The sequence below is a fragment of the Ochotona princeps genome, chromosome 19 (genome assembly GCF_030435755.1).
Source record: "Ochotona princeps isolate mOchPri1 chromosome 19, mOchPri1.hap1, whole genome shotgun sequence".
In the NCBI taxonomy this organism is placed as follows: domain Eukaryota; kingdom Metazoa; phylum Chordata; class Mammalia; order Lagomorpha; family Ochotonidae; genus Ochotona; species Ochotona princeps.
Genome location: NC_080850.1, coordinates 149666 through 293844, shown reverse-complemented (window position 1 = coordinate 293844; position 144179 = coordinate 149666).

The window sequence follows — 144179 nt, the reverse complement described above, 5'->3', positions numbered from 1 at the left end:
TCATTTTTATTTGAAAGCAGATACAGAGAGAGGAGAGACAGATAGAAAGATATTCCATCTGCTGTTTAATCCCCAAGTGGTTGCAATGGCTAGAGCTTAGCCAATCTGAAGCAAGGAGCCAAGAGTCTCCTCTGGGTCTCCCATGAGGGTCCAGGGTCCCAAGGCTTTGGGTCATCCTCAACTGCTTTCCCAGACCACAAACAGGGAGCTAGAAGGGAAGTGGAGCAGCCAAGATACATACTAGTGCTCACATGGGATCCCGACACTTGCAAGGCAAGGACCTGAGGCACTAGGCCTCCGCGCAGAGGCCCAACCTAGTTGACTTTAAGACTGTGTTCAACCCTGGCCTGTGTCCTATCCAACTGCTCCTCTCTTACTGGTTCTGTCTAGGACTAGTGGTGTGAGCCTCTAGCATCCCACATGGCTGCTGGTTGCTCCACTTCAGACTCAGGCACCTGCTAATTAACCATGCTATTGGAAACTGGCAGAAAGTGGCCCAAGACTTTAGACCCTGTACTTCCTGAAAGGAGAGCCAGGCTCCTGGATTGGCCTGGCCACTAAGGCCACAGAGATGTGAATCAATGGATGAAAGATCTCTCTCTCTCTGTTCTTTGGAATTTCATATACATTTTTAAAAATCTTTAAGAAACAAGAAATATGTGTCTAAGTTTTTAATTCATTCATATAAAATGCTTATTGACCCTCTACTATATGATAATACTATGTTGGACACTAACATCAAAGAAGATAAACATATTTGTGCACTCCTGAGTTTCATAGTCTAACATGAGATAATAGACATACGTATAAAAATAACACAAATGTCAGGTACAGAAATATTCTTTCATTTTGAGAATAATCAGATATGAATCAAGGAGATAAGATGATTTTTCTGATGAAGAAATACTAAAACTGCAAACTGACAAATGAAAAAACATCAAAAAAAGTTTTAGACTTTGTATGTGAAGTGAACAAAGTGCAGGTATAATTCATGTTACAGATGTAGGAGCAGAGCGATTCTCCCCAGCTTCCTTCTAAGGTTCAGATTTTTATAGGAGTGCACCAGGCAGGAGAAACCCATGCCCAAAGTATATGCACAAAAAATTGACATAAAGTGTTTTGTGAACAAAACAGTGTTATATTTAGAATATAATGAGGTAAAGAATACAAAAAATATAAAATCATGCCTTTGAAGAGGAGTCCACACTTGATGTTATGGGATGATTAAATTGTGTGATTTGGTGTCCACAGAAATATATTTTGCAAGTTATTGACATTCTTCAAGAAAAGAAAAGAAATAACATTTAGATTTAAAGGGATCAAATGATTTTTCCTGTAATGGATATGAGTGGATGCTTTACTAGAATGAGATTCAATGTGGAAATGACATTTAAAATAGAATTAGAGTTGAGAAGTGTACAAATAACTAGAATGTTCAGTTGCTAATGATGATAAAATGAAATAATTTTTAAAAGATTTTGTGTTGCAAAGTCAGATATAAAGGAGTAGAAACAGAGAGGAAGATTTCTGTCTGATAATTCACTCCCCAAGTGGCCACAAAGACCAGAGCTGCACCTATCAGAAGCCAGGATCCCAGAACCTTCTCCAGGTTTCCTATGCTGTGCAGGGTACCAAAGCTTTGGGCCATCTGCAATTGCTTTCCCAGGCCACAGGCATGGAGCTGGATGGGAAGCATGGGTGCTGGAATTAGAACCAGTGCCCATATGGGATCCTGGCACATGCAAGGCGAGAACTTTAGGAACCATGCTACTGCACCAAGCCTAATGTATTTGTATCATTTTATATGAACAAATCCAGGATCCAATGTTCAAAATCAAAGAGCACTAGACAATGATTTTTGGGTTTTTGTCAAGTAAAATATGTGTCACTCTAGAACTATGCCAGCTCCTATTGCAATCTAACCACTTAGAACAAATGAAGAAAGACAATGAGGTATTAGTGCCATGAGCCTCAGCATCATTTGGGCATGCATGCCAGGGAACAGGGAATATCCACTCCATGTCTCTCACCACCAACAATGATACTCCAGTCATGAAACGTCCCTAACATGATTGCAACCCACCTCTCTGAGAACTGAAGAAACACCTTTTTCAACACACAACCATTTCAAAGTCATCAAATGACCTTGAACCCCCAAGGAGCAGCTGAAAACTAGACAACTGTGGCACCTGCTGACATCACTGACATTGATCAAAACTCGAGAAATCACTCAGAGATTTCACTTTGGGTTCACTAGAACCAAAGTCAAGACTGACAACTCAGTTTATCTTTCAAAAATCGTTAATAAAACCTACCAGTAAAGAAGGAACTGTTAGATATCCATGTAGGGCCCAAGGAAACACAAAGAACCAAAGAAGCACCTCCAGAGTACAAGTTCACCACAAAGATGTGCTTCTCTGAAGGAAATTAGGAAAATGCTTGAAAGTTCAAAAGCAACGGAAGTAATCCTAGCAAAATTCAGTGAGATTCAATAAGTTAGAGAGACTCAAGGAGGAAAATGAAAGTGATATGAGAAATTCAAAAGAAAAATTTTCCATAGAACCCAACAAAACATTTGAAGCTTAGAGAATAAATCTTTGAAAAAAAAATATGTAAAGTAAAAAAAAAGATGTAAAGTAAGTAAAGATGGCTCTCACGGTACTGGTATCCCTGATGGTCACTGGCTTCATCCCAGCTGCTTCTCTCTCTCTCTCTCTCTCTCTCTCTCTCTCTTTATTTTTAGATTATATTTGTTGGAAAGTCAGATCTACAGAGAGGAGAAGAGAAAGAGATCTCCCATCCACTGATTCACTCCCCAAGTGGCCACAGGGAACTGTGATGATTCCAAGCCAGGAGCCAGGAACTGCTTTCAGGTCTCTCATGTGGGGGCAGAGTCCTAACTCTTTGGGCCATCCTTGATTGCTTTCCCAGGTCACAAGCAGGGAGCTGGAAGGGAATAGCCTCAAGCTCCATTCGGCCTTAGACATTTAGGCAGGTCGAGGTGGGGTGGGCGGTGTAGGATTGCTAGATTTACGGGTGGACGCAGGGTGAGCATCAGTTAGAAGAGCCACTTTTTGGGGTCCCAGAGTGGCTAGGCGAGCACGCCTGGCCATGGGGCAGCCAGTAGGACTGCAGGGTGGCAGGGCAGCTGCCTGCACACGCAGAAGGCAGGGAAGGGGGTTGGGGTTTGACGCCAGGCTTGCCACCCTGGCCATAGAACATACTGGGTGCTGGGGGACGTGTAGCTGGCTGAGTATGCCTGGCCCTGGAGTGGCTGGCAGGGCGGGCTTGGCTAGGAGTTGCAATCCAGAAACAATCAGACCAGCGGGGCAGTTGTGTTGGGTGTGCAGGAGTACTGGAAGAGCTGGCATGGCCCTGGCATGTGGCAGATAGTGGGCAGGACTGGGCATGGGGGAGCTGACCTGGCCCTGGAGCAGCTTAGTAGGGGGCAAGCTAGAGGCGGGAGTGGGGAGGGAGTGGAGCTGGCAGGAGTGCTAGAGGCAGGGTGGGCTCAGGGCCGGCGCTGGGCAAGCAGATCTGACCTGTTCCTGAAGCAGTGGTCATGGTGGCTGGACCTGCAGTCCAGAGGCCCTGGGGGATGCCTGCTTCGATTGACTGAGTGAGCAGGATGGTGACCAAGCGCTCTTGGTCCTGGAGCTGTTGTTGATGGGGTGGGTGTGATGGACTTGCGTGGGGTTAGCAGGATGACTGCCAAGCCATTTGAAGTATGGAGGGACTGGTAGTGGGGCTGGCAACACTGCAGGCCCCGTTTGAGCTCATCTGACCTGGAGCGCCAAGGCTGGTCTGCGGGGTGGGTGTGTTGTGGAGACTCTAGCCAAGCTGACCAAGACTTAAGGTAGCCTGAGGTGTGGAATGTGGGCTAGAAAGGCAGGTTTTACTGGCCCTGAAGTGGTAATCCAGACAGCCCAGCCCTGGGGGAGGGGGCAGGGCATGGTGGGCCATCCGTGGGGTGTTGTCCAAGTGTGCCATGCCCTGAAGCAGTGGACTCCACGGGAAGTCTGGAGACACATGGGATGTATTCTGAGCAGGCACAGACCCAGACCCAGAGTGGCCATGTTGGGGTGCAATATAGGTGCGGGGATGGGGTGGAGTCAGCTGAACTTGCTTAACCCTGGAGCAGCATGGAGTTTGCGGGGCCTGGGTGGAAGGGGTGTAGGGTGCACTGGCCTAGGTGACTTGGACTGCTTGACCCTGGAGCAGATGGCTTGCTTGCTCCAGGCTGGTGGAGTACCTGGGCCTAGAGCAATGGGAAAGGGCAGCAGCGCTGGAGGGATAGAGGTGTGTGGAGCATCAGCTGAGCCCACCTGGCCCTGGAGACGTTTGCAGGCAGGCCGGGAATGGATGTGTGTGTGTGTGTGTGTGTGTGTGTGTGTGTGTGTGTGTGTGTTTGTGCGTTATGGCGGTGTTGGAGAGCCACCCTCATCCTGAAGTACACGGTGGTTGGGCTAGGGGTAAGGGGGTGCCAGCTGAAAAGGCCCATCCTTGCAGCATCAGGCATGCCTAGCTTGCTAATGATTGGCAAGCACAGGGGAAACCACCTGATTTGGAGCGACACATGGGCTAGCAGCCTGTTGCAAGTGCCAGGTGGCTGACTGAACCCAGCAGGATGGATGTGCTTGGTGTGTCAGGGTGCCTGGCCCTGGAGCAGGGGGCATAGCAAAAGGGATAGAGGTGCAGGGTCATCGGCCTATCTGTTGTGGCTCTAGAACTAGTGCCAAGTGGGCTAAGGGTGCATGGGGTGCCATTGAAGTTGGCCTGGCCCTGCAGGGGCCAATGGGAAAGGATGCTACCGGTACAGGATGGGTGGAGAGTGCTGGCTGATTCTGCCGGGCCTCGAACCACCTGTTGGGCAGTGGGACAGGCAGGCTAGTCAGGGCTCACAGGCTAAGCAGGTCTGTCCCTGCAGCAGCTGACATGGCAGGAGTGCTAGAGGCACTGTAGGCACTGGGTAAACAGGTCTGGCCCTGAAGTACAGGCAGAGTGAGGGCTGGAGCACAAGTACACTGGCCTAGCCCGTGTGGCCTGACTCTGGAGCAGCAGGCATATTGGAGGGGCAGCAGGCCAGAGGCCCTGAAAGGCACCAGCTGAACCTGCCCAGCCAAGGAGGTGGGTGAGTGGCTGTCTGGTGAGCTGGTTGGTGGCCCAGAACGCTTGGCCCTAGAGCTGTGAACAGGGTGGGCATGCTAAAGGCATAATGCAGGGGGTGAGGGGTGAAGGTGGTGAGGGATGCAGCCAAGCTGGCCTGGCCCTGGAGAGCCTGGCAGATTAACAGGGTGTATCTGCTGTGGGAAGGGTTGCTCTGGTCCTGTCAATCTGGCCCTGAATCAGTTTGCTAGAAGGCAGGGTGGGCCAAGAAGTAGTGCAGGGATCCCAAGCCAAGTCAGTGTGGCCCTGGAGTGACAGTCAATGGCTGTGGGGGCGCGGAGCGCAGGGGGTACTACTAACGCACACCTGGCCCTAGTGCAGTGAGCTTGGGAGAGGGGGCATGCTAGAGGCTCATGCTGTGTCAGCACCAGCTGGCCTTTAAACAGCTGGCAGGCAGATTGGGATATGGGGGACATTTGCACAATCCCTGACTCAAGAGTGGCACACAGGTTGACTGTCCTGTGGGAATGGCACCTCTGTCAGGGTGCCTGGCACTGGAACAATGGGCGGGCCAGAGGTGCAGGGCTTGCAGCTGAGTGGGCCTGGACATGGAGTGATTGACATGGCCACCAGTAGGTAGGGATCGCTCTAGACATCTATGATAAGACAGCTGTGGCATCAGTGGCACTGGCAGAGGCAGCCATGGGCCAGAAAGAGGCAGAGGCTGCGGGGAAGAAATCATTCATTTAACTGCTGTTTACAATCACATTTACAAAATAACTGATTATAAGACTCCTAATAAACAGTGAGGTTTTTGTCTGTGATATGTTCTCTTCAAATGAATCTTGCTTATATTGTAGGATTGATTCTAAGCGAAGTAGTGTCCCTTTGTAGAATCACAGTGTGTTCTCTCAGGGGTCCTATTTGGTAGCAACAGAAACCTTTTCAACAATGATCCCTGTGCTCACTTTGTATCATTTCTCATGGAGTCCACATCCGGAACAGGATGTCTGAGCTTCTAATTCCATCAGTGTCAGGGATCTCCTGGATTCCCCTCCTCCCACCCCTGGCCTTTCACTTGACTGGCCATCATTGGGCCACTGCCTTGCTTGTTCAGCATCAATGGTAAGATGTGGGCAGGGCAGTGTCTGGTCTGGAGACCCAGCTGGGTGCTGACTGATTCCACAGCAGTGCTGTGAGCTAATACTGGTTCTGTCAGAGCCACAGGCATACTTCTCAGTTGGAGTTGAGAATTAGCCCAGCCATTCAGTCAGCACTGAGAACAACACAATTGTGTTTCTGGTTGGTTTATTGGATTTTATATAGAGACTCATCATACTTGACTAAAAGTGTACTTGTCAACATTTTAAAATTCACATTGTGTATTTACATTATACATTGTGCATTTGTAAATTCACATTTTATGTTTATATAATAAATATGAGGCAGGAAGATGTAGTGCTGCTGAATAGAGACTTGGTATATTATTTCAGCTGTCTATAGTTATTTAAATATATATTTTACGCATGAATGCATTTTTGTTTCACATGCTTCCAACCTCACAGAGATTTGTAAATACTTCAAAGTCCTTCTAAGGTGCATCAGGAAAAGATTCTTATAAAACCTATTTAGGCAGCAGATCCCCTAAGAGAAGTGAAATATCACCATTATTTTTGAGTGATGACTCCCTGCCAAAACACCAGTTCCAACCGGGGCCACCAGAAACATGAGAACAGGTGACCATGTAGGGCCTAAGCTATGTGTTGTGGGACAGCCTCCTGGAGCTCAGCCAGCTGAAAGAACAGAGTGCTCCCATGTGACATGCTGTGGAAGTGTCACACTTACAGCCTGAACATCCCAGGGACTGCATGAGGAAATTGTTGACTGTTACAACTTCACGTCCCCTTGTCCTGAAGATGCAACCAAGAGAAAGGAGATGGTGTAACTGTTGGGAAATATCTCTGATTGGAAGCTGATGTTCAGATATTTGGCAACATTAGTATAGGTCTTTATCTTCCAACCAGCGACACAGATCTGGTTGTGTTTGGAAAGTGAGTGTATCTTCATTGCAGTTTTTGGAGCAGTCTTTGTGGAAGCACAACATAGTTCAGATATGTGCCATTATTGCAGAGTGTGAGAGAGATCATGCCAGACCCAAGTGTAGGATGTTAGAAGGAGTCTTTATTGCCCAAGCTTTGCAGCAGCAGCTCCTGCTACAATCCAGGAACCACTGCACTGCGTGGAGAAGTCAGGGGTTTTTAAGCTCTCACCCTCCAATCAGTTTGAAAGGTGCACAGTACACTGTCTTATACAATACTTCTGCTTAACTTCAATAACTGGAGGCAGGAAGGGAGGCATGGAAGACACTGAGGGCTTCTCCCTAAGGATGAAATTAACATTCCATTGCAGTTAGGCCCCATCATGAGGAACTCTTTTGAGAGTACATAATTGGAAATATAAAGAACATTAACATCTTCACTGACTCACCCAAATTGTGAACAGAAGGTGGGAGACACAGCCACATTCCATTGGTTGACTGTGTTAAGGGGTGTTGGCTATCACTGGTTGCACCCCATAATACAACCAAGGTCCTTCACAAAATTATAATAGTGGTCATGACATTCACATGACATGGGGCTGAAGTTTCAGTGGATAGCAGCTTTGACGTGGAGACTGCTGTCTGGGCAACAGAGGTCATTAAGAACTGCATGAGGGAGTACTAATTGCTGCATTACTTGGTTTTAGTATTGAACAACTCCCTGTTCACAGGGACCTCAATGTGCTTTGGCAGGTAGAACCAGCTGGTATAGCCTCATTCTGACAGCTGTTAGCTTTCTCCAGCTGCATCCATGAGTTAATTTCCAGACAGCCTATGAAAACCCGGGAATACTTCCTGTTGAGTGTTTTTGAATTCTAGGGAAGAAGTTGTAGTTACTTCAGAACTGGTATTAGGGTTAAAGGAGATGCTTATATCACCAAAGAAGAGATCGTGAAAGCCATGACAAACGGGTGCAGACAGCATACTGTGCTAGTGTTAGAGGCAACCAAAATGTTAAAACGATTACATATTAGAAGTAGTTTGAATAAGTCAGAAGCAGCTTAATGTAAAAAGGAAAAGTTTCTACAAATAGCTTAGGCCACACTCCCAGGCTTAGACTGTAAGGTCAGTGGGCCTTTTGCAGACACTGATAAGAGTAAGCAATAGCCCATTGTCCACCGCACCCAGGCTCAGGATGTAAGTAAGGGTCAGTGGCCCTGAAAAGGGTAAAAATAAAATAGCCCCATGGTCTGTATTTCACAGATATGTTACCTATTGCTTTGCATCTGTAACCCGTTAGCTTAGCATAGTTTTGTCTTGTCATGATGAATAGGGACTTGAGGCGTTTTGTGGGACTTTAGTCTTGCCTGTATTTGATCGGAGTGTTTCGTTTGCTTTAAAATGATTGGAGTGTTTTTCGCAGGTGCGTGCTTTGCTATACCAGCCAAACTAGCCTATAAGAATCTGGCTTGCTCCTGGCTCAGGGTCTTGCTTCATCCGCTGGTCCTGTGTGTCCATTTGAGGAGCTTGACCCTGGCTAGCCAGCTCAATAAACTCTGCTTGCTGATTGCATCCATGTCTGGCTCTTTGCTATCCAAAGGAGGGGTGATTTCAGACCCTAACTCTAGACCACCTACTGCTGGAATCAATGTTGTGGGTGCCTGGGGAGGGGCGTGACCTAAGGAGCAGCACAGTGCTCTTATGAGCAGCTGGCAAAAGTTTATTTCCAGGGTTTCAGTTTTTAAACATTCGGCAGAGCAACAATGTAACTTAGTTCAAACAGGTTAAACTTCTGTGAAACATTAGATTTAATTACAGATTTAATTACATTAGCTTAAACTGAAGCTACATCGCTCAGATTAATTGAAAGAGTTCAAACTCAGGATATTGTCACAAGACTTAATTGCTTAGTGAATTAAATATATTATTCATATGGCTAGGGAGTTCCAGGAAAGGGGATTCTTCTGAGCACCAAAGTTTAAAGAAAAAGTGCCAGATTTCCTTTTTCTACAGCCTGGCATGCTTGGGAAATAAAGAATGGAGAGAATTAGCAATAAACCAGCTTGAATTTATTAACCTTTCCTAGCCTGGGAACTTCTTTCTGCCCCCCTGCACTGCAGGTTTCTCTGCCCCTCAACTATAGGAATATGTAATTCTATGCTTTTTTCTCAGGATGTATCTCACTGTTATAAATGACGGATTCATTTGTGGAATCAAGGTTTTTCCATGCTATTGTAACTGATTTCAGTAATGTGATTTCATGTATCTTGCAAGGCTTTCTGCACTTTTTCTTGTTTGGTTTTGGAAATTATTTATCCATCAGTTTCTAATGTTATCCTAACTCTGATCGGAACTGGCCTATAGTGTCTGTGAACATGCTCAATCAAGTGTATATTATTTTGATCAATTTCTGTGGACCTCTGAATTCTTCAAATTTCTGAACCAAGTATCATTTTTTTTGAGATTTATTTATTTTTATTGCAAAGTCAGATATACAGAGAGGAGGAGAGACAGAGAGGAAGATCTTCTGTCTGATGATTCAGTCCTCAAATGACTGCAATGGTTGGTGCTTAGCCAATCAGGAGCCAGGAGCAAGGAGCTCTTTCAGGTCTCCCACACAGGTGCAGGGCCCCAGAGCTTTGGGCCATCCTCCACAGCCTTCCCAGGCCACAAGCAGGGAGCTGGATGGAAAGCAGGGCTGCCGGTATTAGAACCGACACCCATATGGGACCCTAGCACTTTCAAGGCAAGGACTTTAGCCAGTAGGCCATTGTGCCAGGCCCTGAACCAAGCATCCTGACTTTGGGACTTCTGACAGGATCTCTAGAACTCTCCAAGAATGAGACTCAACTTGGATGATATGATTGTCATTTGGAATAATTTAGATCATGTGAAGTACATTGTGAGGTTATAAAATTATGCAAAATTTGTTGCCCTAATGTCACTGTGTATACCTAAAGCTGTGCTACAAAGAGGAGCAAATTCTGCATGTGAGTTTGTGTGTTCTGTTAAAGTGAATGAATATTTGCATGGTACAAAGGTCTTTGTTTCAAAAAGTTTCAAAATGGCTAATGTACATTGGTGCCTATGTTTATTGGTCAAGATATCTTCTAATTGTAATGTTATTTCAAGTTGTGAGATTACTTGTATTCTTCTTGTGTAGTGAATTATTCATGTTCCTATTTGCAAAAAGCATTATTTGTAAAATATTTTGTCCCTAAGGAAAACAACACATTTTATTTTTTTTGTTTGAAAAAAATTCTAAAAATTTTTGTTTATTTTTATTGCAAAGTCAGATATATATAGACAAGGAAAGACAGAGAGGAAGATCTTCTGTCCATTGATTTACTCCCCAAGTGGCCACAATGGCTGGATCTGAGTCAGTCTGAAGTCAGGAGCTCAGAACCTCTTCCTGATCTCCCACGAGGGTGCAGGGTCCCAAGGCTTTGAGCCATCTTCAACTGATTTCTCAGACCAGAAGCAGGGAGCTGGATGGAAAGTGAGGCTGCCAGGATTAGAACCAGCACACATGTGGGATCCCAGCAGGTATGAGGCAAGGACTTTAAACACTAGCCTACCATGCCAGGCCTAGGAAATAGCAAATTCTTAAAGGATATGTGGTATAATTGATCATATTGCATAAAGCATTTTCTAAATATTTGTCTTTGGTACATGGAATTAGAAACCAATCCTTTGTCAAAGCCAAGTTTTTAGACATTTCCTTTTAAGTGATTTTCTTTGTATTGGTGACTAAAATGCTCTAGCTAGCTAGCTCCAGTAAACTTCATTTCTGACTCAAGTTGCTTCAAGGTACGGAATGAAACAATGTGATAGCTCTCTTCCAAGTGTTTTTGGTTTTTTTTTGGCTTGGTGACAAGCCACATGTATAGTTTTTGTTCTATTAAGGTAATCTTTGTTTCCCAGTCTTCCATTGGGTTGGGATTATTTGAGCAATCACTGTGTCAATAATCAATTCATCAATATTGTGCCTATTCCAACCAGAAATGTTAAGCCTTTTTGGCATCCATGAAAGTCATTTAAAAGCTCAGAAGTTTCAAATTTGTATACTTTGGTATTCCCAAGGAGGCCTGCTGGAAATGTCAAAGGATTTATCCCTAATGTTGTGGGGATGACCATTGATGAGGCTATTTGGATCATATTAAAAGATACTGTCAAGATGTTAAGTGGTACAACCTTAGGATATAATAATGAAAGGTTAATGTGGGGCCGGCACCATGGCCAAGCGGCTAAAGTCCTCACCATGAAAGCGCCGGGATCCTATATGGGCACCGGTTCTAATCCCAAGAGCCCCAAATCCCCGCCAGCTCCCTGCTTGTGGCCTGGGAAAGCAGTTGGGAATGCCCAAGCCTTGGGACCCTGCACCAGTGTGGGAGACCCAGAAAAGTTCCTGGCTCCTGGCTTCGGATTGGCACATCACCGGCCGTTGCACTCACATGGGGAATGAATCATTGGAGGGAAGATCTTCCTCTTTGTCTCTCCTCCTCTCTGTATATCTGACTTTGTAATGAAAATAAAGTAAATAAAGTAAATCGTAAAAAAAAAAAAAAAAGAAATGATAATATATCAAGCTGCTATTAGAAGCTGCTACTAGTACAAATGTCCAAACATGACACAGGTCTAATGATCTTATTGCATTATTTGTCACAATTGTTATCTTAGTGAGAATGGCCTAGAGGCCTAAGAGTACAAGTGTGTGGGCCCGGCAGCGAGGCCTAGCAGCTAAGGTCCTCAACTTGTGGCCTGGGAAACCAGTCGAGGATGGCCCAATGCTTTGGAACCCTGCACCTGTGTGGGAGACCCAGAAGGAAGTTCCTGGTTCCTGGCTTCGGACTGGATCAGCACCGGCCATTGTGCTCTCTTGGGGAGTGAATCATCAGATGGAAGATCTTCCTCTCTATCTCTCATCCTCTCTGTATATCTGACTTTGTAATAAAAATAAATAAAACTTAAAAAAAAAGTACAAGTGTGTGTAAAGTTCTATCATCAGTTTCACAGTGCTGTGTGAAATGTAGATGTCTGTTTTATACAGTTCTAATCATGAGTGCTTCATTTTCTAGGTTCCAACAGACCTATTGCATTCATTGGTGATAAAGTTGAAAGTTAAACAGTAAGCTACAGATTCTAATGGAAAGTATCGTTAACTCAGGTTACTAAGAGCAAGGTGTAATTGTAAATAACTGGCAAGTTTAAAACACTTAACAGATTTTTTGAAAGCTGTTACAAATACTGTATTGTTTTGTAATGTGTGTTACCTGGTATGCATATATATGTCTGTGTGGCAAGCTATTTGATCTCCTTAATTGACTAGTAGGTAAAAATGTTAGCTATGCGGCCTGTTTTAACTGACTTATAGATAAAAATGCTAAAAATTAAGATTACTAAGTTAAATGTTTCATTTTGGTTTGAATAAATCCCTGATCCATTGGGGGCATAAAAAAATCCCCACCTTACTAAAATGTTTGAGGAAGACTTTAAGTATATTCCATTAGATCCTAACTGTGTAGAGAAGAACAGGTGATGTAGAGATGACAGATTCTTTGTAATGGGACCTGAGAGCACACTGGGCAGCCTCTGATAGGTGGCCATCATGTTTTTGTTTTGTTGTTTGTTTGTTTGCTTTTTATCACAGAGATCAGGAGAGGACCCTGTGGCAGAGCAGGAGGATAAGCGAGGTATATACTCCTGGTCCCAGTGAGACCTCTGGAAGCCTCCCAAGTTCTTCCCACTGCAGAAACAGTGGACACTTTGCCAAGGATTGTCAGAAAGTATTCCCAGCACCATGTGCCACTTGCTAAGGAGGTCCTTGGAGATTTGACCGTCCTCAAAGGTCAAGAACTTCGGGGTTAGCCATTTCCTGTTGGATCTCCCACATGGACAGATGCAACTCAGGAACCTCTGCAGGTTCAAGGCCCTCCACAGGCTTTGGTGAGCCCTCAGATCAGCACCAAGCCTCGGGTGGTTCTCATAGTGGAAGGGTAGAGTAAGTTTCCCTATGGGTAAAGGAAAGCAGATTTCTCTGTACTGAGCTCTAGTTTTGGATCCCTTCCCTCTCGTACAGTCATCATAAGGGCCTCTCAGGAATTCCAGATTAGCTCAGGTGACAGAAAAAGGCACATCCAGAAGCTTTGTACATGTAGGTAAAAGTTAGTTAGCCTGTCCCGGCTCAGCCTGTACCACTGACCAGGCTCTCAACAGGGCATGTTTTCCCTCTATCTCTTCAGTTTTTGCGAGGCCTCATTGCTCTGAGGCAGTGTTCATGTCCTCCTCATTTACTAAATCATTAGGGATTTCTCTTCTCATTTATTTAAGTTTCTTCCGTACACAAATTGTCGATACATGGCTTGTCAGAACTATACAACAAGTTAATCACGTGCCTCTGTCCTAAGGTGCAAAGTTCTGTAAAGTCTTACTAGAATACCACAAACTGCTGGATTATTATAACTAACAACTAGTTTGAATCTTTTGCAATCTATGCAATGATGAAGATAAGTCTTGCAATGAAATGTTTTTCATGCTGTGCTTTATGTTCCAGGCTGAATGTCTTTCATAGTCTCTTAAGGTTTGCAATGATTGGGGAAAGTATAATTTTTTTTAAAAAATCTAACACTTGTATGCAAAACTACTGTAGCATTTTCAGAAGTAAAATGAGTTTAGATAATGATGTACAATTCTGAAAGTTTCTCAAAATACTTTTTTTTCATAAATTACAATTGTAATGCTAGACAAAAGAAACTCCATGGACAATTTTTATATTTACTTATTTTTATTGTGAAGTCAGATATACAGAAAGGAGGAGAGACAGAGAGGAAGATCTTCCATGGGATGATTCACTCCCCAAGTGGTTGCAATGACTGGTGCTAAGCCAGTCCAAAGTCAGGAGCCAGGAACTTCCTCCAGGTCTCCCACATGGGTACAGGATCCCAAGGCTTTGGGCCATCCTCGACTGCTTTCCCAGGCCACAGGCAGGGAGCTGGATGTGAATTGGGGCTGCTGGGGTTGGAACCGGTGCCCATATGGGATCCTGATACATTCAAGTTGAGGACTTCAGCCACTAGGCCTTCACACCAGGCCCTCCAGGGATACTTTAAAGTTGACATACATATACATTTATATTCTAATGCCACATGCTAATCCCTTCACTGTTTCTTTGCATGTCTTCTAATTGGCGGATTGCAATTTTATGCAGCTGCAATACAATTTCACGTGTTCCACTGTGTTGAGTTCAATTATTTCAAAATTTGTGACTTCTACATGTCAACTGAAACTAAAGTGCCCAGGCCAAATGTTTACTAGAACAAAGGTTGAAACCTGACAATTTTTTTCACTAGTAAGTTCTAAACCTCAAGTATTCAAATTGGGATTTCCAACTGAAAACTCATTACATACTAGCTTGGGAGAGATTATAATTGTCTAATATTTTGTAATATAGGCTTAATTTGCATCCACTTTCCTCTAGCCCTGGCACATTTTTCAAAGATTACATTAAAAGTTATATCTAGGGCCCAGTGCAGTTGCCTAGGGGCTAAAGTCCTTGACTTGCTCATGCTGGGATCCCATATGGGCACCTGTCCTAATCCTGGCAGCCCTGCTTTCCATCCAGCTCACTGCTTGTGGCCTGGAAATCAGTTGTAAATGGCCCAAAGCCTTGGGACCCTGCACCCATGTGGGAGATTCAGAAGAGGCTCCAGACTCTTGGCTTCAGATGGGCACAGTTCTGGCCATTGTGGCCCCTTGGAGAGTGAGTCAATGGACAGAAGAGCTTCCTCTCTCTCTCTTCTCCTCTCTTTAAATCTGACTTTGCAATAAATATAAAATAAATATTTTTTAAAAAGATAAATTTAATCATACACAAACGTTGTTCATGGGGTACAAGAGGCTAGCTTTTACGTTTGTTGTGGGATTTGAGCGAGATCACTCTGGACACGTCTAGGGTTTATTTAGCAGTCTTCATTAACTGAGCTTGGTGATAACAGGGCCTACTAGAAAGAACAAATCACAAATCCATACAGCAATCCAGTCAATCAAAACCCCAAGAGGAACAAATGGTCATTACTCTGAAGTCCATCCATTAAACTGAAGATCTACGTCCCAGCTTCCCCAGCAACATAAGTTATCCTAAGAGACATGCAACAAGTAATCTGGGCACACTTACAAAGCTGCAGACATTCACTTTCCCTGGCTCCTCTGCCCACACTCCATCACCACTAGGTCTTACCTCTCCTGGAACTCTTGATACTACACAATTAGAAATGCAAAGCATCTTAGAATTAACATCTTTATTGTCCCACCCAAGCACTGAACAGAGGGTAAGGAATACAGACATATATATTTGAACTCCACAGTCAGACCATAGAACCTCTAATTCTCTCTGTGATTGGAGTTCTGAATCCATTCATTGAGTTGTCGAGGGGAGAGGATCCACAAAGAAACCTCATTTGGGGTAATCCCAGACCTGTTCCGGTGTGTGCTTGCTCATACAGGTCTGGCAGAATCTGTCATCCAAATCCACAAGTGTACACACTGGTGGTTGCAATTGCTGGGTCAGTTCTGTCTCCAGCCCTGGTTTCTATTGAAATTATGGGTGTTGCAGCACAGCCCTGTCCTGCCCTGCACACACTCAGCCTTCATGTAAACCAACAGCAACTGTAGCCTAGTCAGAGAGACTCACAATAACTTCCACCAGGCCTGCCCCCTGCCCTGGTTCCCATGCTTGCTGGTATGTACAGCAGACTGATTCAGTCTGTCCCCCATGCCATTCAGCTCTTGTATATGTCAATGGGCACCTAAGGCTAGTTTATTCCAAAAAGCCCCACTATCCACTTCAGTGCCACTATCCAGTAACCACTATCCAGTGCTTACAGGTGCCACTCTGTGTAGCCATGCCTGCCCCAGTCCTGGTTCTCATGCTCCCCACTGGGAGTGGCAACCCAAGAAGGAAGTGCCCACTATTTCCCTACTGGAACTTCTCCCACTTTCAGGTCTTGTACTCTGCAGGTGTTTCTGCAGTTAAACTTGACAGAATTTGCCAGTTGGTGAAGGGTTAAGCCCAGCCAACCCACACCCACTCTGGCTTATGCATTTACCACTATGTACAGTCAGCCCAGCCTGGCTTTCCACTGATCCAGCTCACATGAGGCAAACAAGTGTTGTAGCCCTGCCAGGTCTGATCTGCCACCATCCCAGCTCTTAGGCTCACCAGTGGGAGGAGTGGTCCAGCATGGGAGCCCCTCTCAGTCCTCTTACAGGGCTCACCCCTCTCCTCACCCCCAGGGGCTCACATGTGCTGGTTGAGCACTGTGGCCCAGACTGGCATGGCCCACCTCACCTTGGCATTAGTCAGTGGATGTTTTAGCCTGACCAGGCCTGACTCATCCCCAGTTCCAGCTCATGCCGCGGGGGACTACAGACTAGGCCAGCCCAACCAGTTCCCTACTACCAGCCCTAATGTGAACTAGCTGATATTGCAGCCCTAACCAGCATGTCCCACACACGACTCTGGTTCTCAGATCTGACAGCCTGGCTCAACCCCTGACTTAAGCCAAATGCATTCCAGTGGTTATCCTAACCTGGCCTGGTCTGGGTTGCTTCCTGTCTTAGTTCTTGTGCTTACCTGTAGGGACTGTGTTCCTATAGAGGCGTTCCCCAAGCTCCTGCATCAGAACCCTTCCCTGGCAGATCTCACGCACACCAGTGGGTCCAGGCCCAGGCCTACTTAGTCTACCTCCTGTCCTAGCAGGAACAGTGGCCTTTCCTGACCAGCCCTCACTCATTCTCCTTCTTATTGTTGGGTGCTACAGAAAAATAAATGAATCTTATAAAAAATCAGTACAAGTCATTAAAAAGGAAACACCATATAAATAATCAATTTCAGGAATATGAACAACATCATCCTTCATAAAACATGTAACCTTTCATTAGATTAGAACAGAATTTTCTGAAATATTTACGAGTAAGATATTTTAAAGCAGAAACCAAAAGCCACAAATTGTGGAAACCAAGTCACTGAAATACATGTATTTCATAAACAGGAAACACAAACACAATGTTTACCACATATAACACTTGAAAGTCTTTCTTTGGATAAAATTTTGACAAGCTTTCTCACTTGGTCTCTTAAGTATTGTTGTGAATATATAATCACAATTTCCTATCTGTGAATTTAAACACAGATAGGAAATGGTAGCATAGTGGCAGGATTATCAAAATATATTACTACAATAATTTATTGATTAATATATTGTAACATAGTGGCAGAATTATCAATATATACTAATGGGCCTTTTATGCAAACCAAACATAAACTGATGAGACAATCAAGCAAGATTTCCAGGAACGAGATCAAGACATACAATCAAGTTACTATGTACTAGTAAGAAACAATGTGGAGCAATATGAAAATTTAAAAATATATGGAAAAGGAAATGATCGTCAGAGAAGTGAGATTAAAAGGTTAATTTATACTGAATTTTCAGTTCTGTATATTAAAGGTGGTATTACCTAACATCAGAAAGCCACTACAAAGACGTTCCGGAATCTATTGAATACTCAGTGATTTGTAATTTGAGACTATTGTCACACATTTTTGGGATTCTAGACTTGAACAGGATCCTGAAGCAGAGAGGGAAGGAGAGGCCAGGAGGTGGACTGATGTGAGAGGCGACAGTGGCCCCTGAGGTTGGAAGGCTCAAGCTGCAAGAGAGGAGGCCCCTTCCAGCCTGAGGTGAAGCCCCGCCCCTATTCCCCCTCCCTACAGAATCCTACCTCACTGCCCCTTTACTCCTTGTGCTTCTGATTGGCTGCGCATTTTCTGGCGTGCTCATGGTCTGTGGGGAAGGTCCAATCACACACGCCCGGGAAGCCCTGTGGCAGCAGGAGGGAGGTTGTTGGGGGCCGCCATAGCCGCGTTGCTGGTTGTGCTGGTGGAGAGGCGCAGGTGGCTGAGCCAGTGCTGCCCTGTGAGCTCCCTCCCCGCAGGAGCCTCTGCAGGACCCCCGACTCGTGAGAAGCTGGGAAGGGTGAGTGTGTGAGAGCATCTCCTGAGGCCCCGGGGTGGGTGGGCGGGGGCCAGGAGGGGGCCCTTGGGGTCCTCACTCTGCAGCACTGACCTTGAACACTAGGACTCCCAGTTGAACCCATTGTGCAGTGAGGAGGTGGGAGTGCCCGGGGACCTTCATGTTGGGCATGCTTTCCTTTTTATTGTTTAAAGGTCTTGAGTTGAACAACAGCGTCTCCAGCCCCCAGCTCAGTCCTCAGTGAAGCTCCTCCTAAGGGTCTGGGGCAGTTTTCTTGTTGCTGACACCAGAGCAGCACAGACTCCAGCAGTTAGAATGAACAGCCTTGTTTCCCTCCGAGTTTTGCCGCATGGTTGAGGGGCAGCATGTGGTGCTGGCGTTGTGCTTGGCAGAGGCCTGGGGTGGCACAGAGACCTTGCAGACAAGCCAAGGGAGTGCACGGGGACTCACGCAAAGGGACTTCTCTAGAAGAACCGGATGAAGGAGCTGTGAAGGCAGCACTACTGATTTGTCCTGATGGTTTCTGGTATGTTGTCACACATTCCCTTAAGTTCTCACAATTGGGATTAAATGTCCCCATGAGTTGTAGAGGGAATAAGTCAGGTTCAGCAGAGAGCATTAAGGCAGGGAATAAATCTGTGAATGTCCAGAACTCTTGTCTCAATGCCAAGTGCTGCTCTGTGTCCTGAAAAATCACAACACTATGCAGTATTTGCTGCAAGATACAATTCAGTAAGTTGTCTTTTATTTTTTTTTTCTGTCTCATGAAATAATCATTAGCTTTTTAGAAGCACTGTTTGCTGTGAACAGTAGCCATGGGAGAAAAGCAGTGAATGGCCACCTGACACAGCACAGGAACGCATCCGTGCCCTGTGTGGGTGTGTGTGACAATGCTTAAGATGACATTGGGACTCCTGTGTCTCCATCAGAATGCCTGGGTTTCAGTTCTGTGCCAATGCAGTGTGCAGCTACTGCCCAGGCTGGGAGGCAGCAGACAGTGGCTTGGGGACCAGTGTGCAAAACCTGGCATATTTATCTTCAACTTGTGATCCTCTATTGAAACTTTTACATGGTCCTCACTGTACTCTTTTTGTTTTTCTGAGTTTCAAAATACTCTGTAACAAAAAACATGACTAACTTATCCTCTGGTTCACTCATTCCCCCTGAAAGAGAGCAGTACATTCGGAGTTTCCATTCGGAGTCGCAGCTGATGTCCTTAAACTTGAGGGCATCTGTTGTGTTCCATTTCTATTTAATATAGCTAAGCCCCTCAGAGCTTTGCTAATTCAGAGTTCCATTCCTTGGTGACATATTAATGTCATCTAGAGAAATGATTGATGCACTCTGGGTTCTCTGAGGCTTGGCTACCTAGGGAGTAAAACCTTGACAAAGGACCAGGTAAATCCTAGGGTTGTGAGCTTGGGATACACAGCAATTTCATTTTGCATCTACAATTTGGTTTAGTCAGAGGATAATTTGTACCAGCAAAGAATCTTTGTGAAGGTGAAGTGTTGGTGGCTTACAAAACTTAACAGTTGGTGAGTGTATTTTTGACTGGTTTCCTAATTTATTTCAGTGAATATTTGCAGTGGTCCTATTCTGGTGGCAGAAAGGGTAAAAAAATGTGAGTATATTTGACTTGTTTAACAAAAAGTTAGTATTATTTGTGTTCAATATCTGGGACAAGGGTCTTTTTTTTTAATTTATTTTTATTTTTACTGGAAAGCAGATATACAGAGAGGAGGAGAGGCAGAGAGGAAGACCTTCTGTTCACTGATTCAGTCCCCAAGAGACTGCAAAGGCCTGAGCTGCGCTGATCCAAGCCAAGAACCCAGAATCTGGTTCTTAGTCTCCCATGTGGGTGCAGGGTCCCAGCACTTTGGGCTGTTGTGAGCTGATTTCTCAGGCCACAGGCAGGGAGCTGAATGGGAAGCCAGGTCACCAGTAGTAGTACTGGCATCTACATGAGGACCTGGTCCCTGCAAGGAGTGGATTTTAGCTGCTAGGATACTGCTCTGGGCCCTCTACATAACTTCTTAAAGGGGACAAAAGACCAGAAAGAGCTGACACCTGCTAACCACTAACATTAACCTGCACCTGTATAAAGAGATTGAGCCTTGACCCTGAGGCTTCTGCTAACTGCAGATAATGAAATAATTGAATTGTGTGTGATTAGTTCTTGGAGGAAAATTTGTATTAAGCAAAAATATCACATCTGATGTTATAAAACCAGTCTCAGTGAACACAACCTTAGTTGTAGTTAAATGTGTGGTTGCATCAGAGAGCTAAGATGATAGAGGAGACACCGGAGGCTGTGAGGAGTTGCCAGGACCACACTGTCACATTTCTGGCTCCTTAGGATTCCCTCCATCAGTGCAGTGAGCTCCCCTGGGCACTGTGTCCTCAGTGAGAGTGATCCCCAAGGCCTGGGAACGTGGGGAAGCTACTGAGTGTGGGTCTCCCTGTGAAGTGTAAGCAGGCTGCTTCCCAGAGCTGATTCTCGGTCATGTCCTGGTGCTTGGATTCACAGTTTGCTCACTTAGACAGGAATGCTGTGCCGTGATTTGGATGTTGGATCTTTACTCTCTTGCATGGAATTTATGCAATTGTCTCAGGGAAAGAAAATTAAATTCTTGACAACTTTTTCTGCAATTTTTCAGTGAGACTGTAAACAATATTAGCTGCGTACCTATTGAGAAAATGCCTTTGTCAATTCATGTCTCGGTCTCTCTGATCTTCCATCCCCGGAGGTGACTCAATGCTAGTACTGTTCGACAATTGATGCTTGTGATTTCTTTTTTTTTTAATGATTTTTTAATTTTTATTACAAAGTCAGATATACAGAGAGGAGGAAAGACAGAGAGGAAGATCTTCCGTCCGATGATTCACTCCCCAAGTGAGCACAACAGCCGTTGCTGTGCCAATCTGAAGCCAGGAACTAGGAACCTCCTCCAGGTTTCCCATGCAGGTGCAGGGTCCCAAAGCATTGGGCCGTCCTCCACTGCTTTCCCAGGCCACAAGCAGGGAGTTGGATGAGAAGTGGAGCTGCTGGGATTAGAACCGGCACCCATATGGGATCCTGGCGCGTTCAAGGTGAGGACTTTAGCTGCTAGGCCATGTGGGAGACTTGGAAAAGTTTCCAGGTTCCCAGCTTCGGATCTGTGCAGCACCGGCCCATTGCGGCTCACTTGGGGAGTGAATCATCGGACGGAAGATCTTCCTCTCTCTCTCTCCTCCTCTCTGTGTATCTGACTTTGTAATAAAAATAAATCTTTTAAAAAAACATAGAAAAAAATTTTAAATGTTTTATTTGTTTATGTTCAAATGAGAGTTCACGTAAAAGACAGGGTCCATTACGGTGGCCTAGCAGCTGAAGTCCTTGCATAGAGTGCTTTGGGATCCCATATTTGTGGGGATTCTAATTCCTGTGGCCCTGCTTCCCATCCAGCTCCCTGCATGAGGCCTGGTAAAACAGTCAAGGATGGACCAAAGCCTTGGGATCCTGCATCCCTGTGGGAGACCCGGAAGAGCTCCTGGCTTCAGTTTGGCACAGCTGAACAGTGTTTGCATATCCGTTGTGGTCACTTGTGGAGTAAATCAGCAGACAGACTATATGTCTGTCTTTTCTCTTCTCTCTCTCTCTCTCTCTCTCTATATATATATATATATATGTATATGACTGTGATAATAATTAATAAATCTTTAAAAAAATAAGAGACCGCAGTCTTCTATCCAATGGCTCACTTCGCAGGTGGCAAAAATAACCGATGCTGCACCAAGCTGGGTCCTGGAGCCTGCAGCTTCTTCCAGGTCTTGCCTGTGGATGATCAGGGCCCAGGCACTTGGATGATCTTCCACTGCTTTTCCCAGGAGATGAACAGAGAGCTGGGCTGGAAGTGGAACAGCTGATTCCATATGGGATGCTGGTGTTGCAGTTGGAAGCTTTACATATTATACCACAATGCTGGTCTTTGCTTTTATTTTTGGTATGATGACAGTAGTTTCCTTGCTTTTTATTTCTCATATGCTAATTCATTTTAAGTGTCTTGCATATGGCACAATATTATGTTACAGACTGTGAATAAATTCTGATGGTGTATGAAGTATTTGCAGAGTAGAAGGATTACAGTCTAGCATTTCCTCCATATACACTTATTTTGTGTTTCTCCAGGATTTGGATTGACTTTATTGTCTTCATGTAGTGTTAACTGAGATCTCTGATCACATTGCTAAATAGCAGTTCCCACTGGCTGGGCACTGATACTGAAGCATTAGCTTGTCCTGATTACTGCCAGTCAGTGTGTACCTTCCCTTGCTGTTCTATGAGAATTTCCTTTAAAGAATGTGCTGCTCTATTTAGAATCACTGGGAAGAAGCATGTGATCCTGAAAACTGTGTGAAACACTGCACCAAACATCCATGCCAATTCTTGTTTTTAAATTATTTCTTTTTGTCTTATCATTTTTAAGAATCTTGTCAGTATATTTCATTTATAAAAGTCGTGGAGAGAGAGTGATCTACCATCTGCTGGTTACTCCTTAAATTCCTACAACATTGTGACAAAGTCAAGCCAAAAACAGGAGCCAGGAACTAAGTCTGTGTCCATTTTAGCAGGTGCAAAGACTCACATACTGGAGAAATTTCTTGCTTGCATCCTGTGAGTGTGTTAGCAGCAAGGTGGAATTTGTTGTGGAATGATAAACACAGGAAGTCCAGTGTAGGGTGAGCCTCTCCTAAGCAGTTTCTCATCTGCTCTACTAGATACCCACACATCCTCGTTTAAACTGAGTACGTTAGATGGGTGTATATTCTGTCCTCTATGAAGATATCAAGGATGTATCTCCTGAATTTTTTAGTGTTTCCATCGAGTCTGTAAAGTATATTGGTAAATAAACTAAACCCAGTTGTAAATAGCCCTGCCTGATTTCTTTAGAAATTCAGGTATACTCCCAATTTCTTGAGAAGTTCAGGTATAATCTCAACTGTTTTCTCCTATGCTGTGTGTAAAATTTTCATTCTTGGGCCCGGCAGCATGGCCTAGCAGCTAAAGTCCTTGGCTTGAACACCCCAGGATCCAATATGGGCGCCGGTTCTAATCCTGGCAGCTCCACTTCCCATCCCGCTCCCTGCTTGTGGCCTGGGAAAGCAGTGGAGGACGGCCCAAAGCTTTGGGACCCTGCACCCACATGGGAGACCCGGAAGAGGTTCCTGGTTCCTGGCTTCAGATTGGCGCGGCACCGGTCATTGCGGCTCACTTTGGGAGTGAATCACTGGACCCAAGATCTTTCTGTCTCTCCTCCTCTCTGTATATCTGACTTTGTAATAAAAATAAATAAATCATTAAATTTTTTTTTCATTCTTTTTATTTAGTATCAAGAGCAACAATTTTGTTCATTTTTGGTAGCATCCTTTTGAGAAAAAGATTTATATGTTAAAAGGTATCAGAATGGAGAAAGTGAATGTTTGCACCGTCATTTGGTGCCAAACATTTTTAATGACCCAACATCCAAAAATCACATTGTACTTTTTGATTGATTTCTCCATGATTCACTTAAAAGCATGTGAGAGACATCAATTGTAATGTGATGTTCACTTTCTGATGTAGTTCCCTGCTAATGTGCTTGGAAAATAGCAGAAAATGTTCCAGTTCCTTGGACACCTGCACCCCTGTGGAGGATCAGAATAGAGTTCAGGCTCCTGGTTTTTGGCCTGGACCTTGCTGCCTCTTGTGGCCACATGGGGAGTAAACCAGTGGAGGGAAGATCTCAGTCTGTCTTTGACTCTTGCTGTGTAATTTTCAAATTTAAGCAAAAAAAAAGAATTGTTTATAAGTAATTAAAAAAGAGAGGGTAAGGAAATCCCGGGGCCTATGGATATTTATCATAAATGATAATAAAATGTAAAAAAGTACAATTAGGATTATATTTTTCTGGAAAAAAAAAAAGTTAGCATGATAGCCTAGTTGCTACACTCCTAATCTTGCATGTGTCAGGATCCCATAAGGGCACAAGTTCTTGTCCCGGCTGCTCCTACTACTATCCATCTCTCTGTTTGTGACCTGGGAAAAAGTAGAGGACAGCCCAAAGTCTTGAGACACTGCATGTGCATGAGAGACCCGGAAGAAGATCTTGGCTCCTGGCTTCAGATCAGCTCAACTCTGGCTGTCGTGGCTACGTAGGCAGTGAACCAGTGGATGGGAGATGTTTCTCTCTGGTCTCCTCTCTGTAAATCTGAATTTCCAGTGAAAATGAATAAATACTTTACAAAACAAACAAACAAAGAAAAAACAATAAAGAATTTAAAAAGTACTAAATGTCTTTTATACTGTGTAGATTGGGATAGTTTAAATTTTTTAGATATTGTTACTGTGAGGGGATGATATTGATTTCTAAAACTTCAGAATTTTGATCACCATGTCCTTGAATACTATCACAGGTACAATGCAGTGTTTGTGTACATATACAGCCTACGCTGAGTAAAGCAGGTGCCAAGGCTTTCCATGTATCTTTGTTTTTACAGCATACAGCATGCTTCGTTCCAGGTTCCTGCATGAACCTATCCTATCCTGAGCTGTAGTCACCACACACTGGGATGGGACACTGGATCCTGTTCCTTCTGTCTCACTTTCTTTGCTCCCTGTTCTACCTCCTTCCTTTCCCCAGGCCTCACTCTTCTCAGTCTGGAATAATCACCACTCAAAGTGCAGCTGGGAGTTTTTAACTTTTATATATATAACATGTTAGATCTATTTGTACATTTTCCTGATTTTATCACATCCTGTTTCATCTCTTTTGCAGCAAATAACAGTATTTTATTTTCAATGGCTGAATACAGTCTTGGTGTTCATTAGGTTTCATTATTAACAAAATCAGAGAAGAAGAATTCAAAAGCAAATAAAGTTGAGTCTCTTTATTCCAATTTCTGTGCATTTTATTTCATTTCCTTGCTTACTTTTTTAAAAAATATTAAATAACAGTGAAAAGTTGGCATTCTTATTTAATTGCATTTCTTGGAAAAAATATAACAATGTGCCTCTATTGAGGTATATTTGAATATTTGTAGGTTTGCTCAGCTTATGTATGTACATTATTATAAACTAAATGTAGCATTTTAATGAATGTTTTCATCAAGATGATTTGAACCATGTTATCCTTCATCCTGCTTGTGTGGAGTATTTGGTGTGTTGATTTGCATTTGTTGCCCATTTTCTACATCCTCAGGCTAGATGTGCTTTGATTATCATGTGCGCATTTACTATCATATGTGTTGTTGAATTCACTTTATGTGTATTATGTTGGCAATTTTAGCTTTATTTTTATCAAGCATACTGGTTTATGATTTTTTAAACTAGACTTCTGGGATATGAAGTTATTTTTTTTTTAAGATTTATTATGATTGGAAAGTCAGATATACAGAGAGGAGGAGAGACAGAGAGGAAGATCTTCCATCCAATGCTTCACTCCCCAAGTGAGCTGCAACGGGCCGATGCGCACCGATCCGAAGCCGGGAACCAGGAACCTCTTCCAGGTCTCCCATGCAGGTGCAGGGTCCCAAAGCTCTGGGCTGTCCTTGACTGCTTTCCCAGGCCACAAGCAGGGAGCTGGATGAGAAGTGGAGCTGCCGGGATTAGAACCGGTGCCCATATGGGATCCTGGGGCGTTCAAGGCGAGGACTCTAGCCATTAGGCCACACTGCCGGGCATGATATGAAGTTATTTCAGATTAAGTATTAAGAAATAAATACACCAAAGTCTAATCATGCTACAATGGAAATTGCATTTTGACTGAACAATTACATTGTGTTTCTCAATTTGAAACAGAGTCCACTGTGAGTTACATCACCCACTGTTGATTCAGTCTAGTTTTGGAATCTAAATATTGTTAGGCCCAGGATAAATTTGGAACTGTTTTTTCCCTTTCAATTTTTTATAATAATTGTAGAAAATTTGGTGTTAATTTGGTATGATTTAGTAATGGAAACACCTGGTGTTGACCTTTGGTTTGAAGAGATTTTATTTCTTTCTTTTTAATTTTATTTCTGATTCATTGTTACTTGCTGTTGGTTTTGTCAGCTTTTAGTGTCTTTCTGATGCACTTTTGTAGGCTAATACTAAGTATCCAGAAATGATGAACTTATTTGTTCCTAATTAGTGTTGGTAATCCCTAGCGATTCATTGTATTTCTTTTTTTTTTCCAATAAAGATCAATTTAGTCAGTATGAAAGGCAGAGTTATAGAGAAAGAGGGAGCGTTAGAATGCAAGATCTCCATCTGCTTTATCCCTCTCCAAGTGAGCACAATGGCTCAAGCAGGACCAGGTTGAAACCAGCAATAATTAGATTTTTCCAGTTCTCCCACATCAGCACAGTGACTACAGCCTATGGGACATCTCTGAATTCCAACATGTGTTAGCAGGGACCTGGATCAGAAATGAAGCAGCCAGGACTTGGAGTGGCATCCACAGGGATGGTCACATCACAAGCAGTGGCAGAACCCACTTGGTCCAGATAGCCCTGATCCACTATACTTTTGTGAAAGCAGTTTTAATGTGTTCCTTTTCTACTTTTGTGTACTTAAATCTACCTTTTTTCTTTCTTTTTTTAGATTTATTTTATTTTAAACATTTATTCATTTTTGTTGTAAAGTCAGATATATAGAGAGATTAGGAGAGACAGAGAGAAATAACTTCCTTCTGTGATTCACTCTTCAGGTGACCGCAATGCCCCAATCTGTGCCCATCTGAAGCCATGAGCCTGGAGCACTTCTGGGTCTCCCACACAGATCCAGGATCCTAAGGTTTTGGGCCATCCTCAACTGTTTTCTGAGGCCACAAGCAGGGAGCTGGATGGGAAATGGGACTGCCAGGATTAGAACTGGTGCCTATGTGGGATCCTGGTGCCTTCAAGGCGAGGACTTTAGACTGTAGGCACTGCTCTGGGCCCTAAATTTTATTTTTCTTGCAAATCAGATATACAAAGAGGAGCAGAGAAGAATGTTTCCAATCCATTGATTCTCTCCCCAAGTGGCCACAGCAGCATGCGCATAACAAGGAGCCAGGAGCTTCTAGATCTCTGACACAGATCAAAGGTTATAAGGCTTTGGGCCGCCTTGCACCTTTTTCCCAGGCCACAAGCAGGGAGCAGGATGAGAAGCAGGGCTGTCGAGATTAGAACCAGTGCCGATACGGTATCTTGACACTTGCAAAGCAAGGACTTTAGCTACTAGTCTACCTTGCAGGGCCGTAATTTTTCTTAATCTAGCTAAAGGTTTATTAATTTTGCCTTTAAAAAAATCAGTATTTCCATTGTCTTCAGTATTGTTTAATATAGTTTATTCATTTCTTCGCCAATCATTATTTTGAATTTCCTTTAACTACTCCTAGGTGGTTTTTTTTTTTTTTTCTGGGACCTTGAGATCAGTATTTAAGTTGCTTATTTGACTTTTTGTTGTTGCTGTTGTTATTTTAAGTGTTAGGCATCTAAAATCATACCCTTTGGTTTCTACATTGCTCTGATGGTGGGTTCTTTCTCATTGGCAATAAGAAGTATAGTGGAAAGTAAGAGTGTACCGTGGTTGCCATGAAAATACACTATAGAATGTCTGTCTTGAATCATTTCTTTCTTTTTTTTTCCTTTTTTATTATTATTTATTATTTTTAATTCATTAATTACATTGTATTATGTGACAGAGTTACATAGGTACTTGGGTTCTTTCCACCCCTCCGCAAACCCTCCCACCATGGTGGATTCCTCCACCTTGTTGCATGACCACAACTCAAGTTCAGTTGAGATTCCCCCATTGCAAGCGTATACCAGAGTCCAGCATCTTATTGTCCAGTCAAGTTCAACGGCTTCTTAGGTATACCCTTTCTGGTCTGAGGACAGAGCCAGCAGAGTATCATTCCAGTCAATTGAAAGCTCCAACATACCATCAGCAAAAATTTACATCATTATGGAATTAATTGACATAGTAATGAGTAACCAATATGTTAAAAGTAAATGCGAGTTCCTAGCCACCTTCTGTGACCACCTCACTTACATTTCAATTTTAGTTTATACACAACATACAGCATTCATAACATAACATGTTATACATAACATCATATCATCTTAAATTAAGGCAAACATGTGGTATTTAACCTTTTGGGATTGGCTCATTTCCCTTTGCATTATGGTTTCCAGTTTGGCCCATTGGCCACAAAGAACTGCATTTTGTTTTTTTTAATAGCTGAGTAGTATTCCATGGAGTAGATGAACCATAGCTTTCTTATCCAATCCTCTGTTGATGGGCATTTTGGTTGCTTCCATGTTTTTGCAATTACTGATTGTGCTGCTATGAACATAGGAGTGCATGTTAGTTTTTCATAAAACAAGTGTTCTGGATATCCAGGCAAATGGGAAGGTCTGTTCAATAAATGTGTTTTTGCACAATACAGAAGTGTCAGTGTTTCACTTTTAGGTCCCCAAATAAGATTCTGAAGGTCATTTAACAAACACTATCCTTTAGACTCAAGCATTCATCTGAAATATCCTGCTGTCAGTAGGGGCAGTTCCTGGACATGCCTGCCATTGTCTTGGACTTTCAAGAGGAAATGAAATGACAGAGAAGGGGTCACAGTGGAGACTCCAGCTGTGTGTGTGTGTGTGTGTTTAGTGGCTGCCTGATGGCTCCTCAGGGGCGCAAACAAAAGAGACAGACATTGTGAGAATGCCCAGAAGGCCATTTGCATTCACATGGAGTGGATGAGTAACCACTCATCAAAAATACCAGGAGGTAAACCTTAGGAGGAACCATGCGTTTGAGGTACTTGAGCCGCAGTCTCACTGCATGGAGCAGCAACTCCACTCTGGTTACCTGCGCTCTAGAACATACAGTTCTCACTCCCTGCATCTCCCAGGCAGGGTCCAAGTGTGTGTCCCTGTGCCTTATGCCCCAAAGTCCTCTTTGCAGAGGCTCATTTCCCAGTGAGTACACCTAGGAGGATGGAAGCTCCTTTGCTCCACCCAACACCAGCACTGCAGGGTGAAAACAGTGTAAACACCGATCCTCCCCACACCTGCTCACTCCCAAGGATGACATTCAACAATGGGAGAAGCAAGGAAGGCTGGGAAGCTCCACTTGGCCAGTGCACTGTGCAAAAATAAATTAGGTTTGTTATTTATGAGAAGATTGACCTTCGCTCCCCACCGCCCTCAGCTATGGCTCAGAGAGATTGCCCAGCGGGGGAGGTAGGCTTAAGAACATCATTCTGCAACTATACCCAATGGCCTTCACTTGGGACAGAGGGAGGAGAAAGCTAAAGTCAAGGGCATTTTTGACAACAATAGTGATTCTGATGGCAAGCACTCAGTGGAGACTGCTAGTCCAATGAGCATGGCAAGGTAGGCCTAGGCCAGAATGTAGCTTAATAAACCAGGGAAAGATGCAGCTACTAAGTGGCTCCTTTGGTGTCAGAAAGCAACCTCAAAGATCGGTCTTAACATGAGCCATGGCTGGGCTGAAACATCCAAGAAAAAGAACCAGAACGGGGTGAAAGCAAGCCAGGAAACGCCACTGTTCCTGCTAGGACAGGAGGTGAACTGAGTAGGGCTGGCTCAAGGACCCCCTGGTATGTGCAAAATCTGGCATTGGGAGAGGGTCTGATGGAGGAGCCTGGGCAACTCCTCTGGCAGGACACAATCCCTGCAGGTAAGCGCAAGAAGCATGATAGGAAACAGGCCAGAATAGGCCATGGAAAGCTTCCCACTGGCATACATTCGGCATGGGTCAGGGCCAGACCAGGCTGAATCAGTTCATGTCATCCACTGGCAAATCCGAACACCAGAACAGAGTGTGTGGAGCCGGGACTGGTTGCGACAAAACCAGTGCACACTATGGAACGCTAGGGTGAGGTTGCCTGTACTGGATTTGACTGCAGCACCCAACCAGCACACGCAAGATCCAGGAAGGGAGGGGCAGAGCTGGCGGGGGAATTAAGGGGCTGGTCCCCTTGCCAGACAGCTACTCCCACTGGAGAGCTTGAGCTGGGATGGGGACAGACCAGACTAAGCAAGGCTGCAACACCTGTGCGCTGCACGTGGACTAGATCAGGGAAAAGCCAGGCTAGGTGGATGATTCCTGCTGGTGCAAGCATAAATTAGAGTGGGTGAGGGATGTTTGGGCTTAACCGCAGCATCAACTGGCAGAAGCTGGGATGGGGACTAATTCTGTCAAGTCAAACCACAGAACCACCAGAAGAGTGCATAAACAGGGACTGAGAGAGACCTGGGAGGAAAAGAGTGGGTTCCCCCCTCTTGGGTCACTATTCCCGTGGGAGGGTATGAAAACTAGGATGGAGGCTGGGGTGGCTAGACAGAGAGGCACTCAACAACATCTATGAGGGCAGGAGAGTTGAGTTGGTTAGATGGAACTAAGCTTTAATACTCACTGACAAGTACAAGAGCCAAATAGGATGTGGGACAGACTGGACTAGTCTGCTATACATACTGGCAAACCAGGGTAGGGGGCGGGCCCGGTGGGGGTTATTGTGGGTCGCCCCGACTAGGCTGCAGCTCTCACTGGTTGATGCAAAGGCCGAGTGTGTGCTGGGCAGAACCAGGCTGGACTGCAACATCCATTGGTTCCAGTGCAACTCGGGACTGAAAACAGAACCAACCCAGCAATTGAAACTACCAGCTGATCGTGGTGATGGACTGTGCTGGGCCCTGTGCTTGCTAGAGCATACAAGAATCTGGTCTGGGAATACCTCAAAGTTTCTTTGGAGATCTCCCCAGTTGAACTGCTGGACTCAGAACCCTAGCCAAGAAAAGACAGAGGACAGAGCAAGTCAATCAACCACTTCAGCTATATGTTGGCAGCTAAATACTGGGCAAATGAGGACTCTATGATGGATTGTGTCAATCAGTGGACGACCTCATCGAGTGAAACTGGCAGCGATTCATAATTGGAGAACTATTAAAACCATTTGAGTAAGGATCTCAGAGCATGCCTCACATCCGGGACTTGGGGTGGGTGGGAAACTGGGTGGGGCTTTTCCGTCAATATCCCCCTTTACCTCAGATATGTGATGGAAACAATACGGACATAATAGTCTTACCCACTTCCCTATAACCCCTGAACCTTTTTTTTTTTTCGTAATTAACTATGTAAAGATTGTCAACAAAAATACAATAAATATATTTAAAAAAAGGAAAGAAAATAAATGGAAAAAAAGAAAGAAAGAAAGAAAGAAAGAAAGAAAGAAAGAAAGAAAGAAAGAAAGAAAGAAAGAAAGAAAGAAAGAAAGAAAGAAAGAAAAAATTCATTTTGTGGGAGCCTGGCGATGTGGCCTAACAGCTAAAGTCCTCACCTTGAATGCCCCAGGATCCATATGGACGCAGGTTCTAATCCCAGCAGCTCCACTTCCCATCCAGCTCCCTGCTTGTGGCCTGGGAAAGCAGTCGAGGATGGCCCAATGCATTGGGACACTGCACCCACATGGGAAACCTGGAAGAGGTTCCTGGTTCCTGGCATTGGATCGGCGCGCATCGGCCTGTTGCGCTCACTTGGGGAGTGAATCATCGGACGGAAGATCTTCCTCTCTGTCTCTCCTCCTCTCTCTGTATATCTGACTTTGTAATAAAAATAAATCTTTTTTTAAAAAATTCATTTTGTGGGCCCGGCGGTGTGGCCTAGCGGCTAAAGTCCTCGCCTTGAATGCCCCAGGATCCCATATGGGCACCAGTTCTAATCCCGGCAGCTCCACTTCCCATCCAGCTCCCTACTTATGGTCTGGGAAGGCAGTCGAGGATGGCCCAAGTCTTTGGGACCCTGCACCTGCGTGGGAGACCTGGAAGAGGTTCCTGGTTCCGGGCTTCAGATCATCGCAGCACCAGCCGTTGCTGTCACTTGGGGAGTGAATCATCGGATGGAAGATCATCCTGTCTCTCCTCCTCTCTGTATATTTGGCTTTCCAATAAAAATGAATAAATCTTTAAAAAAAATTCATTTTGTGATGTGGCTGAGACTCAAACCCACACCCAGTGGGATGCTGGTGTCTCCACTGTGTAGCCCCTAGTTTGCGACTGCTTCTTCACAACTTCCCTACCCAAGTTCAGCACATCGATGATGCTGCCAGCAAGCACATCCCACAAAGTCCACCAACTCTGTTTTAAAAAGCACATGTGCTGAGAAGTACTTAACTGCTGTCTTTGGGTAGGTGCTGTGTACTGGGAACATTATAAAAAGGCCTACAAGAAATGTCGACAAGAAAAGAAAATAAAGGTAACTACCCAGGAAGTAACTACCCAGGAAGTAACTACCCAGAAATTACACGGAGAGATCAGAAAGTAACTTCTTCCTGGGATTCTGAGCAAAATTTTCCACGGGGAGGTAAATCTTCTAAAACGGGAGGCTGAAACAGATCCCTTTCCAGGAATCAGCAAAACTAAACCCAGTGAACAGAGAGGAAGAAAGTGGTTTATGCCAATGACACCCCATATGTAGAGGCTGCCTTAGGGCTATCACAAATGTCAAACTTGGATTCTGTGGAGGAAAGAACACAGCAGCACTAAAGGATCTGGGACAGAACAGGACCCAGGAGAATGGTGGAAGGATAGAAGGACGAAGGGATGGCAGGATAAAAGGAGCAGAGTAGAGAGAACTGAAGATCACTTAAATGGCTGAGGCTGAGCCAGGTGTCAACACCAAGAGGAGAGATTCAGAGGACAGAATGGGCCACACACACATCAGGAGTGTGAGCAAACCCACAGGGGACCCCAATCAACAAGGCTTTGTGATAGCTTCAGAGACAAGAGGCACTAAATGACATCTCCAAGGTAAAGTCCACACGGTCAATTTAGAAATCCTGAAAAAAACAAAAGCCCCGGAAAGTGACAATTGTACATATTCTGCACCCATCAAATTTCTTTTTTACTGATATTTGGCTTTATCCACTTACACATTTTCATTTTAGAGAATTGGCATTTTTATGTTAGAGAGCCTGAAAACGCTGTTCTTTTCACTAAATGTTGTAACATGAGAATTATAACCTCCATAAAAACCCAACCTTCCAGCGATGGGAAGCATCAGAAGCTGAAGGAGGCAAGGACGGGGTCCTGGCAGCCTCGAGAGGGAGCATGGCCTGCGGTGAGCTGACCGCAGGTTTCTGACACCGGAACTGTGGAGAATAAATCTCTGTAGCTCTTGCGCTCGCAGGTGCTCTCTCTCTCACATACATGCATTCCACCCCGTGTAAGAACACAGCCTTTAGCAAGTGCTAATACTCTTTCTGAAATCACACAGTGATTGACACAGCCATGTCCTCCAGTTTGCCATAGTTGTGCTGATGTCTCTCCTCTCTCCTCTGCAACTCCATAACAATCAGATGTAGGAACAAATACTCCTCATGCTCTACTGTCCTTGGAGGTAATTCTTAAGTCTACCAAGTGCTCCAGCAGAGGGTATGACCTTGTGGCGACAGTGCCTGAGCCCTTCAGCCAAAGCTATACTGCATCACCATGGTCGACTATCACTGGCTTGCAACTGTTTGATGCTTGAAGAATCTCCCAAGGATCTCTGTCATACAAAAGAGCAAATACTTCGGGGAGACTCCTCATGCACCTCAGAGTTTGCCAGGGGCATCTGAAAACTAGTGCTGGGAAAATTTTTCCCGAGCGGAAACACTGGCCAAGGCTTGGAAGCCACTTCCACATCACCAACACCAAACCCATCCCAGGAGTCAATTACCAGCTTAGTGCATTAGAGGAGATTGGGAATAACAGCCTCTGAAGTTGGTTAGATAGAAAATTATTCTGCACCTTCCAAAGCCAAGTAGATTAATGGTAACACATATGAAGATCTGAGAGTGCCACATCAATCTGACACTTTTCTCTCTGCCACTGTAAACAGTTTCCCTTTATGCCGCCAGTACTTTGGCAAAACTTATGCAGCAAAAAAGAATGCAAAGCAAAAATCTGTATTACTGTTGTAGAAGCCACTTTATATCATTTCTGCCTAACATCTTTTCACTGACTATCCCAACAGTGCCAAGACTTTTGTTTCAGTTTAAGGACCAGCCAATTCAAACTAGGCAATTTTGGAAACAATTATTTAGCACCAGCGCCTTCATATCATAGAATGTCTTTCAGAAATGATTTCTAATCAGCCTGACATACACAGAAAAAAAAATCCTACTTCTCTGATACCCAAAGAAGAAAATTCTGCTTTGAAAATTCAGGTACTCATTATTTGAACACATGACCTTTGTGACTGATCCTAGATTAGGTACGGGGCTGTTACCCATACAGTTAACAACTTCAATAAAATCTTTAGAACTACAAGCTCCACAACAATTTAACACATGACCTGATAAATGTGCTCCCTTCGATCCCAGGGCCGCCTTGCTGGCTGGGTCTCCTGCAGGGACAGCCTCTCAGGGAACACACATGAACGGCATCATCAGAAACCAGAAGGCCAGAAGTCCTGCTCCATTTTACACAATGGCTTACACAGTGGCTTACCACACTGGCCAGCCACACTTTTTTTGTTTGTTTTTTGCAAATGCTGATTGAAGAGCACTCACCAAATACCTTATTTATTTGTCTTATGGCTTTTGGGGATGGGCGGGGAAGGGAGGAAGAGGTTAGGAGTTTTCAAAATCAAAGCACAAACCAAAAACAGGGAAACATGCTGAAACTGCCAGGATCGGTCTGATTTCTGAGAAATGCTAAACCCTTTCTTCTCTCCCCGGTGCATCCTGTGTTGTGTACTCTCCCTCTTGCACAACTCAGGTCCTGAAATCATCCTCCCTCCACTCATTTTCAAAAAAAGACAAGCATTTTGCTCGAAAGATCGACTCTCAGAGGTGCCACCCACCATGGCTACCTGAGAAATACCACCACAGCAGCAAACGGGACCAGAGGCAGTGCCTGGGACTTCAGGGCCTGCTGTCAGGGACACACAACCTCCCAGCGGCCCAGCACAGGCAGCACCGCAAATCCTGGCAGTTGGGAAGAGCAACATCCTGCCTACCTGATTCTAAGTTGAGCACAAATGGTTGTGGTTTTAGAGGCTCACAAGGCTATGTGCTATCACCACCTCCAGTTCCACCCTCTCCCCCCAAAAAACCTTTCAGCTTGTCTGATTAACTTTCTCCTAATTACCTGGATTCTCAGGGGTGGGTAAAAAAAGATGGTTACACAGTATACATTCTAACACTTGGAAGCAAACAGAAAGGTACCCAGATAGGGGTTAGGGATGCAGCCAGTAGGGAACACAGGGAATGTGTCATGTTGAAGTTTTACATGACAGCAGAAATTGTTAGATGGCTAAGCAACCAGAAAAAAAAAGTTCAAAACAGAGAAGTGGAATTCCAGCCCCAGCCTCTCTCAAAAAGAGATGTCTCCCATATTCCTGCCGTTGTTACAAAACACCAAGCTAGAAAATCGCTTTCCCAAGTAATACTTGGCCATAAAATAGGCAATTCCCTTCAGGAGGCAATTCTCGGCTTACTAACCCACCTGGGTTGCAATACCCTCTCCAAGGTGTTTCCAATAAACCCGATCTCCTTGCCTTGTTTTGCAGTCTTCGGTCTGTCTCTGCCTTCTCCATTTCAACAGGTCTCATTTTGCAAAATTTCAATGTGCCAGTGAACTCCTCCTCAAGACTCAGAATTGCAATATGCCCACAACACGGGGTTCTCAACAATAACTTCCAACACGCTCAGCGTGGTGGAATCGCTTGGGCCTCTTAGGGCTCCCCCGGAATACTCTTGCTCCTGCTCACACTACCCAGTTGCTTGCTTAGGCTTAGGAACGTCACAAAGAAATGTTAGAAAGTCGGGAGGAAACCCTATTTCTTGGATGGCAGATGGTATACCTGCGCGAGGACTAGCTAGATGGCAACACCCAGTCACCCTAACTCCAAAACTCTGAAACGCGCCTCTCGCCCACCCCTGCCCCACGCTGGCTCAGCTGCGTGTTCGTCTGAGGCAGGCCCCACAGCTGCAAGTTGTTGACCATGGTGGTGGTAGGCTGATTGTTTTTTTTTTTCCAGGATTCAGGATGCACCACCTAAAAATGTTCACTTCCCTAAATAAAAGTATTATTTAAACATCCTGGCTGAGCGAGCACTCGCGGATCTCACACGTGGAGCCCCCACATCCACATCCCCCCCGGGGTTGGCGGGGGCTCTGACTCAGCAGAAAAGAATGTGGCTGATGAGTTATCTATTAATCCACAATGCCTCAGCTGCAGACCGATTTCCCCCAACAACTTTTTAACGCCGAAGGGAGGAGGGCGCAACAGCCTGAGCCGTCCTGTAGCCAAAACTTTTCCCCAAAACTTATCCATAGCACTACCACCACACCACACACACACACACATAGCTCTCTCCAAGATGCAGAACCCCAAGCCCTGACCACTCGGCTTGCTTTTTCAGCAACCACGCCCAGTTTGCAACGTCCCTAGCAAATGCATAGATGTTGTTTAAAACTCCTAAGTTTGAACGGGGTTTCTTGTTCTTCTACAAGCTAGAAGTGACACAGAACTGGGGACCTGAAGTGAGGGGCCTGCTATAATGGAACCCTAAAAAGTATGGCTGTAGTTTTGGGATTAGGTGCTGAGTGGAAGGAGAGAAAGCCCTAGGGAACCTGCCACTGAAGAACACCATGTGTATGAAAGGGTAAGTAGGATGTTGGGCGGAACCCATTAGGGTTAACTATTGGGAGAAAAATTAGCAAAAACAGCCTGCATGTGTACGGAAGAGAGGAAAGGTAGCAGGTACAACTCTGGACAGACTGCCAGAAGAGGTTGAAAGTTTTCTGTAGACGTTTATAATATAGAAGAGCCACAACAGAAACTGCTCCTTTTTCGTTCCTTATTTAGAAGACACATAAAGAAGCTAGGGCTTAATGGGTTTCGTATTTGTGGTATGGCGGCTTAAGCCACTGCTTGCAACTCCAGTATCCCAACAGGATGCTGGTTCGCATGCTGACTGTTCCAGGATGAAATCTCCAGAGAGAGACACAAAATAGTTTCTCATTCTAAGCTTCTCCAGAGGACAAAGCTCTCATAAAAAGAAATGGCCCGGGAGCAAAGCTCAAATCCTGGATGACATGCCCAGCACCATGGCTCAGTGGCTAAAGTCCTTGCCTTGCAAGTGCCAGGGTCCCATATGAGCACCAGTTCTTGTCTCAGCAGCTCCACTTCCCATCCAGATCCCTGCTTGTGATCTGGGAAAGCAGTCAGTGATGGTCCAAAGCCTTGGGGTCCTGTGCTCACATGAGAAACCTGGAGGAGGCTCCTGGCTCCTAGTTTCAAATCAGCTCAGCTCTGGCTGTTGCAGCCACTTGGGGAGCGAACCAGCAGATGGAGGATCCTTCTCTCTGTCTCTCCTTCTCTCTGAAAATCTGCCTTTCTAATAAAGATAAATCTTTTAAAACAAAACAAAGCAACAGCAACAAAAACCTCTTGCATGGTAGGGGGTAATCACGGCAATTCAACACAAGGGCATACTGAAAACCATTGGGACTGGTCATCTTCCAGAGCCCCCAGCGACCCCTCTCCCGCTGCTCAAATCTTCATGTCATCTTTTTCCCCTTGACAATGGACTGGACCTAGTAACTTGCTTTTTAGGAACTAAGCACAGCAAAAGTGGTGGCTATCTATCTCTGATTAGCATTTAAAGGGCTTACCCCCTCCTGCCTGTCTTACTTGCTGTCATTTGTCTTCGGTGGATGCCAGCTGCCCATGTAGCCAGGGACTGAGCAGCTCGCCTGTGGGACCTTGTAACACAATGACATTCAGTTCTACGGTCTACAAGGAACTGATTTCCTCCTGTGACCATGTGAGGAAACTTGGAAATGGACCCTTGTTGGTGAAGTCTTTGGATGAGATCTGTTGCAGATAGAATGTGTGTGTTGATTAAAATAAACAAAAAAAAAAAAGGCAAAAAAGCATCTGTTGTAGAGCCCTGGCCTCTAATGGGATGATATTGAGAGGTCAGGCCTGAGGAAGGAGATCAGGGTTACCTTCCTGATGGGATTCATGCCAGTAGAACAAGAGGAAGGGACACCAGAATCCTTCTCTATGCCCTGGGTCCACACTGTGAGAAGGTGGTTGTCTGCAAGTCAAGAAGAGGATGCTTGCCAAAGAACCAACTGGCTGCTGACTCTGGAGTCATGGGCTTCCTAGCCTTCCAAACTGCTAGCAGTCAGCGTCTTCTCTCTATTGCTCTCTTTCTTAAAGTTTTATTTATTTGAAAGTCATTTATAGAGAGAGGAGGAGAGACAGAGAGGAAGATCTTCTGTCCATTGATTCACTCCCCAAGTGGCCGCAATGGCCAGAGCTGTGCCAATCTGAAGCCAGGAGACAAGAGTCTCTTCTGGGTCTCCCACGCAGGTGTAGGGTCCTAAGGCTTTGCACCATCCTCATCTGCTTTCCCAGGCAACAAACAGGGAGCTGGATGGGAAGTGGGACTGCCGGGATTAGAACTGTGCCCTTATGGGATCCTGGCACATGCAAGACAAGGACTTTAGCCACTAGGCTACCGCGTTGGGCCCTCAGTGTCTGCTCTTATCACTAATAATACTTGGTTAAGACTAGTAATAAAGGACTACTTACCAGGTGCTACTAACAAGGAGAAACATGGGAGCAGCCTTGGAACTGGGTAATGAGTTGAGGCTGGAAGGGTTAGCAGGAGCATGATAGAACAAGCTGACATTGCCAAAGGTAGTTCTGACTTTGGGCCCAAAGAAATATGGAGCACTGCCCAGAAAGACAGTGTCCTTCATGGTTGAGAAGACAGAAATCATCAGGAATAGAATGCTGACAGAATAAGGACAGTAAGGGCTGGTGTGGTAGCATTCAGGCTAATCTTCTATCTGCAGTGCCAGAATCTCATATGAATGCCAGTTCTAGTCTGGGGTACTCCAATCCAGCTCTGTTTATGACCTTGGAAGACAGTAGAGGATGGCTCAAGTTCTTGGGATCCTGAACCCATGTGGGAGAACCAGGAAAGAAACTCCTGACTCTGGCTTCAGGTTAGCTAAGCTCTGGCAATTGTGGCCATTTGGAGAGTGAACCAGCAGATGGAAGATCTTTCTTTCTCATCTCTCCTAGGAATCTTTGTAAATCGGCCTTTCCAATTATAATAATAAATATTTTTTTCAAAGAAATATGGACCATGAAGGCCATTCTGTTAAGGTTTCAGACAGAAATGAAGAGATCCAGGTGGAGACTGGAGGAAAGGCAAACCCTGCTGTAAAGTGACAAAGAACCTGTCTGAATTGTGTTCATACAGAACTTGCTAAAAATGAAACTGGATATTGAACTTCATAGATTCCCATGCAAAATGTGGAAGGAATGTCTTGGTGTCTCTTGGCTGCTAATGAAGTAAAATATAAAGAGGAAATGAGGGGCAAGTGTTTGGCATGCTTGTTAAAACATATCCCGTGGTCCAGTGTGACGGCTCAACAGCTAAGTCCTTGCCTTCCAAGCGCCGGGAACCCATATGGGCATTGGTTCTAATCCTGGCTGCTCCACTTCCCATCCCGCTTCCTGCTTGTGGCCTGAGAAAGCAGTCAAGGTTTGTCCAAAGCCTTGGGACCATGCACCCATATGGGAGACCTTGAAGATGCTGCTGGCTCCTGGCTTCAGATCAGCTCATCTCTAGCTGTTGCAGCTACTTGGGGAGTAAACCAAGGGACAGAATATCTTTCTCTGTCTCTCCTCCTTCTCTCTGTAGACCTGGTTTTCCAATAAAAATAAATAGATCTTTTAAAAAAAAGACAACCTGGATGCCTACAGTCCATGCTGGAGTGCCTGCATTCAAGTCTGATTTCTGCTCTCTGCTGATGCACACCCAGGGAGGCAGTGGGTCCTGGCTTAAGCATTTGGGTCCTCCTCACCCACACAGGACACCCAGATTGAGATCCGGGCTCTCAGCCTTGGCCTGGCCTTGCCCCAGATGTTGTGTGGACCCTGAGTGAGCAGATGGAAGATCTCTCCACTCTTGCTGCCCCTACTCTGCCTATCAAATAAAATAATAAATGTCATAAGAAGCTTTTGTAGATTTTTTTTTTAAATGAAGACATTCTTAAAGCTCTGGAAAATCCTCAGCATGTCCATGTTAGAAGAAAGGAGAACATACTCTCAGAAAAGAACGAGTGTGTGGCTTACCAGCCATTTGATAAAGAGATTAGCGGTGCATGTGAGCCTTGGAGCTAATCAGCCATCTCCTAGAAGCCGTGGATTAGCCCAGCAGAAACACTGGCAGCTGGAACTCAAGGACACGGATGGAATGAAAGAAGACTGCAAGCATATGTTATCTTTCAAGCCAAGGGAACAAGGACCCACACAGCCATTCAGAGCTGCTCCTCCAGCACAGCCTAGGGCCAGGCTGTCCCCTGTTCGGCAGGCTCACCCTTTATGTCCCTGTAGAGAGCCACCTGGGAGCAGAAGGAGCAAGTCCGCCTGTAGAGCTGAACACCACTGGGTCCAAAAGGGAGAATGGCCATTCCAAAGGGGGAATGTGGAAGAGCCTCAAACCAACAAGGATCCGAGAGTCTTCCCAGCCCTTGTGGGACTAGCTTTGTGGCACAGTAAAGCTGCAGTTCGTAACGTGGCCATCCCAAGGGAGTGTCAGTTTGAACCCCAGCTGTTCTGCTCATCCCACTCCCTGCCACTGCTGCACCTGAGAAAGCAGCAGCTAATGGTCCAAGTGCTTGAGCCCCTACACTCACAAGAGAGGCCTGGATGGAACTTCAACCTGACCCAGTCTAATCCCTACCTGTTGTGGCCATTTGGGGAGTGAAACAGCGAATGGGAGTGTTGCCTTTCAAATAAATATTTCTTAAAATGTACTTGTAGAAAAATATTTCATGGTCTTTGTCCTGCCAGGTTTTGGACTTGGGATCCATCCTTATGAAATGGAAAGGCCTGTGCAATGCCAGGTCCCACCAGCATATTTGGGGAATGCATAATGCACCTGTTTTACAGATTTACAGCAGAGAAGGATTTCGCTTCAGCATACATGATACCCTGAGTCCCTCCCATATCTGATCTAGATGATAGTAAGATAAGACTTTTCATTTCAAATGTTAGAGTTGAAAAGGGACAACTCTAATATTTGGGGGACTAACATTTGGGGGGCTACTGGGATAGAATAAGTACATTTGACATGTGAGGAAGATGTGCATTTGGAGGGGCCAGCGGCAGAATGACTAGAGACCAGACACAGCCCTGGCTGTCACCTTGGTGTCAACCTTTAGGGAGCTATGATATGCAGCTCAGCAGAGCCCCAATTCCTAACCACCAGACATTGGGGTAATGACAGTGTGTTGCTTTAAGTCATTGAATTGTATGGGTAGCTTGTTATACAGCAGTAGGTAAGCCGATCTCAGAAAGGTTAAGTAATACAGTCATGTGTAGCTTAATGACATTCTGAGAAATACACTGGCAGGCTCCCGTAGGGTGCCACCATAGAGTACATAACCCAAGATGCTACACTGTCGCTGGATGCCGTAATCTTATGGAACCATCATCCTATATGCTGTTCTGTGTTGGCCAAAACATCCTTATGTGATATATGCCTGTGCCTCGTGGGCCCCCTCAACTAGAGAAGATTCTAAAAACCTAAAGGGAACTTCCCCACAAAAGGATCACATGGTTTCAAGGCAGAGCAGCATCTGCCTTGGAAAGAAATATCAATATGGCTTTTTAGAAAACCTGGATTTATTTATTTGAAAGGCAATGAGACCTTCAGTGCTCTGGTCTCCACCCCACCTCCACAACAGGGCAAAATCAGGATGTGGGTGGCAGCAACCCAAATACCCAGGCCACCTCCCACTGCTTCCCAGGAGGATTGACAAGGAGCTGGAGGGGAAGAGCTCTAGGACCTGAGCCAGACCTGCTGCTAGCCACTGCCACAACACCGGTACTAACTTTTGTCAGCATGCTTATCACCAACACCTATCTGAGGAAATAGGTATACTAATGATCTTGGTTTAGTCACTCCACCTTGTATAGCTTCCCCAAAGTATGTTGTCCATGGGGCCCGGCGGCGTGGCCTAGTGGGTAAAGTCCTCGCCTTGAATGCCCCAAGATCCCATATGGGCACAGGTTCTAATCCTGGCAGCTCCTCTTCCCATCCAGCTCCCTGCTTGTGGCCTGGGAAAGCAGTCGAGGACGGCCCAATTCATTGGGACCCTGCACCCGCGTGAGAGACCTGAAAGAGGTTCCTGGTTCCCGGCATCGGATTGGCATGCACCGGCCCATTGCGGCTCACTTGGGGAGTGAAACATCGGATGGAAGATCTTCCTCTCTGTCTCTCCTCCTCTGTATATCTGACTTTGTAATAAAAATAAAATCTTAAAAAAAAGTATGTTGTCCATGATAAGTACATAATTGCTTCTCAACTAAAAACAAACTTTAAGAAGATAAATATTCTATGTCAGCATAGGACACGTAAAATGTGACAGATGTGTGTATGGCTGTCAATGAACTCGCTCTATCACAGACCCCAGCTGAGGGCCTGATTTTCTGTTGTAGCAGATCAAGCCACCACTTGGCAATTTGAGCATCTCACATCAGAGCACCCATTTGTGCCTTAGTTGCTTTGTTTCCTGTACCCAACTCCCTGCTAAGGCATCTGGAGAAGCAGAAGATGATGGCCCAAGTACAAATGTACCTGTCAGCCATGTGGGAGACTCATATGGAGTCGTGGCTCCTGGCTTTGGCTGGGGCCCACCTTGGCCATAGCTGCCATTTAGTGAGTGAATCAACTCATGGAAGCTCTCTCTCTCTCTCTCTCTCTCTCTCTCTCTTTCTCTGCTTTTCCCTTCCTCTCTATAAGTCTGCCTTTCAAATAAATGAATAAATATTTTTTTTCATTTTATTACAGCCAGATATACAGAGAGGAGGAGAGACAGAGAGGAAGATCTTCCGTCCGATGATTCACTCCCCAAGTGAGCCGCAATGGGCTGGTGTGCGCCAATCCGAAGCCGGAAACCTGGAACTTCTTCCAGGTCTCCCACGTGGGTGCAGGGTCCCAATGCATTGAGCCGTCCTCGACTGCTTTCCCAGGCCACAAGCAGGGAGCTGGATGGGAAGTGGAGCTGCCAGGATTAGAACCGGTGCCCATATGGGATCTTGGGGCATTCAAGGCGAGGACTTTAGCCACTAGGCCATGCAGCCGGGCCCATGAATAAATATTTTAAAGAATAGGTTTTTAGGGTGGCTATGGTGATGCTGATGGCAAAGCTGCTGCCTGTGTTGCTGGCATCTCATATGGGCACTGGTTTATTTCACAGCTGCTCCACCTCCAATTCAGCTCGCTACAAATGGCCTGAGAAAAGCAGCAAACATCCCAAGTGTTTTTGTTCCTGCTACTCTATTGGAGGACCCAATATGCTGCCTTTGGCCTGGCTGTTACAGCCTTACAGGGATGAGTCAGTAAACATAGCCTCTATCTCTTCCCCTCTCTCTGTCTCTTTTTAGATTAAAAAAAAAAGTTATTGGAAAGTCAAATATATATAGAGGAGGAGAGACAGAGAGGAAGATCTTCTGTCCAATGATTCACTCCACAAGTGGCCACAATGGCCAGAGTTGCACGGATCCAAAGCCAGGAGCCTCTTCCAGGTCTCCCATGTGGGTACAAGGTCCCAAGTCATTGGGCCATCCTCAGTTGTGGCCCTCCCAGGTCACAAGCATGGAACTAGATGGGAAGCAGGGCAGCCAGGACACGAACCAGCACCCATATAGGATCCTGGAATGTGCAGGGCAAGGACTTCAGCTGTTAGACTACCTTGCTGGGCTCCTATCTCCGCTCTCTTTCTCGGTATATCATTCCTTTCTCTCCCTGTAATTCTGACTTTCAAATTAAAAAAAAGACTTTTTTTTTAAAAAAAAAAAAAAACACTTTACATTCCATTTTCAGTGAACTTCAAAACGTTTGTATTTGTTTTCATTTTATTTGAAAGGCAGAGACAGACAGCAGTGAGAGAATTTTTTATCTGCTGGTTCTCTTGCTAACTGCCTATGACAGCCTTGGCTGGGTCAGGATAAAGCTAGACACTGGGAACTCAATCCAAGTCTCCTATGTAGGCGGCAGGGACCCAAATACTGGAGCCATTACTTGCTGCCTCCCATGGTGCGCATCAGCAAGAAGCTGGCATTGGAAATGGAGCTGGATTTCAGGCCCAGGTGTTCTAATGCAGGATGCAAGTGTCCTAAGTAACATATATTTTTTAAAGCCTTATTTTAATTTTTATTGGAAAGGAAGATTTTACAGATAAAAGGAAAGGCAAAGAAAGATCTTGCATCCTCTGGCTCACTCTCTCCAAGTGGCTGCAACAGCCAGAGCTGAACTGATCTGAACCCAGCAACCAGTAGCTTCTTCTGGGTCTCCCACTTGGGTGCAGGGCCTCAAGGCTTTGGGACATCCTTGACTGTTTTCCCAGGCCATGAACAGGGAGCTGGAAGGGAAATGGAGCAACAAAGACAAGAAATGACACTCGTATGGGATGCCAGAGCTGCAAGATGGAAGATTAGCTAGTTGAGCCAAACACCCATTCTGCTATCATGTTTTTTAATAGCATCATTATATGCTAATATTCTATTAATGCTTTTTCTATTATTATTATAAGGGTCTATGTTATGGACACTTATCTGTAAGACAGCATCTAGATAGTTATCCAACCTCATCTTTTTCTTTTCAAAGATTCATTTATTTTTATTGGAAAAGCAGATTTATGGAGTGATGAGAAAGATCTCCCATCTGCTGATTTACTCCCCAGATGGCTGCAAAGGGCAGAACTGAGCCAACTGTCCCGGAGCTAGGAGCTTCCTCCACATCTCCCATGTAGGTACAGGGTCCCAAGGCTTTGGGTCATCAGCTGCTGTTTTCCTAGGCCACAGTCAGGGAGCTATGGAGCAGTGGAACAGCAAGACATGAACTGGTACCCATATGCAATTCAAGTGTCTGACGGTAGAGAATTAGCCAATCAAGACATCATACTGGGCCCCAAACTTATCTTTTTGTAAGAGTCCACTGTATGTGTTCCTGGACAATTAGATTGTTACAGTTTTTAAAATACTAAGTAATGCTGTGATAAATATCTTTGTACAAACATCTTTGTAACAACCTGATTATTTCACTAGAACATGTGTGAAGAAATCACTAAGCTAGCTGGCAGTCACGGAATAAGTGCTGATATTTATGGTCAGGAGGTTGATCTAACAGGGTGTGAGGACACCTGTTTCATTACAGCATTCCAAGCACTGGAGAAATCATTCTCCTTTGGCCAGTCTGTTGGCAAAACATGATAGAACTTCATCCCTAAGGGCCGGTGCATTGATTCAACTGACTAATCCTCCATCTTTAAGTGCCAGCAACCCATGTAAGTGCCAGTTAATGTCCCAGCTGCTCCATTTGCCTTCCAGCTCACTGATTTTAGCCTGGAAAAGCAGTGGGGGATGGCCTGAAGCCTTGGGACCCTGCACCTGCATGGGAGACCCAGAAGAAGTTCTTGGCTCCTGACTAAGGATCAGTTCAGCATTAGCCATTGCAACCACATGGGGAGTGAACCAGCAGATGAAAGATCTTTCTGTCTCTTCTTCTCTCCATAAATCTGCCTTTCCAATAAAAATAAATAAAGTCTTAGAAAAGAAAACATCTTTTTAATTCACATTTCTTCATTCTTAGCAGGGCTGACCATGTTTCCTTCAGTTTATGACCATTTGGAAATTACCTATGAGGTCTTAGTTCCTTTTCTATTGGGAGATCTATTATTTTCTTTTTAATTTATTTTAAAAGCTAAGAGATAGCGAGTCAGAAGAGTGAGAAAGTATCTTCCATCTACTGGTTTACTTCTCCATATCCAGGTCACCCAAATGGGTGGCAGGGGCCCAAAGGACCTGGGCCATCACCCACCGCTTTTTCAGATGCAATAGCAGAGAGAGCTGGATTAGAAGTGGAACAGTCAGAACTCAAACCTGTGCTCCAGTGTAGGATGTCAGAGTCACAGGTGGTAGCATGATCCACTGTGCCATGATGCTGTACCCTTACCTTTTTCAATGTATGTTTTCCCAAAATATTCACTTTTTTTAAATTGTTTATTATTTAACTTCAGTAATTACATTGTATTATGTGACACAGTTACATAGATACTTGGGTTCTCCCCACCCCTCCCCAAACCCTCCCACCATGGTGGATTCCTCCACCTTGTTGCATAACCACAGCTCAAGTTCAGTTGAGATTTCCCCATTGCAAGCGTATACCAAACATAGAGTCCAGCATCTTATTGTCCCGTCAAGTTCAACGGCTTCTTAGGTATACCCTCTCTGGTCTGATGACAGAGCCAGCAGAGTATCATCCCAGTCAATTGAAAGCTCCAACATACCATCAGCAAAAATTTACATCATTATGGAATTAATTGACATAGTAATGAGTAACCAATATGTTAAAAGTAAATGCGGGTTCCCAGCCACCTTCTGTGACCACCTCACCTATACTTCAATTTTAGTTTATACACAACATATAACATTCAAAACATAACATGTTATACATAACATCATATCATCTTAAATTAAGGCAAACATGTGGTATTTAACCTTTTGGGATTGGCTCATTTCCCTTAGCATTATGGTTTCCAGTTTGGCCCATTTGGCCACAAAGAACTGCATTTTGTTTTTTTTAATAGCTGAGTAGTATTCCATGGAGTAGATGAACCATAGCTTTCTTATCCAATCCTCTGTTGATGGGCATTTTGGTTGTTTCCATGTTTTTGCAATTACTGATTGTGCTGCTATGAACATAGGAGTGCATGTTAGTTTCTCATAGAACAAGTGTTCTGGATATATTCCTAGGAGTGCTATTGCTGGATCATACGGTATGTTGAATTTGAGTTGTTTGAATATTCTCCATACTGATTTCCATAGAGGCTGTACCAGCCTGCAGCCCCACCAGCAGTGGAGTAGGGTTCCCTTTTCCCCGCAACCTCGCCAACCAGTGTCGTTGGTGCTTTTATTCATGTGGGCCAGTCTTACTGGCGTTAGGTGGTACCTCATTGATGTTTTAATTTGGATTTCCCTTATTGCCAGGGAACTTGAGCATTTTTTCATATGTTTATTTGCCATTTGGGTTTGTTCCTTTGTGAAGTGTCTGCCCATTTCCCGTGCCCATTTCTTGAGTGGGTTGCTTGTTTTGACATTTTGGTTGTTTTGTAGCTCTTTGTATATTCTGGATATTAGCCCTCTATCACCTAAGTCGTGTGCGAAGATCTTCTCCCATTCTGTGGGTTGCCTTTTTACTTTGTTGATTGTTTCTCTAGCTGTACAGAAGCTTCTTAGTTTGATGAGGTCCCAATTGTTTATTTTGGTCTTGATTTCTACTGCATCTGGAGTCTTTTTTAGGAAGTGAGGGCCTACCCCTAAGTGTTCCAGTGTGTTTCCAACATTTTCTTCCAAAAGTTTGAAGGTTTCTGGATGTAGGTTTAGATCTGTTATCCATTTAGATCTGATCTTAGTGTATGGTGAGAGATGTGGATCTATTTTTTTGTTTCTGCAGGCTATCAACCAGTTGTCCCAACAGCATTTATTGAACAGACCTTCCCATTTGCCTGGATTGTCGTTTGTCTTTTTGTCAAAGATTATTTGGCTGTATCTGTGTGGGTTTCCTTCTGGCGTTTCTATTCTGCTCCATTGATCTTCCTCTCTATCTTTGTGCCAGTACCACGCTGTTTTGATAACCACTGCCCTATAGTATGTCCAGAGGTCCGGAACTGTGATTCCCCCTGCTAACTTCCTGTTCTTCAGGATAGTTCTAGCTATCCGTGGTTTTTTGTGCTTCCAGATGAACCTTTGGATCATTGTTTCCAGTTCCATGAAGAATGTTTTGGGCAATTTGATTGGGATTGCGTTGAATGTATATGTTGCTTTTGGCAGTATAGACCTTTTAATGATATTGATTTTACCTATCCAGGAGCATGGGATGTTACTCCATCTTTTGAGGTCTTGTTCAATTTCTTTTTTAAGCAGTTTGTAGTTTTCTTCAAATAAGTCTTCTACATTTTTGGTTAGATTTATTCCCAGATATTTCATACTTTTCTCTGTTATTTTGAATGGTATCTTGCTGGTTAAGTCTTTTTCCATCTTGTGGCTGTTCGCATACACTATGGCTGTTGATTTTTGTTCATTAATTTTGTACCCTGCCACTCTACCAAACTCTCGTACAAGTTCTAGCAGTCTCTGTATTGAGTCTCTTGGCTCTTCTACATAAAGAATCATATCATCTGCGTATAGTGAGAGCTTGACTTCTTCGTTTCCCACTTGGATTCCTTTGATTTCTTTTTCTTGTCTTATGGCCTCAGCGAGTACCTCTAGGACTATGTTGAATAGTAGTGGAGAAAGTGGACATCCCTGTCTTGTTCCAGATCTCAGTGGGAAGGGTTCCAGCTTTTCTCCATTCAGTATGATGCTGGCGTTGGGTTTTTCATATATGGCTTTAATTATGTTGTGGATTTTTCCATCTATGCCTACCTTGGTTAGGGTTTTTAGTAGGAAGTGATGTTGGATTTTGTCGAAAGCTTTTTCTGCATCTATTGATACTATCATGTGATTCTTGTTTTTCAGTTTTTGGATGTGGTGTATCACATTTATAGATTTTCGAATGTTGAACCATCCCTGCATTCCAGGGATGAATCCTACTTGATCTGGATGAATGATCTGTCTGATGTGTTTTTGAATTCTGTTGGCTAGGATTTTGTTGAGAATCTTAGCATCAATGTTCATCAAAGAGATAGGTCTGTAGTTTTCCTTCTCTGTTAGTTCTCTGTCTGGTTTTGGGATTAAGGTAATGTTGGCTTCATAGAATGAGTTTGGAAGGGTTGCCTCTTTTTCTATTGTTTTGAAGAGTTTGTAGAGGATTGGGGTCAGCTCTGTTCGGAATGTTTTGTAGAATTCTGTAGTGAAGCCGTCTGGGCCTGGGCTTTTCCTTGTTGGGAGGTCTTTGATCACTGATTCAATCTCTACTTCAGTTATGGGTTTGTTCAGGTCGTTTGTTGCCTCTGGGCTAAGTTTTGGCAAGTGGTAGAAGTCTAAGAACTTTTCCATTTCTTGGTGATCTTCTGATTTGTTGGAGTACAGTGCTTTGTAGTAATTTCTAATTATGGCCTTAATGGATGCGGTGTCTGTTGTTATGTTGCCTTTTTCATCTTTGATGCTGGTAATTCTTGCCTTCTCTTGTATTTTCTTTGTCAGTCGGGCCAGTGGAGTGTCTATCTTGTTTATCTTCTCAAAAAAACAGCTTTTTGATTTGTTGATTTTGTGTATGGTTTTTTTTATTTCTATCTGGTTGATTTCCTCCCTTGTTTTGATGATTTCTTGTTTCCTATTGTGTGTGGGGCTCTTCTGCTGTTGTTTTTCCAGTTCCTGGAGGTGTGTGTTTAGTTCCTGTATTTGGCGCCTCTCTTGGGCCTTGACATGAGCTCCAATTGCGATGAGTTTACCCCGTAGCACTGCTTTGGCAGTGTCCCACAAATTTTGGAATGTTGTGTCAGAGTTTTCATTGGTTTCCATAAATTTTTTGATCTCATCTTTAATTTCTTCTCTGATCCATTGTTCGTTTAGTAGCATATTGTTCAGCCTCCAAGAGTTTCTGTATTTCCTGGGGCATTTTGAATTGCTGATTTCCAGCTTCATTCCGTGGTGGTCTGAGAGGGTACATGGTATGATTTCTATCTTTTTGAAGTTATTTAGATTTGCTTTGTGTCCTATCATGTGGTCGATCCTGGAGAAGGTGCCATGCACTGCTGAAAAAAATGTATAATCTGTGGCCTTAGGGTAAAAAATTCTATAAATGTCAACCAAGTCCAGTTGTTCTATTGTTTGTATGAGTTCTGTTGTTTCTTTGTTGAGTTTTTGTTTTGTTGATCTGTCTATAGTTGTTAGTGGGGTGTTAAGATCACCCACTATTATTGTGTGCATATCTATGTCTCCCCTTAAGTCCGTGAGTAATTGCTTCACGTAGCTAGGTGCGTTTGAATTTGGTGCATATATGTTCACAATGGTAATTACTTCCTGATGGATCAGTCCCTTCACCAATATATAATGTCCTTCCCTGTCCTTTTTGATGTGTGTCAGATTGAAGTCCACATCATCTGAAATTAAGACAGCTACCCCAGCCTTTTTTTCTCGTCCATTGGCATGAAATATCTGTTTCCAACCTTTCACTTTCAGCTTCTTCGAATCTCTTCTGGTTAGATGTGTCTCTTGTAGGCCACAGATAGTTGGGTGCTGTTTGATAATCCATTCTGTTAATCTATGCCTTTTGACTGGTGAGTTCAGGCCATTTGTGTTGAGAGTTAAAATTGAGAGGTTGTGATTTTGCCCTGTCATACTTGTTTTTTGTGGGTGTTGATATCTGTGTTATTGCCCTTCCTTGTGTGGACTTTAGTGGGGAGACCTTCCTGTTTGCCATCTTTGCTTATGATTCACCTCCTTTTTTTCTGGAATTAGTGCATTTCTAAGGAGATTTTGTAGAGCTGGTTTTGTGCTGGCATATTCTTCTAATTTCTCTTTGCTGTGGAAGTATTTGATTTCATTCTCAAATACGAATGAGATCTTTGCTGGGTACAATAGTCTTGGTTGACAGTTGTTCTGATTCAGGATTTGGAAGATCTTTGTCCATTCTCTTCTTGCTTGTAAGGTCTCTTCAGAAAAGTCAGCCTTGATCCTGATTGGTTTTCCCCGGTATGTGATCTTTTCTCTGCTTCGTACTTGTCTCAGGATTCTTTCTTTGTCTTCGTTGGAGTGGAACTTGAGCACCATATGTCTGGGTGAAGATCGCTTTGGGTCATATCTGCTGGGAGTCCTCTGACCGTCCTGGATTTGAGCTGGATTCATGTTCCAAGTGTTTTGAAAGTTTTCCTGTATAATTTCGTCGAGCACCATTTGCATTCCTGATTCTTTTTCCGCTCCTTCAGGAAGGCCAATAATCCTAATATTTGATTTTCTGAGGTTGTCTTTCATTTCTTGTATGGTCTTATTGGCTTTGTTCAGACTTGTCTCCAGCTGTTTAATGAACTGGGTGTGTTCGTTTTGTGTGTCTTCCGTTTCAGAGATCCTCTCTTCTGCTGTATTTGTTCTGTTGGTTAGGCCTTCAATTTTGTGCTCTAAGTCAAGGATTTTACTTTTCATTTGTTGTATTTCTGAGGCTATGTGGTTCTTGAATTCCTTGAAGTCCTCCCAATTCTTCTCATTGTCTCTGACATATTTTAACATTATTTTTTTGAATTCCTTGTCTGGTAGATCTTCTATGTCTTCATCTCGTATCTCCTAAATAGACATTGGCTTTCGATCCTTTATTGGTAGGGTGTTGGCACTCTCATCTGGATCATTACCTTTTCTGGTATTTCTTCCCATTGTGTTAGTGTTTCTTTTTTGAGAGACCTAGGCACCAGTGTGCTGAGGGGTCTCCAAGCACTATCCTGTAGAGATCGGAGTCTGCAGGCGTGGAGTAGCAGGGTGTGGGAATTTTCAAGGCACTTTTGGTGCGTCTCCAGAACACTGGACCTCAGGGCGCCACTTCCAGGGCCCAGAGGATTCAAAGCGCACTCTCAGCTCGTCCCCTACAGGTATGCTACCACAGGGCGTGGGGGAGTGAAGGCACTCTCTGTGCGCGCCCCCTGTGCACTGGATCACAGGGCTCGGAGCAAGGGACTATAGGGCGTGGGGTGTTCCAGGTGCTCTCTGGAAACGCCTCCTGCGCAGGCCCGCCCACCCCAGCACTTGCAGGGGACCGACCGCCCCTGCGCTAGCAGGGAACTGCCCAGCCCAGAGGCGTGCTTGGGTTCCTGTGGGATAGCACCGCCCAGCTGAGTGCCAGACCGCAAAGGCACAGGGGAGTATCCAGTGTGCCTTTTGCCTTTCTCCCAGACACAGTTTTGGCAGTTTCAAGGCACTCGCCCTGTGTTCAGGCTCTGTCCGTGCCCCTGGGGGGCCAACTCCCGAAGCCTCCAACCCACCACTGTCCCCACCCAACTCACTCAAACGTCAGGTTCTTGCAGTCTGCCTCTTCCTCTGGTGGGAATCCTGGCCGCCGGTGTGTCTCCCGACTGCTGCGTCCGTTGCTGGTCTCCGCAGGTCGTGATGGAGCCTGGAGGCTGCGGCTGGTGCAGGTCCCGGGGGTTGGCGACCAGGGTGGGCAGATGCCGGTGGGTCCCGGTGATTCAGGGTCCTGGTGTCCGCAGCGGGGCAGGTCCTGGCTAGTCCTGGTGACCAGGGTGAGCAGATGCCAGCGGGTCCCGATCACCGCCGGTCCTCACGGCCACAGCGTCTGCGGGTCGGTCTTTGGGTGGGTCGGCGGCTTTCAGCGTCTGCACTCAGAGGTGACTCAGCAGGTCAGGAGCGGAAAGTCGTCTTCCCTGTCCTTTGCTTTGTTTTTCCCTGGTTGCTCTTCCGAGTTGTGTGGATTTTTTTGGCTCCACACTGTCCAGGGAACTTCACGTTCTTCTCCCTGTGGTTCTATGCTGCTCCACTTACACTTTTGTCGCGTTCTAGCCCTCTCTGTCTGTGAGCTCTCTCACAGTCTTCCTCCTATGTCGGCCATCTTGCGAGTCCTCCAAAATATTCACTTTTTTATGTGGCAGTCAGTGTTACACATATAGAGATCTTCCATCCTCTTCTCCCAGATGCTCAAAACAGCCAGCCCTGGGCCAGGCTGATGTCAGGTGCCAGAAACTTCATCTAGATTGCCCACACAGATGGCAGGGCCCCAAGCCTTTGTGCATTTTCAGGTAGATTAATAGGGATCTGGAGTGCAAGTAGAGGAGCCAGGCCTGACCGGTGCTTATATGGAATGCCAGTATCACAGAAGGCGATTTAATCTGCTGTGGAACAACTGTGGCCCCAAGAATTAATCTTTGAAATGATTTTGCTCCCAATATCTCACAACTCATTCATGTGTTCCACAGATCAGACTGCTAACTACCACAGTAGGTTCTTACAGTATAATACTAGGGTCTGGCACCATAGTCTAGCGGCTAAATCTTTGCCTTACATGCACCCAAATCCCACATGGGCACCAGTTTGTATCCTGACTGCTGCTCCACTTCCCCTCCACCTCCCTGCTTGTGGCTTGGGAAAGCAGTCGAGAATGGCCCAGAGCCTTGGGAGCCTGCACCGTGTTGGGGATCCAGAAGAAGCTCCTGACTGCTTGGTTCAGATCAGCTCAATTTTGGCTGTTGTAGCCACTTGTGGAGTGCACCAGTGGACAGAAGAGCAGCCAGTGGATGTAAGATTTTCCTATCTCTCCTCTCTATATGTCTGACTTTCCAATAATAAATAAGTAAACCTTTGGTGAAAAAAAGGAATATAATAATAAGCAAGAAAGATGCAGAGCTTATTTCCCAAAGCTACCCAAATGGTGAGCAAGTTATATGTTATAACCAGGCAGGTTCAAAATGTAAGGGACTTCAAAAGTGTTCTCTCTCTCTCTCTCTTTCTCTCTCTCTCTCTCTCTCTCTCTCTCTCTCTCTCTCTCTCTCCATACACACATACACACACACACACACACACACTGGGAGATCAATAGACAGAAGGAGTGACACTCAAGAATCCTACAGGATAGACAATAGTTGCTGGTTAACATAGGTGTGGCAGGAGTGGGAAAGAGAGGGTCCTTTTGGCTGATGAAATGAATATAATAACAGTGCAAAATGCAAAAGTGAAGAGAGCTACAATGAGGGCTCATTCTGCTGGGAGGTTAAAGGCCTCAGGAATTTAAAGGAAGTAGCTTGGACTTTATCCAGAGGTAATAATAACATACACATTAGAGGACTTTCAGATGCACCCAAATAAAATAAAATAATAATTAAAAAAAGACTCTCAGATGCAAATAAATAAAGAAAACTGGACCAATGTAGCCTTAACAAGAGAAATCCTATAAATTTACACAGAATAAGATGAATGGCGCCTGGGCTGATTCCCCATGTGCCATTCCAATTCTTAAAGCATGTGGTCCCTCTTCTCCTGGCCCTGTGACACGTTACCTCATGGTCCCAAGAGAGCTGCAGTAGGTCCAAGCATCCCATCCTCACACAGTTCTGGTCAGTGTCCTGGAAAAGGTAAGCGGTCTCTCTTTCTCTCTCTCTCTTTTTAAAGATTTATTTATTTTTCTTGGAAAGTCAGATTTACGGAGAGAGAGACAGAGAAAAAGATCTTCCATCCCCTGGTTCACTGCCCAAGTGGCCACAATGGCCGGAGCTGAGCTGATCCGAAGCCAGGAGCCAGGAGCTTCTTCCAGGTCTCCCACGTGGATGCAGTGTCCCAAGGCTTTGGGCCATCTTCTAATGCTTTCCCAGGCCACAAGCAGGGAGCTGGAAGGGAAGTGGAGCATCTGGGACAAAAAAAAAAAAATGGGATTGTGGTGCATGCAAGACAAGGACTATAGCTACTAGGCTGTTGTGCTGGGACCAGCAAAATCTCTCTCAATGGGGAAGAAAGTCTTCACCAGATGTTTCTTGTGGAATGCATCATTTCTTCTTTGCCAGTGCCAGATTGCTAGGAGAGGGAGCTTTTGGTGCCTTTGCCCTGGGTGACAGGAGGGGGCTTCTATGAGCAGGTGTAACAGCCTCTGGGAGAAACCAGTAGTGGTGTTCTCCGCAGACTTCCGTTTCCTAGCTTGTTTGACCCTAACCACCCATCCCGTCTTCTTCCGGTTCTAGAAACCATTTGTCTACCTCATTGCCCCATCTTTTTACTCTTTGTTCAAGTCTAAAACCTCTGCAGCATCTTTAAACACTCATAACTCTGTTTGATTTTATTCTGACCTAACTTAGACAATTCTATCCTTAGCATTTGACATGAATACTTCAGAAAGTGCTCCAGTTCATCTAAACAAAGTGATCTAAAACTAATATTTGTGGTTTTGAGTCTGCTCAGGTATGCCTGGTATTGCCGCTGAAGGGTATGTCAGACAAAACTTACTTCATTCTCTCATGGGTAACATAAAAAAATGATCCATCCACTTGATTGCATGTGTGGTGTGTCATTGATAAATATTTATGGGATAACTCACTCTTGAATAAACAATGCTCCCCAATCCACATCTTTACTTCACCACCTTTAAACAAAAATGAGAACAAACAGATGAATGTCGCTGGAAGAACCAAATGGTGACCCAACCTTCCCTAACGCTCCCATTTCATCTATTCCTGCCATATTTAAACACGTGGCAGTTGTTAACGGCCAGACAGGGCCAGATGATTCGCAGCAGTGATGCAGACCCACTGGATTGTCTTTCATGTTTGATGCTCCATCAGTTAAGTGGTCTAGGAAGCAGTCTTTGGAAAGTTGTGTGTGTGTGTGTGTGTGTGTTTCTTCCTGAAGCTATCTGGAACTTAGCTTCCACCTGATCCAAGATACTCAGGGCAGATATCACAGATCTGACCCCGACCCGGTCTGAATTCATACGTTTTCCCTGTGTCTTTAATGTTAGACTAGAAGGGGTGGGATGTGTGTGTGTGTTGTAGAAGAAGATATATGTACCTGTTTATGCACAGACACTTGAAGCACCCATTGACGCTCCTAACAAATGTTTTAGAAACCAGTTATGGGGCCCAGCAGCGTGGCCTAGCAGCTAAAGTCCTCGCCTTGCACGCCCCGGGATCCCATGTGGGCACGGGTTCTAATTCCGGCGGCTCCACTTCCCATCCAGCTCCTTGTTGTGGCCGCGGAAAGCAGTCAAGGATGGCAAAACACTTTGGGACCCTGAACCCGCGTGGGAGACCTGGAAGAGGTTCCTGGTTCCCAGCTACGGATCAGCGCAGCACCGGTCATTGCTGTCACTTGGGGAGTGAATCATCGGACAGAGGATCTTCCTCTCTGCCTCTCCCTCTCTGTATATCTGACTTTGTAATAAAAATAAGTAAATCTTTAAAAAAAAAAGAAACCAGTTATGTATGAATAATTTACACTAGCTACTATGAATGAATGAGTTTTTGACCCAGACATGAAAAGATATAAGCAATGGTTTGAGATCACTGGGTTACTACTTTATGGTGATTTGTGATTCTTTTGAATAAGCCCAGTGTCCTAGAAACTGCAGAAAATTTAAAGATAGGACATTCATGTTGAGTCTGAGTCCTGCCACATACATCAGCTATGACATGCTTTCCTCTGGTCACTCTCTGCTCAGAGTTACTGTCGGGCCTCTGAGAGGCTTCACATGTATTTATTTTCGCAGCAGCACACATTGACGTCTGTCTGTAACTTGCTCCCTAATTGGTGTGTATCCGCACATGACGTAGCACATGCAATGGATATGCCATAAGCAGTGTGTGTGCTAGGCAGAGCTAAAATAGAATCTGCTTCTCTCGAGATGAACTCAGCCAAGGACCCAGTGTGCTTTCTTCCTTCTGTAGGATGGAATACAGACCTCTAGTTAAAAGGGGTAGCCTTTATGTGAAAAGGTTGACTACGATGATTCTTAAAAAAATAAAAGAAAAAGTTCCAGGTGGTTAAATATAGATACTGAAACCAATTCCGAGAATATTCCCTGGCTCTAGGCCCGTGGTGTTATATTTTTCATTGGATTGTATCCTGTGTGTGATTTTATTTACTTGAACTCTAATTGTTCATCAGACAGTTATTTGTGAAATTATGACAGTAATCATGCTGAATGTGTTGGCCTGTTTTTCTGATAGACACATTTCCATGTTTGCTAATTAACATTTTATTTGTTGCAATATTTTCATGAAAGTCCTAGGTAACTAATGGTGGGCTTTCACAGTCATATTTGTCTTTTTTTTCCTTTAGTTTGAGGTAAAGAATTTTCTTTGATTGGCGCCACAAAGAAGAGGCAGAGAGAAAAAAAGAAAGAAACACGGAGAGAGAAAGATATTCTTCAGCTGCTGGCTTACTCCCACAATACCAGAGCTGAGCCAGGCTGAAGCCAGGAACCAGGAACTTCATCCAGGTCCCCTATATGAATGACAGGAGCCCAAGTACTTCGTTGTCTGCCACGTTTTCCCCCAGGCCTTTAGCAAGGAGCTGGATCAGAAGTGGCACAACTGGGAGACAAATTGGCACCCATATAGGATGCTGGTGTCACAGGTAGTGGTGTTACAATGCTGGTCCCATCATTCCATCTGAAGCCTTTTAGTTTTTTTTTTTTTTAAGATTTTTTATTTTATTACAAAGTCACATATAGAGAGAGGAGGAGAGACAGAGAGGAAGATCTTCCGTCCGATGATTCACTCCCCAAGTGAGCGCAGCAGCCGGTGCTGCGCTGATTCGAAGCCAGGAGCCAGGAACCTCTTCTGGGTCTCCCACACAGGTACAGGGTCCTTGACTGCTTTCCCAGGCCACAAGCAGGGAGCAGGATGGGAAGTGGAGCTGCCAGTATTAGAACCGGCGCCCATAAGGGATCCCAGTGCTTGGAAGGCAAGGACTTTAGCTGCTAGGCCATGCCGCTGGGTCCTGAAGCCTTTTAGTTTTAATATCAGCCTAAATTAGTTTTAATTTCATGCTTGAATTAATTTTTATAATAATGATAGAAGTGGCAGTTTTCTAATTCCACACCTCCTTTTATGCTTGCTGATTTACATTCAACTCGGAGGAGTAGTTTTGTCTTCTTTCCACGTGTTCAATCACTTACTTATATGGGCATGGATTAATGGATTTTCACTTTATTCTATGGGATGTAATCTATCATTACTTTCATTTCTACTTTTCTGAAGTTTATTTTTATTTGTTCTTTTTACAAAGTTCTTATATATATAAATAATTAAAAGAGATGCAGGGGGAGAGAGACAGAGAGATAGGTCTTCCATTCATTGGTTCACTTCCCAGATAGCCAGGGCTGGGCCAGGCTGAAACCAAGAGCCAGGAGCTTTTTAGGGTCTTACATGTAGGTGGCAGGGGCCTAAGCACTTGATCTGTGTTCCACTTCTTTTCCCAGACTGCTAGCAGGGAGTTGGATTGGAAGTAGAGCATCTGAGTCTTGAATCAGTACCCATTTGGGATGCCAGTAACATATACAGCAGCTTCACTTGCTATGCCACAATGCCAGCCACTGATTTGTATTATTTGGAAGCAGAGAGTCAGGGAGGCAGGAAGGGAGGAAAAGAGAGAGAGGGAGAGAGAGAGATCTCTCATCCACTGGTTCACTCCCCAAAGACCCAAAACCACTGGACCACTGAAACTGAGCTGGGATGAAACCAGGAGCCAGGAACTCCATTGAGGTCTCCTGTGTGGGTGTCCTGGATCCAACTACCTGAGTCATCACCACTGACTCCCAGGGTTCACTGTAGCAGGAAGCTGGAATTGGAAGTGCTCAACAGTGTGGTGAATCCCAGATGTAGGAAAAGGAGCCAGGCTTGGTAAGATATCCCAGTGTATGCATTTATGTGACATTCTGGAATGAGGACAGACAACTGACCAGTGGTTACCAGAGGAAGGAAGTGGAGGGGAAGGTTCATGATGAAGAGGTGCCAGGAGATTTGGGGGTGAGGATGTAGTGATAAAAATTTGGTACCATTTATAATTATATTTTTCAAGCTCAAAGACCATACTTCTGTGTAGGTGATTTGGGGATGAGGCATTTAGCCTCACACTTAAGGTACCCACTTCCCACATTAGGTTATCTGGTTCGGTTCCCCAAAATGGCTCCTGACCCTGCTTCCTGCTAACACAGACTCTGGGAGTAGGTGCTGATATCCGTGCAGTAGGTCTGCCACCTGCATGGGAGTCCTGACTGCATTCCCAGCTCCTTGTTCCAGCCCCTGCCTGTCCCAGCGATAGCAGGCAGTGGGGAGTGAACCAGCAGATAGGAGCTTAAGTGCACACACTCTCTGTGGATCTCCTTTTCCTTGTTGTTTCTCAGCCTCCCACACAAGTAAATAAAAACGTAAATAAGAATGGTGATTTTTACAGCAAGGAAATTATACCAACAGTCAGAGAAAGCCCTTAGGACAGAGGACTGTGTTAGGGCAAGTGATCCAGGAGGGGTGTGGGGGCTGAAGGTATGTGGGTGGGCACAAATCGCATCTGTAATAGTTTCCATTGATTAAATATTTCAGAGAAGACTCTGGTGTTGAAGCAGGATCTTGTACGACCCAAGAGCATTAAATCACCACTTGGGGGCAAACTTTGAGACAAATATTTCTCTGTCCATTCTGATGTCAGACTTGCAGGATTACAGGTGACACACCATGGGTTATTCCAGAGAAACCTGACTCAACTTCAAATGTATTGCCTCTTACAATCTATGACATGTGTGCTACAGTGTGAGGAGGAAGTACTAAGAAGCACAGAGGCAGCTTTGCGCAGTGGCAACATGGCAGTATCATAGCAATGAGATTGATCTGAGGCATGATTATCGCTAATTGCAAAACAAAAAGCATATAGGCTTTCTGAACAACTGCAAGTAGAGTCTTAAAGTATCTTCACTCAATCCTCTTTGCAGACCTACTTTTCTCGCATGACTGGTAGCAGTTTCCACTTTTACACCCTCGAACTCCAGTTGCTAGAAAAATCTCAACTGACTCTTTTTTTTTTTTTTTTAATTTTATTTTAAATTCATTAATTACATTGTATTATGTGACACAGTTTCATAGGTACTGGGATTCTCCCCACCCCTCCCCAAACCCTCCCACCATGGTGGATTCCTCCACCTTGTTGCATAACCACAGTTCAAGTTCAGTTGAGATTCCCCCATTGCAAGCATATACCAAACATAGAGTCCAGCATCTTATTGTCTAGTCAAGTTCAACGGCTTCTTAGGTATACCCTTTCTGGTCTGAAGACAGAGCCAGCAGAGTATCATCCCGATCAATTAAAAGCTCCAACATACCATCAGCAAAAATTTACATCATTATGGAATTAATTGACATAGTAATGAGTAACCAATATGGTAAAAGTAAATGCGATTTCTTATCCACCTTCTGTGACCACCTCATTGACATTTCAATTTTAGTTTATACACAACATATAACATTCATCACATAACTTGTTATACATAACATCATATCATCTTAAATTAAGGCAAACATGTGGTATTTAACCTTTTGGGATTGGCTCATTTCCCTTAGCATTATGGTTTCCAGTTTGGCCCATTTGGCCACAAAGAACTGCATTTTGTTTTTTTTAATAGCTGAGTAGTATTCCATGGAGTAGATGAACCATAGCTTTCTTATCCAATCCTCTGTTGATGGGCATTTTGGCTGCTTCCATGTTTTTGCAATTACTGCTTGTGCTGCTATGAACATAGGAGTGCATGTTGGTTTCTCATAAAACAAGTGTTCTGGATATATTCCTAGGAGTGCTATTGCTGGATCATACGGTATGTTGAATTTGAGTTGTTTGAATGTTCTCCATACTGATTTCCATAGAGGCTGTACCAGCCTGCAGCCCCACCAGCAGTGGAGTAGGGTTCCCTTTTCCCCGCAACCTCGCCAACAAGTGTTGTTGGTGCTTTTATTCATGTGGGCCAGTCTTACTGGCGTTAGGTGGTACCTCATTGATGTTTTAATTTGGATTTCCCTTATTGCCAGGGAACTTGAGCATTTTTTCATATGTTTATTTGCCATTTGGGTTTGTTCCTTTGTGAAGTGTTTGCCCATTTCCCGTGCCCATTTCTTGAGTGGCTTGTTTGTTTTGACATTTTGGTTGTTTTGTAGCTCTTTGTATATTCTGGAGATCAGCCCTCTATCACCTAAGTCGTGTGCGAAGATCTTCTCCCATTCTGTGGGTTGCCTTTTTACTTTGTTGATTGTTTCTCTAGCTGTACAGAAGCTTCTTAGTTTGATGAGGTCCCAATTGTTTATTTTGTTCTTGATTTCTACTGCATTTGGAGTCTTTTTTAGGAAGTGAGGGCCTACCCCTAAGTGTTCCAGTGTGTTTCCAACATTTTCTTCCAAAAGTTTGAAGGTTTCTGGATGTAGGTTTAAATCTTTTATCCATTTGGATTTGATCTTAGTATATGGTGAGATATGTGGGTCTATCTTTTTGTTTCTGCAGGCTATCAACCAGTTGTCCCAACAGCATTTATTGAACAGACCTTCCCATTTGCCTGGATTGTCGTTTGTCTTTTTGTCAAAGATTATTTGGCTGTATTTGTGTGGGTTCCCATCAGGTGTTTCTATTCTGCTCCATTGATCTTCTTCTCTGTTTTTTTGCCAGTACCAGGCTGTTTTGATAACCACTGCCCTATAGTATGTCCAGAGGTCTGGGACTGTGATTCCCCCTGCTAACTTCCTGTTCTTGAGAATGGTTCTAGCTATTCGTGGTTTTTTGTGTTTCCAGATGAACCTTTGAATCATTGTTTCCAGATCTGTGAAGAATGTTTTGGGCAATTTGATTGGGATTGCGTTGAATGTATATATTGCCTTTGGCAGTATAGACATTTTAATGATATTGATTTTACCTATCCAGGAGCATGGGATGTTACTCCATCTTTCTAGATCTTGTTCAATTTCTTTTTTAAGTAGTTTGTAGTTTTCCTCAAATAGGTCTCCAACATTTTTGGTTAGGTTAATTCCCAGATACTTCATGCTTTCCTTTGTTACTTTGAATGGTATCTTGCTGGTTAGATCTTTTTCCAACTTGGGGCTGTTAGCATACACTATGGCTGTTGATTTTTGTTCATTAATTTTGTACCCTGCCACTCTACCGAACTCTCGTATAAGTTCTAGTAGTCTCTGTGTTGAGCCTTTTGGCTCTTCCATATAAAGAATCATGTCATCTGCATATAGTGAAAGCTTGACTTCTTCATTTCCCATTTGGATTCCTTTGATTTCTTTTTCTTGTCTTATGGCCTCAGCGAGTACCTCTAGAACTATGTTGAATAGCAGCGGAGAAAGCAGACATCCCTGTCTTGTTCCAGATCTCAGTGGGAAGGGTTCCAGTTTTTCTCCATTCAGTATGATGCTGGCATTGGGTTTTTCATATATTGCTTTGATTATGTTGTGGATTTTTCCATCTATGCCTACCTTGGTTAGGGTCTTTAGCAGGAAGTTGTGCTGGATTTTGTCGAAAGCTTTTTCTGCATCTATTGATACTATCATGTGATTCTTGTTTTTCAGTTTTTGGATGTGGTGTATCACATTTATGGATTTGCGAATGTTGAACCATCCCTGCATTCCAGGGATGAATCCTACTTGATCTGGATGAGTGATCTGTCTGATGTGTTTTTGAATTCTGTTGGCTAGGATTTTGTTGAGAATCTTAGCATCAATGTTCATCAAAGAGATAGGTCTGTAGTTTTCCTTCTCTGTGGGATCTCTGCCCGGTTTTGGGATTAAGGTAATGTTGGCTTCATAGAATGAGTTTGGAAGGGTTGCTTCCTTTTCTATTGTTTTGAAGAGTTTGTAGAGGATTGGGGTTAGTTCTGTTCGGAATGTTTTGTAGAATTCTGTAGTGAAGCCGTCTGGGCCTGGGCTTTTCTTTGTTGGGAGGTCTTTAATCACTGATTCAATCTCTGCTTCAGTTATGGGTTTGTTCAGGTTGATTGTTGCCTCTGGGCTAAGTTTTGGCAGGTTGTGTGAGTCTAAGAACTTTTCCATTTCTTGGTGGTCTTCTGATTTGTTGGAGTACAGTGCTTTGTAGTAATTTCTGATTATGTTCTTAATGGTTGTAATGTCTGTTGTTATGTTGCCTTTTTCATCTTTGATGCTGTTAATTCTTGCTTTCTCTTGTTTTTTCTTTGTCAGTCGGGCCAGTGGGGTGTCTATTTTGTTTATCTTTTCAAAAAAACAGCTTTTTGATTTGTTGATTTTGTGTATGGTTTTTTTTATTTCTATCTGGTTGATTTCCTCCCTTGTTTTGATGATTTCTTGTTTCCTGTTGTGTGTGGGGCTCATCTGCTGCTGCTTTTCCAATTCCTGGAGGTGTGTGGTTAGTTCCTGTATTTGGCGCCTCTCTTGGGCCTTGACATGAGCTCCAATTGAGATGAGTTTACCCCGTAGCACTGCTTTGGCAGTGTCCCACAAGTTTTGGAATGTTGTATCAGAGTTTTCATTGGTTTCCATAAATTTTTTGATCTCATCTTTAATTTCTTCCCTGACCCATTGTTCGTTCAATAGCATATTGTTCAACCTCCAAGAGTTTCTATATTTCCTTGGGCATTTTGAATTGCTGATATCCAGTTTCATTCCGTGGTGGTCTGAGAGGGTACATGGTATGATTTCTATCTTTTTGAAGTTATTTAGATTTGCTTTGTGTCCTATCATGTGGTCGATCCTGGAGAAGGTGCCATGTACTGTTGAAAAAAATGTATAATCTGTGGTCTTAGGATAAAAAATTCTATAAATGTCTACCAAGTCCAGTTGTTCTAATGTTTGTACGAGCTCTGTTGTTTCTTTGTTGAGTTTTTGTTTTGTTGATCTGTCTATAGTTGTTAGCGGGGTGTTAAGATCGCCCACTATTATTGTGTGCATATCTATGTCTCCCCTTAAGTCTGTAAGTAGTTGCTTCACGAAGCTAGGCGCATTGGAATTAGGTGCATATATGTTCACGATTGTAATTACTTCTTGATGGATCAGTCCCTTCACCAATATATAATGTCCTTCTCTGTCCTTTTTGATGTCTGTCAGCTTGAAGTCTAGGTCATCTGAGATTAGAACAGCTACACCAGCCTTTTTTTCTCGTCCATTGGCATGAAATGTCTTTTTCCATCCTTTCACTTTAAATTTCTTACCGGATTTTCTGGTTAGATGTGTCTCTTGTAGGCAACATATAGTTGGGTGCTGTTTGATGATCCATTCCGTTAATCTATGCCTTTTGATTGGTGAGTTTAAGCCATTTGTGTTTAGAGATAATATTGAGAGGAATTGGTTTTGGGCTGCCATGAGTGTAAGTGTGCAAGTGTGTATTTGCGACTATTAGAGTTTTTGATTGGTTGACTTTTCTTGTATGGATTTTAGTGGGGAGGTCTTCCCATTTGCCATCTTTGATTTTGGTTTGTATTTTTTCTTTCTGGGTTTAGCACCTTCCTGAGGAGATTTTCCAGAGCTGGTTTCGTGTTGATGTATTCTTCGAGTTTCTCTTTACTGTTGAAGTATTTGATTTCATTCTCAAATATAAATGAGAGCTTTGCTGGGTACATTATTCTTGGTTGGCAGTTGTTTTGTTTCAGGATTTGATAGGTTTTACCCCATTCTCTCTTTGCTTGGAGCGTTTCTTCTGATAGGTCGGTTGTGATCCTGATTTCCCTTCCCCTGAAAGTAATCTTATCCTTTTTTCTTACTTGTCTTAGAATGGTTTCCTTGTATTCACTTGAAGGTAGCTTGAGGACCACATGTCTGGGAGACGATTTGTTTGGGTCGTATCTACTGGGGGTTCTTTGTCCTTCCTGGATTTGTGCTAGATTTATATTTCCAGTATTCTGGAAGTTCTCCTGTATTATCTCATTGAGCACTCGTTGCAAGCCTGTCTCCTTTTCCACTCCTTCGGGAAGGCCTATTATTCTAATATTTGATTTTTTGAGGTTGTCTTTCATTTCCTGTATGGACCTATTGGCTTTCTCTAGATTTGTCTCCAACTGTTTGATGAGCTGCTGCCTTTCATTCTGATTGTCTTCCAATTCTGATATTCTGTCTTCTGCTGTGTTCATTCTGTTGGTTAGGCTTTCAATTTTGTTCTCTATATCAAGGATTCCCTTTTTGACTTGATTTATTTCTGCAGTGATATGGTTTTCGAATGCCTTAGACTCTTCCCAGCGCTTTTCACTCTCTCTGACGAATTTCATCATTAGCTTCTTAAAGTCCTTATCTGATAGTTCCTCTATGTCTTCATCTTGCATCTCAGATATTGGGATTAGTTTTTGGTTGTATTGGGAGGGAGTGCTTGATCTTTCCTCTGGGTCATTGCTTTTTCTGATACTTCTCCTCATTGTGTTTTTACTTCTTGTTGTTTTGAGATTTTAGCGGTGATTCAGCTGAGCCAGCTCTGGTTTGGGGTCTCCGGCTGAGCCCAGCAGGGCTTACTGCCTGAGTCACCAGCTGCTTTCAGGGTCTGTAGATCACAGCCCCGAGTTGGGTCAGGAGGCTTTGTGGGCCAGCCCTAGTGCCAGGCCCCTTCCCCTGTGGCTCCCTCTCAAAGGCAGTTCCCTACAGATTCACTCTGCCGAGCCGCGCCTGGGCTTTGGGTCACAAGGCTAATACAGCGGGGGTCTCTGCCTCAGTGCTGAGCCGAGACTCTCCTTCAGGGCTTGAGGTTAGCACAGCAAGGGCTCCTGCTGCTCGGAGCCTAAAATCCCCAACCCCGGCCTGTGCTGGGCTGGAGATCTCCGCGGCCCCAGTGCCAAACTAGGAAGCGCTGCTCCGCCGAGGGCTGCAACACCACAGGCAGGTCTTTCCGAGCGGGCTCCTGCTGGGAAAACCTGTCGGGCCAGTTCAGCTGAGCCCGCTCTGGTCTGGCCTCTCTAGCTGAGCCCAGCTAGGGACTCCGCCCTGAAGAAGCCACTTCCTCAGCTGCACTCTCTCAAGGATGGAAGCAGATCTCTGAGAGGCACAGAGCCCTTTAGGTGAGACGTGCCCCCACTAGTCCGCTCCTCTGCCCAGGACGTGAGGCCCTGTCGAGCGTTGCCCAGCCTCTGGGGCTCAGGGCGAGTCCAGCAACAGGATCCACTGACTCTCCCGCAGCCAGTCCACAGCTCGGAGCCGATATGGGGATCTCTGAGCCCCTGTCCCACAGTGCTGCTCCTGTTCCCTCTGCACTCTCCCAGAGCCGCTGAGCAGCGGGTAGGCAAGCCTCTGGGAAATCTCCCCAGCTTTTCCTCCACTTCTGCAGGGATAATGCACCCAATGATCAGTCCAGTAGCCTCCTCTGGGGGCTCCTGCCTTCCAGGGGACTGGTGCCCCTGTTGGTGTGGGCGCCTATCCTTCCAGCCGCCTCTGTTTTCCCTGGGGTGGTTGAGCCTCTGCCGCTTTCCCCCTGCCTGGGATCGTGACTCACCAGGTTTCTCGCGGTGTGCTGTATTTTCTTTCCTACTTTTTGCGGCTGTTCCTTCATGCTGTGTAGATCTTCTTGCTTTAGTGAACTCCAGTGACCTTCTCGCTCTTCTCCCTACAGTTTCGCGCCTCCTGGCCTGTTTCTCTGCTGGATCGGCTCCCCTCCTTCCCTACTCCGCCCTACACCAGCTCTCTGCAGTCGGCCATCTTTTTCAGTCTACCTCAACTGACTCTTTTGATACCAAGTCAAAGATTACAGGAAGGAGCTCTATGCCGCAGCTTGGGCCAGGTGCTCCGGGCTGGTCATCCATGGACTGTAAGAACATGAGTGCTCCCACAGGATTCATGCTTTTAGAATAGGGTATTTTTTAAAGGATAATGGTGATATATGGCAGGCAAAAGAAATAAGAGCAAGAGAAAGAGTGTAAGAGACAAGAAATAATGCATTTTTTTTTGAGAATCACTTATATTTTATAGGGTCTGTCTCAGTAATCATATAATTGAAACTTACAGGATGCAAATTATGTAATGATTACATAATGGGTTATTATACTGCATATTATTTTCTTTTTATTCTTCTTTTTTTATTGATTATTTTGCATTATGTGACAGTTTCATAGGCTCTGGGAATCCCCCCCTCCCCATGCCCCTCCCCCTTTGTGGCTTCCTCCACCTTGATGTAGTATTACAGTTCAAATTCAATCAAGATTCTTTCCTTGCAAACGTATACCAAGTATAGAGTCCAGCTACTTGTTGTCCAGATGGGTTGAACAGTTTCTTGGGGAGACCATTTCTAGTCTGAAGTTAGAGCTGGTAGAATATTATCCCATTCAATTATGAGTCCCAATATAACATCAACAGCAGTTTGCAACATTATGGAGTTGACATGGTTGTGAGTAACCAGTATGTTACAAAAAACAAAAACAAAGAAAAAAAAAACAAGTCCTAACCGCAAGCTATGATTAGCTTATTGACATTTCAGTTTTAGTTTATATACAGGACCGACTACTATATACCTTAAAATGGCTATAAGGTACCATTCAGCTGTCTCGTGTCTATTTTGAAATAATGCATTTTTATACTGTATTAGGAAAGTCTATATTCAAAAGCAATAAGCTGGGCTCAGTGTGGTGGTCTAGCAGCTAAAATGCTTGCCTTGGACATGCTGGGATCCCATATGGGCACTGGTTCTAATCCCAGCCATCCTGCTTCCCATCCAGCTCCCTGCTTGAGACCTGTGAAAGCAATTAAGGATGACCCAAAGCCTTGGGAGCCTGCACCTGTGTGAGAGACCTGGCAGAACCTCCTGGCTCCTGGCTTTGGACTGGCTTAGCTCTGGGCATTGTGGCTGCTTGGGGACTGAGTCATTGGACAGAGGATCTTCCTCTCTGTCTCTCCTCTTCTCTGTATATCTGACTTTCTAATTTAAAAAAAAAAAAAGCTATAAGCTAGATAACTCTGCAAAATAAACCTTTTGTCAAGGTTCTGTTGTTGATTTCTCCTTCACGTTATACGCAAGGAGGTCAGGATGGTCTTCCATAGTATTACAGCTACACCACCTTGGCAACCAGGGTGCCATGGTCTTTGACTGTCAGACAGGAGAAATCACAGCCACTCCTCACTGCCTTAAGCTCCAAGGAGACAGAAATCACACCTTCCTAGAACTCTGGCAGAACTAGTTCCACAGTCCCAACACAGCCGTAAGAGAGGCTGGAAATAGGAAATGTGGGAACTAGTTATATGGGTATTTGGCGAGCACTAAATGTCAAAGTCAGCATTTCAAAGTGGGTATTTGACCATAGTGATTAAGATGCCCACATCCTACATTGGAGTACCCTATTCAAAGGTTTGATTCCAGTTTCCTGCTGATACAGACTACACTTGATCTTAGCCAAAAGGCCGAGAAGCGATCCTGCTGATACAGACTATGCAAAGAAACAGGTTAAGGTTCTAGCAGCTGGGTTCCTGCCATCCATGTAGGAAAACTCGGCTTGAGTTCCTGGCTCCTGGTTCTTCAGATCCAACTAGTCCCTGTCACTGTGGATATCTGAGGAGTGAGCTAGTATATGGGAGTTCAATTCCTCCCTTGCTCTATCTGAGATTTAAACAAATACATAAAAAAAATAAATTGTAAGTCCATCATGGCAGTTCAACAATCAAAGGGTTTATAAGGGTTCAGAATGACGGGGCTTCATGTCACACAGTGGGAAGAATGGTTTTGCAACTTTGCTTGGGTAACTGGAGGGAAGAGGAAAGTGTTGAATTCTTGGTGCTCTCAAAGGAAACTGACGTGTCCAATTTAGTGGGGTGGAGATTTGTGTAAGAGGCAGGTGGTACAACAGAATTAGGACAAGATTGTAAAAGGCCTTGGATGTCTAGCCAAGGACATTAATATGTAGGAAATGAAAGCTTTTCAGTTAATAACTAACATGAACAAGATGAAACGTTCAGGATGATTAATTTGGCATCATTATGTGGCTTGGCCTATATCATTCTATATATAGTCTAATTGAGAGCATACTGTTGACTTCAGGCATCCTTTGAAGGACTTCATTTCTGATAAAATAGCAGGCAAAGTAGTCTAGAAAAGACCCCATTGCAAAAAACTATAGACATTGGGCCCGGCGGCGTGGCCTAGCAGCTAAAGTCCTCACATTGAATGCACCAGGATCCATATGGGCGCCGGTTCTAATCCTGGCAGCTCCACTTCCCATCCAGCTCCCTGTTTGTGGCCTGTAAAGCAGTCAAGGATGGTCCAAGGCTTTGGGACCCTGCACCAAGTGGGAGACCCGGAAGAGGTTCCTGGCTTCAGATCGGCGCAGCACCAGCCGTTGCTGTCACTTGGGGAGTGAATCATTGGACGGAAGATCTTCCTCTCTGTCTCTTCTCCTCTCTGTATATCTGACTTTGTAATAAAAATCAATAAATCTTTAAAACAAACAAACACACACAAAAAAACAACAAAAATAACTATAGACATGAGGAGAGAGAATCTAAATGGCTATGCAAGCTCATTTTCCCTACCATTTCTAAAGCTTAGCAAGGAACTGGCTTAGCAAGGCTATGACAGCTCAACAGAACAGCAATGCCAGTGGCTGAAACCCAGAGCCTTCTCTCTTAGAACAAGCTAGTTCCATTGGCCAGGAAGCTCCTGCTGTCATTGTCTAATTTCTTAATACATTAAGCTATACCCTGTACAAGTGCACCTGCCCACAGGATAGGGAGAGGTGGAGGCAGGTACTGTGCTGACCTAGTAAGTTCCCCAGCACATTGACACCACATGCTGACAGCAGTGTCTATCTGTGTCTTTGACATGGCACAGTGGCCATCTTTCTAAATGTATGCCCAGAAAAGTAAAAGAAATTCTCAGAGGATTTTTTTGGGGGGTTCATAAACTAGTTTATAAATTACAAATTACCAAGAGCCAGCACAGACGAAGACAAAAAGAAACCTCAAGTATCACATGAGAGGTGAATGAATAAATCTACTGTGTTCTAGTCACATTCTAGAGCTCCATAGGACAATGAAGGAAGGATAGCTCCCCTTATGAGCTTGGATGAGTCTCACACGATTAATAAGGTGCAAGAGAATACTACAATAATGTCACTAATTAAAGTTCCAAAATATGCAAAATAGAATCATGTCTTCTAAGTGCATTCCCATGTATAGTCAAACTAGAAAGCAAGTGTGTGTTAAGAGCAATGCTAGGCACAGTGTAGTTTAATCAGAGAAGGGCCTACAGGCCTATCAACATTCCTGACAACATTCTGTATCTTAGGCTGTATGATGGAACGTGGCCTTTTATTTGAATAACATTCTGCAGCCACATGTGTGATATAGTCTTACACTTACAGAAATATTCCCCAGTAAATTCTTTTTCTTTTGGCATTTGGAAGTCTTAGCTCCTGGCTCATGGGTGATGGAGCGGGATATGCAGACTGCTGGTCCATGGAAATTTGGGAAGTCTGAACTTTAGGCCCAGTCTCTCTCACCCTCTCCCCACTTCTCTCTGCCTCTCAAATAAATATATTTTTTCAAATATAAAGAAGAAATTACAAATTCAACAATATAGGTTGAAAGCAAAAGAATGGAAAAAATGTATCATGCGAACAATCAAACTGCCTGATGGCACAAAATTAAAAGCGGGGGGGGGGGGGGAAGGAGCAAAACCAAGGAGAGACTTACATAGTAATGACAGAATCAATCCTCCAGAAAGACTTAGCATCTGAAATGTGTATGAACCAAACAGCAGAGTCTTAAAATACATGCAGCAAAATCTGATAGAGCTGAAAAGAGAAACAATCAAATCCAGATTGTTGTGAATATCAGTTTCCCACCACTGGCTGACAGACTATTGCACTAACAGGAGAGTCAGTCAAAATATGGACAGTCTGAATACTGCAGTCAACCAACAAGACATAGTGGGTGAGGGTTGGTTGGGCTTTGTTGCAGTATCAGGTGGCAGATGCTGGCATGAGGGCTAATTCTGTCAAGTTAACCTGCAGAACCACCTGGAAACTGCAAGATCTGGAAGTGGGAGTGGGCTCAATGCCCCTCAGAGCTGTGGTCAGGGCACAAAGCAGGGCACTGAGCAGACCCACTGCATCCTGCAGGGGTGGGATTTCTGGGCACAAGTCTTGGAGGTACACTGACTCACTCTGTAGTATCCAGAGAAGTTTCCTTCTGCTCCTTGGGCAGTGGCCCCAGTGGCAGTGACCAACATGCATAGCTGGAGGATCAGCCTTGAGGAAGTTTCCTTTTGCATCTGTCAACACAGGATGCCGGGTGACCGGGCATAGGTGCCAGCAGAGCCCTTTCATACCCAGAGGGAAGTGGATCTGGTTCCAGCTTCTGTGTGAAACATCCCTGGCTCTGTGGCTCCCTGTGCCATAGACCTTGGGATAACCTGTGCTCACTGGTGGGACCTGGAGCACCCATCCGCATTGCTTTGATTCAGCTGGGCAGCTTCTGACCCACAATCCTCAGCATTAACTAGTATCCAACTTCTAATACCTGGCTAAGGAAGCCATGGGTTCTGTTGGCTCTGTAATTTCCAGGCATACCTGCACTCCCCAGCGGGACCCGGGGACAGTATTATTGGCATTCCTGTGCGCAAGGTCTGACTGTGCTAGTACATTGTGCCCCACAATGACACACAAGTGCCATGGGGGAGCGGGGTAAAAGCATACTGTGGCTCCTGTAGCTTTGGGACTGTGACCCCCACAGCTATGTTTCACAGAGTCACTAAAGTTCTCCCTGTGGGACTTGTGGAGGATTTCTTCTCAGTTCCAGTGCTGCAGAACCATACCTGCCACAGTGAAACCCACAAGATAACCTGTGCAGGAAACATGAGAGCTGGTTAGAACCTACACCACGTCCTACAACGAAGGGACTGTCTGCTCTCTAAGTTCTGGGAACAGCTGCACTTGCCCTGCGGTACAAGGGGAAGGCTCTGTTTCCATTCCGTGGTTTCTTGTGCAAAATCCCAAGCATAAACTACATAAACAGGGCAAAATGGGTAATGTAATCTTCCTGCCCTGTTACTAAGGGCTGTGACTAATTGTACTGTATCTTCAGAATCATCATAATCTACCCTGTGGGACAAAGAGAAGATGCTATGTTCATTCTACTGACAAGCACCATATCTGCTAGGGAATAATCCTCAGCATAATTGGAGCCCATTCTGTGAGACTGGAGCGAGGTCACCATCATATCCCCTCGTTGTAAGACTAGGACTTTTGGTGCTACAAGTGCCAATGTTACCCATGCCAATTGGATATTGTGAAGATCTTATCCACATCACAGAATGCCAGTTATTGGTACAATAAGACCCCACATCATCCAGGCTTGCCTGGTTGCACAAGGGGCATGACACCTGCTGTGTCCAACAACACCAGGAACCCGGCTGTGATTGACATCCAACTCTGGGCCCTGAAGGTACACACCAGGGAAGCCATGTCTACTTCAAAGTCATATTGCTGTCTGCATGAACTTCTGCTGTGGCACTCATAGACATGGCCGGACCTGATTATAGTAGAAAAAAAACCACTAAACTTTTGGGCTCACCTAGAGCTCAAATGTCCTCACATCCCATCTGAACAAAAACGTCTTTTCTAATGAAATCTGCTCCATTCAAAAGAAGCAACTGTGACACAGAGGTCCATCAATTAAAGGACGCGGCAGGGAAGCATGACACACCCAAAAGGACCACCTACTAGTGCTCCAGAAATAGACCTGGTTTGAAGGAAATCTACCAAATGCCTCAAAAAGAAATCAAAATAATGATCCTAAGGGAACTCAAGGAGATGTAAGAAAATACAGTTCAGAAAAACGAGAAAAGGCAACACCTGGCACCAAAGAGAAACTCAGTGAAGGTATAGAAATGAGTTTTTAAAAACATGAAAGGTTTTGGATCTGGAAACTTCATTGAATGAAATTAAAAATACAACTGAGAGCTTCAACAATAGAATAGACCAAGTAGGTGTAAGAAATTCTGATCTTGAGGCAAGATTATTGAAATAACCCAGTCAGACAAAAATAAAAAGAACTTAAAAGAAAGAGGAAAGTCTACAAGACATATGGGATACCACCAAACAAACAAAACAGTCCTATTACAGGGATATCTGAAGAAAAGTGAGAATAAATAGCCATTGAGAACATAACAAACGCAATCATAGTTGAAAACTTTCTAAATCTTAAGAGATGTGAACTAGATATTGGGAGCTCAGAGGACTCCAGTCAGACACAAACAACAAAGACTTTCTCTAAAATGATTATATTCAGATTATCACAAGTAAGCACAAGCAGAAAAGCCTGAAGGCAGTAGAATACAGCATCAAGCTACATATAAAGGAAAATCCATTAACCTGGCAATAAACTTGTTTGCAAAAACCCCAGATTAGAGTGCAATGATTAGAGTGGGATGATTCTTTCAGAAAAAAAAAAAAAAGAGCTTCTAATTATTCATTAGAAGTGAAGGGAAATAAAAGATTTCCCAGATGAGCAAAAATTGAGAGAATGTATCAGCAGATAACTCCTATTGGAAGTTGGGAAGGGGAATCCCACATTGGAAGTAACCTGGAAAATCAGCGAGAAAACACGTGACAGTGCAAATTCCTCCAATAGAGACAGCAGAGAAGAGAATCCATCCCTACCATGGCAAAAAGCTACCAAAACACAAATGTAGATAGTGAGAAAGGCAGAAAGAAGCAGAGAAAGTATAGAACAACCTGGAAACAATGAAACAGAAGGACTTGGTTCTTACCTGTCAACATTTACCTTGAATGTGATTTCAGTCCTCACTTGAAAGACAAGGGGAAAACAAACAAGACTTATCCAGATGCTATCTGTAAGGAACTCACTTCACTGGGTAAAGACCCACACAGACTGAGAACAGAGGTTTGGATAAAGATATGCCCTGCAAGGGCAGGCACTGTTGCGTAATGGGCTAGTCCTCCACCTTCAAGTGCAGGTATTTGTGTTGTAGGAGGACATTGTGACCATAGAAGGTCAGTGAGCACAGGATTACAGTTGGTTGGATATTTGGAGGAGAATAACCAAATGGCTACCTTTTGTATACCTGATGAGATATCATTTGTATAAGAACAGTTGAGTGGAAAGTAATATACAAGAGAAAAGGACTTCCAAACAAAGGCATAGAAACAGTGGATGGTTTTGTTGATGAACTAAGTATCTCTACCCTAATCCTTTATGACCCTCAGTGTATAAAGTCTGATGCTACTAATAAACTACAGCTTTTGACCATCAGTCAGGGTCCACGTGTTATTATCGGCTCCGTGCACCAAGTCCATCGCTGCGGGACAGCGACAACTGGCGCCCGAACAGGGACTTGAAAGAAGAAGAGAAAGTGCAGCGGAGACCCCCACAGAAAGTGGTGAGTGGGACAATGGGCCAGAACCAGTGTAGGGCACAGTCTTTTATCTCTCTTATGCAGAATTTTTTAGTGAAAAGTGAAGCGAAGGTAACTAGGCAGCAATTGCGTTCTTATTTAGAGCTTGTTAGTGAATATAATCCTTGGTCTCCAGATGAATGGATACTAGAAACTGGACTTAAGGATTTTACTCAGAAAAATGGTGAAAAGGCCGGAAGGATAGAAGATATTCAAGTTAGTTTTTTTATTATATCGGCTTTAATTACAGCTATTATTATAATTTTAGAAGGGGAATCTGCAAGAAATTCCTCTAAGGGGAGACACCCCCAAAATGTAGCTAAAAAAGAAGTGTTTCATAGTACGAACAAGGAAGAAAGAGAAAGGGAATCCTTAAGAGGCCCACCTAACAGGAAAGGACGCTGTAATATGGCTAAAAAAGAAACGCCTCATAGTACAGATGAGGAGGATGGCCAAGAGGAGCCTGTGAGAGATTTCCCTAACGGGAGACTCCACCGTAATGTGGCTAAAAGAAATGGCTTATACTACAGATGAAGATGAGAAAGAATGTGTGAGAGACCCTCCCACAAGGAGATGCCACTGTAATGCAGCTAAAAGAGAAAGGCCTTATACTACAGATGTGGAAATTAAGAAAAGAAAACTTGGAAGATGTTACCATAATGTGACTGAAAATGAAATCAGAACTAAGAAAAAGAAAATTTTCAGTGTTAAACCACGGGATTTCCCTAGTGAGGTAAATGAGGCTGGGATAAAGCAACAGTTAAATATCAGCCCATGCCGTCTTGCTCTTAAATCTGATCAAAGACATTTCCAAATGTCTGATGTTCCCTGGAGACCTCATGAATTCCGATTGCTTTTTCCAATCATACTTAGTCAAGAGAATAACCAACCTACCTATGAAAGCCTAGATGTTAATTCCATCATAGCTTTTAAAAAGGCTTGTGTGTCCTACGGACCTACTTCTTCTTACGTGTGGGAATATTTAAATGGCTGGAGCCAGGGAGCAAACTGGATTCCTTATGATTTTGAAGTAATAGCAAAAATAGGGTTTTCTCCTTCTCAATATTTACAATGGAAAATGTGGAGAAGTGATATGGCTAAAGAGAAACTGCTGTCCTTAGGAGCATCAGGTTGGCAACTCCCTGGTGGAGGACAATTGACTTATGATATGTTGGTTGGAGATGGACAGTGGGTTACTACAGAGCAGCAGATACAGCTACCTCAAGCTGCGCTCATGCATATAGGAGACGTAGCATTGTGGGCATGGGAGAAAATTGAGACTGGGTCTGAATTTGCAGGCAGTTATACAAAAGTCATTCAAGGAGCCAGAGAATCTTATGCTGATTTTGTAAGATGTTTGACAGACTCTATAGAAAAACAAGTTAGGGGAGAAGGCACTAGGAAATTGTTGCTAAAGCAACTGGCCTTTGATAATACGAATGAGGACTGCCAGGCTGTTATTAGTCCAATAAAAGAAAAAGAGGACCTTCTGGGTTACCTGAAAGCCTGTCGCAACATAGGGACATTTAAACACGGTGCCCGCCAAGCAGCACTTGAAACTTTTGCTATTCAAAAACAAATGAAGGCTAAATGTTTTGATTGTGGCAAGCCAGGACACTTTAGAAAAAATTGCCGAATGCGTCCTTCAACTCAAAAATACCATGGGGATACTTTTAACAGTCACTCCCCTGGAGTATGTCCTAAGTGGCAAAGAAGCCAACACTGGAAAAAATTCTGTAAATCCAAATTTAACCGTGATGGCAGATGCCTGTGGCCAGAAGACTCTGGGAGAGATCAGCTCCAGGTCCCAAACATTCACAGGTTTACAAAATGGGAATCTGCAGAGAAGCTACAAACTTAAAACTGCCACTGTCTCATTGCCCCACCTGTGCTCCTCACCCTGCAAGTATAAATCCTGGAGGCTGAAATTCCTATCAGTTGTGGTGTATGCATGTTATTCATATAGCACTTCTTCCTATACAGCATTGCTTAATCATGTATGCTAATTTTTAAGTACAAGTCTTTATATTAAGTTAATTTTTATGTTCACTGTCTCATTAAGTTCTCATTGTTTAAAATTAACAAAAGATGTTCTTACTTTAAGGAGTGTTTGGGTGATGTCATTATATCATTATAAAGTGAATGTTTGCTGTTTCCTTTGTTAATGTACCCAAGTTGCAACTACATGTCTTTTGGAATATTTTGTAATGCTGAGGAAGCTGGAATCCAGGCCTTCAATTTAATGGCTGGATTTCACAATAATCACCAATTTCAAGGTCTTTTGTTGTAGTAGATGTTTAGCAAACTGACTTCATCTGTATATCCATTGCAACTTTTGGGAGCTTGGAATTCAAAGTGAAAAGGGACATTTAGGATTGAAATGACAGAAGAATTTAATTTGCTTTTTGCTTCCTGTATTCTGCTTGCGGTAAAAGGACCTGTGCCAATCTGAAGCCAGGAGTCAGGAGCTCCTCTGGGTCTCCCACATGGGTGCAGGGCCCCAAGGCTTTGGGCCATCCTTGACTGCTTCCCCAGGTCACAAGCAGGGAGCTGGATAGGAAGTGGGGTTGCCAGGATTAGAACTAGTGCCCATGTGGGATCCAGGCGCATTCAAGGCTAGGAATTTAGCCACTAGGCCACAGCGCCGGGCCCAACCTTTAATCTTTAGTACTTATTTTTCACATTTATTAGTTGGAAAATAATCCTAAGGGCAAGCACGGTGGCTCACAGGCTGATTCTCCACAAACGTCAGCATCCTGTATGGCCACCTCTGATCCAGCTCCCTGTTTGTGGGCTGGGAAAGCAGACAGAATGTTCCAAATCTTTGGGACGCTGCACTCACATGGGAGACCCAGAAGAAGCTCCTGGCTTCAAATTGGCTCAGGTCTGGCCATTGCTGCAATTTAGGGAGTGAACCAGTGGATGGAATATCTTTCTCTTTGCCTCTCCTTCTTTCTGTAAATTTGCCTTTCCAATTAAAATAAATAATAGAATGGGGCCATTGTTGTGGCATAGTGGATAACCTGTCAGACCTATATCCCATATCAAGAATGTCTGTTGGAGTGCCAGGAAGTGTCTGACTTTGGCTGGTGGTCCTGGTCCAAGGTCGAAGCCGTCAGAGGTCCAGGCTAGCCAGGGACAACACAGTGGAGAGAGGCACCCAGGCCAGTGAGTCCCCATCAAGCCTTTCTCTGCTTATACAATCTCCCCAGGTCTCCAATGGGGGATGAATTCAGGTTCCATCCGGGCCCCCCTATGTCACCTTGTCAGATGGCTGCTCTCCTCCCAAAAAAACTTTTGGCTGGCAGGAAAAAAACAGAAACAAAAACAAAAAAACCCAAATTGTACCTCAGTTTACTGGTCCAGAATATTTGGAGGTGGCCCATCCTAACTCTATCCAGACAGGATGCTCCCCTAGTCCCACCCCCTCTTTACTCCACCCACCTGGAGGTGGTACAGCACACTGAGGCACTGTTCCCACCAGTGGGAGAGTAGGGAGGCTGGCCTGGAGCAGGGAGAGTGGGGGCGAGGGAGGATGGACTGCAGCTGTGTTCAGTTGCTGCCCAGGGAGGAAAGGGCTGCAGCTGTGCCCAGTTGTTGCCCAAGGAGGCACAAACAGCCGCTGTTATTACAGGTCACTTTGCATTCCAGGAGGATGCATACAGGACGAGCATCCCAGGTCCTGCTCCTTCAGGTGAAGCAGCAGCATGACGTGGACACCCTGGACATGGTGTTCCTGGACCACTGAAAGCAGCACTACATGCTGGACATGCTGCTCCTGGCGGTGAGCTCAGCCAAGGTGGCCTTGCTGGCTGCTGGCACAGGGGCCACTGAGACCCATGCATGTCGACTGGCCCTGGAGCTCCTACAGGGAGCTGTGACAGAGGTGCTGCCTGATGTCAGGGCAGGTAGATGAGAGGAAGGGTCCGGGGGGGAGAGGTGCCAGGTAGTGGGGTGAGCACCACTGACCGGACCTGCTGTTGGACAGGTGGGTGGGGTAGGGATTGGGAGAGGACATGTAGGTATGCAGCTACAGAACACTCTTTCTCTGCCAGGGCCTAGCTGCTACATGCTGGGAGCAAGAGAGAGATCTTCCATTTCTTGCTGTATCCATGAATGGCTGCATCGGCTAAGGCTGAGTCAGACTGAAGCCAGGAGGTCCAACTGCTTTCCTGAGACATTCCATATTTTTGGCTTTGCGTGATGCCACTTTCTGTTTGCATTCATGAGCATGCTTGATGGCCTGACCTCCCAGGAATATGTATTTTGCACAGTTGCACAGGGGCCCCTGCATTTTCTCCCACTAGCAAGCCGGAGACACCGGGAACTGGCTGCACAGCGACTAATGCCAGCATCATTACTAGGGACCCCTCCTGCCTGAGACCGGAGATGCCCAGGGCTGCATGTTTGATTCTGTTTTGGAGTTGAGATTGCTTTTTAAAAACAGCAACAACAAATCTGTTTAAGGGCTGGTGTAGTGGCATAGCAAGCTATTCCTCTGCCTGTGGCACAGGCATCCCATTTGGCCCCAGCTCATGTCCCAGCTGCTCCACTTCTCATCCAGCTCCCTGCTTGTGGGCTGGGAAAGCAATGCCTTTGGGCTCTGTACCCACATGGGAGACCCAGAGCAAACTCCTGGCTCCCAACTTGAGACCAGCCCAGCTCTGAGCATTGTAGCAATTTGGGGAATAAACCAAGAGATGGAGGATCTCTCTTCCTCTGCCTCTCTCTCTCTGTAACTATAAATAAATCTTTTGAAAATAAATAAATGTGTTCCAAAGGCAGAGAGAGCTGGCTAGGTGCAATCCACTGGTTCATTCCCGAAGTGCCTGTAAGGGCTGGGGCCAGGCTGGTAGATCCAGGGCTCCCAAGTGGGTGGTAGGCACCCAGCAGGTGGCTGCAGCACCTGCTGCCTCCCAAGGTGTACATTAGGCGGTAGCTGGGGGTCAGAAGCCACATAGGTGCACATTGAACCCAGATACTCCCACGTGGCACACAGAAGTCCCTACTGCTATGCCAAATGCCCACCCAAGACAGCTTTATTTTCAACACAGCTTCTTTCTGATGGCTGTGTCAGGGAAATTTCCACACTCCCAAATTCCCTTCCGCATTCCCTGGGCTGCCCTGATGTCCATCCCACCCCGCCACCCAACCCACACACTTGAGGCTGACCCTGGCTTTCATCCAGCCAGTATTTATTGAGCACCTGCTGTGTGCATGGCTGGGAAAGGAACCAGGAGCCTGTGGGGCAGAAAGCTCTTGTCCTCAGACCCAAACCCTGGCAGGGGGTTGAGGAAGGGTGGGAGTAGTACTTCTGGTTTGGGGCAGGTTAGCAGGGCATCCCTGACTGCCCCCTCCCACACCCTGGGACCATCTCTCTGTCCCCCACAGCAGTGTGGCCTGTTGCAAAAGGAGACAGTGCTGCTGCCTGATAATGTTATCTTCCCGGAGAGCCCATACTTCCTGGCACATGTGCTTGGCAGCAGCAGCTTCGAGTGCACCCACTACAGCTCATTCCTGGAGTACATGTCAGTGGTGGATGGGCTGGAGAAGGCTATCGTGTGGGCCCAGGTGCCCTGGTGTGACCTCAGTCATGCACTCTTCCCTGATTCCATCTGCCAAGTTGGTCCCTGCCAACCCCGCTTCTGTTGCTGCTACCTGGGTACTTGTTTTTAAGTGCCAGGCATACTTAGTGCCTGAAAGTCCTGGCTACACATGCTCCCTGTGCTGTGGTACAGGACAGCCGTGGCGTGAACAAAGGGATGCCAGCAGGATCATGCGTGGGCCCAGCCAGTGGTGCTCCCATCTGGACTCTGGGCTCCTGAGACACAGGAGCTGCACCTGCAAATGTCCTGGCCTTGTCCTCAAGCTGTCCTCCAGGTTCGTGCCAGCAGGTGGCAGCAGAGTGCCTCAGCCACAGCTCCACTTCCCAGCCCAGCCTCTCTGCCCTTCTGACAGTGTGGATTCTAACCCCTTGACTGTCTGGGAAGCTCTAAGCACCTTGGACACAACTGCATACCAGGGAAATTAAAGATCTGACATTTCAATAGAGGGTGACAGCTCAGTCCATTCTCGGTCTCTGAGCCTCCCCATGCTGCAAACCTGCCCCTGCCTGGCTGCCTGCGATAGGGGTGGTTGCCGCAGGTAGACCCTTGGTTGGCTTCCCCTGTGGGGCGACCCAGCTGATCCTGAGCACCCCAAGAGCCCTGCTCAGGCCCGCTCCTCCTGACGCTTGCCTGGAGGCACCTGCTAGACCCATGGGGCCCGCTGCCTGCCCAGTGATCCAGCCTACCTGCCCTTCCTCCTGGCATGAGCCTACAAGAGCGGACAAAGGGCCATACCCAGCCTCACTGGACACAGGAGCAGTTTGCTCCACCTGCTTTGCTTCCGGAAGAGGAAGCTGACACAGACTCCACCTTCTCCCCAGCCATCCAGGGGATGGCAGCTGACCAAGAGCCTGCCCCACCCAGGGCCGTGAACCTGCTGGGCTCCTGCTGACCTCTCTATGTCCAGACTGCGGGAGGGCCCTTAGCAAGGAGGAGCTACAGTGGACAGGTGTTCTGTCCCCAAGGGGCACACTCCCCCATCGAGCTCACTGGCCAGCCAGAAATGACCCAAGTTCCAGAGTCCTGGGGGAGCCTTTGTTTGCATGGGCCCTGAGTGCTCATAGGAACTGCCTGTTCCTTATCCTTATTCTTGTTGGAACTGGGAGGTCCAGTAAAAGGGTTTGTTGGTTTTTATTATTATTATTTTTATTATTATTTTATTCTACTGCATTTTTTAAAATTGTAAAATAGACAAAATTTATCCTTTCGCATTGTAACTATTCTCAAATGTACCACTGAGGGCCAGTCAACCTGTGGAGCAAAAACATCCCCACCTCTCAGCCTGACCTGGGCATTGCCTGTCCCTCAACCTGGAAATTCAGGTGAGGAGGGACAGGCGATGATCCCACTAGCCCCATCCAGGGTGTGGGGCCGCCATGCTGGCCACCATGGGACAGTAGCCTTGGCCACAGGAGGGGGTGGGACTGGTATAGAGTAGGAATCAGGTGTCCCAGTCTTCCCTGCCTGGTGGTCTGAGGTGGGTGCTTGGGCCATGTCCGGGATCCACAGCTGGTACATGCCTGGTGCAGCTCTGTCCCCTGTCCAGCTCTGTTCTGTACCCTGTTGCCCTGGGCACTTTAGGAAGGTAAGGGGCTGATTGTGGCTGGTGGATCTGATGCGAGGTGTAAGGTGCTGGCCTGGCTGGCGGAGGCCTGGCTCTGCTTACAAGCCTGTCCCCTGCCACCCTCGGGGACTCAGCCTTGGGCACTCGACCCTGCTGGGCTCAGCCCACTCTGCCTACCCCACAAGCCCACCCTGGAATACCACGGCTGGGCAGACCTTCACCCCTCGCGGGACCTCACCATGGGGATGGGAGAGAGAACCCCCCCACACAACTGTGCTGTCCAGGCAAGTGGTCCGAGCCCATCTTGGGCATGGCAGGAAACGGAATTTAGAGACAATGATTAGTGTGAGTTTCCTGCAAATCCACACAGGAAGTTTACCAGGAATGCTCATTCAGATAAACCAACCCACGCCAAAACAAACTTCTTCCCATCTGTCCAAAGTCCCCTGCAGGGCGCATGGTGGCGGCGGTGTGTGAAGGACACGGGTGGAAGCTCATTCCGAGTCCCCAAGGCCTCAGGTGCCTCTGGAGGTCCAGGAGGGGCTCCGGCCTTGGCACCGGGGGCGCTCCCCTCGGCCGGGTCCTTCCTCAACTCCGGAGCCGGGTCTGTGCAGGGGAGAGCCGGCTTCCACGCCTTTCCCCTTAGGGGAGGCCCAGGGAGCCTAGCTGGGGCAGGTTTCCGGCCTCAAAGGTCCCAGGCCAGCCCAGCCCCGCGCACTGCGGGGCTGCCATTGCTGCCCTTGAGTGGTGGAGAAAGAGCAGGGAGCCCTGCCTCTGACCCAGGCCCTAGCCACGCCCCTCCCGAGCCCTGCCACACCACGCCCTGTCCCACCCTGTCCACACCACAGGTCCATAAATCCCCGCCACGCCCCTTTCCCTAACCCCGCCCCTCCCGACCTCCGCCACTCAGAAAAGCAACAGCGTCTGCGCCAAGGCCCTTTCCGCCCTGCCCCGCCCCGTACCAACCTCTACCATTCCAGGCCCTTTTCCATCCTGTGTGCCCCACAGTCCATCATTCCCCACCACACCCCCTTTTAGCCACGCCCATGACCACCCAAACTCTGCCACACCCACACTTCGTTCTGCCCAACCTGCTAGGCTCAAGCCCAGGTCCCACCCCCTGTGGGCGGTGCCAGCCGCTGGTGCCCACCAGCAGCACTCAGCCTTGCTGTCTGTGTGCACTTGCTTCCAACAGCGTGGATGACAGCAAGGAGATCCACATCCTGCGCCATGTGCAGCAGCACGCTCAGCGTGGGGACCATTGATGCCTTCTGCTCGCAGGAGCGAACCATGATTGTGGGCAAAATAAAAGGTGAGAGTGGTGGCAGACAGAGGCCACGGGAGTGGTCACTGGGGAGGGGTGGCGTCCTCGGGCCAGGCCTGGGGAAACCTGTTGTCACCTTGTCTCTGGGGTTGTGGCTGCACCCAGGCCAGGGCGAGGGAATGGTCTGGAGCTCCGTGGGCCCAGCTGCAGGGCCAGAGCCCTCTCCCTGGACAAAGGTTATGCAGCCAGCAGACTGGCCTCCTGTGCCCCAGCCTGCACCCACACCACTGTCCACACGGATAAAGTGGACAGTGCATGTCTGCCCAGGGGAAACACGGGCCACCATGGTGTCCACCAACATCAGCCTCTGGGGCTTCTCAGCACCCTGGGTTCAGGAGCTCCTGTACTAGGTGGGTGGTGGGTGGTGGGTGTGGCTCCTTCTGACCTCTGGGCATGAGTCATGGGACCAGCTTGGCAGATTCTCCCTGGCTGTCCTGTTGGCCTTGAACTCCAGGGTGGACACAGGCATCTTAGCTGCAGGACCCAGGGGAGGGGATGGGGCAACCCCTGCTGGTCATCCCACACCCCCTTGAGGGGGCACCATATGTAGCTTCCAGGGTTGGAGAGACAACATGGTAGGACGCAGGGATAAGGTGCACAATGGAACCAGGGGCCTGTGAGCTGGGAGTTGGGGGAGGTAGGCAGCAGATCCCACTGGAGGGAGAGAGAGGGAGCTGGGTCAGGCACCCGCCACCCCCACCTGCCTTCAAGCCACCCTCTGCTACCTCTGCCCCTTGCAGGAGAGATTGCGAATGCAGTGATGTGGGAATACTGCCCCTCCATGCTGCTGGAGCTGGGGCTACTGTGGCTACTCAGCCATGCACATGGCCCACCTGACGCCCCCAGGTGGGGGACTGTTCACCATGGAGATCAACCCTGACTTTGCAGCCATCACCCAGCAGATGCCGGACTTTGCCGGGCCTGCAGGACAAGGTGCAGCTTCTCTGACCCACATGGGTCAGACTTAGGGTCCCTTCCCAAGAGCGGGAGAGTGGGGAGGCTTGCCTGGATTTGGGGTGGGGAGGATGGGCTGCAGCCGTGTCCAGCTGGTACCCAGGGAGGAAAAGGCTGCAGCTGTGCCCAGTTGTTGCCCAAGGAGGCATCAACAGCTGCTGTTACAAGTCACCATGCTGCTGGGAGCATCCCAGGACCTCCTTCCTCAGCTGAAGCAGCAGCATGACGTGGACACCCTGGATATGGTGTTCCTGGACCACTGGAAGGAGCGCTACCTGTCGGACACACTGCCCCTGGAGGGTGAGCCCAGCCATGACTGGAACACCATCCAGGTGCCCCACGTGGCTGCAGGTGCCCTAGTTCTTAGACCATTCTCCACTGCTTTCCCAGGATCATTTACAGGGAGTCTAATCAGAAGTGGAGCAGCCAGTGCCCAAGTGGGGTGGCAGCATCCCAGGCAGGGGCTTCCCATGCTATGCTCCAACACCAGCCCCTAGTTCTTAACTTCCTGTTTTACTATTTAGAAAGCAGGATACAAAAAGAGGGAGACAGAAAAAAATCTTCCATTCTCTGGTTCACTCTCCAAATGACCCCCAACAGCCAAGGCTGAACCTGGCTGAAGCGAAGAACCATGAACTCCACCTGGGGTTCCCATGTGGGCATGCCTGACCCTACTCTACCCCAAGGGTCATCTCTCCCTGTCTCCTGCAGCAGTGGGGCCTGTTGCGGAAGGGGATGGTGCTGTTGAGCAACAATGTCATCTGCCTGGGAAACCCAGACTTCCTGGTACACAAGCATAGAAGCAGCAGCTTCCAGTGCACTCACTACAGTTCCATGTTGCAACACATCCAGGTAGTGGATGGGATGGAGAAGGCCATCTATGTGGGCCCAGTTGGTCCAGCATGACCTTAACTATGCACCCTGCCCTAGGTCCCTCCACCAAGCTGGCCCCTGCCAACCCTGCTTCAGCTGCTGCTTCCTGGAGTATCTGCCTTCAAGTGCCAGGCACAGCCTTAGAGCCTGGGCCCTGGCCACAGCTGCCTCCCTGTGCTATAGCTTTGGGCACCTAGCAACCATGCCTTGACCCCAAGTCCTCCAGCTTCTCGCCAGCTTGTGGCAACAGAGTGCCTCAGCCACAGCTCCACTTTCCAGCCCTGTCTGCACCTCTGACATAATTAGCTCTAACTCTTTACTCAGTCCAGGCAGCAGGAATCACCTTGGATACGAACTGCATACTGTGGAAATGAAAAATCTAATATTTCAGTAGAGGATGGCAGTTCAGTCCCATTCTTCTTGGACTCCCTTGCTGCAATCCCACCCACTTTGCTGCCTCTTTCTGGGTGCTGGATATTCCGGGTGGGCCCTTGGCTGGCCCCTGCTGGTCAGCGCACCTGAACCTGGGTATTGCTAGTGGCCTGATCAGGGGAACCTGAAGCCCCTTCCTCCTCCACAACCACTAGGCACAACTGTCCACCCAGGAAGCCCAAGCGAGGCAGGCAGTAAGCAGCCTTCATGGCCAGCCCCCTACCAGGTTCCTCCTTACCTGGAGGCCCAGCTGGTAGGTGACCAAACTCCTCTGACCCCTCAAACCCACCTTGTCTGCCAGGTCTTCCAGAGCCCATTACCTACCTGTCACACACCTGGTCAGCCACCTCTGAGGTGCCCCAAAGTCTTAACAGGGACTCAGTTTCCAGACTGGACCCAGAGAGTAACCCTGTCCAAGCTGAGCCTACCTGTGGCTACACCAAGTCTTGGATTGAGGCCACAGCTACCGACCCCAGTGTGGATAAGTGTGGGGCACAGCAGGTGCAGTCCTGCGTGTGGGTGTGGCCATCTCATCCACTACCCAGCCTTCAGAGCCCAGACAGGAGTGAGTTGCCCACAAGAGACAGAAGGCTGAAGCTGCTCTGTTGGTGTTTCTTTTTTAAACTTTTTGTATTTTCTTACAAAAATGTAGATGTGTACCAATAGTCTTAATGTTGGTTTCATTTAAATGCTCATCTTCAGTGTTATAATATTTCTTCTGTTTCCAAAGTCATAAACAGCAGGCACCTAACAGCAGCAATCCCTGCCCCCACCCCAAAGTCAGCTCCGGAAGGCACTCCTTGAGGTTCCGGGGAGGCGGGCACCTGGGTGGCAGGAAGGCTCCCCCACACCACACCACACCACTGGGCGCACTCCACAGGCTGGGCAGGGAATAACCCAGCCAGACCTGCCCCCTTGGTCTGGCTTCCCTGCAGTCTGGGCCCCCACCAGGGCAGCCCCTCGGAGTTCAGCTCCTCTCCCTGAGCCCTGGCCTCTACCTGTCTCTGCCCCCACGCCAGTCCAGTTTGCCCCTCTTGCCCTGGGCATGCAAGCACATGCAAGCACAGGCACGCATGTGTGCAAACACACACACACACACACGCACACACACATTGGGCAGCTCTTCTGCTGGTCCCCAACAAGCCTTTTGTGCCCCCTTTCTGCGCCCCACCTGGCCCGCCTTCCTGAGGTGGCCTGCTCTCCTGCTCCCTTCCTTGTGGTTCCTTGGAACCCAGCACCAGGTCAGGGAGTTGGGTGGGCAGGAGATGCAGGGAAGCAGGGACGTGGCGTGGCAGGAGGGGGTGTCTCCCTGATGCCAGGAGGCTCCAAGCTCCATGGCTGGTGTTGCTCACGTCGGCCCAGTTGCTTGAGATCTATTCCCTAGGAACCCATGGTTGGTCCCAGGCCCTATGGAGGGAGAGGCAGAGGGAGGAGGGCATTTTAGCTGCAGGTGTGTGCAGGGCTGGGAGAGGGACAGGGCATGACAGCGGGCAAGCAAGCTTGGCTTCCAGGGACCAATGGAGACACCGGATGGATGCAGCTTGGTCCAGGGGTGGTATGGGTTGACCCTCAGGGGCCTGAGGCCCAGAGCTGGCAGGTGTATGGGGAACCCTCCCAGCTTGGTCTACGCCCTTAGCCCCCAGGTGTGGCCTTCCCTGAGCCAAATTTGTGTGTGTGGGTGAGTGAGGAGTGGTGCTGCTGGGGGCTCACAGGGAGAGCAGCCAGCAGCAATTATTTTGGGAAGCTCCCAGCCAGAGGAGGAAGGGGCAAGTGGGACAAACTGCCAGGGCAGAGAACAACATACCAGGCATGCAAGCTAGACCCAGGAGTCAACAGGCTGAGGCTTAGTGTCCCCCACAGAGTCCACAAGCCTGACCCGGAGGGGAGGAGCCTTCCTGCAGGGATCAGACTGCAGCACATGCACACAGGTGCCTTGGGTGGGTGAGTGGGCAGGCAGGAGCACAGCAGGGTTAAGAGGCAGAACACAGAAGTTAGGTTAGTGGGGGGAGACTGGGGGATGGGCCTGAGGATGGGTCCGCTGCCACAGTGCGAAGGAGGAGCTAAGCTGGCCGGAGCTGGCGGGTGCACTTGCCTGTGCGTGTAGCCAGGAGAACTGTCAGGGGGCAGGTGGTGGGCCTCACCTAGCACACATATGCAAAGAAAGGTGTAGGGCAGCTGGCTAGACTCCCTCATTCCCAGACCCTGCTCTCCTTCCCAGCAAGGGTGGACAGATCAACTGTGCTCCCTGGCCCCCAATGGCCCAGGGCTCAGGACTTCAGGACTGCAACTGGATGCTCTTGAGGAGGGAAGGGTGCTCCCACCCCCTTCCCTGGCAGCCAATCACTACTTACTTTCAATGACTTTTTTGGTAGGTCAACCCCATAGGGTCAGTACCCCAGGCCCTGTGTTCCCTGTGGTACAAGTGGTGTAGCAGCCATCTGGGGACAGCAGAGGAGAGGACTAAGGAGGGGCACTGTAGGAGCATGCCAGCACCTGCTGTCGACACTCCCACCGACCCCTAAATGGGGTAGAGCTGTGACTGGGCATCTATCGTCCAGCCAACAGGCCTTCCCAGCATCAGCCTAGGACCTCCCATGTGCCTGCCCTCCATTCCACAACCCCTCCCACCTGCCCACCCTTCTTCCCACAAGCCCCACAGCACCTGCACTCACCCAGTGGGCCTAGTGTGTCCAGAGGAATCACTTCGCAGCTACCTGCCTTCTCGCTCTTTGCAAGGGTAAGGGCAGGCGTGAGCTGTGGGCTGCCAAGCTCGGCTGGACACCCTTTGCTGCCCACTTCTTGGCACCCCTGCCATCAGCAGTGCCCCACCCTCACCCCTGCAGTGGCACCCTCGCAAGGCGGCACGTGACCAAGAATCCCCAGGGAGCAGTGATCCAGGCCCCCAGCCCACGCAGGGTCTTTCTTCTCCATCACCTCACCACCTGTCAGCCTCATGCACCCAGGCCTTTGACCACCAATGGCAGTGTGCTGTCATTGAAACCCCAGGGCTCTGTGCTCCTTTAGGCACCTTGCTGGCTGCTGCTGCAGACCGAGAAAGCACAGAGTGGAGACCACACGGGGGGTGAGCTTGCAGCACCCTTTTCTGATGCTGGGACTTGAGACGGCAGAGGGGAGGGCAGCCCATACTTGGAAGCGCGCCTTGGTCCAGCCGTCCCTATGCAGGGCCCCACACAGCTCCTTGTAGCTCCACAGGGTCTATAGCACGTGCGAAGCCGCCTTCGCCTGGCACACCAACTGGCTGCCGGGGGGAGCCTGGCGTGGGGTCAGTGACCACTAGCCATGCCTCCCTCACCAGGCCCCGCCACAAATCCCATCCACCTGCTAATCTGCCTGAGTCTTGCCCACCTGTCAGCTAGCCCCACCCCGCCCTGCACACCTGCCAGCACAGAGGGCACACCTCGTGCCTGCAGGAAAGATCGACCATTGTCCAGGCTGTTGGACACATTCTTGTGGATGGTGTTGAGCACAGCCACCACCGTGTCTTCCTCCAGGCATTTCTAAGGGAAACTGAAAACTGCTGGTGTAAAATTTCCTGGTCTCCATGTGGGAGGTCACATGGAGTTGAGCTTTCCCCCAACACATTCAGGGTACTCTCTGATTCTAACTCATAGTGGACAATTTGTTTGTGTGCTGTCTCAAATCATTTTCTTTTTTTGTCAATATTTATGGTTTAGGGCTGAGAATGGTCACCTAGTGGCTAAAGCCTTGAGCATGCATGCACCGGGATCCCCTATGGGCACCGATTAATGCCACAGCTGCTCTACTTCCCATCCAGCTCTGTGCTTGTGACCTGGAAAAGCAGTCAAGAATGGTACAAAGTCTTGGGGTCCTGCACCCACATTGGAGACCCAGAACAAGCTCCTGGCTCTTGGCTTCAGATTGGCTCACTTCTTGCCTTTGTGACTGCTTTGGGAGTGAACCAGTGTATGGAAGATATTTTTCTCTGTCTCTCTTCCTCTCTGTATATATCACTTTCTAATAAAAATTGGTTCTTGGTTTCATATCAGCTCACCTCTAGCCATTGTGACCATCTGGGGAGTGAACCAGTAGATGGAAGATCTTTTTCTCTGTTTCTTTTCCTCTTTGTATATCTGAGAAAGAGATCTTTCATATATATGCTAGATATACTACAGAGTCTGACAGATAAGAAAACACTTTGACCCAAAGGCCTTGGAATGGAATGATGGAGCAGTTATATGCATTTTTTTTCCCTGTGGTAGATGTGCTATCAGTAAGATCCAGACTAGACAGCACCAAGCGACCCATCAGGCTCTGTGTTGGCCCTTCTTGCACTGGCACAGTACTACCCACTGTTACTAGAGGCTTTAATGGAAGTTCCAAAATAACAGCTTCTATGCAATCTCTTCTGCACCTTCACCAGTGCTCCAGCAGCCTCACAGCCACAGTTGGTGTGTTTCTCTAAGACAATTCCTTAAGGTTGATTGCAAAGCTGCAGCACCAACGTCTGGCCATTATAAGCCACAGCAAGAAGCAAAAGGAAGTCATATGGGAGAGAATCTCAAATTACGGCAAATCACTTAATCATCAAAGTATCTGATGTTATAATACACTGCAGTCCAGGCAGTCATCAGGCTCCACACTCTCAGTGAAGAAAACTGCACTCAAAGAGCTAAACACTCCAGGGTCTGAACTTAACAAAATGCAAGCAAATCAAGCTTCTTAACCTGGTTGGGGTGGAGACAAGAGACAAGAACTTAACATGGACACTGCTGCTATAGGGTTTCTCTCAGAAGCCAGAAAGGACTTAGCATGCTTACTCTCATGAGCCCAATCTTTTTTAAACCTCTGCATGTGCAAAACAAATGATGTATTCTTTTCCATCTGCTCCAGAGATAAACTAGACAAGGGGAGGTACAAAGATTTCAGTACAGTACACTGAAGTTTTAATTCCCAGTTCTAATACTGTACCAGCTATGTAAATGATCTAATTTAGTAGGCAATTTCATTTCTTTGTCTGTAAATTAGGAATACCATCAAATACTTCAAATGGTTATGGACAGGGTTAATGCGATGATATCAATGGAGTATTTGCTTGTGGCCTAATTTGCATTAAATCCTTTTTCTTCCTATTTGTTATTTGTGCATCCAGGGGAAGGCATTGTGGCACACCACCTAAAGCTGCTGGCCTCTTGTAGCATCCGCTTCCCATATGAACACTGGCTCAAGTCCTGTATGTTCTCCATCTGATGTAACTTTCTGCTGATATGTCTGAGAAAGCAGTGGAGAAAGGTCAAGAGCTTGGGCCCCTGCACCCCTGTGGAAGACACAGAAGAAGCTGCTGAATCTGTGTTGTACCAGCCCTGTTTCAGCCATTGCAGCCATGTGTGCTGTAGACCAGCATATAGAAGAACCCTTTCTTTATCCCTCCCTCTGTTTTTCAAGTTGCAAAGTAAACTTAAAAAATTCAAAACATGTAAACCATATTTTAAACAAAGGCCTTTTTTGGGGAAAAAATTGCAAACCATGCAGTTTGTCATACTATCCATTTTGCATAGATTATTGAAGACCTCCTCATATGCATGCATTTAAAATGCAAAGCAGGGCCGGGTGCAATAGCATAGTGGCTAAAGTCCTCACCTCCAGTATTCCATATTGGTGCCAAGTCTAGTCCCATTGGCAGTCCCGCTTCCCATCCAGCTCCCTGCTTGTGGCCTGGAAAAGCAGTAGAGGATGGCTCATAGCTTTGTGACTTTGTACCTGTGTGGGAGTCCCAGAAGAGGCTCTGGGCTCCTGGCTTCAGTTTGGCTCAGCTCCAACTAATGCAGTCACTTGCAGAGTGAATCAGCAGATGGAAGATCTTCCTCTCTGTCTCTCCTCCTCTCTGTCTCTCCTCCTCTCCGTATATCTGATTGTCCAATGAAAGTAAATCTTTAAAAAATAAATAAAATGCAAAATACACTTAAAATTTCCATCTTTATAAACCCTTTTGAAGTATTATCTGAGTATATTACTTTTGTTGACCAGCACCCAAGGAAATTAGATATATTCCATGGTCTGAAGTCTTAAGGATTGCTTCTACTATTTAAGAACTCGTACACCTGGGTTTCAAGCATGTGGCCTGCTGGCTTGGCAGAAGGCAGGCTTTGGGAGTCACCTATTCTTCCTGCCTTTCCTGTTTTGTTGTTGTTGTTCTTGTTGTTAACTGTTTAATGCCCATACTTCTTTACACAGAGTAAAAGATTGCAGAATGGAAAGGGTTCAGTCATTGATTCCACATACATAAAATTGCATCTTGTCTACACGCCAAGCACTAAGTGTTTCCAACTGCATGAGAATGAAAGGCTCAGCTGTTAGTCTAGCCAACCTGTATCTGAATTTCAGAATGTAGAGCATACACTGCTATTTCATAAACATGCAAGGGTTGGGAGACTAATTTCGTAAAATTCTCATTACTAGGCCCAGTGTGGTAGCCTATTGGCTAAAGTACACACCATGCATGTCCTGATTTCTTATTCAGGTGCTGATTTATGTCCTGGCTGCTCTGCTTCCCATCCAGCTTACTGCTTGTGGGCTGAGAAAGTGGTCCATGACAGCCCAAAGCCTTAAGACCTTGCACCCACATGAGAGACCTGTAATGGCTTCAGGTGGGCTCAGATCTGGCCTTTGTGGGCATTTTGGAGTGAATTAACATATGCAAGATCTTTCTCTCCTCCTCTCTGTAAATTTGACTTTTCAATAAAAATAAATACAATGTTTTAAAAAGATTCTCACTACCAAGAACCTGCATCTTCTATGAGAACTGTAAATGTTTAAGTACACCTTGAAATAAGTTCACACAAGCCAAGAAACAAGAAATTTTATTATTTACCATCAGGGTGTGTGACCCAAAATAGGCAGTTGGTCTGTGCCTTAGTTTCTTCATTTGAACAACACACATACACACACACACACACACACAAATAGCCATCACACCCTATATATCTGGTTTTTTTATATCACAGCTTTAAGATGAAATTGATAAAATATTAATCAATTCACTTAACTTTTAATGAATTGCTATTCTATGCCAATTTATATATATAAATATATATTTATTTTATATGGTTATATATTTATATATAATTATATATATTTAGATATATCATTATATATTAATATAAATTACATATGATTATTATTATATATCACATATATTTATATATATATATATATATATATATATATATATATATATATATATATATAAATAGATTTAGAAAGACAGTATCCCAAGTAAACAGTCAACCATAAAAACATGCACACCAGTACGGGTGGATGCTCTGCTATATCAGCTTTTGCATTTATTGATAAGGTTGTGATAAGAAACTGAATCTATAGCAGTAATGCTTTGGGAGTTTGGGAATAGGGTGTATCAGTTAATTGTAGTGCCAATGTTATTCATGATCCTGCTTATGTATGTGTGAAATCCCCATTTATGTTTATTGTTTTTACGGTTTTGGACCGGTTGGATTTTTCAGGGTTTATTGTTTGCACGCCAGTGGGCAGGCCTAGCAGGTCTTAGTTTATTGTTGGTTATTATTGACCTGGGTACCCACATGCTCCTAATTTACTCAGGACACCAACTACATCAGCAGTAATTGCTTGTTCGGGCAGTGCTAGTGCTTCTCAACAGAGAATCCCAGGAAGTATGGCTGAACATGCTGGACCGGTAGTCAAAGACGGGTAAGTATCTGATAAGGCTTTACCAACCTAAGACAGGCATTGCGTTCACAGCCACGAGGTTAGCCCATGACGGGTAAGGAGAGCCCTAGCTCAGAACACCTAAGACAGGCACGGTCCTTTGCTTATTAAAACAAAAAGGGGGAGATGTCGGGAGCACTGCACGTGTGCCCTAAGATGGCGCTGAGACCTCTCCTCCCTCCGAAGCTTGGCGGTACACAGGTTTCAGGAAGTGCCTTCTGATTTGCCCGTAGCTGCATGCTTAGCACGTGTGCTACGCGTGATCAGAGCCATGATTGGTGTGCCTGCCGCGTGCATCTGTGACCTTTAAGCTGATTGGACTAAGATTGTATTTAGCGATGGGGGTTTCAGGAAGAAGCGGGCCAGGACAGGAAGAAGGAGACGGAGACGGACGGACGGACTGAGACGGAGGACAGAGTACGACTGGGACGGACGAACGGACGGACAGAAGACTAGGGGTGACGAGGAGGTTGGAGAATGAAGCAGAGACATACGGGAGGAAAAGGGAGAAGTCGAGTCGACTGGCTGGGAAACGGACTGGTTGGAAGAATAAAGTTCCTCAAGAAACAGAGCCTGGAGTGTTGGGTGATTTCTTCTGCGGGACGGAAGACCCCGACAGTTAAACAGTACTGAAAGTAATCAGATAGCACTTCTGAGAGCAATGTGGCAAAATACAGGCAAGATGAAGGAAAGGCAAGACAGCAATTTCAAGTCTAGGTATCCATCGTTCCCCACCATCCCTCCTCCCCTAAAGAAAACCCACTTATTCCTAAATGAACAAGGACACATGTACACCGATGTTTAATGTATCAATGATCACTTTGATTAAATAATTACATAATATAATAGAAATAGCAGCTGTGTTGTATTACTTCAGGGGGGCAACACTCATACTAAAAGTTGAAATACTTGGAGTGCGCATAGCTTTATTATGGGCAAATCTCAAGAATTACAATTATTAAGTTGTCGGGCCCAGTGCAATGGTGTAGTGGTTAAGTCCTCACCTTGCACGTGCTGGAATCCCATATGGAAACTGGTTCATATCCCAGCGGCCCTGCTTCACTTCCCATCCAGCTCCCTGCTTGTGGCCTGGGAAAGCAGTTGAGGATGGCACAAAGCCTTGGGACCCTGCACTCACGTGGGAGACCTGGAGGAAATTCCTGGCTCCTGGCTTCAGAGGATTGGCATAGCACTGACCATTGTGGTCACTTGGGGAGTGAATCATGGGATGGAAGATCTTCCTCTTTGTTTCTTCTCCTCTCTGTATATCTGATTTTGCAATAAAAATAAATAGATCTTAAAAAAAAGAAGGCATGGCTCATTACAGCACCATCTGTGGTGCTGGTCTCCCATGAAAGTGCTGGTTCAGGTGCCAGCTGCCCCACTTCCATTCCAGCTCCTTACTAAAGTGTGTGGGAAGCCTGGACAGAGTTTCAGGCTCCAGGCTTTGACTTGACCTAGAGCCAGCCATTACAGCCATTTGGGTAGTGAACCAACAGATGGGAAATCTTCCTCTTTAACCCTGCATTTCTAATAAACAAATAAATGATTAAAAATACTTAGAAACACTATTTGTGTCAAATATAATGACAAACAAATGTGCATTGGTAATTTCCTATCTGCTATAAAGGTAAAAACTTATGATAATGATACACAGAGACTTTGAGATAACATTTACCTGAGCTGAGGGACATAAGACAAAAGAAAGTTGCCTGTGTCAGAATTGTTTTGCAAACAAACAAATAAAACCAAAGCCTTTAATAAAGCGAATCTTAATATCGCTTTGATTTGGAAGTGACTGCACATACAATAATCGGTTGCACATATTTTCTGAGTACTTGAAATTGTCATAAAACTCAAATAAAACAGAAATGAAGCCCAGACATTTAGCTCCAGTGTAATGTATACTTTATTCATTTAAATGTGTTGAAGCATTCCAGAAAGTATAAGCATCTCTTAAAGCTATCGATACTATCAGTCTCAGCAACAGTGGCAAATTTGAAACCTGGAACCATCCTCTTCTTCACTGAATGCTCCCTTGAGGTACCAACCACCATCTGTGTCTGCATGTAGCTCTTCATTATGCTTCATTAGCATCAGTAACACAGCTCAACCGTTGTGGCTTCTTCACTGATCCCTTCACATTGGTCAGTTCTACTCCGTATTTGTATTTTACAAGTTGTTGGTGGGAAATGGAAGTAGACATTCAATAATAAAAGACAAACCACAGGGATAGACAAAGGAAGATGGAGACTCTACATAATCATGATCAGCCAACCAAGAGCTTTGCAAGCATAAAATCTCTGCTCAAAAGCCCAAAGACTTAGCAACACAAGCATCAAGCTTTTAAAAACAGCAAGAATGGAATTATTAGTTGCAAATGGGAGAACACTCAAGAAGTGTAGCCTTCCGTTTTACAGGAAGACAAAATGGTCAGTTAGTGATGCTGGAAGAGCAAATGGAAACATATGTAGCCAGTATGCATGTAGGAGACAGACTAAGCCAAGGTTGTCACAGCAGTCTCTGTACAATGAGTAATGGCAGTGAACAGTGGGCTAAGCCAAGAGTCCTGGAAGCTGTAAGATCCCTTAATAATTGTAACAGATTGTTACTAATAAATGTTGGATTGTTGCATTCTCACTGCATTCAATCACCCTATCCTACACAGGCCTGATTCCTCTTACTGTTCTAAAGTCGCAGTCCAGTTGGAAAGTCTGGTTCCATGGCTACCTCACTCAACACTGGTGCTCGGCTTATATTTGTGGATTTGAGGAATGTATTTTTATGCAACCATAAGCCACAGAAACACCTTTACCCACCTGCTGTGGTGACAATGTAATGACAGACAATTAATGTCAACGATGATGTGGAAACACAGAACTCCTTAAATATTGCTGAAAGGAATGTCCAATACTACAGCCACTTTGGCAGTTTCTTAAAAATAAGCATGTCGAGAGATGTGGGTCTATCTTTTTGTTTCTACAGGGTATCAACCAGTTGTCCCAACAGCATTTATTGAACAGACCTTCCCATTTGCCAGGATTATCGTTTGTCCTTTTGTCAAAGATTATTTGGCTGTATCTGTGTGGGTTCCCGTCTGGTGTTTCTATTCTGCTCCATTGATCTTCCTCTCTATCTTTGTGCCAGTACCAGGCTCTTTTGATAACCACTGCCCTCTAAATGGATAAAAGATCTAAACCTACATCCAGAAACCTTGAAACTTTTGGAAGAAAATGTTGGAAATACTCTGCAAGATCTAGGGGTGGTCCTTACTTCCTAAGAAGGACTCCAAAAGCAGTAGAAATCAAGAACAAAATAAACAATTGGGACCTCATCAAACTAAGAAGCTTCTGTACAGCAAAGGAAACAATCAATAAAGCAAAAAAAGCAGCCACAGAATGGGAGAAGATCTTTGCACACTACATAGGCGATAGAGGGCTAATCTCCAGAATATACAAAGAACTACAAAACAGCCAAAACACCAAAATAAACAAGCCAGTCAAGAAGTGGGCATGGGAAATGGGCAAACACTTCACAAAAGAACAAACCCAAATGGTAAATAAACATATGAAAAAATGCTCAAGTTCCCTGGCAATAAGGGAAATCCAAATTAAAACATCAATGAGGTACCACCTAATGCCAGTAAGACTGGCCCACATGAATAAAAGCACCAACAACACTTGTTGGCGAGGTTGTGGGGAAAAGGGAACCCTACTCCACTGCTGGTGGGACTGTATGGAGAACATACAAACAACTCAAAATCAACATACCATATGATCCAGCTATAGCACTCCTAGGAATATATCCAGAACACTTGTTTTATGAGAAACCAACATGCACTCCTATGTTCATAGTAGCACAATCAGTAATTGCAAAAACATGGAAGCAGCCAAAATGCCCATCAACAGAGGATTGGATAAGAAAGTTATGGTTCATCTATTCCATGGAATACTACTCAGCTATTAAACAAAACAAAATGCAGTTCTTTGTGGCCAAATGGGCCAAACTGGAAACCATAATGCTAAGGGAAATGAGCCAATCCCAAAAGGTTAAATACCACATGTTTGCCTTAATTTAAGATGATAAAATGTTATGTATAACATATTATGTTATGTATGTTATATGTTGTGTATAAACCAAAATTGAAATGTCAATGAGGTGGTCACAGAAGGTGGTTAAGAACTTGCATTTACTCTTAACATATTGGTTACTCATTACTATGTCAATTAATTCCATGGTGATGGAAATTTTAGCTGATGGTATGTTCAAGCTTTTGATTGACTGAGATGATACTCTGCTGGCTCTGTTTTCAGACCAGAGAGGGTATACCTAAGAAGCCGATGAACTTGACTGGACAATAAGATGCTGGACTCTATGTTTGGTATATGCTTGCAATGGGGGATTCTCAACTGAACTTGAACTATGGTTATGCAACAAGGTGGAGGAATCCACCATGGTGGGAAGTTTTGGGGAGGGGTGGGTAGAATCCAAGTACCTATGAAACTGTGTCACATAATACAATGTAATTAATGAATTAATAAAAAAATAAGCATGTCATAAAATTGTACAGTTTCACTGCTAGGTAAATCAGCAAGGGAAATGAAAATACATGTTCACACCAAAACTGGCACAAAATATCCATATCAACATTATTTTTAAAGGCACAAGTGCACTTGCTGCCTTCAACATCAACATCACATCTGCGAATATTGCTTTAAGTGTTGCTCCACTTTCTATACAGCAGCCTGGTAATGTGCCCAGGAAAAGCAAATTAAGATGGTTTAAAGGCTTGGGTGCCTGCTGCCCATGTGGGAGACCAGAATGGAGTTCTCTGTTCCTGACTTTGCCCTGTTAAATGCTGCCATTTGGGGAATGAAGTAGTAGGTACAAGATTTCTTTCTCAGCCTTTGAGGAGGGTCCAAAGCGTTGGGACCCTGCACCACCACTGGAGACCTAGATGAAACTCCTGGCTTTAGATCAGCTCAGCCTCAGTTGTTTCAGCCACTTGGGGTGTGAATCAACAGATGGAAGATCTTTATCTCCTTCTCTCTGTAAATCTGACTTCCCAATAACAATATATAAATTTTTAAAAATATTTTCTCTTTCCGCCTCTGATAAATTACTATAAAAAATTTATGATACAAAAAATGGAAACGTGTCAAATGCCTATATACTGCTAAACAATAAAATATATCTACAAAACAATACTATTTATCAATAAAAAATGAACTACTAATGCAAACCACCTATGAATCTTAAAATAATGCTAAGTGAAATAAGTCAGATATACCAACCATATATTGTATGACTCTATTTACATGAAATAGTCAGGTGAAGGTATAGAGAAAAAATAAGTGGTTACCTAAGGTCTGCAATGAATGAAGAACAGCTACACATGGGAAATAAGGTCTTATCAGAATGATGAAAATATTTTGAAATCAGATGTGTGTTTTAGTAGCATATTTCATTAAGACTTGAATTTTGAGGATTCCCCCCCCCCCCAATTATATGGCTTTACTCAGAGCTCCAACAACCAGAGGAGTGGCAGGATCTGTGACCTGACAGTGGAGTGCATGTGTCTTAATGGGGCCAGCCTGGTTACTGCAGATGGTGCGGTGGACGGCATACCCAAGTGCACATGGAGCATTTGGCAATTCACTGGATCCTATGGAGGACATCAGATCAGGTACCATACCAGAGAAAGGATAGCATATCTGATTGGTCAGCTACACAGAGAAACTTGACAGCAAATTTGTGGGTGAATGGAGAATCTGGGGTGGACTGTGTCAACCAATGAACCTTGGAAGGAGTTCTTCATCCTTGGATTGTCAAGATTGATTACAAGTCAGCACTATCAAAACCACTTGAACAGCATGCTTAGAACATGCTCCACACTGGGGACCCTGGGATGACATTGGGTGGCTATTCCCCATTACTGGGTATCATGGCAGTGGGGATGCTTCTCCCCTTGAAGCCCTCTTCCATCCAGAAATAGCAGAAGATAAGGAAGTTGTGGAACTAGTGGTCTCACCTGCTTTTCCCTGGTCCTCAACCCTTGTCACCTTAATCAACTATGTGAACATCAAAAATAAAATTTAAAATAAATAAGTAAATAAGTAAATAATGTATTAAAATGTGTTAATTGTATGGTATTATGTTACATATCAAGGAATTAATCTTTAAAAATCAATGTATTCTTCCTAAAACAAAGATGATAACCAAAGAGATACTTTCATTGGAATATAGGTAAAGGGAAGAAACATGGTTGAGAATGCACATAAGGAAATTTAGAAATTGTATTTCTGATGATGTATACACAGTTGAAAAGGATGAATACCTACGTGCAGCACCCATTAAGGTGGTAAGGGTCAAGGATTAAGGGAATGTGGATAAGACCATTGTTTACCAATTTTTTTTTCTACTTCCAGTATCTGGGGGAAGTGGTGGAGCAAAGATAGGAAGCTGCACCCAGCATCACAACCACATCAGTACCCACAGATGGGGAATAGCCTTCCAATGTCATCCCAGGGTCCCTGATGTGGAGCATGCACCGACAGTTCTGCTCAAGTGTTTTTGATAAGTTCTGAAATGCTGTTGATTTTGCTAATCCAAGGATGAGGAACTCCTTCCAAGGTCTGTTGGTTAACATAGACATCTTATAGTCTAAATTTTCCTAGATACTTGCTGTCAAAATTTAGTTGGGGTGGTTGTCTAATTTGTTCTACCCTCCTTCCTCTGCTATGGTACTTGATGTTCTCTGTGGGCTACAATGAACTGCCATATACTCTATGTGCATCTGGGTATGCTGTTCACTGCTCCATCTTAGTCACTGAGGAAACCCAATTCTGAAACATACACCATAGTCAGACCACAGATCCTGTGATTCTCCTCATGGTTGGAGTTCTGAGTACAGCAGTTCAGGTGGGCGAAGCCCTGAAGATACTTTGGGGTGATCCAGACCTGACTCTTGTGTATAGGGTCTGGCTCAGTCTGTCACCCACATCAGCCTATGTGTATGCTAGTGGTTGCAGTCACCTGGTCATCTCTGTCTCCAGCCCAATCTCTTACACAAACCATTGGATGCTGTAGCCGAGCCCAACCCTGCCCCCAACACTTGGCCCTCACACACACCAGTGGGAATTACAGATTAGATGGAGAGACCACCAACAGCTCCTACTAGGCCCAACCCTAGCATTGATTCTTGGACATGCTAGTGTGTGCATCAGGCTGCTGCAGTCTCTTCAAAATCCCATTCATGTCTTGTACATATTAATGTGTATTGAGGTCTACCTCAACCCAACTGGCCCACTATCCATGCCACACTCATGATGACAGGTCCCATTACATGTATACCCAGGTATGCCTGCAGCCTTGATTCTCATGCTCACCAGTGGGAGTTGCAGCCCATCAGAGAGGTGCCCACAATTTCCCTAATGGGCCCACCCTGGGTCCCCAGATAAGGTTCTGCACTCTAGCTTGACAGGACTTGCAACCCAGCTGATGTGTCAGTGCCTGACCAGCCTGCACTTACTCTGGCTCATGCATGCACCAGTGGATATGATCACTTAGGCAATCATGACTCTTCCCCAACCAGGTTCACATACAGGCCAACATGTGTTGTAGCCCAGCCTGGCCTGGTCTGCACTTAGTCCCAGTTCTCACACTCATCAATGGGAACAGTGTCCCACCTGGTGAGCCCCTGAAGTTCCCCAACTGGGATCACACCCCCACACATGAGTCTCACATGGTGGGTGCTATGGCCCAGTCTGTCGGTGTCGCTTCACCTTGGCATTTGCTGGCATAGCCTTCTTTCCTGAGTTCCATCTCATGCTGGTGGGTGAGGCCCCTAACCCTGCCCAGTCTGCCCCCACACCTGGCCCTAATGTGAACTTGCTGGTGTTGTGGCCTGATCTTTTCTGTTCTGTACTACATCCTGGTTCTCAGACCTGCCAGTGGATGTTATGAACTGTAGTAGCCTGTTCTGTCCCCAGATCTAACCCAGATGTATGCTGGCGGATAATTTAAAGTGTCTTGCTCTGGGCTACACCCAGCTTTGGTTCTTGTGCTTGCTGTATGATCTGTGACCTGTCAGTGAAGTTTCCAAAGCTGCTCTAGCAGGGCTCCACCAAATGGCAGATTTCACACACCCAGTGTGTCAATGGCTCAGCTTAACTTGTCCCACCTTCTATCCTGGAAGAAACAGTGGCCTTGCCCCAGGAATACATGTATTCTGACTCCTACTGTTGGTTGCTACAGCCCAGCCGCACTTGGTTCACACCCAGACACTGCTCTCATGTGGTTCAGCAGGGAAAGAGACCTAGCCCAGCCCATTCTACACCCACCCTGGTTCTCATGGTTATCAGTGGGTGCTGGAGTCTAGCTCCATCTGGCACATCCCAGATTCCGTCCACATCCATGCTGAGGGACACTGCAGTCATGTCCATCCCAGGTCACCACCCCCATTCTGGCTCTAGTGCTCACCAGTGGGAACCACAACCCACCTAAGACATTCCCTTTGCTCCCCAGCCAGGCTTTTTCCCAGCCACAGATTTTGTGTTTGGCTGTGGTTACTCTGACCCAGCTGAGCACAGCTTCTTCCCTCTCTTGGCCTTTGCCATTTGAGATTGCAGCCTGGCATGGTCTGGCTTGGTCTGGCTTGCCAAGAGTCCCAAGTTTTGCTCGCGAGTGCTACAGCCTAGCATTAGTCAATCTGCTCCTATCCCTGGCTCATGCAAACCAGTAAGTGTGAAGGCCTCCTGCAGCATGAATTATAATCCAGACAGGCTCCTGCACATGCTGGTTGACTGAAATTTTGACTTGGCTTTGCCCTGATCACAGTCTCCCTCCTCTGAACCAACCCACACACTTGCTGAAAAGTGGAGCTGCTTTGCCTGGCCTGAACAACACCCAGGCCTCAATCACATACTCATCAGTGTGAGCTATGGTCCATCAGGGGAGTTCTTCAAGTTTTCCCACCAGACCTATTCTCAGACCCAGAAATCACATGTGCCAGCAGGTGCTAGCCCCTTACCCAGTAAAGTCTGCCATCTCTGTCTTGGCCTTTGTATGAGCTGGTGCATGTTGTAGACTGTCCTCCCCACCCACATTTTAGGTGCACCTGTGGGTGCTGCAGCCTGACCCAGCCTTCCCAACCTGGCCCATTCCCTATCGAAGTATTCATAAGGGCAGAGGGTTTCAAGCTCCTGCCCAGCTCAGCCCTTGACTAAACCTGGCTCCTGAGCAAACTAGCAGAAATTGCACTTCCACAGGTGGTAACCCCCAAGTGCCCCACAGACTCTGCTCCCAATCCTGTTCTCTTGCATGCTGGTTAGTGTCATGGCCCAGTCTAACGTTACCTGTGCCTTGCTACAAAACTCACTGGTGCGTACTGTACACTAGGCCTGCCAGGTAGGCTCCCAGCCCTAACTTGAGTGTGCACCAGTGGGTGGTGGTCAGCAATGCTCTATGCTAACTAGCTCATGTGAGTGGGTGTATCAGTTTGACCCAGAAAGTTCTTCCAGTTGCCCTCCTTAAAACTGTTCCTTTTTGGCCCCCATTGCTTATCTGTAAGTACAGTGGTCTTATCAATGTCCCTCAGAAATCATTCCTCACCTGTAACACAATCCCTACCATGTAGTTCCTTACCCCCTTCCCTGAACAATCCACAGTCCCTATGCTGAGGAGTGCATGGGTTGCCCAGCCCAGTCTTCTGAAGCCCAATCTTCCTGTACAGTGGGGTACTGGCTTGGAATTCTGTCTGGCCACTAGGGCCCCAAGCTACTGACATGAGTGCTGGCATAGGACCTTGCCCCTCCACCCACCCAAGATCCAAGTGCATCCAAAGTTCCCTAAGCCACGTCTACCAGCATACTGGAATAGCATGCTAGCACAAGACTCTCCCTTCCGTCTTCCCCCAACATATCCAGTGACCAAGCACATGGGGAAATCCCCAGGCTCATTCCACCTCAGATCTCTGTACACCCCCTTGGTGCCATCTTATAGGTGCCCTGCAAACCTGCACTCACAGATCCCAATTAGCTTACTACCTACTCTGCTGCCAAGGTGGCAGCCACCTACACTCACACTAAAGTCACACACACACACACACAACAAAAGAAACAAAAAACAGATATAGTAAAAGAGGGAAGTGTGGTTCTGGCACTTGCATCTTGAACTCGCAGGGGAGACCTGGAAGGAGCTCCTGGCTCCTGGCTTTGGACCAGCCCAACTCCAGGTGCTGCGGAGATTTAGGGAGTGAACCAGTGGATGGAAGATCTCTTTCTACCCTCCCCACCAAACTGTAAATCTGCCTTTCACATAACTAAATTTCAAGAAAGAGTCTCTCTTTCTAGATGAAAGACAGTGTTATTTGGATAGAAGGAGATTTGTGCTTGTGTTGGATGAAACACATTGCCTGTTAGAAATCCATGAAGAACAGTGATTTTTTTTTTTTAAAAAAGGGAACTATTTTTATTGTATTGTTGTTGACAATCTTTACATAGTTAATTACAGTTAAAGGAAAAAGAAGAAAAAAAGAAAAAAAAAGGTTCAGGGGGATAGGGAAGTGGGTAATGCTATTATGTCCATATTGTTTCCATCACGTATCTGAGGTAAAGGGGGATATTGAGGGAGAAACCCCACCTGGTTTCCCGCCCACCCCAAGTCCCGGATGTGGGGCATGCTCTGAGATATGTGCTCAAGTGGTGTTAATAGTACTCCAGTTATGAATCACTGCCAGTTTCGTTCGATGAGGTCGTCCAATGATTGATATGGTCCACCATAAAGTCTCCGTTTGCCCCATATTTCGCTGCCAACATATAGCTGAGATGAATGATTGTCCTGTTCTGTCTTCTGTCTTTTCTTGATTAGAGTTTTGAGTCCAGCAGTTCGATTGGGGAGATCTCCAAAGAAAAAGACACAAAAATTAAAACAAATAGTTAGATATAATTCATGGCCAAGTGTATATGTAGATCACATTCTTGAATTGTAATGTTGACCTGCTAGTTTTTTCAAAGTAGTATTTTCCTGAAAATATTCTTTTAAAAAACCAAAGGAAATCAGCAGGCATTTTGCCCATTCCAAAATATGAGATTTTAGTATTGCTTTATAAATAAATCAAGGCTGCTTCTTAACTAAAACCTAGAATTATAATTGCAACAAAAACCAGATTATTAGAATCTCAGAGTTCACCAATGGTCATTATCCATCCTGAAAGTTGCCAAAAACCAGTGAGTTCCAATAGCTTACACAGGAATGTGTAATAGCATTTAGGAAAATAATAGAGCCATATGTTTTATAAAAGAAATTTTAGGAGTAAAATGACAGATGGAATACCCTATCTCTCTTGCTATCTCTCTCTTCTACTTTCAAATAAATAAAAAACAAATGAGAAAAATTTCAAAATCATATTTGAAGAATTTTAGCCTTATACATGACAAGTATTTTGAGTACGTAAAGTTAAAAAGTGAAGAATTAGGCACATTTGGGTCATTTTGCCTTCATAAATGATTTAATCGGTCCCATATTGGAAAGCTGGCATATAATTTACTGCCCAAGTTAAGGTATTTTTGAGACTGACATGGGTCAGACAGACAGAATGCTACAGATGAAGACAGAAAAAGAATCAGAACCCTGGCCAGATTTTTGGGGGTTGAAACTGGAGATACTTTTAAGTTTTTCCAATAATGAAAAATGTTGAAATAGGTTTATTATATTCTGAAATTCTTTTGAAAGAATAACCAAAGAGTGAATCACTAAAAACATGTCAAAATTGTTGTGGTTCTTATTTTGTTATATAACTAAATTAGTCCCCAAAATACTATACTGATATTTCCTCTTACCAACAGAATATGATTGCAGTTCCACAGTCTTTCAGAAAATAACTAATAAACATATTATTTGGAGTAAACAAAAAAAAAATAAATAAAGAGAACAAAGAAAAAATCTTTGGTCAAAGCTTTCTCTTAAATCCTTCCCTGTACAAAAGGATTCCAAGAGAGTAAGTTTTGTCTTAGAAAAGGTCCACCAATTCTTATTCCCACCATCTTAGAAATGCTCACCAGGCTCATGTTCCTTTTTATCCCTATGTTAGGCAAAAATATTTTGCCTGTGGAACTGCGTGATAAAATTTAAAAATCAGCTACAAAAATAAAAATATATGTTACCTCCACACATTCTTAAATTGGTATTGCTGGACATTGCCAGGTCTGATTACAAATTGGGGTGCAGGAGAATGAAAAATGATAGGGAAAAAATGAAAAATAGAACAAAAGAGAGAAAGAAGAAAGGATGGCAGGCCAGAAGAAAGGAAGGAAACAAGCAAGGAAAGAAGGAAAAGAAAGAAAGAGAGAGAGAGAGAAAGAAAGAAAGAAAGAAAGAAAGAAAGAGAAAGAAAGAAAGAAAGAAAGAAAGAAAGAAAGAAAGATAAATAAAGAAAGAAAGAAAAAAAGTGGGGAAATCAAAGGTAAAACAAAGAAAGGAAATCTGTGCTCTGATTTTCTGTTAAGGAATCCAGTGCATCTGCTGTTCTACTTTTGGTCAGTAGGTGGTGCTAATGCTGCACGCTGGCCTCCCCCAATGGCGTCAGAGCCTTGAGTGCTTCACTGGACACATTTTTCCACCTGCTGAAGGAGCACATCCTCTATCCATCAGGCCAGCAGTGTAACAAGTGCTGTCAGATGAACAGCTTTTTTAGGCTTGGCTAAAAGTTTTTGCAAAGAACTGTATCTGTAGAAACAGGACGGTTTTATTCCAACAGCTATCCAGACTTTAAAAGGATTGGCTTTTTTTAGGAAGTAAAAGGAGGAAAAAGTCATAATAACCAGAGTGACCACGTGAACGCTCGTTCAGATGCCATTGCTACAACACTGTGATTATCAGCAGAAATAAAACCCCATCAACTACACTGCTATAATGTTTTTGAGATCATTAGAGACAGCCAATGCCATTTCGTCTGCTTTGCCATTCAAAAGGCAAGCTATCAGGTTCCAATTGTATGTAACACACAAGAACTGCAAACAGGCCTTTAACAACCAGACTGCCAGCAACAGGGCCAAGCCATAACCAAGTGAAAAAAAAAACCTCCCATTTTCTCATGCAATCACAAATTGTGAGTGTAGGATACCACAGCCTATCTCTATGACAGTTTTACAGCCCCTTTTCAGCTCCCACTCACCCTTTCTCATTGCCAAACACAGAAGGAATGTTCAGTGGTCCCTGCAACTTCATAGGTTATGTCCAAACATAGCAGATGGAAATCGAATCACAGCTCACCAATGCACAAGTGTAAAATAATGGTCCAGATGAAGGCCGGGTGAGCTTGGTGTTGTCATCTGTAACATCACCATTGTGAATAGTCACCAGCATCATCTGAAAAAGAAAGAAGACACTCTCACAACACTGGATTTTCTGTTCCGATTTTTACACTATTGTTATTCTGATATACAGTGAAACAATCTCTTTGATATGTGGTCCCATGCGTTTTCACACATGCATGAATTCATGTGTTTTACCACCCCCAAAACCTTCCCTTTGCTTCAGTCAAACCTTAATTTCTGTGAAGGCTCATCTCTTTCTGGTCCCTGATTTTGCTTTGCCCATAATGTCATATAAGTGGAATAACATAGTTGGCAAATTTTTGATACTGGATTTTTGCCACTCAGCACAAAGCCTTAAGATCAACCTAGGAGACTTCCATTAACACTGATAGGCAGATCAACTAGACAGAAACAGAATAGAGAAACAATAGAACTCACACAATCAATAGAACAAATGGACTTAATAGATATTTACAGAACCTTCCATCCTATGGACACAGAGTATATGTTTTTCTCAGCGGTATATGATTTTCTCCAACATCAACCACATAATAGGGCACAAAGCAAGTCTAACTAACTTCAAAAAATTGAAATAATACCATGCATCTTCTCAGACTACCAAGGAGTGAAACAAAGTTAATAAATCAAAATGCACCAAGAAATATTTAAACTCTTGGAGGTTGAACAATCTGCTATTAAATGAACAATGGGTTAGAGAAGAAATTAAGAATGAGATAAAAAACCTTATGGAAACCAATGAGAATTCAAATACAGCATTCCAAAACTTTTGGGAAACCATAAAAATGGTGCTATGTGGTAGTTCATTGCAACTGGTGTTTATGTCAAGACTGAAGAAAGACACACAAAATAAAGAAATTAAACATACACCTCCAGAAATTGGAAAAACAGCAGCAAAATGACCCCAGGAGCAATAGGAAAAAAGAAATCATGAAAACAAGGGAAGAGATAAACCAAATAGAAATAAAAAACACAGAAAAACAACGAATCAAAAAGTTGTTTTTTTTGAGATGATAAGTAAAATAGACTCCCCACTGGCTTTACTGACAAAGTAAAAAAAAAAAAAAAAAAAAAAAAGAGAGAGAGAGAAACCAAGAATTAATAGCATCAAAGATGAAAAAGGCAACATAATGACAGACACTGCAACCATTAAGAAAATAATTCAAAATTATTACAAACAACTGTATTCCAACAAATCAGAAGACTACCAGGAAATGGAAAGGTTCTTGGTCTCCCACCCCCTACCAAAACTTAATAAAGAGGAAACAGAATACCTGAATAAACCTATAATCAAGATAGTAATCAAATGATTGATTTAAGACCTCCCAACAAGAAAAGCCCAGGCCCAGACAGTTTCATTGCACAATTCTATGAAACATTCTAAGCAGAGCTAGCTCCAATCCTCCACAAACTCTTCAAAACAATAGAAAAGGAAGCAACATTTCCAACTCATTCTATGAAGCCAACATCTCCTTAATGCCAAAACCGGACAGAGAATTAACAGAGAAGGAAAACTACAGACGTATCTCCCTGTTGAACATTGATGCTAAGATCCTCAACAAAATCCTAGCCAATAGAATTAAAAAAAAACATCAGACTGATCATTAATCTGGATCAAGTAAGATTCATCCCAGGCATGCAGGGAAGGTTCAACATAAATGTAATACTCCACATACAAAAACTGAAGAACAAAAATCATATAATAGTCTCAATAGACGCAGAAAAACTTTTGACAAAATCCAACACCACTTCATGCTAAAAACGCTAAACAAGGTAGGCATAGAAGGAACAATCCGCAACATAATCAAAGCAATATATGAAAAACCCAATGCCAGCATCATCCTGAACTGAGAAGAATTGGAACCCTTCCCGCTGACATCTGGAAAAAGACAAGGATGTCCGCTATCACCACTGCTATGTAACATAGTACTAGAATACTGCTAGTACTCTAGAAGTATGGAGGTATAAGACAAGAAAAAGAAATCAAAGAAATTGAAATGGGAAATGAGGAAGTCAAGTGATCACTATTCACAGATGACATGATCCTATACATAGAAGAACCAAGAGACTCAATACAGAGACTGAAAGAACTTTTATGAGAATTTGGTCGAGTGGCAGGGTACAAAGTAAATGAACAAAAATAAACAGCCATAGTGTATGCAGACAGCCCCAAGATGGAAAAAGATCCAACCAGCAGGGTACCATTAAAATAACAGAAGAAAATGAAGTATCTAGGAATAAACCTAACTAAAAATGTAGAAGACCTCTTTGAAGAAAACTGCAAAAAAGAAAAAAAAAAAACTAAAAAAAAGAAATTGAAGAAGACTTCAAAAAAATGGAGAGACATGCCATGATTCTGGATAGGTAAAAGTCAATATCATCAAAATGTCTATACTACCAAAAAGCAATATATACATTCAACACAATCCCAATCAAACTACCCAAAACATTCTTCATTGAACTGGAAAAATGATACAAGGTTCATCTGGAAACACAAAAACCACAAATAGCTAGAACCAACTGAAGAACAGGAATATAACAGGGGATCTCCACTCCAGACCTCTGCACATAGTTTAGGGCAGCCGATATTAAAACAGCTTGGGACTGGTTATCAAGATTGTAACAGGTAAATTATAGACAGCAGACTCAACTTGGCATTAGACATTAGCAAGAATTTTAAAGACATACAGTGGGATCCAAGAGTGATCCTGACAGCCTCTTAACAGGAGGTCATATGCACAGAGCAGGAAGGGAACCCAGAGTGGGACAGGAGGACAGGAGGACAGGAGAGGGTTTGTATTTTAACCCTGGAGACACCCGGTAACCTCCCAAATGCTTTCACCACAAAAGCAGTGGATATCTCATCAAGAATTATCAGTATGGGCACCAAGGACTATACCCCAACTGCCAAGGAGATCACAGGGAATTGGAGTGCCCTCATAGGCCGAGAACTCTAAGGTTAATCATTCCCTCTCCGATCTTCCATATGGGATGGAAGAAGCCCAGAACCCTACTCACACGGTCTAGTGACATTGGAACTACAGCTAGGAGCCCCGAGTGGTGCTCAGAAACAGAACAGTAAACTTCCTTTGTGACTCAGGTGAGCAGCTTTCTCTGGTCCTTACTTAGTTCCAACTTTGACCCCCCGACCCTCTCCTGCAATGACTGTAAGGGTCACTCTGTAGACCCCAGAATTAGATCAGATAGACAAAGAGAGACAAATAAGGAAAGCAAAGAACAGAGAAGAAAAAGTCAGCTTGGACTCTCATATATCTCATTAGAGGACACAAAGATCAGTTACTCCTCATTAAGGTATTGAAAATTTCTCTGCACGCCCCTCCTAAAACTGTTCAGCTCTTCATTCATTAATGTATAGCTTGTGGGAGTTATAAGCCTGTTTGGACTATCCTAAAATTCACGAAGTTCAGTAAAATCACACTTGAATATGATAAGCTGATAAACATAAATATGAAGAAACAAAAGACACAAAACAGCTGAATAGATCCCTATGACCATTTTAAGGTTTATAGCAGCTGGTTATGTATAAACTAAAATTGAGATGTCATTTAATTAGTTACAGGATGTGATTAAGGACTTGCATTTTCTAATACATTGGTCACACAGTGGCAGGTCAATTAACTTCATGATGTAAATTTCTATGCTTCTTCCTGTTGTTGAATTTGTGTTGTGGTTTTTCATTGGAGGGGATGATATTCTGCCAACTCTACTTTTCAGACCAAGGATGGTCTCCCAATGAAACTGTTGAGTTTATCTGGACAATGAGACGCTGGACTCTCTGCATGGTCCAAGCCCACATTGATAGACTTATGACTGGTTATTGAGCTGTATTACTGTAATAATATGGAGGAAATCAATATGGGGGAGGTCTTGTGGAGGGGTTGGGGAAATCCAAGAGCCTATGGATCTGTGTCATAAAATGAAATAATAATAATAATAATAATAATAATAATAATAATAATAATAATATCCCCCTCTAATTTGTTGCTCATTTTTCTTACTGAATAGTACTCTTTTATATAGAACACCACAATGGGTCCATACATTTGTCTACTGAGTGTTGTTTCTAGCACTTCGCAATTTTTATGAATAAAGTTCCTATATTAATGTACAGGTTTTTCTGTGACCATGTGTTTTCATTTCTACAGGGTGACGTCCTGAGTGTTGGACTGTTGGGGCATAGGGCAGATGTTTATCATCATCCAAAACTGCAGAGGGGACAGTGTCATGGCTCAATTGGCTAATCCTCTACCTGTAAGTAGCAGCATCCCATATGGGTGTACATTCATGTGCTGGCTGACCCACTGTCCATGCAGATCCCTGCTTACAGTCTAGTGAATCAGTGGAGTGTGACCCAAGGCTTTGGCTCCCACAACCACATGGGAGACCTGAACAACATCCTGGCTTGGGTCCGGCGTGATAGCGTAGTGGCTAAAGTCCTCACCTTAAGTGCACCAGGATCCCATATGGGCACTGGTTCTAATCCGGCAGCTCCACTTCCCATCCAGCTCCTTGCTTGAGGACTGGGAAAGTGGTAAAGGATGGTCCAAAGCTTTGGGACTCTGCACCCCTGTGGGAGACCTGGAAGAGTTTCCTGGCTTCAGATTTGCTCAGTTCCAACTGATGCGGCCACTTGAGGAATGGACCATTGGATGGAAGATCTTCCTCTCTGTCTCTCCTCCTCTCTGTACATCTGCCTTCCCAATAAAAATAAATACATTTTTAAAAAGTCCTAGTTTCTGGATTCAGTTCAGCTCATCTTCAGGCATTGTGGCCATCTGGTGAGTAAGTGGATAGAAGTTTTTTTCTTTGTTTCTCCTTCCCTCCATAAATGTGACTTTCGAATAAAACCAATACGTTGCAAAAATATAGAAAGTTCAGAATTAATTAATAGAATGCCTGTGTCATTCTCTGTTCCATCAGCAAAGCATCTTGCAAGATTGTGGCATTTTGAACTGATTTTTTAAAGTCGTTTAACCTTTGACTATTTAGATTGAGAAAACAATGCTTTTTTTCCATCACCAAGCTCTGGCCACCTCACACCACTACATCCCCAACCCCCCCGCCCCCCCCCGCCTGTCACAGACAAGCACATTTGTCATGACTCTTGTAGCACCCAATTTATGCCTAAACTCATTCCAACAACACAATTGCACTCACACAAGGCCTTCTGACTCAGGGATTCCTAGCACATGGAATTCTAAAGGCAAGAGTAACACAAGGTAAACCACTGTAATTCTCCCTAAACCCTGTTAGCTCCCTTGTCACACCTGAGAGTTCCTGCACAATTGTAAATGTCCTTGGGCTGTCTTTCCCTTTTTCCTTCCATGGAACTGAAATGGGCATACTTCCAAAAGACACCTTACTTCTTCCTGATGCATTCATTTTTTTCATTTTCCACATCTCACTATCTGCTTCTAAACTGTGAATGCATGGAGTAGAGGTGGAAGAATTAAGTGTTTCTGTTGTTTAAAAGATTTATTTATGGTTTTTTTGGAAGTCAGACAGAGAGATAGATTTTCTTTCCTGCAGGTTCAATCACCACTGACCACAACCTTGTGATCTGAACCAAACCAATGCTACAAGGTTCTTCCAGGTCCCCCCATGGGTGAAGATTTGCAAGAACCTGATGCAAACTCAGTAAGTTTCCCAGGCAATACGGAGACAGTTGAATTAGAAACGGAACAGCCAGCAGTTGAAATAGAACCCATATCAGATGTTGGTGCCAAAGGCAGAAACTGAGATTACCACAGCACAATGCTGGCCCCAGAATTGAGCTTTTCTAATCACTAACCATCTACTAAAACTAACCGTAAGCCTAGGCCTAGACCTAAGCCTAGCCCTAGCCCTAAGCCTAGCCCTAGCCCTAACACTAGCCCTAGCACTAGACCTAGCCCTAGCACTAAACCTAGTCCAAGATCCTAGCCATAGCTCTGACACTAAACCTAACCCGAGTCCTAGACCTAGCCCTAGCCCTAGCCCTAAACCTAGCCCTAGCACTAGCCCTGCTCCTAGTCCTAGCCATAGACTTAGTCCTAGTTTTATCCCTAACCCTAACTCTATCCCTAGCCCTAGCCTTAGCCCTAGGCCTAACCTTAACTGTATCCCTAGTCCTAGCCCTAAATGGGGCCTAGCCCTTACCCTGGTCCTAAACCTAACACTAGACCTAACTATAAATCTAGCTTTAGCAATAGCCCTAGGCCTAACCCTAACACTAGCCTTGGCGATAGTCCAAGCCCAAGCCCTAGGCCTAGGCCGAACCTTAAACCTAATGTTAGACCTAGACTTACCGCTAACCCTAGCACTAATATAACCATAATCCTAGGCATAAGCCTTATCCTGATCGCAAGCATAACTCTAGCAAAAGTCCTGGCCCTGGCCCTAGCACTAGCCGTAGCCCTTGGAAGAACCCAAACCCTAACATTAGGCCTAGCCCTAATACAAACCCTAGCACTAGACTTAAGTCTAACCCTAGTCTGAGAACTAACCATAATTGCAAACCTTGTATTAGCACTAGGCCTAGCCCTAACCCTAACCTGAACCCCAGTCCTACGTCAAAACTTAACCATATCTCTGACACTAGACCTAGTCCTAAACATAAAACTAAACCTAGCCCTGGCTCTATGTCTAAACCTAATTCTTTTTTTTTTTTTTTTGCAATTTTTTCTTGCATTTAATTTTTTTAAATTAAGTACATTGCATTATGTGATACATTTTTTATGTACTGGGATTCCCCCCGCTGCTCCCCACACCATCCTCCCACGGCGGATTGCTCCACCTTGTTGCATTTCCATAGCTCAAATTCAGTTGACATTCTTTCGTCGGAGGTATTTACCAAGCATAAAGTCCAGCATCTTATTGTCCTGGTAAGTTCAATGATTTCTTGGTGACACCATCTCTGGTCTGAAGGTAGAGCCGGCAGAGTATCATCCCAATCAATTAAAAGTCCCAACATAATATTTACAACCATTTACAACATTGTGGCATTAATTGACATGGTATTGATTAACCAATATGTTAATAGGAAAATGCAGATTCTCAACCACATCCTGTGACTTCTTCATAGACATTTCAATTTTGGTTTATATTCAACCATGTTCTATACACCTTAAAATGGCTTAGATTGCTATTCAGCTGTCTCATGCCTATCTTAATTTTAGTATTTAGCAGTATATAGCATTGAAGCATGTTTTCGCTGAACCTGGCTGTTTTTCAGGTGGTCTAACTCTGTAATTCTAAGAAGAAATATGTCAAGAGTTTAGGTGAGCATGTTTAGCTGGGGTGTGCAGAGAAATCTTCCATACCCCAGTGATGAGTAACTAATCTTTGTGTCACACCCAGTGAGTTATCAGTGCATCCCCGCTGACCGTTTCCTGTCTGTTTCTAAGACTTTCTTGTTGTCCTCTGTCTATCTATTCTAGTCTAAACCTAATTTGAACACTAGCACTAGCAATAGCTCTAGAATTAGAATTAATTCTAATTAGCATTTGCACTAAATGACCCAAGTACCTAGTAATAAAAATCACCCAAAAGCTAATGTAAATCAAAACCGAGCCGTAACCCTAAACTTAATTCTAACCCTAAATGTAATGCTAACACTAACCCTAATACGAGTGCTAGGCCTAGACCTACCCTGACACTAATCCTAGCACTAAGCCTAAACTAAATCCTAATCATAAGGCTTGGAGAAACACAATCCATAACATTAGCGCCAGCCACAGTATTAGATGGAGACTTAGCCCTAAACCTAGCCTAGCAAGAGCCCTAACCCTAAACCTAGCACTAGCCCTAACCCTATCACTAGCAATAACCCTAGAAATAGTACAAGCCCTAAACCCTACCCTAACGTGAGCCCTAGACCAAGATCTACCCTAACCCTAACGCTGGACCTAGACCTAGCTCGAGACCTTGCCCTAGCCCTAGCCCTAACAATAACCCTATGCCTAGTACTAGACCTAGCTCTAACCCTAATCCTACACCAATCCATAGCCCAAAACCTAACCCCAGGTGAAAATCTAATCAAAACCCTAAGCCTAGTGCTTGGCCTAACCTTAACCCTAACACTAACCCTAGCATTTGTCCTAGCCTTTATCCTAGCTCTAACTCTAACCCTAGCCTTCGCCCTAACCCAAACCCTACCCCTGGCGCTAGACACAAACATAGCCCAGGCCTAAATGTAAACCTCCACCCTAACGCTAACCATGGCCCGTGCCCTAAACCTAGCCCTAAGCACTAAATCTAACTGCAACCCTAGACATAGCACTAGTCCTAGGCCTGACACTAATCCTAACACTAGCACTAGCCCTAGCCTTAGTCCTACACTTAACGCTAGCTCTCGCACTAGCCCTACAACTAACTCTAAAACTACCCTATCGTTAACCCTAAACCTAACCCTAACCCTAGCCTTAACACAAGTCTACCCAATAGCCCTATAGCTAGTGTTAGACTTAACCCAAACACTAGCACAAGCCCTAGCCCTAAACCTAACATAGGCAGGAGCCTTAGCCTTTGCCCAACACCTAAACCTAACCATAGCTTTAGCCCTAACATTAACCCTAACAAGAAACAGAGCCTTAGCCCTAGCCCTAGCCTAAGCCTAGTGCTGTACTTAGCACTAGCCTGAGTCCTAGCCCTAGCCATAGACGTAACCCAAACACTTAAACCTAGCCCTAACCCTATTCCTAGCCCTAGACCTAGCACTAACCCAAGCCCAAAAATGAGCCTGACATGAACCCCAAAACCCTAACCCTAGGCCTAAACCCAACCCTAAACCCTAGGCCTAAGCATCACACTAACAGAAACTCTAACTCCATCCCTAGCTGTATACCCAGACCAAGCACTAACCCTAACCTTAATACTAGTCCTAGCTGTAACCCTAGCCCTAGCCCAAGCCCGAGACAAGGCTTAGCACTATAACCCTAAAGCTAACCTGATCCTGAGCCCTAACCTTAGGACTAAACCTAACCCGAGCTTTAACCCTAGCCCTAACCCTAACACTCATCCTAAAATTAAACCTAACCCTTACCCTAACACTCATCCTAAAAATAAACCTAACCCTAGTGCAGGCACTAACACAAGTCGTAGACCTAGCCCTAGCCCTAACCATAATACTAGTCCTAGTGCTAGACTTATCCCTAAGCCTAAATTAAAAACTAACCCTAGGGCTTGGCCTAATGGTCCCCCTCACACTAGCCCCAGCCATAGTCCAAGACGGAGACCTAGCCCTAAACCCAACACTAGCAGTAGGCATAGCCTGAGACCTAGCACTAGAATTCAATGTAACCATAGCCCTAGCCACAGGATTAACCTTAACCGAAGACCTAACCCTAAACTTAACCCTACCCATGACACTCACCCTAGCCCTTAACCTGATGGTAAACCTATCCCTAGGAATACCCCTTGACTTAGCCCTAACCCTAACTCTAACACTAACCCTAACCCTAACGTTAACCCTGACCCTAACCTTAACCCTAACCCTAACCCTAACCAAGCCATAGCAGTATACCTAAACCTAAAGCTAAATCATAACGGATCATGAGCCCTAGCCTGAGAATTAACCCTAACCCTAGCCCTAGCCAGAGCCTTAGACCCAAACCTAACCGTAAAAATAGCCCTAGAATTAGATATAACCTAAAGATAGTCCTAGCCCTTGCTTTGGCCTAACCCTAACCCTAACATTCGCCCTAGCACTAACCCTAACACTAGCATTTGCCCTTGTACTTGCATTAGCCCTAGCAGCAGACCTAAGCATAAGCATAAATCTAGGCTTAGCCTTAGCTCTAACCCTAAGCCTAGCCCTAACCGTAAACGTAGCACTAGCCCTAACCCTATCACTAGCAATAACCCTAGAAATAGTACAAGCCTTAAACCCAACCCTAACGTGATCCCCAGATCAAGATCTACCCTAACCCTAATGCTGGACCAAGACCTAGCTCGAGTCCTTGCCCTTGCCCTTGCCCTAACCCTAACCCTATGCCTGATCCTAGCCCTAGCTCTAACATTAATCCTACAACAATCCATAGCTCTTACCCTCACCCTAACCCTAAACCTCACCCTCACCTTCACCCTAACCCTAACGCTTACCCTGATTCTAACCAAAGTCCTCACCCTAAGCCTAACCCTAGTGCTTGGCCTAACCTTAACCCTAACACTAACTCTCGCCATTGTCCTAGCCTTTGTCCTAGCTCTAACTCTAACCCTAGCCTTCGCCCTAACCCAAACCCTACCCCTGGCGCTAGACACAAACATGGCCCAGGCCTAAATGTAAACCTCCACCCTAACGCTAACCATGGCCCGTGCCCTAAACCTAGCCCTAAGCACTAAATCTAACTGCAACCCTAGACATAGCACTAGTCCTAGGCCTGACACTAATCCTAACACTAGCACTAGCCCTAGCCTTAGTCCTACACTTAACGCTAGCTCTCGCACTAGCCCTACAACTAACTCTAAAACTACCCTATCGTTAACCCTAAACCTAACCCTAACCCTAGCCTTAACACAAGTCTACCCAATAGCCCTATAGCTAGTGTTAGACTTAACCCAAACACTAGCACAAGCCCTAGCCCTAAACCTAACATAGGCAGGAGCCTTAGCCTTTGCCCAACACCTAAACCTAACCATAGCTTTAGCCCTAACATTAACCCTAACAAGAAACAGAGCCTTAGCCCTAGCCCTAGCCTAAGCCTAGTGCTGTACTTAGCACTAGCCTGAGTCCTAGCCCTAGCCATAGACGTAACCCAAACACTTAAACCTAGCCCTAACCCTATTCCTAGCCCTAGACCTAGCACTAACCCAAGCCCAAAAATGAGCCTGACATGAACCCCAAAACCCTAACCCTAGGCCTAAACCCAACCCTAAACCCTAGGCCTAAGCATCACACTAACAGAAACTCTAACTCCATCCCTAGCTGTATACCCAGACCAAGCACTAACCCTAACCTTAATACTAGTCCTAGCTGTAACCCTAGCCCTAGCCCAAGCCCGAGACAAGGCTTAGCACTATAACCCTAAAGCTAACCTGATCCTGAGCCCTAACCTTAGGACTAAACCTAACCCGAGCTTTAACCCTAGCCCTAACCCTAACACTCATCCTAAAATTAAACCTAACCCTTACCCTAACACTCATCCTAAAAATAAACCTAACCCTAGTGCAGGCACTAACACAAGTCGTAGACCTAGCCCTAGCCCTAACCATAATACTAGTCCTAGTGCTAGACTTATCCCTAAGCCTAAATTAAAAACTAACCCTAGGGCTTGGCCTAATGGTCCCCCTCACACTAGCCCCAGCCATAGTCCAAGACGGAGACCTAGCCCTAAACCCAACACTAGCAGTAGGCATAGCCTGAGACCTAGCACTAGAATTCAATGTAACCATAGCCCTAGCCACAGGATTAACCTTAACCGAAGACCTAACCCTAAACTTAACCCTACCCATGACACTCACCCTAGCCCTTAACCTGATGGTAAACCTATCCCTAGGAATACCCCTTGACTTAGCCCTAACCCTAACTCTAACACTAACCCTAACCCTAACGTTAACCCTGACCCTAACCTTAACCCTAACCCTAACCCTAACCAAGCCATAGCAGTATACCTAAACCTAAAGCTAAATCATAACGGATCATGAGCCCTAGCCTGAGAATTAACCCTAACCCTAGCCCTAGCCAGAGCCTTAGACCCAAACCTAACCGTAAAAATAGCCCTAGAATTAGATATAACCTAAAGATAGTCCTAGCCCTTGCTTTGGCCTAACCCTAACCCTAACATTCGCCCTAGCACTAACCCTAACACTAGCATTTGCCCTTGTACTTGCATTAGCCCTAGCAGCAGACCTAAGCATAAGCATAAATCTAGGCTTAGCCTTAGCTCTAACCCTAAGCCTAGCCCTAACCGTAAACGTAGCACTAGCCCTAACCCTATCACTAGCAATAACCCTAGAAATAGTACAAGCCTTAAACCCAACCCTAACGTGATCCCCAGATCAAGATCTACCCTAACCCTAATGCTGGACCAAGACCTAGCTCGAGTCCTTGCCCTTGCCCTTGCCCTAACCCTAACCCTATGCCTGATCCTAGCCCTAGCTCTAACATTAATCCTACAACAATCCATAGCTCTTACCCTCACCCTAACCCTAAACCTCACCCTCACCTTCACCCTAACCCTAACGCTTACCCTGATTCTAACCAAAGTCCTCACCCTAAGCCTAACCCTAGTGCTTGGCCTAACCTTAACCCTAACACTAACTCTCGCCATTGTCCTAGCCTTTGTCCTAGCTCTAACTCTAACCCTAGCCTTCGCCCTAACCCAAACCCTACCCCTGGCGCTAGACACAAACATGGCCCAGGCCTAAATGTAAACCTCCACCCTAACGCTAACCATGGCCCGTGCCCTAAACCTAGCCCTAAGCACTAAATCTAACTGCAACCCTAGACATAGCACTAGTCCTAGGCCTGACACTAATCCTAACACTAGCACTAGCCCTAGCCTTAGTCCTACACTTAACGCTAGCTCTCGCACTAGCCCTACAACTAACTCTAAAACTACCCTATCGTTAACCCTAAACCTAACCCTAACCCTAGCCTTAACACAAGTCTACCCAATAGCCCTATAGCTAGTGTTAGACTTAACCCAAACACTAGCACAAGCCCTAGCCCTAAACCTAACATAGGCAGGAGCCTTAGCCTTTGCCCAACACCTAAACCTAACCATAGCTTTAGCCCTAACATTAACCCTAACAAGAAACAGAGCCTTAGCCCTAGCCCTAGCCTAAGCCTAGTGCTGTACTTAGCACTAGCCTGAGTCCTAGCCCTAGCCATAGACGTAACCCAAACACTTAAACCTAGCCCTAACCCTATTCCTAGCCCTAGACCTAGCACTAACCCAAGCCCAAAAATGAGCCTGACATGAACCCCAAAACCCTAACCCTAGGCCTAAACCCAACCCTAAACCCTAGGCCTAAGCATCACACTAACAGAAACTCTAACTCCATCCCTAGCTGTATACCCAGACCAAGCACTAACCCTAACCTTAATACTAGTCCTAGCTGTAACCCTAGCCCTAGCCCAAGCCCGAGACAAGGCTTAGCACTATAACCCTAAAGCTAACCTGATCCTGAGCCCTAACCTTAGGACTAAACCTAACCCGAGCTTTAACCCTAGCCCTAACCCTAACACTCATCCTAAAATTAAACCTAACCCTTACCCTAACACTCATCCTAAAAATAAACCTAACCCTAGTGCAGGCACTAACACAAGTCGTAGACCTAGCCCTAGCCCTAACCATAATACTAGTCCTAGTGCTAGACTTATCCCTAAGCCTAAATTAAAAACTAACCCTAGGGCTTGGCCTAATGGTCCCCCTCACACTAGCCCCAGCCATAGTCCAAGACGGAGACCTAGCCCTAAACCCAACACTAGCAGTAGGCATAGCCTGAGACCTAGCACTAGAATTCAATGTAACCATAGCCCTAGCCACAGGATTAACCTTAACCGAAGACCTAACCCTAAACTTAACCCTACCCATGACACTCACCCTAGCCCTTAACCTGATGGTAAACCTATCCCTAGGAATACCCCTTGACTTAGCCCTAACCCTAACTCTAACACTAACCCTAACCCTAACGTTAACCCTGACCCTAACCTTAACCCTAACCCTAACCCTAACCAAGCCATAGCAGTATACCTAAACCTAAAGCTAAATCATAACGGATCATGAGCCCTAGCCTGAGAATTAACCCTAACCCTAGCCCTAGCCAGAGCCTTAGACCCAAACCTAACCGTAAAAATAGCCCTAGAATTAGATATAACCTAAAGATAGTCCTAGCCCTTGCTTTGGCCTAACCCTAACCCTAACATTCGCCCTAGCACTAACCCTAACACTAGCATTTGCCCTTGTACTTGCATTAGCCCTAGCAGCAGACCTAAGCATAAGCATAAATCTAGGCTTAGCCTTAGCTCTAACCCTAAGCCTAGCCCTAACCGTAAACGTAGCACTAGCCCTAACCCTATCACTAGCAATAACCCTAGAAATAGTACAAGCCTTAAACCCAACCCTAACGTGATCCCCAGATCAAGATCTACCCTAACCCTAATGCTGGACCAAGACCTAGCTCGAGTCCTTGCCCTTGCCCTTGCCCTAACCCTAACCCTATGCCTGATCCTAGCCCTAGCTCTAACATTAATCCTACAACAATCCATAGCTCTTACCCTCACCCTAACCCTAAACCTCACCCTCACCTTCACCCTAACCCTAACGCTTACCCTGATTCTAACCAAAGTCCTCACCCTAAGCCTAACCCTAGTGCTTGGCCTAACCTTAACCCTAACACTAACTCTCGCCATTGTCCTAGCCTTTGTCCTAGCTCTAACTCTAACCCTAGCCTTCGCCCTAACCCAAACCCTACCCCTGGCGCTAGACACAAACATGGCCCAGGCCTAAATGTAAACCTCCACCCTAACGCTAACCATGGCCCGTGCCCTAAACCTAGCCCTAAGCACTAAATCTAACTGCAACCCTAGACATAGCACTAGTCCTAGGCCTGACACTAATCCTAACACTAGCACTAGCCCTAGCCCTAGTCCTACACTTAACGCTAGCTCTCACACTAGCCCTACAACTAACCCTAACCCTACCCTATCATTAACCCTAACCCTAACCCTAACCTTAACCCAAGTCTTAACAATAGCCCTATAGCTAGTGTTAGACTTAACCCAAACACTAGCACAAGCCCTAGCCCTAAACCTAACATAGGCAGGAGCCTTAGCCTTTGCCCAACACCTAAACCTAACCATAGCTTTAGCCCTAACATTAACCCTAACAAGAAACAGAGCCTTAGGCCTAGCCCTAGCCTAAGCCTAGTGCTGTACTTAGCATTAGCCTTAGTCCTAGCCCTAGCCATAGACATAACCAGAAACCTAACACTAGCACTAACCCTATTCCTAGCCCTAGACCTAGCAATAACCCAAGCCCAAAAATGAGCCTGACATGAACCCCAAAACCCTAACCCTAGGCCTAAACCCAACCCTAAACCCTAGGCCTAAGCATCACACTAACAGAAACTCTAACTCCATCCCTAGCTGTATACCCAGACCAAGCACTAACCCTAACCCTAATCCTAGCCCTAGCTGTAATCCTAGCCCTAGCCCAAGAACAAGACAAGGCTTAGCACTATAACTAACCCTAAAGCTAACCTGATCCTGAGCCCTAACCCTAGAACTAAACCTAACCCGAGCTTTAACCCTGGCCCTAACCCTAATGCTAACACTAACACTCTTCTTATAAGTAAACCTAACCCTAGTGCAGGCACTAACACAAGTCGTAGACCTAGCCCTAGCCCTAACCATAATACTAGTCCTAGTGCTAGACTTATCCCTAAGTCTAAATTAAAAACTAACCCTAGGGCTTGGCCTAAAGGTCCTCCTAATACTAGCCCCAGCCATAGTCCAAGACGGAGACCTAGCCCTAAACCCAACACTAGCAGTAGGCATAGCCTGAGACCTAGCACTAGAATTCAATGTAACCATAGCCCTAGCCACAGAATTAACCTTAACCGAAGACCTAACCCTAAACTTAACCCTATCCATGACAGTCACCATAGCCCTTAACCTGACCGCAAGCCTATCCCTAGGAATACCCCTTGACTTAGCCCTAACCTTAACATTAACCCTAACCGAAACCAAGCCATGGCAGTATACCTGAACCAAAAGCGAAATAATAATGGATCATGAGGCCTACCCAGAGAATTAACCCTAACCCTAGCTCTAGCCAGAGCCTTAGACCCAAACCTAACCGTAAAAATAGCCCTAGAATTAGATATATCCTAAAGATAGTCCTAGACCAGGCCTTGGCCTAACCCTAACCCTAACATTCACCCTAGAACTAACCCTAACACTAGCATTTGCCCTTGTACTCGCATTAGTCCTGGCAACAGACCTAACATAAGCATAAACCGAGGCTTAGCCTTAACTCTAACTGGAAGTGACCAAACAGGGTTTTATAGAAAGCTGCTAGCACTGCTGATGGTATGTGAAGTTAATGACCAAGGTATTTTGTTTTGGCACTGGAAGAGCTATGCTGCTGCTTCGGGCAGTTGCCATTCACCACCACACTGCCTTCCCTAGGTGTCATATCCACTTTGAGACATATGTGTTGCTAGAGCACTTGGTTTCGATCCAGCGGGAAATGGTTTGGGCAGCCGAACTTGTCTTTGGCTGTGGAGTTTTGAGCGCCTTGAGTGAGGAGCTCCATGTTAGTTTTTAATGTGTGCTCCACATGCTTGGTTCCATCACACTGGGCTCAATGGGAATTGGATTGGAAGTGACCAATCATGGTTTCCTAGATCACTGTTAGCACAGCTGATGGTATGTGAAGTTCATGAGGCAGGTGGAGTTGTTTTGGTACTGGAAGAGCTGTGCTGCTGCTTCGGGCAGTTGCAGTTCACCACCACACTGCCTTCCCTAGGAGTCATATCCACAATCAGACATATGTGCTGCCAGAGCACTTGGTCTCCATGACAGCGGGAACTGGCTTGGGCGCTGAACTTGCCATTGTCTGTGGAGTTTTGAGCGACTTGAGTGAGGAAATCCGTCTTTGTTTTTTGTGGTTGCCCCTCTGCCTGGTTCCATCACACTGGGCTCAATGGGCATTGGACCAGAAGTGACCAATCATGGTTTCCTAGATCGCTGCTAGCACAGCTGATGGTATGTGAAATTCATGACCGAGGTGGAGTTGGCACTGGAAGAGCTGTGCTGCTGCTTCGGGCATTTGCCATTCACCACCACACTGCCTTCCCTATGTGTCATATCCACTTTGAGACATATGTGCTGCCAGAGCATTTGGTTTCCATGGCATCAGGAAATGGCTTGGGCACTGAACTTGTCTTTGGCTGTTGAGTTTTGAGCACCTTGAGTGAGGAGCTCCATCTTTGTTTTAAATGTGTGCTACACAAGCTTGATTCCATCACACTGGACTCAATGGGCATTGGATCAGAAGTGACCAAACAGGGTTTCCAAGATAGACGCTAGCACAGCTGATGGTATGCTAAGTTCATGACCGAGGTGGAGTTGTTTTGGCCTTGGAAGAGCTGTGCTGCTGCTTCGGGCAGTTGCCATTCACCACCACACTGCCTTCCCTAGTTGTCATATCCATTTCAGACATATGTGCAGCCAGGGCACTTGGTTTCCATAGCAGCTGAAATGGTTTGGGAGCTGAACTTGTCTTTGGCTGTGGAGTTTTTAGCGCCTTGAGTGACGAGCTCCATGTTACTTTTTAATGTGTGCTCCACCTGCTTGATTCCATCACACTGGGCTCAATGGGCCTTTGATCAGAAGTGACTAAACAGGGTTTCCTAGATAACTGCTAGCACAGCTGATGGTATGTGAAGTTTATGAGCCAGGTGGATTTGTTTTGGCACTGGAAGAGCTGTGCTGCTGCTTCGGGCAGTTGCCATTCACCACCACACCGCCTTCCCTAGGAGTCATATCCACTTTCAGACATATGTGCTGTCAGAGCACTTGGTTTCCATGGCAGCGGGAACTGGCTTGGGCGCTGAACTTGTGTTTGGCTGTGGAATTTTGAGCGCCTTGAGTTAGGAGCTCCATGTTAGTTTAGTGTGTGTGCTCCACCTGCTTGATTTCATCCCACTGGGCTCAAAGGGTATTGGACTGGTAGTGAACAATCAGGGTTTCCTAGATCGCTGCTAGCACAGCTGATGGTATGTGAAGTTCATGAGCCAGGTGGAGTTGTTTTGGCACTGGAATAGCTGAGCTGCTGCTTCGGGCAGTTGCCATTCACCACCACACTGCTTCCCTAGGTGTCATAGCCACTTTGAGACATATGTGCTGCCAGAGCACTTGGTTTCCATGGCAGCGGGAACTGGCTTGGGCGCTGAATTTGTTTTTGGGTGTGGAGTTTTGAGCGCCTTGAGTGAGGAGCTCCATGTTAGTTTAGTGTGTGTGCTCAACCTGCTTGATTCCATCACACTGGGCTCAATGGACATTGGACCAGATGTGACCAAACAGGGTTTCCTAGATATCTGTTAGCACAGCTGATGGTATGTGAAGTTAATGAGGTAGGTGGAGTTGTTTTGGCACTGGAAGAGCTGTGCTGCTGCTTCTGGCAGTTGCCATTCACCACCACACTGCCTTCCGAAGCTGTCATATCCACTTTGAGACATATGTGCTGCCAGAGCACTTGGTTTCCATGGCAGCGGGAACTGGCTTGGGCGCTGAACTTGTCTTTGGCTGTGGAGTTTTGAGCGCCTTGAGTGAGGAGCTCCATGTTAGTTTAGTGTGTGTGCTCAACCTGCTTGGTTCCAATACCCTGGGATCAATGGGCATTGGATCAGACGTGATGAAACAGGGTTTCCTAGATAGCTGCTAGCACATCTGATGGTGTGTGAAGTTCATGAGGCAGGTGGAGTTGTTTTGACACTGGAAGAGCTGTGCTGCTGCTTCGGGCAGTTGCCATTCACCACCACACTGCCTGCCCTAGGTGTCATATCCACTTTGAGACATATGTGCTGCCAGAGCACTTGGTTTCCATGGCAGCAAGAAATGGCTTGGGCGCTGAACTTGTGTTTGGCTGTGGAGTTTTGAGCGCCTTGAGTGAGGAGCTCCATGTTAGTTTAGTGTGTGTGCTTAACTTGCTTGATTCCATTACACTGGGCTCAATGGCCTTTGGATCAGACGTGATCAAACAGGGTTTCCTAGATAGCTGCTAAAACAGCTGATTCTATGTGAAGTTCATGACCGAGGTGGAGTTGTTTTGGCAGTGGAAGAGCTGTGCTGCTGCTTCGGGCAGTTGGCATTCACCACCACACTGCCTTCCCTTGGTGTCATATCCACTTTGAGACATATGTGCTGCCAGAGCACTTGGTTTCCATGGCAGCGGGAACTGGCTTGGACGCTGAACTTGTCTTTGGCTGTGGAGTTTTGAGCGCCTTGAGTCAGGAGCTCCGTCTTTGTATTTTGTAGGTGCTCCGCCTGCTTGATTCCTTCACACTGGGCTCAATGTGAATTGGATTGGAAGTGACCAAACAGGGTTTCCTAGCACGCTGCAAGCACAGCTGATGGTATGTGAAATTCTTCACCGAGGTGGAGTTGTTTTGGCATTGGAAGAGCTGAGCTGCTGCTTCAGGCAATTGCCATTCACCACCACACAGCCTTCCCTAGGTGTCATATCCACTTTGAGACATATGTGCAGCCAGAGCACATGGTTTCCATGGCAGCGGGAAATTTCTTGGGCACTGAACTTGTCGTGGGCTGTGGAGTTTTGAGCACCTTGAGTGAGGAGCTCCATGTGAGTTTAGTGTGTGCTCAACCTGCTTGATTCCATCACACTGGGCTCAATGGGCATTGGACCAGAAGTAAACAAACAGGGTTTAATACATCGCTGCTAACACAGCTGATGGTATGTGAAGTTCATGAGGCAGGTGGAGTTGTTTTGGCACTGGAAGAGCTGAGCTGCTGCTTCAGACAGTTGCCATTCACCACCACACTGCCTTCCCTTGGTGTCATATCCACTTTGAGACATATGTGCTGCCAGAGTACTTGGTTTCCATGGCAGCGGGAAATGGCTTTGGTGCTGAACCTGTGTTTGGCTGTGGAGTTTTGAGCGCCTTGAGTGAGGAGCTCCATGTTAGTTTAGTGTGTGTGCTCCACCTGCTTGGTTCCAATACCCTGGGATCAATGGGCATTGGTTCAGACGTTATCAAACAGGGTTTCCTATATCGCTGATAGCACAGCTGAAGGTATGTGAAGTTCATGAGGTAGGTGAGTTGTTTTTGCACTGGAAGAGCTGTGCTGCTGCTTCGAGCAGTTGCCATTCACCACCACACAGCCTTCCCTAAGTGTCATATTCACTTTGAGACATATGTGCTGCCAGAGCACTTGGTTTCCATGGCAGCGGGAACTGGCTTGGGCGCTGAACTTGTCTTTGGCTGTGGAGTTTTGAGCGCCTTGAGTCAGGAGCTGCATGATAGTTTAGTGTGTTTGCTCAACCTGCTTTATTCCATCACCCTGAGTAAATGTGCATGGGACTGGAAGAGACCAAACAGGGTTTCCTAGATAGCTGCTAGCACAGCTGATTCTATGTTAAGTTCATGAGGCAGGTGGAGTTGTTTTGGCACTGGAAGAGCTGTGCTGCTGCTTCGGGCAGTTGCCATTCACCACCACACTGTCTTACCTAGGTGTCATATCCACTTTGAGACATATGTGCTGCAGAGCACTTGGTTTCCATGGAGGCCTTAACTGGCTTGGGCGCTGAACTTGTCTTTGGCTGTGGAGTTTTGAGCGCCTTGAGTGAGGAGCTCCATGTTAGTTTAGTGTGTGTGCTCCACTTTCTTAACTCCATCACCATGGATAAATGGGCATAGGATTTGTAGGGACCAAACAGTGTTTCCTAGAGAGGTGCTAGCACAGCTGATGGTATGTGAAGTTCTTCACCGAGGTGGAGTTGTTTTGGCACTGGAAGAGCTGTGCTGCTGCTTCGGGCAGTTGCCATTCAGCACCACACTTCCTTCCCTAGGTGTCATATCCACTTTGAGACATATGTGCTGCCAGAGCACTTGGTTTCCATGGCAGCGGGAACTGGATTGGGTGCTGAACTTGTGTTTGGCTGTGGAGTTTTTAGGGCCTTGATTGAGGAGCTCCATGTTACTTTAGTGTGTTTGCTCAACCTGCTTTATTCCATCACCCTGAGTAAATGTGCATGGGACTGGAAGAGACCAAACAGGGTTTCCTAGATAGATGCTAGCACAGCTGATGGTATGTGAAGTTCATGAGGCAAGTGGAGTTGTTTTTGCACTGGAAGAGCTGTGCTCCTGCTTCCCGCAGTTGCCATTCACCACCACACTGCCTTCCCTAGGTGTCATATCCACTTTGAGACATATGTGCTGCCAGAGTACTTAATTTCCATGGCTGCGGGAACTGGCTTGGGCGCTGAACTTGTCTTTGGCTATGGAGTTTTGAGCGCCTTGAGTGAGGAGCTTATATTAGTTTAGTGTGTGTGCTCAACCTGCTTGATTCCATTACACTGGGCTCAATGGGCATTGGATCAGACGTGATCAAACAGGGTTTCCTAGATAGCTGCTAGCACAGCTGATGGTATGTGAAGTTCATGAGGCAGGTGGAGTTGTTTTGGCACTGGAAGAGCTGTGCTGCTTCTTCAGGCAGTTGCCATTCACCACCACACTGCCTTCCCTAGGTGTCATAGCCACTTTGAGACATATGTGCTGCCAGAGCACTTGGTTTCCATGGCAGCAGGAACTGGCTTGGGCGCTGAACTTGTGTTTGGCTGTGGAGGTCTGAGCGCCTTGAGTGAGGAGCTCCATGTTAGTTTAGTGTGTGTGCTCAACCTGCTTGATTCCATCACACTGGGCTCAATGGGCATTGGATCAGACTTGATCAAACAGGGTTTCCTAGATAGCTGCTAGCACATCTGATGGTGTGTGAAGTTCATGAGGCAGGTGGAGTTGTTTTGACACTGGAAGAGCTGTGCTGCTGCTTCGGGCAGTTGCCATTCACCACCACACTGCCTGCCCTAGGTGTCATATCCACTTTGAGACATATGTGCTGCCAGAGCACTTGGTTTCCATGGCAGCAAGAAATGGCTTGGGCGCTGAACTTGTCGTTGGCTGGCTAGTTTTTAGCGCCTTGAGTGAGGAGCTCCATGTTAGTTTAGTGTGTGTTCTCCACCTAATTGATTCCATCACACTGGGCTCAATGGGCATTGGACCAGATGTGACCAAGTCGGGCTCCGTATATAGCTACTAGCACAGCTGATGGTATGTGAAGTTCATGACCGAGGTGGAGTTGTTTTGGCACTGGAAGAGCTGTGCTCCTGCTTCGGGCAGTTGCCATTCACCACCACACTGCCTTCCCTATGTGTCATATCCACTTTGAGACATATGTGCTTCCAGAGCACTTGGTTTCCATGGCAGCGGGAACTGGCTTGGGCGCTGAACTTGTCTTTGGCTGTGGAGTTTTGAGCGCCTTGAGTGAGGAGCTCCGTCTTTGTATTTTGTAGGTGCTCCGCCTGCTTGATTCCATCACACTGGGCTCAATGGGAATTGGATTGGAAGTGACCAAACAGGGTTTCCTAAAACGCTGCAAGCACAGCTGATGGTATGTGAAGTTCATGACCGAGGTGGAGTTGTTTTGGCACTGGAAGAGCTGTGCTGCTGCTTCAGGCAATTGCCATTCACCACCACACTGCCTTGACTAGGTGCCATATCCACTTTGAGACATATGTGCTGCCAGAGCACATGGTTTCCATGGCAGCGGGAAATGGCTTGGGCACTGAACTTGTAGTTGGCTGTGGAGTTTTGAGCGCCTTGAGTGAGGAGCTCCATGTTAGTTTAGTGTGTGCTCAACCTGCTTGATTCCATCACACTGGGCTCAATGGGCATTGGACCAGAAGTAAACAAACAGGGTTTAATACATCGCTGCTAACACAGCTGATGGTATGTGAAGTTCATGAGGGAGGTGGAGTTGTTTTGGCACTGGAAGAGCTGAGCTGCTGCTTCAGGCAGTTGCCATTCAGCACCACACTTCCTTCCCTAGGTGTCATATCCACTTTGAGACATATGTGCTGCCAGAGAACTTGGTTTCCATGGCAGCAAGAAATGGCTTGGGCGCTGAACTTGTGTTTGGCTGTGGAGTTTTGAGCGCCTTGAGTGAGGAGCTCCATGTTAGTTTAGTGTGTGTGCTTAACCTGCTTGATTCCATTACACTGGGCTCAATGGGCATTGGATCAGACGTGATCAAACCGGGTTTCCTAGATAGCTGCTAAAACAGATGATTCTATGTCAAGTTCATGACCGAGGTGGAGTTGTTTTGGCACTGGAAGAGCTGTGCTGCTGCTTCGGGCAGTTGCCATTCACCACCACACTGCCTTCCCTAGGTGTCATAGCCACTTTGAGACATATGTGCTGCCAGAGCACTTGGTTTCCATGGAAGCCTTAACTGGCTTGGGCGCTGAACTTGTCTTTGGCTGTGGAGTTTTTAGCGCCCTGAGTGAGGAGCTCCATGTTAGTTTAGTGTGTGTGCTCAACCTGCTTGATTCCATCACACTGGGCTCAATGGTCATTGGAACAGAAGTGACCAAACAGGATTTCCTATATCGCTGCTAGCACAGCTGATGGTATGTGAAGTTCATGAGGCAGGTGGAGTTGTTTTTGCACTGGAAGAGCTGTGCTGCTTCTTCGGGCAGTTACCATTCACCACCACACAGCCTTCCCTAAGTGTCATATCCACTTTGAGACATATTGCTGCCAGAGCACTTGGTTTCCATGGCAGCGGGAACTGGCTTGGGCGCTGAACTTGTCTTTGGCTGAGGAGTTTTGAGCGCCTTGATTGAGGAGCTGAATGATAGTTTAGTGTGTGTGCTCCACTTGCTTGACTCCATCACCCTGGATAAATGGGCATAGGATTTGTAGGGACCAAACAGTGTTTCCTAGAGAGGTGCTAGCACAGCTGATGGTATGTGAAGTTCTTCACCGAGGTGGAGTTGTTTTGGCACTGGAAGAGCTGTGCTGCTGCTTCGGGCAGTTGCCATTCAGCACCACACTTCCTACCCTAGGTGTCATATCAACTTTGAGACATATGTTCTGCCACAGCACTTGGTTTCCATGGCAGCAGGAACTGGGTTGGGCGCTGAACTTGTCGTTGGCTGGCTAGTTTTGAGCGCCTTGATTGAGGAGCTCCATGTTAGTTTAGTGTGTGTGCTCAACCTGCTTTATTTCATCACCCTGAGTAAATGTGCATGGGACTGGAAGAGACCAAACAGGGTTTCCTAGAAAGCTGCTAGCACAGCTGATGGTATGTGAAGTTCATGAGGCAGGTGGAGTTGTTTTGGCACTGGAAGAGTTGTGCTGCTGCTTCGGGCAGTTGCCATTCACCACCACACTGCCTTCCCTAGGTGTCATATCCACTTTGAGACATATGTGCTGCCAGAGCAATTGGTTTCCGTGGCAGCGGGAACTGGCTTGGGCACTGAACTTGTCTTTGGCTGTGGAGTTTTGAGCGCCTTGAGTGAGGAGCTCCATGTTAGTTTAGTGTGTGTGCTCAACCTGCTTGATTCCATTACACTGGACTCAATGGGCATTGGATCAGACGTGATCAAACAGTGTTTCCTAGATAGCTGCTAGCACAGCTGATGGTATGTGAAGTTCATGACCGATGTGGAGTTGTTTTGGCACTGGAAGAGCTGTGCTGCTGCTTCGGGCAGTTGCCATTCACCACCACACTGCCTTCCCTATGTGTCATATCCACTTTGAGACATATGTGCTGCCAGAGCACATGATTTCCATGACAGCGGGAAATGGCTTGGGCACTGAACTTGTCGTTGGCTGTGGAGTTTTGAGCGCCTTGAGTGAGGAGCTCCATGTGAGTTTAGTGTGTGCTCAACCTGTTGATTCCATCACACTGGGCTCAATGGGCATTGGACCAGAAGTAAACAAACAGGGTTTAATACATCGCTGCTAACACAGCTGATGGTATGTGAAGTTCATGAGGCAGGTGGAGTTGTTTTGGCACTGGAAGAGCTGAGCTGCTGCTTCAGGCAGTTGCCATTTAGCACCACACTGCCTTCCATAGGTGTCATAGCCACTTTGAGACATATGTGCTGCCAGAGCACTTGGTTTCCATGGCAGCGGGAAATGGCTTATGCGCTGAACTTGTGTTTGGCTGTGGAGTTTTGAGCGCCTTGAGTGAGGAGCTCCATGTTAGTTTAGTGTGTGTGCTTAACCTGCTTGATTCCATTACACTGGGCTCAATGGGCATTTAATGAGACGTGATCAAACAGGGTTTCCTAGATAGCTTCTAAAACAGCTGATTCTATGTGAAGTTCATGACCGAGGTGGAGTTGTTTTGGCACTGAAAGAGCTGTGCTGCTGCTTCAGGCAGTTGCCATTCACCAACACACTGTCTTCCCTAGGTGTCATATCCACTTTGAGACATATGTGTTGCCAGAGCACTTGGTTTCCATGGCAGCGGGAACTGGCTTGGGCGCTGAACTTGTCGTTGGCTGGCTAGTTTTTAGCGCCTTGAGTGAGGAGCTCCATGTTAGTTTAGTGTGTGTTCTCCACCTAATTGATTCCATCACACTGGGCTCAATGGTCATTGAAACAGAAGTGAACAAACAGGGTTTCCTATATCGCTGCTAGCACAGCTGATGGTATGTGAAGTTCATGAGGCAGGTGGAGTTGTTTTGGCACTGGAAGAGCTGTGCTGCTTCTTCGGGCAGTTGCCATTCACCACCACACAGCCTTCCCTAAGTGTCATAGCCACTTTCAGACATATGTGCTGCCAGAGCACTTGGTTTCCATAGCAGCGGGAACTGGCTTGGGCGCTGAACTTGTCTTTGGCTGTGGAGTTTTGAGCGCCTTGAGTCAGGAGCTGCATGATAGTTTAGTGTGTGTTCTCCAGTTGCTTCACTCCATCTCCCTGGATAAATGGGCATAGGATTTGAAGGGACCAAACAGGGTTTCCTAGAGAGCTGCTAGCACAGCTGATGGTATGTGAAGTTCTTCACCGAGGTGGAGTTGTTTGGCACTGAAAGAGCTGTGCTGCTGCTTCGGGCAGTTGCCATTCAGCACCACACAGCCTTCCCTAGGTGTCATATCCACTTTGAGACATATGTGCTGCCAGAGCACTTGGTTTCCATGGCAGAGGGAACTGGCTTGGGCGCTGAACTTGTGTTTGGCTGTGGAGTTTTTAGCGCCTTGATTGAGGAGCTCCATGTTACTTTAGTGTGTGTGCTCAACCTGCTTTATTCCATCACCCTGAGTAAATGTGCATGGGACTGGAAGAGACCAAACAGGGTTTCCTAGATAGATGCTAGCACAGCTGATGGTATGTGAAGTTCTTCACCGAGGTGGAGTTGTTTTGACACTGGAATAGCTGTGCTGCTGCTTCATGCTGTTTCCATTCACCACCACACTGCCTTCCCTATGTGTCATATCCTCTTTGAGACATATGTGCTGCCAGAGCACTTGGTTTCCATGGCAGCGGGAAATGGCTTGGGCGCTGAACTTGTGTTTGGCTGTGGAGTTTTGAGCGCCTTGAGTGAGGAGCTCCATCTTTATAGTTTAGTGTGTGTGCTCCAACTGCTTAATTCCATCACACTCGTTAAATCGGCACTGGAAATCAAGTGAACAAACAGGGTTTCCTAGAACGCTGCTAGCACAGCTGATGGTATGTGAAGTTCTTCACCGAGGTGGAGTTGTTTTGGCAGTGGAAGAGCTGAGCTGCTGCTTCAGGCAGTTGCCATTCACCAACACACTGTCTTCCCTAGGTGTCATAGCCACTTTGAGACATATGTGTAGTCAGAGCACTTGGTTTCCATGGCAGCGGGAACTGGCTTGGGCGCTGAACTTGTCGTTGGCTGGCTAGTTTTTAGCGCCTTGAGTGAGGAGCTCCATGTTAGTTTAGTGTGTGTGCTCAACCTGCTTGATTCCATCACACTGGGCTCAATGGGCATTGGATCAGCAGCGACCAAACAGGGTTTCCTATATCGCTGCTAGCACAGCTGAAGGTATGTGAAGTTCATGAGGCAGGTGGAGTTGTTTTGGCACTGGAAGAGCTGTGCTGCTGCTTCGGGCAGTTGCCATTCACCACCACACTTCCTTCCCTAAGTGTCATATCCACCTTGAGACATATGTGCTGCCAGATCACTTGGTTTCCATGGCAGCGGGAACTGGCTTGGGCGCTGAACTTGTCTTTGGCTTTGGAGCTTTGAGCACCTTGATGGAGGAGCTTTATGTTAGTTTAGTGTGGGTGTTCAACCTGCTTGATACCATCACACTGGGCTCAATGGCATTGGACCAGAAGTGACCAAACATGGTTTCCTAGATAACTGCTAGCACAGCTGATGGTATGTGAATTTCATGAGCCAGGTCGAGTTGTTTTGACACTGGAAAAGCTGTGCTGCTGCTTCTGGCAGTTGCCATTCACCACCACACAGCCTTCACTAAGTGTCATATCCACTTTCAGACAAATGTGCTGCCAGAGCACTTGGTTTCCATGGCAGCGGGAACTGGGTTGGGCGCTGAACTTGTGTTTGGCTGTGGAGTATTGAGCGCCTTGAGTGAGGAGCTCCATGTTAGTTTATTTTGTGTTCTCCACCTGCTTTATTCCATCACCCTGGGTAAATGGGCATTAGAACGGAAGTGACCAAACAGGGTTTCCTATATCGCTGCTAGCACAGCTGATGGTATTTGAAGTTCATGACCGAGGTGGATTTGTTTCGGCACTGGAAGAGCTGTGCTGCTTCGGGCAATTGCCATTCACCACCACACTGCCTTCCCTAAGTGTCATAGCCACTTTGAGTTATGTGCTGCCAGAGCACTTGGTTTCCATGGCAGCGGGAACTGGCTTGGGCGCTGAACTTGTCTTTGGCTGTGGGTTTTGAGCGCCTTGAGTGAGGAGCTCCATGTTAGTTTAGTGTGTGTTTTCAACCTGCTTGATTCCATCACACTGGGCTCAATGGGCATTGGACCAGAAGTGAACAAACAGGGTTTCCTAGACATCTGTTAGCACAGTTGATGGTATGTGAAGTTCATGACCGAGGTGGAGTTGTTTTGATACTGGAACAGCTGTGCTGCTGCTTCGTGCTGTTTCCATTCAACACCACACTGCCTTCCCTAGGTGTCATATCCACCTTGAGACATATGTGCTGCCAGAGCACTTGGTTTCCATGGCAGCGGGAAATGGCTTGGGCGCTGAACTTGTGTTTGGCTGTGGAGTTTTGAGCGACTTGAGTGAGGAGCTCCATGTTAGTTTAGTGTGTGTGCTCAACCTGCTTGATTCCATTACACTGGGCTCAATGGGCATTGGATCAGATGTGATCATACAGGGTTTCCCAGATATCTGCTAGCACAGCTGATCTTATGTATCGTTCATGAGCGAAGTGGAGTTGTTTTGGCACTGGAAAAGCTGTGCTGCTGCTTCGGGCAGTTGCCATTCACCACCACACTGCCTTCCCTAGGTGTCATAGCCACTTTGAGACATATGTGCAGCCAGAGCACTTGGTTTCAATGGCAGCGGGAACTGGCTTGGGCACTGAACTTGTCTTTGGCTGTGTAGTTTTGAGCGCCTTGAGTGAGGAGCTCCATGTTAGTTTATTGTGTGTTCTGCACCTGCTTGATTCCATCACCCTGGGTAAATTGGCATTGGACTGGAAGTGACCAAACAGTGTTTCCTGAATCACTGCTAGCACAGCTGATGGTATGTGAAGTTCATGACCGAGGTGGAGTTGTTTTGGCACTGGAAAAGCTGTGCTGCTGCTTCGGGCAGTTGCCATTCACCACCACACTGCCTTCCTAGGTGTCATATCCACTTTCAGACATATGTGCTGCCAGAGCACTTGGTTTCCATGGCAGCGGGAACTGGCTTGGGCGCTGAACTTGTCTTTGGCTGTGGAGTTTTGAGCGCCTTGAGTGAGGAGCTCCATGTTAGTTTAGTGTGTGTGCTTAACCTGCTTGATTCCATCACCCTGGGTAAATGGGCATTGGACTGGAAGCAACCAAACAGGGTTTCCTATATAGCTGCTAGCACAGCTGATGGTATGTGAAGTTACTGACCGAGATGGAGTTGTTTTGGCACTGGAAGAGCTGTGCTCCTGCTTCCCGCAGTTGCCATTCACCACCACACTGCCTTTCCTAGGTATTATAGCCACTTTGAGACATATGTGCTGCCAGATCACTTGGTTTCCATGGCAGCGGGAAATGGCTTGGGCGCTGAACTTGTCTTTGGCTGTGGAGTTTTGAGCGCCTTGAGTGAGGAGCTCCATGTTAGTTTAGTGTGTGTGCTCCACCTGCTTTATTCCATCACCCTGGGTAAATTGGCATTGGATCAGAAGACACCAAACAGGGTTTCCTAGATAGCTGCTAGCACTGCTGATCATATGTAAGTTCATGAGGCAGGTGGAGTTGTTTTGGCACTGGAAGAGCTGTGCTGCCTCTTCGGGCAGATGCCATTCACCACCACACTGCCTTCCCTAGGTGTCATATCCACTTTGAGACATATGTGCTGCCAGAGCACTTGGTTTCCATGGCAGGGGGAACTGGCTTGGGCGCTGAACTTGTGTTTGGCTGCGGAGTTTTGAGCGCCTTGATTGAGGAGCTCCATGTTAGTTTAGTGTGTGTGCTCAACCTGCTTGATTCCATTACACTGGCTTGAATGGGCTTTGGATCAGACGTGATCAAACAGGGTTTCCTATATCGCTGCTAGCACAGTTGATGGTATGAGACGTTCATGACCGAGTTGGAGTTGTTTTGGCACTGGAAAAGCTGTGCTGCTGCTTCGGGCAGTTGCCATTCACCACCACACTGCGTTGACTAGGTGTCATATCCACTTTGAGACATATGTGCTGCCAGAGCACTTGGTTTCCATGGCAGCGGGAAATGGCTTGGGCGCTGAACTTGTCTTTGGCTGTGGAGCTTTGAGTGCCTTGAGTGAGGAGCTGCATGTTAGTTTAGTGTGTGTGCTCCACCTGCTTGATTCCATCACACTGGGCTCAATTGGCATTGGAATGTAAGTGACCAAACATGGTTTCCTAGATAACTGCTAGCACAGCTGATGGTATGTGAAGTTCACGAGCCAGGTGGAGTTGTTTTGACACTGGAAGTGCTGTGCTGCTGCTTCGGGCTATTGCCATTCACCACTACTACGCCTTGCCTAGGTGTCATAGCCACTTAGAGATATATGTGCTGCCAGAGCACTTGGTTTCCATGGCAGCGGGAAATGGCTTGGGCGCTGAACTTGTGTTTGGCTGTGGAGTTTTGAGTGCCTTGAGTGAGGAGCTCCATCTCTACAGTTTAGTGTGTGCTCCAACTGCTTTATTCCATCACCCTGGTTAAATTGGCACTGGACTGCAAGTGAACAAACAGGATTTCCTAGAGAGCTGCTAGTATAGCTGATGGTATGTGAAGTTCATGAATGAGGTGGAGTTGTTTTGGCACTGGAAGAACTGTGCTCCTGCTTCCCGCAGTTGCCATTCACCACAACAATGCCTTCCCTAGGTGTCATAGCCACGTTGAGACATATGTGCTGCCAGAGCACTTGGTTTCCATGGCAGCGGGAACTGGCTTGGGCGCTGAACTTGTCTTTGGCTGTGGAGTTTTGAGCGCCTTGAGTGAGGAGCTCCATGTTAGTTCAGTGTGTGTGCTCAACCTGCTTGATTCCATCACACTGGGCTCAATGGGCATTGGATCAGAAGTGAACAAACAGGGTTTCCTAGATCGCTGCTAGCACAACTGATGGTATGTGAAGTTCATGAGGCAGGTGGAGTTGTTTTGGCACTGAAAGAGCTGTGCTGCTGCTTCGGGCAGTTGCCATTCACCACCACACTGCCTTCCCTAGGTGTCATAGCCACTTTGAGACATATGTACTGCCAGAGCACTTGGTTTCCATGGCAGCAGGAAATGGCTTGGGCGCTGAACTTGTTTTTGGCTGTGGAGTTTTGAGCGCCTTGAGTGAGGAGCTCCATGTTAGTTTAGTGTGTGTGCTCAACCTGCTTTATTTCATCACCCTGGGCTCAACGGGCATTGGAGCAGAGTTGACAAAACAGGGTTTCCTAGATAGCTGCTAGCACAGCTGATTGTATGTGAAGTTTGTGAGCCAGGTGGAGTTGTTTTGGCACTGGAAGAGCTGTGCTGCTGCTTCGGGCAGTTGCCATTCAGCACCACACTTCCTTCCCTAGGTGTCATATCCACTTTGAGACATATGTGCTGCCAGAGCACTAGGTTTCCATAGCAGCGGGAACTGGTTTGGGCACTGAACTTGTCTTTGGCTGTGGAGTTTTGAGCGCCTTGAGTGAGGAGCTCCGTTTTCTTTTTTGTGGGTGCTCCACCTGCTTGGTTCCATCACACTGGGCTCAATGGACATTGGACCAGATGTGAACAAACAGGATTTCCTATATCGCTGCTAGCACAGCTGATCGTATGTGAAGCTCATGAGGCAGGTGGAGTTGTTTTTGCACTGGAAGTGCTGTGCTGCTTCTTCGGGCAGTTGCCATTCACCACCACACTGCCTTCCCTAGGTGTCATATCCACTTTCAGACATATGTGCTGCCAGAGCACTTGGTTTCCGTGGCAGCGGGAAATGGCTTGGGCGCTGAACTTGTCTTTGGCCGTTGAATTTAGAGCGCCGTGAGTGAGGAGCTCCATCTTTGTATTTTGTTGGTGGTCAACGTGCTTGATTCCATCACACTGGGCTCAATTGGCATTGGACTCTAAGTGAACAAACCTGGTTTCCTAGATAGCTCTGAGCACAGCTGATTTTATGTGAAGTTCCTGATCGAGGTGGAGTTGTTTTGGCATTGGAAGAGCTGTGCTGCTGCTTCGGGGAGATGCCATTCAACACCACACAGCCTTCTGTAGGTGTCATATCCACTTTGAGATATCCACTTTGTGGAAATGGTGGCATGTAAAACCCGCATGTAGAGCATTCGTTTGTGTGGGATGCTCTACCAGATTCATTCCTAGATAATGCACTCAAAGGGCACTAAGCATAGAGTGTGAAAACTGAATTTCCTTGAGAGCTGCTTGGAAGCCTGATGGAGCGTGAAGTTGGTCACCCAAATGGAGTTGTTCTTTCACAGGAACCACTCATCTGATTCTTCTTTAATATGCTATTCACCAACATGCAGTGTTTCCTTGATTGAATTTGCTCTCACACCAATATTTGCGACTAAAGCCTTTGCATTGAGGGCTATCTGAAAACAGCTTTGGCACTGAAGTTGTCCGTGAAGGTGTAGTTCGGGGCATGTGAAAGTCGCATGTGTGGCATTCGTTTGTGTGGGAAGCTCAACAACCTTCATATCAGTACTAGGCACTCAAAGGGCATTAAGCATAGAGTGTGAAAACTGCGTGACCTTGAGGGCTATCTGAAAACGGCTTTGGCACAGAAGTTGTCTGTGAATGTGGAGTAGGTGACAGGTGAAAGCCGCATGTGGGGCATTCGTTGGTGCTGAATACTCACCAAGCTTCAGTTCAGTCCTAGATACTCAAAGAGCATTAAGCATAGAGTGTGAAAACTGAGTTTCCTTGAGAGCTGCTTGGAAGCCTGATGGTGTGAAGTTAGTGAGCCAAATGGAGTTGTTCTCCCACAAGAAACACTCGGCCGATTCTTCTTCAATATGCCCTTAACCAACATGCAGTGTTTCCTTGATTGAATTAGCTCTCACACCAATATTTGCGTCTAGAGCCTTTGCATTGAGGGCTTTCTGAAAATGGCTTTGGCGTTGAATTTGTCTGTGAATGTGGAGTTGGTGGCATGTGAAACCCGCATGTGGAGCATTGGTTTGTGTGGCATGCTCTTCCAGGTTCATTCCTAGATAATGCACTCAAAGGGCATTAACCATAGAGTGTGAAATGTGAGATTCCATTAGAGCTGCTTGGAAGCCTGATGGTGTGTGAAGTTAGTGAGCCAAATGGAGTTGTTCTCCCACAAGAACCACTCGGCTGATCCTTCTTCAATATGCCCTTCACCAACATGCAGTGTTTCCTTGATTGAATTAGCTCTCACACCAAAATTTGCATCTAGAGCCTTTGCATTGAGGGCTACCTGAAAACAGCTTTGGCACTGAAGTTGTCTGTGAATGTGGAGTTGGTGGCATGTGAAAGCCGCATGTGGAGCATTCATTTGTGTGGGATGCTCACCAAGCTTCATATCAGTCCTAGGCACTCAAAGGGCATTAAGCATAGAGTGTGAAAACTGAGTTTCCTTAAGAGCTGCTTGAAAGCCTGAGGGTATGTGAATTTAGTGAGCCAAATGCAATATTCTCGCACAAGAACCACTCGGCTGATTCTTCCTCAGTGTGCTCTTCATCAACCTGCATTGTTTCCTTGATTGAATTAGCTCTCAAACCAATATTTGCGTCTAGAGACTATTCATTGAGGGCTATCTGAAAATGGCGCTGGGGCTGAAGTTGTTTCAGAATGTGTAGTTGGTGGAATGTGAAAGAAGCATGTGGAGCATTGGTTTTTGTGCGATGCTCTACCAGGTTCATTGCTAGATAATGCACTCAAAGGGCATTAAGCATAGAGTGTGAAAACTGAGTTTCCTTGAGAACTGCTGGGAAGCCTGATGGTGTGTGAAGTTAGTGAGCCAAATGGAGTTGTTCTCCCACAAGAACCACATGGCTGATTCTTCTTGTATATGCCATTCACCAACATGCAGTGTTTCCTTGATTGAATTAGCTCTTACACCAATATTTGCGTCTAGAGACTTTGCATTGAGGGCTATCTGAAAATGGCTTTGGCAATGAAGTTGTCTATGAAATTGGAGTTGGTAGTATGTGCAAGATTCATGTGGAGCATTGGTTTGTGTGGGATACTCTACCAGGTTCATTCCTAGATAATGCACTCAAAGGGCACTAAGCATAGAGCGTGAAAACTGAGTTTCCTTAAGAGCTGCTTGGAAGCCTGATGGTGTGTGAAGTCGGTGACCAAATGGGGTTATTCTGCCACAAGAACCACGCGACTGATTCCTTCTTCAATATGCGCTTCACCAACATGCAGTGTTTCATTGCTTGAGTTAGCTCTCACATCAATATTTGCGTATGGAGCATTTGTATTGAGGGCTCTCTGAAAACGGCTTTGGCGATGAAGTTGTCTGTGAATGTGGAGTGGGTGGCATGTGAAAGCCGCATGTTGAGCATTCCTTTGTGTGGGATGCTCACCAACCTTCAGTTCAGTCCTAGGCACTCAAAGGGCATTAAACATAGAGTGTGAAAACTGAGTTTCCTTGAGGGCTATCTAAAAACGCCTTTGGAGCTTAAGTTATCTGTGATGTGGAGTTGGGGGCATGTGAAACCCACATGTGGAGCATTCGTTTGTGTGGGATACCCACCAAGGTTCTGTTCAATCCTAGATGATGCACTCAAACGGTATTAAGCATAGAGTGTGAAAACTGAGTTTCCTTGAGAGCTACTTGGAAGCCTGATGGTATGTGAAGTTAGTGAGCCAAATGGAATTGTTCTCGCACAAGAACCACTCTGCTGATTCTTCTTCAATATGCCCTTCATCAACATGCATTGTTTTCTTGATTGAATTAGCTCTCACACCAATATTTGCGTCTAGATCCTTCGCATTGAGGGCTATCTGAAAATGGCGTTGGGGTGAAGTTTTTTGTGAATGTTTAGTTGGTGGCATGTGAAAGACACATGTGGAGCATTCATTTGTGTGGGATGCTCTATCAGGTTCATTTCAGTCCTAGGCACTCAAAGGGCATTAAGCCTAGAGTGTGAAAGCTGAGTTTCCTTGAGAGCTGTTTGGAAGGCTAATGGTGTGAATTTAGTGAGCCAAATGGAGTTGTTCTCCCACAAGAAACACTCGGCCGATTCTTCTTCAATATGCCCTTCACCAACATGCAGTGTTTCCTTGATTGAATTAGCTCTCACACCAATATTTGCGTCTAGAGCCTTTGCATTGGGGGCTTTCTGAAAATGGCTTTGGCGTTGAATTTGTCTGTGAATGTGGAGTTGGTGGCATGTGAAACCCGCATGTGGAGCATTGGTTGTTTGGGAAGCTGCACCAAGTTCATTCCTAGATAATGCATTGAAAGGACATTAAGCATAGAGTGTGAAAGCTGAGATTCGTTGAGAGCTGTTTGGAAGCCTGATGGAGTGTGAAATTTGTGAGCCAAATGGAGTTGTTCTCCCGCAAGAACCATTCGGTTGACTCTTCTTCAATATGCCCTTCACCAACATGCAGTGTTTCATTGCTTGAATTAGCTCTCACACCAGTATTTGTGTTTAGAGACTTTACATTGAGAGCTATCTGAAAACGGATTTAGCACTGAAGTTTTTTTGTGAAGGTGTAGTTGGGGGCATGTGAAACCCGCATGTGGAGCATTCGTTTGTGTGGGATGCTCACCAAGCTTCATTTCAGTCCTAGGAACTTAAAGGGCACTAAGCATAGAGTGTGAAAACTGAGTTTCCTTGAGAGCTGCTTGGAAGCCTGATGGTGTGTGAAGTTAGTGAGCCAAATGGAGTTGTTCTCCCACAAGAACCACTCGGCTGATCCTTCTTCAATATGCCCTTCACCAACATGCAGTGTTTCCTTGATTGAATTAGCTCTCACACCAATATTTGTGCCTTGAGCCTTTGTATTGAGGGCTCTCTGAAAACGATTTTGACGCTGAAGTTGCCTGTGAATGTGGAGTTGATGGCATGTGAAACCCGCATGTGGAGCTTTGGTTTGTGTGGGAAGCTCACCAAGCTTCATTTCTGTCCTAGGCACTCAAAGAACACTAAGCATAGATTGTGAAAACTGAGTTTCCTTGAGAGCTGCTTGGAAGCCTGATGGTGTGTGAAGTTAGTGAGCCAAATGGAGTTGTTCTCCCACAAGAACCACTCGGCTGATTCTTCTTCAATATGCCCTTCACCAACATGCAGTGTTTCCTTGATTGAATTAGCTCTCACACCAATATTTGCGTCTGTACCATTTGTATTGAGGGCTCTCTGAAAACGATTTTGACGCTGAAGATATCTGTGAATGTGGAGTTGATGGCATGTGAAACCCGCATGTGGAGCTTTGGTTTGTGTGGGAAGCTCACCAAGCTTCATTTCTGTCCTAGGCACTCAGAGGACATTAAGCATAGAGTGTGAAAACTGAGTTTCCTTGAGAGCTGCTTGGAAGCCTGATGGAGAGTATGGTTAGTGAGGCAAATGGAGTTGTTCTCCCACAAGAACCCCGCGGCCGATTCTTCTTCAATATGCCCTTCACGAACATGCAGTGTTTCCTTGATTGAATTAGCTCTCACTCCAATATTTTAGCCTAGAGCCTTTGTAATGAGCGCAATCTGAAAACGGCTGTGGCGCTGAAGTTGTCTGTGAATGTGGAGTTGGTGGCATGTGAAACCCGCATGTGGAGCATTCGTTTGTGTGGGATGCTGTACCAGGTTCATTTCTAGATAATGCACTCAAAGGGCATTAAGCATAGAGTGTGAAAACTGAGTTTCCTTGAGAGATGCTTGGAAGCCTGATGGTGTGTGAAGTTAGTGAGCCAAATGGAGTTGTTCTCCCACAAGAACCACTCGGCTAATCCTTCTTCAATATGCCCTTCACGAACATGCAGTGTTTCCTTGATAGAATTATCTCTCACACCAATATTTGCGTCTAGAGCCTTTGCATTGAGGGCTATCTGAAAACGCCTGTGGCGCTGAAGTTGCCTGTGAATGTGGAGTTGGTGGCATGTGAAACCCACATGTGGAGCATTCGTTTGTGTGGCATGCTCTACCAGGTTCATTCCTAGATAATGCACTCAAAGGGCACTAAGCATAGAGTGTGAAAACTGAGTTTCCTTGAGAGCTGCTTGGAAGCCTGATGGTGTGTGAAGTTAGTGAGCCAAATGGAGTTGTTCTCCCACAAGAACCACTCGGCTGATCCTTCTTCAATATGCCCTTCACCAACATGCAGTGTTTCCTTGATTGAATTAGCTCTCACACCAAAATTTGCGTCTGTACCATTTGTATTGAGGGCTCTCTGAAAAAGGCTTTGACGCTGAAGTTGTCTGTAAATGTGGAGTTGGTGGCATGTGAAACCCGCATGTGGAGCATTGGTTTGTGTGGGATGCTCTACCAGGTTCATTCCTAGATAATGCACTCAAAGGGCATTAAGCATAGAGTGTGAAAACTGAGATTCCTTGAGAGCTGCTTGGAAGGCTGATGGTGTGTGAAGTTAGTGAGCCAAATGGAGTTGTTCTCCCACAAGAACCACTCGGCTGATCCTTCTTCAATATGCCCTTCACCAACATGCAGTGTTTCCTTGATTGAATAAGCTCTCACACCAATATTTGCGTCTGGAGCCTTTGCATTGAGGGCTATCTGAAAACGCCTGTGGCGCTGCAGTTACCTGTGAATGTGGAGTTGGTGGCATGTGAAACCCGCATGTGGAGCATTCGTTTATGTGGGATGCCCTACCAGGTTCATTTCAGTCCTAGGCACTCAAAGGGCATTAAGCATAGAGTGTGAAAACTGAGTTTCCTTGAGAGCTGCTTGGAAGGCTGATGGTGTGTGAAGTTAGTGAGCCAAATGGAGTTGTTCTCCCTCAAGAACCACTCGACTGATTCTTCTTCAATATGCCCTTCACCAACATGCAGTGTTTCCTTGATTGAATTAGCTCTCACTCCAATATTTTAGCCTAGAGCCTTTGTAATGAGCGCAATCTGAAAACGGCCGTGGCGCTGAAGTTGTCTGTGAATGTGGAGTTGGTGGCATGTGAAACCCGCATGTGGAGCATTCGTTTGTGTGGGATGCTGTACCAGGTTCATTTCTAGATAATGCACTCAAAGGGCATTAAGCATAGAGTGTGAAAACTGAGTTTCCTTGAGAGCTGCTTGGAAGGCTGATGGTGTGTGAAGTTAGTGAGCCAAATGGAGTTGTTCTCCCACAAGAACCACTCGGCTGATTCTTCTTCAATATGCCCTTCACCAACATGCAATGTTTCCTTGATTGAATTAGCTCTCACACCAAAATTTGCGTCTGTACCCTTTTTATTGAGGGCTCTATGAAAAAGGCTTTGACGCTGAAGTTGTTTGTAAATGTGGAGTTGGTGGCATGTGAAACCCGCATGTGGAGCATTGGTTTGTGTGGGATGCTCTACCAGGTTCATTCCTAGATAATGCAATGAAAGGGCATTAAGCATACAGTGTGAAAACTGAGTTTCCTTGAGAGCTGCTTGGAAGCCTGATGGTGTGTGAAGTTAGTGAGCCAAATGGAGTTGTTCTCCCGCAAGAACCCCTCGGCTGAATCTTCTTCAATATGCGCTTCACCAACATGCAGTGTTTCCTTGATTGAATTAGCTCTCACCCATTATTTGAGCCTAGAGCCTTTGTAATGAGCGCTATCTGAAAACGGCTTTGGCGCTGAAGTTGCCTGTGAATGTGGAGGTGGTGGCATGTGAAACCCGCATGTGGAGCATTGGTTTGTGTGGGATGCTGTACCAGGTTCATTTCTAGATAATGCACTCAAAGGGCACTAAGCATAGAGTGTGAACACTGAATTTCCTTGAGAGCTGCTTGGAAGCCTGATGGTGTGTGACGTTAGTGAGCCAAATGGAGTTGTTCTCCCACAAGAACCACTCGGCTGATCCTTCTTCAATATGCCCTTCACCAACATGCAGTGTTTCCTTGATTGAATTAGCTCTCACACCAATATTTGCGTCTAGAGCCTTTGCATTGAGGGCTATCTGAAAACGGCTGTGGCGCTGAAGTTGCCTGTGAATGTGGAGTTGGTGGCATGTGAAACCCGCATGTGGAGCATTCGTTTGTGTGGGATGCTCTACCAGGTTCATTTCAGTCCTAGGCACTCAAAGGGCATTAGGCATAGAGTGTGTAAACTG